Here is a 144179-nt window from a genome sequence, read left to right as displayed (position 1 = left end):
TCGCTCCTTTAATTCTTTTGAATGACCCCTCTCCTTCCCTTCGACCTTCTACATGGCTCCTGGGTATTTAGACTACTCTAAGTCGCATGCCTGTCAGTGGGGTAACAATAGATGCCACAGCCCCTGTGGTGTGGGGGGAACCCGTGCTCCATGGTCCCCCCTCCAGCACTGTGCACGGGCGGGCCTGAGAGCCCCTGATGGTGTCCGAGCGTGGAGGGGCCCCCTCCATGTACTTTACAAGCGGGCACCCTCAAGTTTTGTTATGCCACTGATGCCTATCTGCATTAATCTCTCTTTCTTTGAAGCCAAATCCCTCCACCATAAAAATATATATATATATGTATATATATCTTCATAGTACTTTGGTTTACGTTTGCATTTCCTTTGGGTGGGGGTTGATGTGTTTTTTGATTTGTTAAAAAAACAAATATATATATATATATATTCACTGAAAAAAACATAGGTTTCAGGGTCGTTATAGTTAGCTGGACTTTTCACTCGTACAAAACCATTGAAATTCTCCCGATATAGTTAGTTCAGCTAACTATAACTCGCGCGCCCGCAATGCACTGCTGATGACGTCACATCAGTCAGTGACATCACTCATGACATCACTGATGACATCTCAAATGACATCACTGATGACATCATCCAGTGAATGTGTGTTTTTCTGAAAATTACATATGTTTTATATATGTATATCTCAAAGTCGATGGAAGAATAAATGGGTATATAAGTGTCTAAATGGATAATTTGTTTTTGAAAAATTGATTGTATAACTTACTGATTAAGTGTATCTTAGTGAATACATGGCTTAGTGAGTAATGTTTAAATATGTAAATATCTGTATCAGTCTCTCACTTTGTGTATAAGTGGCTGCTTGGGTTGGTGAGTAGCTACATGAGTGTCTATATAGGTTTTTAGTTGTTTTTTTGAGTATCAGTATGAGTGTCTATTTTTGAATGTGTGTATCAAAGGTTATATTAGGGGGAGAGGAGGTCTACCACTCTATCACAAGGATGATGTCATCAGTGATGTCATCAGTGATGCCATTTGAGATGTCATCAGTGATGTCATGAGTGATGTCACTGACCATGTCATGAGTGATGTAACGTGTGACGTCATCAGCAGTGCATTGTGGGCGCGCGAGTTATAGTTAGCTGAACTAACTATAACGGGTGAATTTCAATGGTCTTGTATGAGTGAAAAGTCCAGCTAACTATTACGCCCCTGAAACCTATGGTTTTTTCAGTGAATATATATATATATATATATATATATATATATATATCCAGGGAAAACTTCTGGATGTACCGTTTAAAATCACTGCATCCAGATGGACTGAACATTACTGACAACACAACCTGATTACTGCATATCTCAAGAGCTCTCTGGACTGCATTGATTCCACATTCCAAATGGAATCTTCACTCATGATGCTTTTTGAAAATTCAGCTGTCATCTGTGCAGCCACAGAGCAAACCATCTTGTACTACCTGAGGAAGGCGGAAGCTGAAACGTTGTAGTGGAAATATATTTTTGTTCTTTGGTGAATCTATCTGTTTGAGTCACTTCTTTCTTGGATATTTTATTTCTTTGTGACTCATTGTATCCTTTGGGATCCAGATTTTTGCCCTGGCTGGCTGTTGTTTTCTTGTGATCCTTCATCTTCAAGTATATATATATATATATATATATATATATATATATATATATATATATATATATATATATATATATATATATATATATATATATATATATATATATATATATATATTTATATTTATATATATATATATATATTGCTTGCCAAAGGAGATGATGCCGCACTCCCAGGTAGTTTCCTTATAATCAAGTTTTTATTGCAGAAAACAGTATTGTTTCATCTTGTCTTCAGAGCCCCATGATGCGTTTTGACTTCCGTCTTTATCAAATGGCTGTAGCTCTCAGCTGTTTCCACTGCCATTCATTTTAACGCCCCTGAAACCTATGTTTTTTTCAGTGAATTTCTACGGTTTTCTAAATGCTAATTCCTAACTATAATGGGCCTAAAACCTATGGTTTTTTCAGTGAATTTCAAAGGTTTTTTAAATGCTAATTTCTAACTATGCCTACAGAGATAGGACATGTGAAGAAAGAAGAAAAAACGCACAGAAAGAAAACAAAGAAATGCAGATAGAAGCAACAGAAGTCCTCAAAGACGAAGAAAAGTGCAGGAAGAAGGATAACGTGCAGAAAGAACAAACAGAAGAGCAGAAAGAAGCCTTGTTGCAAAATCATCCTGTACCCTCAACTTTTTCAGACGGATACTGGTGGTAACTGAGTCTGACTAACCAGTCCTAGAGCCAGTGCTATGTTAAAAGACACTCAGAATACAGTGAAAACACCTACATACACTAGGGAACACTATGCGTTGGGGTCCGCCTGTGATTAGCATGACCTCCTCTGTAAGCTCCTAGTATATAATAGGGCAGGGGATTAAAACTAGCTCTTAAAACGCGCCACAGGGCGTGTTTGCACACGTCACCTCAGGCCCCATCCCCTCCCTTCCCCACTGTGTAAACACGCCCTGTGGCTGTTTTAAGTTGGGAGATTAAGTCCCCTTGAATCCTGAGGGTCCCTAGGGTCCAACTAGACCACTAGGTACCTCCAGTAAGCACCACAGAGTTGCGTTGTAAAGAGATGTAAAAAGGGGCACGGCCTAGACCACCTCTCTGAATCGCAGTGCAGTGGCACTTACTGGAAGCACCTGGTGGGCTAGTTGGCACCCAGGGTCCCTCAGGATTGAAGGGGAATTATTTCCCCAACTTAAAACGCGCCACAGGGTGTGTTTGCACACGTTAACTCAGGCCCTGTCCCCTCCCTTCACCACTGTGTAAACACGCCCTGTGGCCGTTTTTAGTTGGGAGATTAAGTTCATTTGAATCCTGAGGGTCCCTAGGGTCCAACTAGCCCACTAGGTACCTCCAGTAAGAACCACAGAGCTGCGTTGCAGAGAGGTGTAAAAAGTGGCACGGCCTGGACCACCTCTCTGCAACGCAGCTCAGTGGCGCTTACTGGAAGCTCCTGGTGGGCTAGTTAGCCCCCAGGGGCCCTCAGGATTGAAGGGGAATTATATCCCCAACTTAAAACGCGCCATAGGGCGTGTTTGCAGACGTCACCTCAGGCCCCGTCCCCTCTCTTCCCAACTGTGTAAACACGCCCTTTGGCCGTTTTATGTTGGGAGATTAAGTCCCCTTGAATCCTGAGGGTCCCTAGGGGCAAAATAGCCCTCTAGGTACGTCCAGTAAGTGTCATTGCAGAGTGGAGGAAAAAGGGGCACCGTCTCCACCACCTCTCTGCAACGCAGAGCAGTGGTGCTTACTGGAAGCACCTGGTGGGCTAGTTGGCCCCCAGGGTCCCTCAGGATTGAAAGGGAATTATTTCCCCAACTTACAATGCACCACAGAGTGTGTTTGCACATGTCACCTCAGGCCCCGTCCCCTCCCTTCACCACTGTGTAAACGCACCCTGTGGCCGTTCTAAGTTGAGAGATTAAGTCCCCTTGAACCCTAAGGGTCCCTAGGGTCAAACTAGCCTACTAGGTACCTCCAGTAAGCACCACAGAGCTGCGTTGCATAGAGGTGTAAAAAGGGGCGTGGCCTCAGAACACCTGTCTGCAACGCAGCTCCCTGGCATATACTGGAGATACCTGTTGGGCTAGTTGGCCCTCAGGGACCCTCAGTATTCAAGGGGAATTAATTAGCCAACTTACAACTGGCCAGGGGGCTCGTTTGCAGAGCGCTGCAAGGAGGGGGCGTGGCCTCTGGCACGATGCCGGTCTTTTACTTATTTTATTTTTTTAAGAAGGAGGGCTGTGTGGCCCGCCTCCCAAGGCCTTAATTGGCCCCGGGGACCCCAACTCCCAGGTCATGGCCTTTTTTTTTTTTATTCTTTAGGAGGGGGGCTGCGTTGCCCCCCTCCTCAGGCCACTTATGGCCCCGGGGACCCCATCCCCCGGTCCCGGCCTTTGTTTTTTATTATTTTTTTAAAAATATATATTTAAAGAAACACCTAGGACATGCCGGACAAACCGTATGTACCTATCACCATGACGATTTGCATGATATTCATTAAAAGGCGACTATGCATACAATGAATCCAGGTGGAATGTATTTACACCGCTAGTGAAGCTCTGACATGTATGACGCCCTACCGTGCCTAATCCCAGCGCCCCCGCCGGTGGGTACTCTCCAAGTAGACACCCTTGTCGTTTATTTATACAAACATGGGTAGCTATTGACGGGCACAATTAATACACACGCACACCAAGCCATTCAAAGGGGATTCGACAAAAATTTGACCGAACTATGCAAGAAACCCCCCTCACGGTTAATAAAACACACATCCACCGCCAGATGTGTAATACTTTTTATTTTACTCTCTGGAAAGGAGACAAATCTCACTTGAGAGTCACAGCGTTCTCCTGGCTGAGCCCAATGCTGTGTTACAACCACCAGTGCCTGCCGACTGCCACACACCTCTGTGTTGTATTCCACCAGCTAGTGCGTATGCTATGACACTCTCTAGCCCATGTGCACTGTAACACCACCCCGTGAATATGTCATGCCACACTTGCCTTCGCACAGGTTATATTGCCCCATCATACATGCCTTCCTCGATGCCTATGTTATAACGCACAGCGCTATGCCATACATATTACAATCTGGGATCCATATCTTTGTCACAATGCATATGCAACGTTACACTCCCCAGCACATATTTTATATTACAACTTTAGAGACTAGTTAGGTTACACAACACTGCCCTGTGCATTTTACACTCCAAGGCGCATATCGCATAGCTCGCGCTAGTGCCTGTGCTATCTCGCGCTCTCCAATGAATCTGTCATTGCGCACAATGTATTGCATATTATATTTCACGCCCCGGTTCATCTTATATCACACTTTTTGGTGCATAGTTTATACCATATACTATATCTAGTTTTCATTTTCAATCGTGCTCTCAGGATTATGTTCTATATAACACTGCGTCCATCTACCCTTTTCATGGGCATTACATTTTGCGATGGGGGGTGGAGGGTCAGGGGGTATTTCTGCCAAGTGAGCCCAGAGTCACAGTCACAAACGTCCTCTTCTTCCTGAATAAAAGTGATATTATGCTGCATACTTATTTTAAGTAGTTCGCACAGACACACATTTTAAAAACCATAAAGTTCCTAATACCCACCTTCTCTGAACAGTTAGCTTGCTGCCCCATCCACCTCCTCCCTATCCTCTGTTGTCTGAATCCATGGACTAGCCTCCTCCCTCCTGCCATGCATGGTCTGATGTGCTGCCACTGCCCTCCTTTTAGCATGATGTACCAGTCCACTCCTCCTGCCCTCCACTGCCCAATTCTATGGCCCATCATTGACCTCCTGCTTAGCCTCTGTGCTTAGCTTGCTGCCCCTATTCTCCTTCCCCCTGCCCTCCGATGTCTTTGTGCATGCCCCTGCTCCATCCTTTTTGCCCACCATGTTCCATGGACCTGCCACTTCTATCTACTCTGAATGTTCTGCTGAGCTGCCACTCCCCTCCCACCTGCCTAGCAGTGGCAGATGACTCTAACCTGTCCCTGCCACTTCCACCCTGCCTGTTCACATGCCATGCCCCTATCCCCTTCCTCCTGTCCTCCATGGTCCATTTTACTGTCACACCCGTCTGCCCTCCCTGGTCTGTTGTGCTGCAACTGCTCCTCCTGCCTGCCCCACACGGTCTGTTGTGAGGCCCCTTCCCCTGAATTCTCTTGTCTGTGCCCAGGTCCTGACCCTCCCTTCTATCCTCCAAGGTCCTTTGTGCATGCCCATGCACCCTCCTTCTTGCCCATCATAGCCATTGTGCTGCCACTAACCCTCCCGCTTGCCATGCATGGTCTTCTGTGCTGCCATTGACCCTCCCACCTTCCCTGTGTGGTCAGCTAGCTACCCTGACCCCCTTCCACCTTCCCTCCATGACCTGTGTGTATGCCATCATAGTCTCACTGTTGCTCTCCATGGTGTGTCTTGTTTCTAGTGCCCATCCTGCCTGACCTCCATGGTCATCTTGCTGTTCCTGCCCTGCCCCCTTGCCCCCATCTCTCTGTTTCCATGTGCAGACCCTATTCCCTCCCTCCTGGCTTGTCTGTTCCATTCTATTGCCCCTGATCCATCCCTCCTGCCCTGTATGGTCTGTTATGCTGCAGCTTTCTCTCCTGTCTGTCCATTATGGTCAGCTAGCTACCATTGCCTCTTTCCCCTCTGTTCTCTGTTGTCCATGTGCATGGTCCTGTCCCCTCCCTATTGCTTTCTATGGATTGTTGTGCTGCACTCCCGTCCCGCATGCCCTGTGTGGTGTATTGTGCTGCTACAAACCCTGATGCCTGCCCTGTAGGGTCAGTTTGGAGCACCTCTCCATGTCCCTCCTGTCCTCCGTTATCCGAGTCCATGTCCCTACCCCAATTCCTCCTGCCTACCATGATCCAATGTACTATACTTGCTAACATTTTGAACTTGGTAAGAGGGAGATTTTGAAAAAAACCTGGGGTATTGATTTTCCCCTTTGAGTTACATTGAAAAAGAGGAGATTGTAGACAGAAGACAGATCAAATAAAGCCCATTTGAGCTTAAAAACATTGGACGTTTCCTGCCTGAAACGGGTCTGTTGGAATGTATGGTTGTACTACCACTGCCTCTTCCTTCTGCCCACAATGGTCTATTATATTGCCACAACCTCTCTTGCCAGTCCTGTATTGTTGGTTTGATGCCCCTGCCCCCCTTTCCCCTGCCCTCCATAATCTGTTGTGCTGCTACTGCCCTTCCTGCCTGCCCAGTGTGGTCAAATTGTTGCCTCTGCACTCTCCTACCTGCCTTCAATTTTCAGAGTCCGTGCCCCTGGCCTCTGCCTCTCAACAGTATCCCAATGAACAACTAGATTGCTAACATTCTATATTTATTACAAAAGTGTGGAACGCCTGACGTCATCTTGATGTAATCACAACTGTAATACCTAGAGCATTTCCCTTAGAAATTACATATATGAGAGGGTCTTATTTGCATCAAACTAAAATGAGGACATATTTTCTGAGTTTTCAAATAGCGACAAAGAACTTTTAAATTATTTGTAATCTTTATGTTTTTTTTATCCAGTTGACCACTAGATTAAATGTTTCACTTAGGGGAGAGGATGTGGTGTTACTTCCAGAGCTGCAGACTTTGCAACTGGGGAACCAGGTTGGAGTTTCTGCTTCAGCTCAACGTTCTGTTATTCTGGTCAAATCACTTAATCTCCCCATGTCTACAACCAAAAAGAATTTCATCTTGTGTGATGTAACCAATGCTCATGTAAAGCACTCCAATACCTGACAAGTCTGCAATATATAAAACTGCAAATACACATAAAATAGGTGTTTTGCACACTTCTGTCATTGGGCTACATGTGGGCTACATCTTGGTGATATTTGTGCTGCATTTGGGCTCTTTTGTCTCTGGTGGCCATCTTAGGAGATTTATTTGTTAGGAAGTTTCCTAATTTCCTCATTTACTGCAGTCTCCTCAGTAGGAAATGCTTTCAGTTTTTTACTTTGATTCCATCAAGAAGGTATTCAGATATGTCACACATTTGCCATAAATTCTAAATGTTAGCACTCTAGTTGCTCATTAGATCACTGTAGTAAAGCTACTGCTCACCACGGAAGTCTGCTGCTGGTATTAAAAGTGCATGTTTCAGTCTGCATATCAGAATTTTTTAATAAAATAGTAGAGGATTTGAGAAGTCGCTCAAAATGTGCCCTAATTTTTCTTTCTTCAGCACTAATCATAATTTATATAGCAAAATGAACCCCCTCATTTTGTTCCTTTTTAAATTCAATGTTTTAAGTGTTACCAATTTATTCCAATCAAGATGGCTTCAGGTGTGCCATACTTTTGTCATATGGAAGACTGTTAGCGCTCTAGTTGTTCTTAAGAACACTCTGGGACATTCTGTTATCGGGCTTACTTGGGCTACATCTGGGTGATATTTGGGCTACATTTGAGCTCTTCTGTCTCTGGTGGCCATCTTGGGAGATTTATTTGTTATGAAGTTTCCTAATTTCCTCATTTACTGCAGTCTCCTCAGTAGGAAATACTTTCAGTTTTTTACTTTGGTTCCATCAAGAAGGCATTCAGATGTGTCACACATTTTTGGCATAAATTCTGAATGTTAGCACTCTAGTTGCTCATTAGATCACTGTAGTAAAGCTACTGCTCAACAGGGAAGCCTGCTGCTGGTATTCAAAGTGCATGTTTCAGTCTGCATGTCAGAAGTTTTTTTATGAAATAGAAGAGGATTTGAGAGGTCAAAATGTGCCCTAATTTTTCTTTCTGCAGCACTAATCATAATTTCTACGGCAAAATGAACCCCCTCATTTTGTTCCTTTGTAAATTAAATGTTTTAAGTGTTACTACCTTATTCCAATCAAGATGGCTTCAGGTGTGCCATACTTTTGTCATAAGTAAGACTGTTAGCGCTCTAGTTGTTCGTTGGAACATTCTGGGACATTCTGTCATTGGGCTATACTTGGGCTACATCTGGGTGATATTTGGGCTACATTTGGGCTCTTTTGTCTCTGGTGGCCATCTTTGGAGATTTAGTTGTTATGAAGTTTCCTAATTTCCTCATTTACTGCAGTCTCCTCAGTAGGAAATACTTTCAGTTTTTTACTTTGGTTCCATCAAGAAGGCATTCAGATGTGTCACACATTTGCCATAAATTCTGAATGTTAGCACTCTAGTTGCTCATTAGATCACTGTAGTAAAGCTACTGCTCACCAGGGAAGTCTGCTGCTGGTATTCAAAGTGCATGTTTCAGTCTGCATGTCATAATTTCTTTATGAAATAGAAGAGGATTTGAGAAGTCACTCAAAATGTGCCCTAATTTTTCTTTCTGCAGCACTAATCATACTTTCTATGGCAAAATGAACCCCCTCATTTTGTTCCTTTTTAAATTTAAATGTTTTAAGAGTTACCACTTTATTCCAATCAAGATGGCTTCAGGTGTGCAATACGTTTGTCATAAGTAGGACTGTTAGCGCTCTAGTTTTTCTTTAGAACACTCTGGGAAGCTGCAGTAGAACACAAAGGAATCAACTGACAGTCTCTGCCCTTGTTGAATGTACATGCTTTACTGAGAATGTCAGAATTCATTCTAACATGACTGAGAAAGATAATGTGAATTTACTGAAAATATGCTCTCAGTTTAGCTTACAGATCACCTTCCAAACCTCTATGGGAAAAGCATGAGAAAATAGTTTTCTCTCAAACATGATATCAGAGCTGAAGGCTTTTTCACATGGTAAAATCACCTTAGAACACATCACAATTCCTAAAATGAGTATGGTACCATCAACAAATGATTTATAATGTAACTAAAGTCTTAAAACCTTCTATTAACTGCAATGCTTTTTAATGAGGTCCTATCATGTATATTGGTCCCAAGATTGCAGCCAACACTTCTTGGATGAAGTACTGACAGCCAATCAGATCTCACGATGAGATGTGTGGTTAGTCTCCGCCCAGACATATCTATCTTTTTAACTCTTTTTAACTATCTTTTCTCAGGAACTACTGAACAGATTACTGTGGGAAAAGCATGAGAAAATAGTTTTCTCTCAAACATGATTCATAATATCACAGCAGAAGGCTTTTTCACATGGTAAAATCACCTTAGAACACACCACAATTCCTAAAATGAGTATGGTTCCATCAACAAATGATTTATAATTTAACTAAAGTCTTAAAACCTTCTATTAACTGCAATGCTTTTTAATGAGGTGCTATCATGAATATTGGTCCCAAGATGGGTGCCAACACTTCTTGGATGAAGTACTGACAGCCAATCAGATCTCACGATGAGATGTGTGGTTAGGCTCCGCCCAGATATATCTATCTTTTTAACTCTTTTTAACTATCTTTTCTCAGGAACTACTGAACGGATTTACACCATTTAAGCAAAAGGCACAAGTCTGAACTGAGGACTACCTCTTTCTCAAATTTGGTGTAATTCCGTTCAGCAGTTTGGGCTGTAGCTGCGTCAACAGTTCCTACGGGAAAATGCATGGGAAAAACACGTTTTGTGACCCCCCTTTTTTCTCGGCCCCCACTTAACGAATCACCGTGAGATTTTTAGGATAGGAGCAGACCGGAGCTGGCCAAAAGTTTGGAAAATCTCGTGAAGATTTGTCAATCGGCGCCAACGTTATTCCAAATAGAATGTTGCGGATTCCCTATGGAAAATAGGTCCTAACTATAACTACCTACAGGCGACTGCTAATAGGTAATATATATATATATATATATATATATATATATATATATATATATGAATGAAGTTCGCCACCACCACCAGTCATTCAAGGACCAAAGGACGAAAGCGGACCACCAAAGTCTGTGCAATTTCCAATTTATTCCAAGCCAAGCAAATCCGCCATTACGCGTTTCAACCCCCAATCGGGTCTTGATCACATGATGAATTGCGTAATCAAATCGCGACTTTTAAAGGGAAAGGTGCGTGGATATGACGACACAAGATCAAAGTGCAAATGCATGGCAACTGAGAAGTTACTACTAGCAGCAATTGGTGTTAAACACGCATAAAAACACATTCAATGGTTAAAGTGCATTGTGAATAAATATATAAATATGTAAATAAATATATATACACAAACGCTGTTAAATACTTAAAAACATTTGCTGATAAAATCACAATATGTTAAAAAAGCGAAAAAAGCCAGCTGTGCAAGTAAATAAAGTTGGTTGACAAATTAAAAAAAGAGAGTTCTTACATATTCGTGACTCAAAGACAAAACATAAGCAATTGGAGTCTCCTAAAATATTACCAAGTGGTTTTCAATAGAGTTGAAATTGCTCGCTTACTAATTTTGTAAGGACATATTGTTATGTCTTAATTCGTCTCAACCAACTCTCAATGCGTGTAACACATTTTTGCTGTTATAATGCTGCAAGAAATAATAATAATGCCCAAGTGGGCTTTTTTTCAATAAGTGTGTGTCATATGATATCACAATATATCAAATCCCTGAAGTCAAATTAGAATAAATATAAATATCTAAATAATAATGTGCAAAATAATAATTGTTTGACAAACAATGTTTCAAAGAGTATTTAAAAGAGAATCAGTCTTAGAATTGCGAATGTTTGATGCCTAAGATTATTTCTACCGTTATGTGTATGGTTAATCATAGATATTTTTGGTCACTGTCGCACATATAATTAAAAAATTGTGAGCCCACATTTTAAAATTACAGTGCCATGCCAAGTTAAATCCTCAGAGACATGTATGAAAATCTTCACTAGCATTCAATCCCGAAGGTTGTTTAGTATCTAATTCCAATATATAACGGGTTTCCAGTAAGCGTAGTTTAGCTTCTCGATTCCCCCCACGTTTCAGTGGTAAGATGGTATCAATTACATAATATTGGAGATACACGGGATTGCTATTGTGATGTTGTTCAAAGTGTCTAGCGACAGGGTATGCCTGGTCTTTACATTTGATTGCTCTTATGTGCTGGAGTATCCGCTTGTGGGCCGGAAGTTTGGTACTTCCAATGTATTTGAGCCCACAAGGACACTCCAGCACATAAATCGCAAATTCTGTTTTACAGGTTAGCCTCTTATTTATTATAGTAGGATTTCGTCTGAATGGGCTACTATATTGGGTTTTGTTGCAACCAAACTGACAAGCTTTGCAACTAGAGCATTTTCTGAAGCCCTTACATTGTGATAGCCAAGTATTAGAGGCTATTACTTCAGGGCTATTACTCACTAGAGAATTGCTCATTGATGGTGCCTTTCTGAAAGTCAACATAGGCTTAGTTGGAACTAATTTGCCTATAACCGGATCACCTTGTATCAGGTTCCAGTTTCTATAAAAGATTTTTCTTAATTTTTGATGTTGTGTGTTAAAAGTCAAAATAATTCTTGGTTGCAATGATAATTCTGTTGGCTCTCTTACAACCTTGTTGACTTTTGGGATAAGTGCCTGTTTCCTAGACAAATTTTTGACTTTGTTAATGGCAACATCAATTACTGTCTTTGCATAGCCCCTGGACAAAAATCTTTGCTTACAAGCTTCCTGTGCAACATCACAGTCTGAGTCTGTACTGCAGATTCGCCTAATACGCAGCATCTCCCCATAAGGGATGCTGCGTATTAGATGATGTGGATGGTGACTAGATGCATGCAAGATTGTATTGCCTGCCGTCGGCTTCCTAAATAGTTTGGTGGCCAACCGTCCTCCATCAATGTAAATCTCCACATCTAAAAAGCAAACTGACATTGCGCTGATGGTGGATGTGAATTGGAGATTGAAGCAATTATTATTTAATGACTCTACAAAGTCAGATGCCTCCAATTCTGTACCTCTCCAGATCAAAAATAAGTCATCTATATATCGTAGATATATGATGGCATGATTGTCCATAATTTTCTTGTTCACACCCCAGAGAACCTGCTCCTCCCACAGTCCCATATGCAAACAGGCATAACTGGGGGAGAAGCAGGCCCCCATCGCAACACCTCTTATTTGCTGATAGATTTGACTGTTAAATAAAAAGAAGTTTTGTTCTAGGCATCCCTGTATCATAGTAGCTAGCATTCTGTTGTGCAAGGAAAATTGTAGTGGTCGTAAGTTCAAGTAGTGTTCCACAGCTTTTAGACCATCAAGGTGTCTAATAGACGTATATAGTGATGATACATCCAGTGTAATTAAAAGCATCCCAGGACCCCATGTTATTTGCTCAATTTTTCGCAAGAAATCTGAAGTGTCCTGAACATAGGATGCTAATCCCTTAACCCAGTCTTGTAAGAAAAAGTCTATATATTTAGACGTGTTTTCCATTAGACTTCCAATAGCGGAAATGATGGGCCTTCCAGGTGGTTTGGTGCTACATTTATGAAGTTTCGGTATCAAGTAAAGGGTTGGGATAACTGGATGATCATTCTTCAGAAATTTATACTCCTCGTTAGTTAGCAGGCCTGCACTTTTCCAAGCCAATAGTCTTTGATAATGTTCATTCCAAGTTGTTCTCACAATGTGGATATTGCTCTTTTTGTAGCATGCAAGATCAGATAGTTGCTGTGTCGCCTCCTCCATATAGAGGTCCCTAGGCCATAGGACTACATTTCCGCCCTTATCAGCTTGTCTCACAATAATGTTATTGTCGGACTGTAGTTTCTTCATTAGTTGTTTATAACATAGGTTTTGCTTATCTATGCTTTGGCGTGTTTGATTGGTTGCGAAACACAGTTTCTTTAGATCTTTTACAACTAGCTCATGATAAGTATCTAGATTGTCATGCACCATAACCGGCTGGAAAACAGATTTAGCTTTAAAAGGCGTGGTGCAGGCCCCTCTATTAAACACCGGATCTTGGTCTGTAGTTAATATCTCTTGATCTTGTTCATTTTGGAGAGACCAAGCATCCTGTAGTAGATTGTAATCTCCAGCTGTCAGCAGTGTTGGGCTATCAATGATTGCCTCCGTAGATCCTACTGTTTTCTTCTTTGGACATAATAAATGAAATTTGTTAAGTTTCAGTTTTCTCACAAATTTGAACGTGTCCATCCGGACATCCACGTAATTGAAATTACACGGTGGACTGTATGAAAGGCCAAGTCCCAAGATTCTTGTTTCTGCAGGTGTTAGATGTATATTTGTGAGATTAACTACTGCTTCATTGTAGGACCCTGACCCTGTTTGCGATTCTGAAAACGATTCCATCTGCCCCTCGATGGTTTTTTGCCAGTTTCTTTGTTTTCTTTTACGGCATTTCCTTCTCTCATTTCGTTTGAAATTGAGTTTTTGGTTGCGCTGCCAAACGTTCCCCTTGGTCTTAAAGTGTCTCTTCTGTCCTGACAAAGGCAAACCACCTCCTGTGCCAAGGACAGTTTGGTAAACCCCAGGGTATTGGTAGTTGCGGAGTCACCTTCCGGTTCACTTTCGGCTGCTGAGCTGAGATCAGAGGCTGATGTAGATACAATGGCAGTTGTATTGATGTTGCTAGGGGACGGTCTGCTTACTCTCGCTTTAACTGCATCGTACTTGCGAGCGAATGTAAACACCTGTCCATTCTCATAATCTGCCTTGTCCCTCTCAAATTTGAAGGTTTTGCGCCTCTTAATAACGTTCTCATCTTTACTTAAACGGGCCAACATATCCTCTCTCATTTTTATAGTTTGCTCCGTTTGCTCTAATTTTCCGATTTCCGCTTCTAGTTCTTCAACTTGAACTTGCAACTTAGCGCGATCACTTTCGGCATATTTTACCAATATTATCATAAGTCGACGGGAAGACTCTAAATTCGTTTCAGCCCATTCAGTAAGCATGGTCGGGTCTGGATTCTCATAGCTTGGTGCTATATATATATATATATATATATATATATATATATATAATATATATATATATATATGCGCAAACAGAAGTCTTTCACCACAGAACCCCCAGGCAGGCAGCAACGAGGAAAAACCACGCAAGTCCCAGTCTTCTTTCGGCAAGTTTATTTAAAAAGGCAAGTTCACCAAATCTGACGCGTTTCGGGCGTCCGCCCTTGGTCACAGATCGTCAGGCAAATGAAAGAACATCCCTTTTAAAGGGTACATTGCACGAATTTAATTAGTGATTTTTTTCCTTTTTGCAACACCATGTGATTAGAAACTGAAAACTGAGGACACACTACATATAGCTAACATAGAAAGTCTGTTTTCTAAATCACAATTTGATATATATAAATCGAATAACGGGAGGTATAATTACAATATTTACATTTTGTTGCCCATATTTGTGTTAACATTCCATTGTGAGTTACCATGCTATATATTTTGTAAATTTTATATCAGACAATTATTGTCAGTGTGCATTGAAAATGGCACATGATATCCGCATAAATGCGCTTATATAGTAGATTGCAAAAAAAAGACACAGTGTTACTGGTGGTCATTTGTCATGAAAAAGTGCAATGCGCGTAGATAAAGTGCAAATGCAATTGTGCAAATAATGCAAAATATTCTGTGCAAGCATAGCATATAAATAAATATAAATATTTATAAATAATTTCATATTAAAATCATCTAAGCTTCTCAATTCATGAAACCTGATGCTAGGCATATGACCATAAAAAAATATCATCTATGTTTTACTCTTTTGCAATCTCTCAATTAACTGCATGAATGCAATAGACATGTAACGACAATATGGATCGTGATGATTTACAATCAATTCCTTTATATATATTTAGATAAAGCAACAAATATCGACCACCTTCCAAAAAAATTTTTACTCTATACGTGATTCAAAAGGAGGAAACAAACTAAATCTATCTTGATGTCTGTGTCCCAAAACTTAAATGGGAAAAGTAATGTGAATCCATTGAACCAGTGAAAAAAATCAATTGTGCATCTGATACTAAAAAAAGGGATGATATACAGTATGTGTAATAAAATTCATATTGAAATTAATAGGGTAAAGGCGGAGAAAGCAGATAATGGCCCAAAACAAATCATTAAACAGGGATTGGTTATAAAAAAACATGTAAGTCTTCCGTTGTGTTCAATCCATTGGGGAATCTGCTGTCTAACTCAATAATAAATTGTGACTCAAGTCTTCTGAGCGTTTTTTCCCTATCGCCACCCCGTCTAGATTTAGGGACTGAGGCAATGACATAATATTCCAAGCATTGTAAGTTGTTGTTATGTCTTGCCTTGAAATGTCTGGCAACAGGATAAGTGCCATCGTTGTTAACGATGGCACGTAAATGCTGGAGTATTCTGGCATGCACCTGTAGCTTAGTGCTGCCCACATATCTGAGGCCACAGGTGCATGTCAGAATGTAGACAGCAAAATCAGTTTTGCAATTAAATGTGCCCTTGATGTTTTTGGCAATAGGACTGAACGGTGTCAAGTATTGGGAAGTGTTTTTTCCAAATTTACAAGCTCTGCAAGTTGAGCAACGCTTGAATCCCGGCCGGGATTTCAACCAATCCTCTTGTTTTGCTAGCTCAGGGAATTCGTGACTGATCTGGGTTTTAAAGGAGGGTCTCCTCCGATAAGTAACCACAGGGTTGTCTGGAAGCCTGGGGGCCAGAACCAAATCTGTTTTTAAAACAGGCCAGCGCTGTTTTATGATGGATTTAATTTGTCTGGCCTGTTTGCTATACCCGGTGATAAGCCTGGGAGTTTGTTCCTCCCTTGAATCAGTTGATGCAATTGATTCACTGTTAGTAAACAGAGACTCACGGGTTCTAGCATTGGTTTTCTGGATGGCAGTTTTTAAGACTGATTCTTTGTATCCCCTACATCTGAATCTGTCTAGGGCTTCATTTGTGCAGGCCTGTAAATCAAGATCAGTGCTACAAATTCGTTTCAACCTGAGCAACTCCCCAAATGGAATGTTGTCAATCGTGTGTCGAGGATGTGAACTACTGGCATGCAAGATGTTATTGCCAGCAGTTTTCTTTCTATGTAGTTTAGTGACAAGACGGCCATCTTTAACGTATAGTTTAACATCCAAGAATTCAGCTTCATTTGCGCTTACATTAGAAGTGAATCTTAAATTTTCTTGGTTGTTATTAATACAAGCCAGGAAATTGTTGACACTTTCCAAATTGCCTCTCCACATAATAAAAACATCGTCTATAAAGCGTATCCACTGTATGACATGTTTTCTGTACATTACACCATGGGTGTGCATGAGGACCTGTTCCTCCCACCAGCCTACGTGCAAGCACGCATAGCTGGGGGAGAAACAGGCCCCCATCGCCACACCTCGCTTTTGTATGTAGATGTTGTCACCAAATAGAAAGAAATTGTTGTTTAGACACCAACCAGTAAGTTCTAAAATCATCTTATTGTGCATATAGCATTCAACAGGTCTCTTACCAAGGAAATGTTCTAATGCACTCAAACCAGTTGTATGTACAATACTGGTGTAGAGCGACTCAATGTCTAGGGTGATCAATAAAAGATCGTCGCTCCACGGAATATCCTTAATCTTGGCAATGAAGTCTCCCGTGTCCCTTACATATGTTGGTAATACCTTCACTAAGTCCTGTAGGAAGTAATCTATATATTCGGTAACATGTTCTACCATTCCCCCGATGGCCGAGATAATCGGTCGGCCAGGTACTGGTGTGACTAGTTTGTGTACTTTTGGGAGGAGATAAAGTCTTGGTATTATAGGAAATTCCACATATAGGAAATCAAATTCTTGCTTTGAGATCATATTTTCCCTCTTCCATTTGTGGAGCAATTTCAAAAGTGATTCTTTGGCCAGATTGTAGTCCTTGCCTGAAGATTTAACATAACACGAGGAGTCATTTAGTTGTTTCATGGCCTCCTCAATGTAGGCATCTTGAGGCCAAATAACCACATTGCCTCCCTTGTCAGCAGTGGTAACAATATTTTTGTAGTCTTTACTCAGTTTCGAGACCAAGGATAGATATTGTTCCTCTTGTTGACTTTTATAACGCTTCTTGTGCTTGATCTTATATTGCAGTTGTTTTAGATCTTCCACAACAACGTCATGAAAAACATCTATCGAGTCTTTTGGCATTACAGGCATGAACTTTGATTTAGCTTTAAATGGACTGCTGTTTGCGCCCATCTGAGCCACAGAGGCCTCTCTTAGTTCTTCCTGGGTAGAGATTGGAACAGAATTGGATGTGTCATTGTTGGCCAGTTGATGCAAAGTGAGAAATGCTTTGGCGTCTCGAGCAGGCACATTTAAATTTGCGGTGACTCCACTGGTATTGCTATTCGCGGTGTTGTCTGAAGGACCATCTTTGATATTAAAAAACTTTTGCAACTTAAGTTTTCTAATAAAACAGTAAACATCAACCCGGGTTTTGGCATAGTTAAAGTCTGATGGCGGGCAGTAAGTGAGACCTATATATAGTTCGCTGGCCATTTCACTCGTACAAAACCATAGAAATTCTCCCGTTATAGTTAGTTCAGCTAATTCAACTATAACTCGCGCCCCCGCAATGCACTGCTGATGACGTCACATATTATATCACGCATGACATGGTCAGTAACATCACTGATGACATCACTGATGACATCTCAAATGACATCACTGATGACATCACTGATGACATCATCCAGTGACTGTGTGTTTCTGTAAAGTTTAAATATGTTTAATATATATAGGGAAAGGCGTATTGAAGAATGAGTGGGTGTATAAGTGTCTGAATGGATGATTTAGTAGGTGCGTGGCTGACTCTATAAGTGAGTGATTAAACTTATCTTACTGAATGCATGGGTTAGTGAGTAAACTGTGTGAATGTCTGTATCTGTCTATCTGTTGGTGTGTAAGCAGATGCATGGGTTTGCGAATAGCTACATGAATGTCTATATGGGCTATTGATTGGTTGTCTGAGTATCTGTATGGGTGCCTGAGTGTTTGTGTGGGTGGGGTGTGTGTGACTCTGTACATAGATGTGTGAATGGGTGATTAACTGGGTGCATGGTTTCAAGAGTGCATCTGTGATGGACTGTATGGGTGGGTGAGTGTGTGTATGGGTGTGTTAGTGAGTGAATGTATATCTCAGTTGTATATGTGTGAGTAACTACATATGTGAAAGGCAGTATATATGTGTGTCAGTCTGTAATTTAGAGTGGGTGTGTCAAAAGTTATATTAGGGTGTGAGAAGATGCATCAAATTATCACATGGATGATGTCATCAGTGATGTCACTGACCATGTCATGAGTGATGTAATATGTGACGTCATCAGCAGTGAATTGCGGGGGCGTGAGTTATAGTTAGCTGAACTAACTATAATGGGGGAATTTCTATGGTTTTGTAAGAGTGAAATGTCCATCTAACTACAACTTTCCCTAAAACCTATGGTTTATTCAGTGAATTTCTAAGGTTTTTCAAATGTTAATCTCTAACTATAACGTGACTGAAACCTATGTTTTTTCCAGTGAATTTCAAAGGTTTTTTAAATGCTAATTTCTAACTATAACGTATCTGAAACCTGTGGTTTTTTAAGTGAATTTCAAAGGTTTTATAAATGCTAATTTCTACCTATTCCTACAGAGATAGGACGTGAAAAAAGAAGAAAAAACACACAGAAAGAAGCAAAAGAAATGCAGAAAGAGGCAACAGAAGTCCACAAAGATGAAGAAAATTGCAGAAAGAAGCAAGATGTGCAGAAAGAACCAACAGAGGAAACGAAAGAGGCCTTGTTGCAAAATCATCCTGTGCCCACAACATTTTCAGACGGGTACTGGTGGTAACTGACTCTGACTAACCAGGCCTAGAGCCAGTGCTATGCTAAAAGACACTTAGAATACAGTGAAAACACCTAAATACACTAGGGAACACTATGCGTTGCGGTACCCCTGTGATTATCATGACCTCCTCTGTAAGGCCCTAGTACATCATTGGGCAGGGGGATTAAAACTACCTCATAAAACCCGCCACAGGGCGCGTTTGCACAGTGGTGAAGGGAGGGGGCGGGGCCTGAGGTTACGTGTGCAAACATACCCATTGGCGTGTTTTAAGTTGGGAATTAATTCCCCTTCCATCCTGAGGGCCCCTGGGGGCCAACTAGCCCACCAGGTTCCTCCAGTAAGCACCACAGAGCTGCATTGCAGAGAGGTGTAAAAAAGGGCATGGCCTGGACCACCGCTCTGCAACGCAGCGCAGTGGCGCTTACTGGAAGCACCTGGTGGGCTAGTTGGCCCCCAGGGACCCTCAGGATGGAAGGAGAATTAATTCTCCAACTTAAAACAAGCCAACGGGTATGTTTGCACACATAACCTCAGGCCCCGCCCCCTCCCTTCACCACTGTGTAAACACACCCCATGGGACGTTTTAAGTTTGGGAATTAAGTTCCCTCGAATCCTCAGGGTCCCTGGGGTCCAGGTAGCCCACCAGGTCCCTCCAGTAAGCGCCACAGAGCGGCGTTGCAGAGATGTGTAAAAAGGGGCATGGCCTGGACCACCTCTCTGCAATGCAGCGCAGTGGCGCTTACTGGAAGCACCTGGTGGGCTAGTAGGCCCCAGGGGCCCTCTGATGGAAGAGGAATTAATTCTCCAACTAAAAACACGTCAACGGACGTGTTTGAACACGTCACATCAGGCCCCGCCCCCTCCCTTCACCACTGTGTAAACACGCCCCATGGCACGTTTTAAGTTGGGGGATTAAGTCCCCTCGAATCCTGAGTATCCCTGGGGTCCAGCTAGCCCACTAGGTACCTCCAGTAAGCGCCACAGAGCTGCGTTGCAGAGAAGTGCAAAAAGGGGCTTTGCCTGGACCACGTCTCTGCAATGCAGGTCTGTGGCGCTTTCTGGAGGTACCTGGTGGGCAAGTTGGCCCCCAGGGACCCTCAGGATTGAAGGGGAATTAACTTCCCAACTGGAAACTTGCCACAGGGCGTGTTTGCATACGTCACCTCAGGCCCCGCCCCCTCCCTTCACCACTGTGTGAACACGCCCCATGGCACGTTTTAAGTTGGGGGATTAAGTCCCCTCAAATTCTGAGGGTCCCTGGGGTCCAACTAGCCCACCAGGTACCTCCAGTTAGCGCCACAGGGCTGCGTTGCAGAGAGGTGGTCTAAGGCCACGCCCATTTTTGCACCTCTCTACAACTTAGCTCTGTGGCGCTTACTGGAGGTACGTGATGGGCTAGTTGGACCCAGGGACCCTCAGGATTGAAGAGGAATTAATTCCCCGACTTAAAACGTGCCGCAGGGCATGTTTGCACGCATGTCACGTCAGGCACCGCCCCCTCCCTTAACCACTGTGCAAACGCGCCCTGCGGCGCACTTTAAGTTGGGGGATAAAGTCCCCTTGAATACTGATGGTCCCTAGGGTCCAACTAGCCCACCAGGTACCTCCAGTAAGCGCCACAGACCTGCGTTGCAGAGAGGAGCAAAAAGGGGCGTGGCCTATGAACACCTCTCTGCAACGCAGCTCCCTGGCGCATACTGGAGGTACCTGGTGGGCTAGCAGGCCCCCAGGGACCCTCAGTATTCAAGGGGAATTAATTCCCCAACTTTAAACGCACCACAGGGTGTGTTTGCACACATTTCACCTCAGGCCCCGCCCCCTCCATTCACCACTGTGCAAACGTGCCCCGTGGTGCGTTTTAAGTTACCGGGATAAAGTCCCCTTGAATCCTGAGGGTCCCTGGGGTCCAACTACCCCACCAGGTACCTCCAGTAAGCGCCACAGAGGTGCCTTGCAGAGAGGTGTAAAAAGGGGCATGGCCTATGAACACCTCTCTGCAACGCAGCTCGCCTGGTGCATACTGGAGATTCCTGGTGGGCAAGTTGGCCCCTAGGGACCCCCAGTATTCAAGGGGAATTAGTTCCCCATCTTACAACATGCCAGGGGGCGGGTTTGCAGAGTGCTGCAGGAAGGGGGCAGGACCTCCGGCGCGATGCCGGTTTTTTTTCTTAAATGTATTTTTTTAGAAGTGGGGCTGTGTGGCCCCCCCCCCCCTTCCTTTCCTATTTTTGAGCCCTGGGGAGCCCTTCCCCCAGGTCCTGACCCCTATTTTGTTAAATTTTTAAAAAACGGAAGGGTGTCCATTTTTGGCCCCGGAAACCTCATCTCCCGGGGCATGGCCTTTTTTTTTTTTTTTTAATAATTGGAGGGGGGCTGCGTGGCCCCCCCTCCTCAGGCCATTTATGGTCCTGGGGACCCCATCCCTCGGGGCTTGGCCTCTCATTGCGGACCGTGGGGGGGTCGCCAATCACTCCACGGTCCCGCCGGCTCCCCATGTCCTGCGGGAGCCGGCATTGCTTTTCCACAAGGGGAGCTGCTAACATGCAGCTCCCCTTATGGAAAAGCAATTCTGCTTTGCTTCATTCAAACGAGAGCAGGTTTCCCTGCTCTCGCTTCAATGAAGCAAAGCAGAGTTTGCAATGAGAGGGCGGGAGCCGCGAGGCTCCAGCCCTGTCATTGCAAACAGCAGTGTCCCAGGGGTGGGCACCCCGGGACACTGCAGGAGCTGGCCCTGGGGGGTGGCCATAAAGGGCTCCAGGAGGGGGGCCGCATAACCCCCCTCCCAACAATTGCACAGCCCTGGGGAGTTGGCGGTCCCTGGGGCATATGGGGGGGCTCAAGCCCCCCCACACAGGTCTACTATTTTTTTTAAAAGCCCCCGGGGTGGAGGTCCCCGGGGCAGCAAAGGGGGATGTGTGACCCCCGCTAAATAATTAATCAAAGCCCCGGGGAGTGGCAGTCCCCAGGCTTGGGGGGCCTTTGAGGCCCCATACATAAAAAAAAGCCCCAGGAGGTGGCGGTCCCTGGGGCTACGGGGGGGCTGTGTGCCCCCTGCAAATATTTATAGAAAGTACCGGGGGTGGCGGTCCCTGGGCCTGCGGGGGTCCCCCTGGGCCCCCGCAAATTATTTTTTGCCCATGCCCCTGGGACTTGGCCTTCCAGGGGGCTAAATAATAATGAAGCGTGGGAGCCCGCGCTTCATTCTTTTTATTTTCTTAGTGGGATCCTGGGATCCTCCACGCATCCAGTGATTTTTTTTTTAATTCTTTTTTTGGCCCTGGGGATCCTTGTGGGACCCCCTGAGTAGGCCTAGGGGGTCAGGGTGTTTCCACCCTGACCCCTTTTCCTGTTTTACGCATTTGTTTTTCTGTTTTCTTGTGCCTCGCTTCTACCGAGGCACAAGATGGCTGCCAGCACTTCCTGGTTTGGAGCGCTGACAGCCAATTAGCATGAAGCTCATGATCGGGAGGGTGCGCGGATCCTCCGCGGCCATAGATACCACTATCTTTATTTCTTAAATTTCTCAAAAACTACTGAACGGATTTACACCATTTTTAATAAGGACGCTTTCTGAACCAAGCAGTACATTATTCCAAATTTGGTGTAATTCAGTTCAGCAGTTTTTGCTATAACTGTGTCTAAACTTTCCTATGGGAAATTGATTTTTTGACCTCTATTTTTTGATTTTCTCAGGAACTACTGAACGGATTTACACCATTTAAAAAAAAGTCTCTCTCTGAGCCAAGGGCTACCTTTTTGCAAAATTTTGGGTGATTCCGTTCAGCAGTTCGGGCTGTAGCCTGTTCCAAGATTTCCTATGGGAAATAACATGGAGAAAACACGTTTTGGGACCCCCCTCTTTTCTCAGCCCCCGCTTGACGAATCACCCCCAAACTGTCAGGATCAGAGCTGACAAGAGCGCCCCACCAGTTTTGAAAAAATTACGAAGATTTCTCAACCGGCGCCAAAGTTATTGGGAAAAGAATTTTTACGAATTTCCTATGGATAATAGGTCCTAACTATAACTACCTATATATATATCACTGAAAAAACCATAGGTTTCACACATGTTATAGTTAGCGGAAATTTTACTGATAAAAAACCAGTGAAATTCCCCCGTTATAGTTAGCGCAGGAAACTATAACTCACGCGACCGCAATCCCCTGCTGATGCTAATACTGTATTTAGACACTTATTTGCCCATGTCTTCTTCCATACATTTTTAGCTATACATATATTACAAATATTTTTTTTTCATAAAGACACATATGTCATCAGCAGAAGATTGCAGTCGCGTGAGTTATAGTTTCCTGCGCTAACTATAACGGGGGAATTTCACTGGTTTTTTATCAGTAAAATTTCCGCTAACTATAACATGTGTGAAACCTATGGTTTTTTCAGTGAATTTGCAAGGTTTTTTAAATGCTAATTCCTAACTATAACGTGTGTGAAACCTATGGTTTTTTCAGTGAATTAGTACGGTTTTTTAAATGCTAAGTTTTTTTCCCTTATAATAAGCCCTGTACATTTGGTGGCCTTCGGCCACCAAAAGCACAGGGGGTGGGGTAAGTGTGGATAGTGTTTTTTGCCCTTAACATAAGCCCTGTGCTTTTGGTGGCCTTCGGCCACCAAAAGCACAGGGGGTGGGGTAAGTGTATATAGTGTTTTTTTTATTTTTATTTTTTTACCGTACGCTTACGGTAAGCGTACGGTAAGCGTACCCCGCGAAATTGCCGAAAAAAAAATAAAACCGTTTTTGCACTTGGGGGATGTTTGGGGACTCCCTCAACATGACTATGTGGGAGGGAGTTGTCAAAACAGCCCCTTTACATGTTTTTGGGCTTGATATTTTAAAAATCACTCTCAGTGCGAGAGACAAAATGGCGGCCGCTGCTTCCTGGTTTCGGCCGATTCGAATGTTTACTAAGATCTAAGAGCCAATCAGAATCGTGCTCGCGCACGCCACCGTACGCTTACCGTAAGCGTACGGTAAGCGTACCGTAAGCTGGCTCAGATATATATATTGATTTAAAGGCTATTTTCTCAGAATCTACTGAACAGATTTACACCAAACCTACAAAAGGCACTTCCTTGACCTAGGGACTACCTCTCTGCCAAATTTTGAGTAATTCTGTTCAGCCGTTCGGGCTGTAGCTCGTTCTAAACGTCCTATGGAAAAATGCATGGGAAAAACGCGTTTTGGGACCCCCCTTTTATCTCAGCCCCCGCTTGACGGATCCCCCCGAGACTTTCAGGGTAGGAGCGGAGCGTAGCGCCCCACCTATTTTGAAAAATTTGCGAGGATTCGTCGACCGGCGCCAAAGTTATTCAAAATAGAATGTTGAGGTTTTCCTATGGAAACGTGGTCCTAACTATAACTACCTACTGGCTATCGCCAGTAGGTAATATATATATATATATATATAATATTCACTGAAAAAACCATAGGTTTCAGGGGCATTATAGTTAGGAATTGGCATTTTAAAAACCTTAGAAATTCACTGAAAAAACCATAGGTTTCAGGGGCGTTATAGTTAGCTGGACATTTCCCTCGTACAATACCTAGAAATTCCCCCATTATAGTTAGTTCAGCTAACTATAACTCGCGCCCCCACAATGCACTGCTGATGACGTCACATATTACATCACTCATGACATGGTCAGTGACATCACTGATGACATCACTGATGACATCTCAAATGACATCACTGATGACATCACTGATGACATCATCCGTGTGATAAATTAGTGCATCTTCTCACACCCTTTGATATACCCAATGAAAATTTCAGACGCACATTCTCAAAACCATAGATACCCCAATACCAATAACTACATACCCACTCATTGAATCTTAGGTCTACACACACATCCAGTCACTCACCTGTACAGTCACTCATACTTACAGTCACTCAGTACAGGACTCTCATATGCATTTATACACCTATATAGACACTCACACACCACCAATCATCCATAGAGGTACTCACACACATAGTCAGTCATGCAAATAATTAATCACACTCCCATTTACTCATCTATCCAGTTATACACACACAAGATCACTTACTCATAAAAATACTACCACATTCTTACGCTCTTATACAATCACTGATACAAGCACAGACTCATCCATACAGCCACTCTCACAATCACACACTCTCACATATTCCCACTTATATACTCTTACACACATATATACTGGCTGTCACAGATGTAGTTACTCACACATGTACCACTGAGATATACATTCAATCACTAACACACCCTTACATACACTCACCTAACCATACAGTCTATCACAGATGCACTCTTAAAACCATGCACCCAGTTAATCACCCACTCACACATCACTGCACAGAGTCACAAACAGACCACCCACACAAACACTCAGACACTCATACAGATACTCAGAAAACCAATCAATAACCCATATAGACACTCATGTAACTATTCAGAAAACCATACAGCCGCTTACACAGCAACAGACAGACAGATACAGACATTCACACAGTTTAGTCACTAGTCTGCAGTTACATACGTTTAATGACTCACTTATAGAGTCAGTCACGCACCTACTAAATCATCCATTCACACACTTATACACCCACTCATTCTTCCATAGGCCTTTCCCTATATATATTTAACATATTTAAACTTTACAAAAACACACAGTCACTGGATAATGTCATCAGTGATGTCATCAGTGATGTCATTTGAGACGTCATCAGTGATGTCATCAGTGATGTCACTGCCCATGTCATGAATGATGTAATATGTGACGTCATCAGCAGTGCATTGCGGGAGCGCGAGTTATAGTTAGCTGAACTAACTATAACGGGGGAATTTCTACGGTTTTGTACGAGGGAAATGTCCAGCTAACTATAACGCCCCTGAAACCTATGGTTTTTTCAGTGAATTTCTAAGGTTTTTTAAATGCCAATTCCTAAATATAACGTGAATGAAACCTATAGTTTTTTCAGTGAATTTCAAAGGTTTTGTAAATGCTAATTTCTATCTATAACTTATCTCTAAAGATATCACGTTTAATGATTTTCATTGGATTTCTATATTTTTCAATTTCAGTGTCAATTTCATTAATTATCTTTTTTTAAAATACTTTTTCATCACCATTTTTTTAACTTATTTTTTCAATTAATTCTTTTAAAATTTAAAAAATATTATTTGTTTTATTAGGTTTTTACAAATATTTTTTTATATTTTTTAAAAATATTTTTTAAACTATACTTTCAAAACTTTATTTTTTATTTTTATTTTTCCATTTTTTTGGGATCCGCTCACCCTATGCGCACCATTCTCGATCCCTACCCGATAGCATCCGCGCACGGTATGCATTGGGTACGTGTTTGAAGCGCGATTCCAATGCGACTGGTACGCGACTCCAAGCCTATTCGCGACACGTACGATTACATAACGCGACGCTTTCACGCTTCTGCGATGCGTCACATGCGTGGATGACGCGGTGGGTGCGCGGATCCCGCGAAATATTGAACATTTAAAAAAACATATATATATATAGTTCATGTGAATATTAATTGAAGAGAAACTCTAAACTACTGTTACAAGTAATATATTTATACATCTAATCCTATATTCCTTTTAATTTCAATTTCGCGGATGCGCGCTGGGTGCGTGCTGCGTAAGCGCAGGGTGCGCGGATCCCATGTGACCTGCAAAAAATAGATTTGATTGGTTCATTACACTTCCTATTCTAACTATTGAAAGACCCCACCCATTTCAATCATTCTTCTTTGACCTTCTTTGGAAGAGCATCTCTACAGAGAAGAAGCTTTTTTGACTAAGTTTTTACTTAGCTCATACTTTTTTCAGAACATGCAATGGCTTCAAGGCAGCAGGCATCTCCTGCATCTCCTCATACATCTGAGGATGATTTTGTGGAAGAGTCAGCATGCACACCACGTTTTATATTGTGGTGTGGAAATGTTTTACTTATCCAGAGGGGCAAACAAAGACAAATGCCACATTGGTCACTTGCAAGATCTGCCAGAGAGTGCTGTCTCGTGGGGATACAAATATGAAGTATTCTTGCGGAACGGCGAGTATAATGAAGCACCTGAGGACCCTTCATCCGGTAAATCTTGCTCAGGAGGAATGCCGAAGGATGAGAGTCGCTCCTGCTCCTTCTGACTCATCGCAGCTGAGCACTTCAAGAGTGCATCCTTCAGCACAAAATTTGGACATCTGTCCACAATTCCAATTTTTGAAAGGGCTCTGCACTAAATGCAATGCGACTTCATGCTACGGTAAGCAGTCTATCGATCTGATCTGCCGAAGGCAAGAAAGTCACCATTGCTATTTTTTTTTTTCCCCCTGAAGTTAATTGTTTTTTTCCTCCTGTTCTGTTTTTTCCTTTTTTTTTTTTGTAGAAAAACCAAAAAAGAAATTTAAATTGTTCAGAAAACCCACAAAAAAAAATATAAAAGAAGAAAAAAAAATGTTCTTGTAAGAACTAACTTTCTTGGTTTAAAAAAAGAGCTATATTTATTTGTTTGTGTGGGAAAGTTTAGATGAATGTATGTGTAGTACATAATTGACTGAATGAATGCATTAGTAGCGTATGGTGAATGTATAAGTGCAGAACTATGAGGAAGTGCTGCAGCATCACACAGTAACCTCTTTAACTGCAGTGTGCTGTAGTACTTCCGAAGCACCGGGATGCAACATATGTACATAAATATGTTGCAAATCTATGCTTCTCTCTGCATGGCTGCTTAAACTGCAGCCATGTGGGGACACAGGCAAACTTGCACCATAGTGCAGGGATATCTGTGTCATGTGCTGTTTGTATTTGTGCACGAAGACACACCTTCCTGCACAAAAACAATTAGTAAAGGCATTTTTCTCCTTTAATGTATGCTGAGCATTATAGCATGCATTGAAGATATAAAAATGTGGAGAAATGAAAACAATTCTCCTTGTTGTGCTTTCCTACACCAATTTTAGAATGGTGCAGCATTCACACACATATCAAGATGATTTCTGATAAATCTAGAGATGTGTCTTGTTCTATGAGTATTCAGTGTAATCATGCACAACAACACTTATAGAACACCCTTTCAACGCAAAGTGGTGTGTATGATGAGGTTGTATTTACATGGAGTAGAAAAAGTGCACAGAGTGCCTTTTCCTCTCTTTGTAAATATGAAAGAGTGTCTTGCGCAATAACGATGTTACAAAAAGTGACATATTTCTGTTTTTAAAATTGCTTGCGAATGATAGAAGGTAAGCACAGAGTTTTGTCTGCAAAGATGTTCAAAGAAGAATGATTGAAATGATTGCGGTCCTTCAATAGGTACAATGAGAAATATTATGAACCCCTCAAATCTCTTTTTTTGCAGGTCACATGATATCTGATTACGGTCAGCTTCTTGCAGATCTCTCCAGTCTGCATATTGGTACTTAGTTAAACTTACCTTCACAGTAATAGAAATAAAAAATGGTATATATTTTTTTCAGATTTTCTTTGCAATCTAAATTGATGTAAATTACTTATTTTAAAATTAGGATCTGTGAAAGAAAAAAAAAATAGTTATAACATGTAATAATACATTTTTACAACACGGCATAATTTCCACAAAGTAATTTGTTTGCCTTTTTTGCTGTTCTCAGAATATATTGAATTTCACTAGAAAACAGCGGGCAAAAAAAAACAATCAGAAAGATTGTTAAAAAAACCAACATGCTATTCTCGGTAAAATACCAGAAAATACAAATCACACATATATGAAATGCTTACGGCTAGCAAAATTATATAAGTTTAACTTATAAAAACTGTAAATGTTGCAGCTTTAAAATATTCACCGAATCAATGACCACCAAAAAGTCCATAATTCAAACATATACCTTTCCTTGAGGCCAAATTGTATTTTTGCACTCCTTTTTTATCTAAATTGTCCAATGGTAATCCTATTAAATTATAATAATAAATTTCTCGGAGAGTGAATTATCTTCCTAAAACTTTGGCTTTAAAAATATTAGGTAGGAATTTGGTAATTCACTAGGCAAAGGTTGTTTGAAAACCAACTGGACATCATTACAAAGTGTCCAGCCTTTGTCACATTTTAGATAGGCAGTGTAATGTCCAGAAGTGGTGGAAGGACCATCATGGAAAATTATAGCAATTGCTACAAAAGTCCTTCCTGATATTGATAGCTGTGCTGCTACAAATTGCTTTATTAAAGTATCCAATTTTTTTCCGTCAGCTGTACAATGTTGCATCATTGAAATTATGTATTTGCCATATTTTGTTAAAAATAATGTGGATAACATTTCTGATTTACCTTGGCTACACTCCATGTTTTGATTTGCACCTTTAACTAATTTATTTAAAGACACTGATTTACAGTCTGGTAATGTTAAATACAGAAATCTCTCAGTGTCTACATTTGAGCTACATGCGTACATGCAATTATCACAATAATGTTCCCATTTGTAAGAAAGGCCAAAAATATTTTCTATTTCTACACCTTCATTTTCAAAAATGGTAAGCATATACATTAAAAGTTCCTGAGCATCTTGTTGGATATTTTTTTAATATTGTGTAGAACCAGAACACACATCCAAAAGATTACGAACATCTGAAACAGATTGTATTTTACTTGTGTCTGTTGTCAATTTTTCAAAAACAGAATGCAACAGAGAACAAAATCTTTGTTGCCGTTTCTGCATAATTTGTTCTTGCAAACCTTCAAGATAAAAAACAACATTGACCACTACATTAGCATAGCAGTTGACACCTGAACTATTTTCAAACTGATAACCAACAACCTCTTCAACATTGTCCAATTTCTTTTTACTTGCAATCACAACATTATCTTGTGCTATTCCCTTCTCAACACCTTCAGAACAGATACTGTCAAACCTTCTTTTTCGACCAACCACACGCTTTTCAAATACAGGATATTGACCTAAATTTGGAGCATACACCCTTCTTAACCTATTATACTCTTTTACACAGTTTGCATCTGCAGTAACCGTTGTCTCATCAAAATCAATCAAAAACAAACCAGATAATGTTTTGACTCGCGACAAAGCAACATATGCCATACCCTCTTTAAATACAGTAGATCCAATGTTCACCAATGCGCTGTCTACACTTAATCCTTGAGATTTATGAATAGTCACTGCATATGCCAGAGAAAATGGAAATTGTTTCCTTCGGACATATAAATCTTTAACAAGCAAAAAAGGAACTGAAAAACGACCAATTTCTTTAACTTCTTCAATCTAATCAAATTAAATTTTTTAAAATTCAATTCCTTCTTTTTTCTGATAATTAACAAAATCTACCACTTTACCCATCGCGCCATTAACTAACCCTTTTTCTACATCCAAATTTCACCTTAAAATTACCCGACAGTTTACACATGCATGCAGTGTATTTTCTAAACCAGCTGTTTTAGATATTTTTTTTTCTAAAGAGTCCAGTTTTGTTTTCAACTTTCTCGTCAACATAATAGTAATTCCTTCATGCTCTATTTTATCGATTGCTTCCATTTTTATAATTTCTTCATTTTCCTGTTTCAATAGCTCTTCTTTGAATATGGAACACTCTCGCAGTGTTGGCATTAAACAGATCACTGATTTATTTTCAGCAATTTTCATGTACACTTTTGCAGGAAGTACATTTTCATTTGGAAAGACATTGCAAAGTAATCGACTTTCCAAAGCTTGTTTTTATGTTTTGTAAGAATTCCAATTCTTATATCTTGAAGAATACTTCCATATTCAGCATCATTTGCCTGTCCCATATTTGTTGTCAGTTCTTTGTATTCAAAATTAGTCCAGATGTTCACATTACCAACACTACCAAGAGACTTTCTGGTATCTTCATGTGCAAGTGTTTTAAATACCGGTTGTCCTTTTACCGGAGTAAGTTGCAATAGATTTCCAAAAACTATGATGTGTTTTCCTCCAAATAACACGTCATACTCTGTTTTAAGAATTTGTTCCATTCTTAAATGCACAAAGGCAAGCATCAAGTTAGAGACCATGCTCACCTCATCAATAAGGAGAAGTTTCATTTTCTTCAAGACTCTTGAAACTTCACAACAAGCTTCTCCGGATAGCTTGTGGTATTCCAATTTGTTCTCATGCTCTACTGGTAGCATTAGTAAATGATGTAAAGTAATTTCTTTAATGTTATGTGCTGCCAACCCGGTTGGAGCAGTGACAACACAAGACAAATGCAACTCAGTTGTTTTTTGCAGATAACTCGTAATTACTTTAATTAAGAAACTTTTTCCTGTTCCAGCTTGACCACTCACATACATTCGGATAGGTTGAAATGATGTACATGAGCACCCTTTCTTTTCATGAAGTAATCCATGGTCAATCTGCTCTTTCACTTGTTGATATATTTGTTTCTGTTCAACATTTAGCTGTTCTTCCAAGTTTCGTAACTGTATTACATCTTCTTGAGCTTGATACATTGCTGTTTCCACTCCATTCATGGCAGTTGCTGCTTCATTTTCAACAATTGGTTGTCCTAGTGGATCTTGACTCAGTGCAGCAGAACTTTGACTGTCTTGAGAACTGTCTCTAGCAATCTCAGCTGCAATTGTAGCTACTTGATCAATTTCATCATTCAACATTGTCACATAATTTGCAAAAGCACTGCATTGTATGCTATCTTTACAAGCATTAAATGAATCCTCATAGCTCTGAAAATCTCCAAGTAATTCCAGTTCTGAACGCCATGGTTTGAACATTTGCAAAGGGGCTAAATAGTAAAATTCCCTTTTATCAGCAGTGTCGCAACTCAGTTTCCTGTGATTAATTACATTTCCTTTCCTCTGTTTCACCAGACATCCTTCAGAACCAATAACTGCATATTTTCCATCATTGATGTTCTCTGTAGTATTCCGTTTAAAAGTGTAGTTTTGCAGCACTTCATAGAGACACATGCTCTCAAGATGATGACTTCTGTTCGGGTAATATGTGTCCAACATATTTGTTTTCAAAATATCTGTACTTTCTGGTTCTTTTTCTGCTAATTATTCAATTTCTTGAACAAATTTCAGTACCCGATTGCGCATTCCTGCAAGACCTAGACTCACCCAAATGATTCTTCTACTTTTTGAATATAGACTTGCAGATGATAACCGATCTGAACATTCATATGCTCCAATTTCACGATGCGATAACATCTTCAAACTGAAACTATATAATTTCTTACTTAGAGTCTTCTCGTGAGAAATCTCTTCCCACATTTCTTTCAATTCCCTCTTTTCTGATTTAGTAATGTAGGACGTTACATACCGAGCGACAGCAATTGAATTGTCCGCAACATACTGAATATCCATGTTAGCATTCCACATGGATAAAATAACTGGATTGTAGTCATTTATGTATTTTGATTCTTCACTTCTTTTTAAGTTGTAGGTATTTTTCGGAGACTTTCTTGTGATAGTATGTCGCACAGCTGACATAAAACTGTTCACTCTTCCTTTGGATAATACAGGACGTGGAAATCCAAAACGACATTTGGTTTAGAACTTATCCTTTGACTTGTACTTTCGTCAACAGTATTTTCCACATCGATGGCTTTGGAATCGTAAGGCTTATTGTTTTAAGTTTTTATGTTCTTTGCTATTGGGTACAGCACATGTGGCATAATCTTCAATGAAAGATAAAACAGTTTCATCTGAATCTGTTCCAAATTTGGGGGTGTCCTTGATCCATAACAACATATGTATATGAGGAGCACCTCTTGCTTAATACTCCTTTCTCCAAAAGAAATCCACAACTTCTCCAAGAGGAGGATTCTTTTTATTGCAGATGAAAGACATCATAGCTTCAAATTTATGATTGAAATATCTGCATACATTAACAGGATCCAATCAGCACAATTCTCTAGGTGTCTTGTATTCAATATTTTTTTTATTGCAATTTGCCTATCGAAGAAATTCAAGTAAATCATCCCAAGCATACTCAGCACAGCTTAGTGTAACAAACCATGTAGGAGTTCCCAAGTTACGTAGCATACATTTCAGTTCTCCATGACGAAGGTACCAATATTCATTAGTCCCTCGCTGACATGTCATCAGATTAATCAACTGAGATTCTAAATGATCATCTCTCTGATGCACTTTATCCATAAAATCCTTAGCAGTTACATTTTGCAGATGCATACCAGTTTTTAAAATGTGATTTACTGCATATGAAAGTCCACACAAGTCACTTTCAAACAGAAGATGAAACATATAAGGAATACATTGTCGAAATCTTGGATCTTCTGCATATAATCTTGTTGTCCGATACTCAGATGCAAGAATCTGCACAGGACGTTCATCATATCGTCCACCTTTTCCTGTTGGAAACAACTGCGGGAAACAACGAGCTTCCAAACTCTCTTCCCATACACTCATGGGACTTCCTGTTGCTTTTTTCATTTGGAACAATTCAATCATATTCCCCATCACCTCTTTAGAATGAAGTGGATGTACACTGTAATGTTCATAGATTTCTTCACATCTGGACATGTCCACTTTTTAAATTTGTCCACTTAATGTTTCAGTATCTTTTGCTAAATCTATTTCCTCTTCTCCTACAAGCACATTTCTATAGTACTCATTATTTTTTAACAGATACAATGATGCCTTTTGCACTTTTCTAACATCCACTAACTCTTGCCAGATTTTCTTATTCTTAGTAGGAACACAATTAACTAGAATGACTAGTGGCTCATTTTCTGCGTGGTCTACACCAATAGTTTCAATATTTTTCCTTAAGTCTAACGGTAAATACACAACTCTTCCTTTCAATCCTCTTTGCAACTCTGATGGAGGTAATTTACCTGTTTTAGGCTCCATACGAACAATAGCCTGAAACGGGTGAACACATTGAATGAGAATAGACTCATACGTATTTAAATCTATCAGCTCTGGAGGAATAGCAACCAACTCTAGATTATTATGAACTGCTCTAGCAGGCATTTTATTCTTATCTAATTTGTTATAACAATATTTGCATATACGCTGCTCAGATCCCAAATCAAAACAATCCTCTACCAGCAAATAAGTTGCAAATTCCATCTACTTATCATTATCTTCTATTTCACTTTTTAAATACAGATTGACACCCCTAGTCTGATTTTTATAGTGAGTTCACCGACAACAAATACAAGAAACATTTGGTCTTTCACCTGAAATGACCTTAAACTTTGTGATTTCATCCTCAAAATTTTTTGTAATCACAGGTTCTACATTGTCTTCAATATTTTCTTCTACTAATGTCACAGTTTCTCCACTCTCTTGCTGAGGACCAAAGTAACAAACCTCAATATCCTCACAAACCTTCTTCACATCTGATACTGAGCCACGTAAAAGAGCACTGTTCAACTCTTTTAACTTTAGTGCTGGACTTTTTGCATAACACAATCTTCTCACTAACTTCCGCATTCGAGTATGATGTACTGCCAGCATCCTGAAATGGTGAAAAACACTTTCACAAACTTTCCTAGAAAGACAAGCCAGAGAATGACCTTGCAAACCAGTATTTTTTCTCACTCTGCAAGGGTCTAGTCCTTGCAACACCTTAATCTTTTGTTTAACACTTTTTTTAGTATATGCTCGTAAAAACTACATAATTTATCAATAGATTCCTGTCGTACACTACAAATACTACTGCAATCCCATGTATACACAGGGGGGCAGATTTATGTTCCCTGGCGCATCCCTGCAAATCAGCATGGATGCGCCAGGGAAGATGCGTCACGCAAGTTTGCCCTTGCGCCACCGCAGATGCGCCACATTTACAATGCAGCACATCGTGGCGCAAGGACAAGCAGATGCGTGATGCATCTGCCGGCATAAGGTTGGCGCATTGCTGGAGTTGCGTCGCAACCGCGACGCAGCTCCAGCAAGGCTCGAGGTGCCCCTATCCCTAACATGCTGCGTCAATCCTTACGCCTGCTTCAAGCAGGCGCAGGGTTTTGACGCAGCATGGCCGGAAAAGTGACAGAGTGAAATCTTGTAGATTTCACTCAGCCACTTTTCGGAGGCGTTCCTGCGCCGGAACGCCCCCCCCCCCTGTGCAGGTACGCCCACATGTGGCGCAAGCTTTACAACGTGACGCATCTCCCTAGATGCGTCTCATTGTAAATAGCCCGCAGCATGGCGCTGGCTTTGCGCCGCCGCTGCGTCACAAAAGTGAAGCAACGGCGGCGCAAAAGTGGCGCACGGGGCTTATAAATCTGCCCCAGGGTGTTTAAGGATGTCTCCCTAGAACTTCATCAGCTATCACTTCTTCTGCATTTCTTTCAACCATTTTCTCTTTCTCAATTGGACAACCATCTCTAACTTCGTAACCTCTACCACTGGTGTCAACAGCAAACAGTAATTTTTTGCTCTGTAAATAACTCTCTTCATTAAAGAAAGGCTCTGAACTGGAACTGTGTTTCCATTCTCCCAAAAAAAATCACAATTGTTTTTTCTATTAATTAATCTTTTCCTCCTTCTTTTGGCCTTCATTAAATTGATTGGTTTATCTAGTGATCGAATGCTGTTTAATACTAAAATTAATAGTTTCCTTTTTACTTCTAAAGCTTTTTCAACAATGTTTTCAATATGCTTCTTCTTTTTATAAAACAGAGCTCTTTTTTATATTTCTTCACATCTTTCAGCAAATTATGTACTACTCTCTTGTAAAATATTTTTTTTCGTAATTCCTTATACTGATTTTGCCTTCTTTTAGCACAGTTTGTCTCCTTTGACTGAATATTTGTTTTTTTGCTTTTCCTCTTATTTTGAATTTTTTTTCTAGTTGAAACATTCACAGTGGATTCAGCGTTCTGTACATTCTGTTTCCTCCTACAAACATTTTTAATAAATTGCTTTGTGATCTTACCAGAAGATTTTTTCTTTTTAGCCACATTATCTTGTACATTCAATACTTGTGGTTGACTTTTCTTCAAGTAATTCTCACGTCTCTCTTCTTTTGTTTTTCTTTAGTTTTCAGGCATGATTTCTCTATTTTAACGTCAAAAAACAGTATCTGTAAAAAAGAATCACAAATAAAAGTATATTAATAACTTTCAAATTCATACTATTCTATTACTGTAAAAATACATTTTATAGAAAAACTGACTAAGAAACCATAGCCATGAAGCACAAGTGTGACGATGGTTAAAACACTACAAGCATAGTGCATACTACTTTGAAACAGATTATGCCCTAAAACCTACCTCACTAAAAGAGTACATGCTAACTGACTGAATGATTACAATACTATTAGGAAACAAAATGGGTGTGTGACAGGGTATTTCCTAGAAGTGTATGAATACTGACATGATTATTGATGGTGTGAAAGACAAGTGTGAAGGTGATTAGAGACCTACATGCATACTGGACACATGTTTCAATCCATTCATATGTTAAGGCCTGTCTCACTCCAATACTATTTGGATACTGATTAAATGATTAGAGTACTGCAAGAAGAATGCCTGGTGAGTTTATAAGTGTTCGGGTTTTGGCACAGTGAATGTATTACTCCATGCTGCTGAATGGGTCACTAGAGGACTCCAAGAGGAGTGACAGAGTATTTGCTAGAAGTGTATGAATACTGACTAGGGAATTGAAGGTGTAAAACACAAGTATGTAGGTGGTTAGAGCACTGCATGCATAGTGGATAGGCATTTGAAGCAATTCATGTACTAAGGCCTGGCTCACTGCATGAGTACGTGGGTACTGACTGAATGATTAGAGTACTGCAAAGAGAGTGCCTGGGTGAATTTGTAAGTGTTTGGGTTTTGGCGCACTGAATGGATTAGTACATGGTGCTGAATGGGTCACTGGAGGAGTACAAGGGGAGTGATAGGATGTTTGCTGCACTATATGTATACTGAGTTTGGAATTAAAGATGTGAAAGACAAGTGTGTAGGTGGTTAGAAGGCCGCATGCATACTGGATAGACTGGATAGACGTTTGAAGCAATTCATGTGCTAAGGGCTGGCTCACTGCATGAGTACTTGGACACTGACTGAATGATTAAAGCACTGCAAGTAGACTACCTGGGTGAATTTATAAGTGGTTGCCTTTCAGTGCAGTGAATGGATTAGTACATGGTGCTGAATGGGTCACTGGAGTAGTATAAGGAGAGTGAGAGAGTATTTGCAGGAACTGTATGAATACTGTCTGGGATATTGAAGGAGTGAAAGACAAGTATGTAGGTGGCTAGAGACCTACATCCATAATGGATAGACGTTTGAAACAGTCCATAGAGTAACACTTGGATCACTGCAAAACTACCTGACTACTGACTGAATCATTAGAGCACTACAAAAAAATGTGAATTGGTGAATCTTTTTAAGACTTTGGATTCTAGTGCAGTGAATAGGTTAGTACTTACTGCCAAATGAGTCAGGTGAGGTGTGCAATTAAAGTGACAGAGTGTTTATTGCAGTTTATAGATACTGACAGAAAAATTGAACACCTACAATTGTGTTGTACTTACAGGCCTCCATGCATACTGGAAACACATTTGAATCAATCCATGTGCTAAGGCCTGCCTCACTCCATTAGTACTTAGGTACTGAATGAATGATTAGACTATTGCAAGAAGCGTACCTCGGTGAATTTAGAAGTGTTTTAGTTTTGGCGCAGTGAATGCATTACTACATGGTGCTGAATAAGTCACTGGAACACTGCAAGGGGAGTGACAGGATATTTGCTGAAAGTACATGGATACTGACTGGGGAATTGAAGCTGTTAAGGACAAGTGTACAGTATGTTAGAAGACTACATGCATACTGCATAGACATTTGTAGCCCTCTATGTGGTAATGCATGGTTCACCACATGAGTACCTGGAAACTGACTGAATCATTAGACAACTGCTAGAAGAGTGCCTGGGTAAAACTGTTAAGTTTTTCAGTTTTGGCACAGTAAAAAGATTAGTACATGGTACTGGATCAGTCACTGGATGAGTGCAAGAGGAGTGACAAGATGTTTATTGAAGTATATAGAAACTGACTAGTTAATTAAAGAAGTGAAAGACAAATGCGTAGGTGACAAGAGGCCTATATGCATACTGCATAGGGGTTTCAAGCAGTCCATGTTGTAAGGCCTGGCTCGCTGCATGAGCACTTGGATACTGACTGAATGATAAGAGTACTAAAAAGAGAGTGCCTGAGTGAATTTATAAGTGTTTGGGTTTTGGTAAAGTGAATGGGTTAGTATATGCTACTGAATGGGTCATTAGGGGAGTACATGGGGAGTAACAGAGTGTTTGCTTGAAGTTTATAAATACTGACTGTGGAATTAAAGGTGTGAACGAGAACTGTGTAGACGGTTAGAGGACTGCATGCATAGTGGATAAGCATTTGAATCAATGCATGTGATAAGGCCTGCCTCACTTAGTTACTACTTGAATATTAACTGAATGTTTACAGTATTGCAAGGACACTTCCTGGGTGATTACATAAGCAATAACTGCCTTCTAATTCTAACAAAACTTGAGAACAGGAAAGTTTTTAAGCAGTTATGCATATTCATACATATGAAGTACCCAAATGTGTCTCTCACAGTGGTTCCCAAATGCACACAGACTCACAGTGTGATTCTAGACAAGCAACACTATCCCTAGGAGTTAACCAAAACTCATTAACTACTGTGCAAAGAGTAAAGGGACTGCACACAATCTACATGTTTCACGACTCCACTTAAGTGTCAAAGCCTAACTCATTTTATTAAAGCATAAGCAAAGACTGGCTTCTAATGCTACTAAAACTTGACAACATGGCAGGTTTTAAAACAGTTATCTGTCAGCAAATACATGATGTTCCCAAATGCTTCTCTCACAGTAGTTCCCAAATGCACACAGACTCACAGTGTGATTCTATACAAGCAACACTATCCCTAGGAGTTTACCAAAACTCATTCACTACTGTGCAAGGGGTAAGGGGACTGCACACAATCTACATATTTCAGGACTCCACTTTAGTGTCAATGTGTGACTCATTTAATCAAAGCATAAGCAAAGACTGGCTTCTAATGCTACTAAAACTTGACAACATGACAGGTTTTAAAACAGTTATCTGTCAGTAAATACACAATATTACCAAATCCTTGTCTCACAATCCTTACCCAAATGCACACAGACTCACAGTGTGATTTTAGGCAAGCGACACTATCATAGGAGTTTACCAAAACTCATTCAGTAGTGTAGAAGGCGTAAGAGTACTGTACACAATCTACATATTTAAGTACTGCAATTTAGTGTCAAAGCCTGACTCATTTTATCAATCCATTAGAAAACACTGGCTTCTAATGCTACTAAAACTTGACAACATGGCAGGTTTTAAAACAGTTATCTGTTCGCAAATACATGATGTTCCCAAATGCTTCTCTCACAGTGGTTCCCAAATGCACACAGACTCACAGTGTGATTCTAGACAAACAACACTATCCATAGAAGTTTACCAAAATACATTTCTTAATCTATGAGTACTACATTTTAGTGTTCAAACTGATTTCTAAGTGTACCAAAATATAAAAACAGCGCAGTTATCTGTCTGCAAACACATGAAAAACACAAATGCTTATCACAGAATGGTTTCTACATGCACACACACTGTCAATAAGATTATAGACAAAAAAAGTACTCCCTACACTTTAGCAAGAGAAATACATTAGTCTGATTAAAAACAAAATAGTCTACAAACATCCCCTCACAATTAAATAACTCACCTTTCAAGTTGTTTTGTAGATTAAGAAGTATATCAGTCACACACCAGATATCAGTCACACACCAGATTTTCTTATACAGAATCTCTGCACTGTGCACCTGTTAGCAGAACCAAAGAATGGCAAAGTTTCCCTCTCATTTTCAACACATATACATGTACACATCAAATAACATTCCTTCCCATATAAATTCAAAAGCAAACACACATTTCTATTGGTTAAACATTTCAACCCTTTCCAAAAGACATAAATTTGAACCCTACCGCCATTCTGCCTTCTGCCTGTTACCATAGCAACAGGTCATGGAACACTGAACTGAGCACACAGGTCACAAGTTCAGCACACAATGTTGCTAATCAAAACAGCAAGTATACTTGACTTTTCAACATATCAGCTTATCATATATAATGTTCCTTTCACGTACTTTGTGTTAACCAATAAGAATCATGTGTTTAAAAAACAGAAACATGCACCCTACCTTTCAGTGTAGAAGGTTGTCAAACAACCAATGATTTCTTGTCTTTTTTCAAAACTGCATCTTAGCCACCATTTTAGAAAAATCTTACTTTTCAAACTGCCATTTCATTTACGGAGACCATCTGAGTGCATCCAGACCTCCCTTCAAGATGCTTAGAGTGTGGATTGTGGGACACAGCTATATTTTCTGGAGCCAAAGGTATGCAGAAAACAAAGGCATTCACAAAGACCTAGGGTTGCCAAATGTAGACATTAAATGGATTGGACAGAGAGGGTTAAAGTGGCACCAATTGATGCCATTGGTAAAATCCTTTATGCATATCCAACACCCTGACCTCATAATAGTGCACTGTGGTGGCAATGACCTAGGCACTTTGACTGGGGTAGGTCTGGAAATGCTTATGAAGGACACCTTTGCAGAATTGTTTTCACTTTTTCCCAAAACTGCCTTTGTGTATTCTAACATATGCCAAAGGCAGAAGTGGAATTGGTCCAATCATTTTTGTCCACAGATTGAGAAAGCTAGGAAACATGTGAATAAATCTGTATCTGCTTTTCTCCAAGACTATAGAATGGGGTCCATTTACAATAACAATCTGCGCTTTCATATGCAAGAGATGTATAGGAGTGATGGAGTACACTTTACTGATGAAGGAAACAGAGTCTTCCTCAACAACTTTAGACTCTGTATAGGTACTTACATATAAGTACCAAAAACTCGCAATGAACACAACGGCTCTTTTTAGAGCCACTCAAGAACAAAACACTTAAGCTAGATGTTTATCTCCCCAAAATTTCTGGGTTTTTTCCTTGGATCCGCGCACCCAACGCTATAGGAACCACGCACCCAACGCGAGAGGAACCGTGCACCCAACGCGTTAGGATGTGCGACTACTAATTATACCGTAAAAAAAAAAATAGCCCCTATCACTAATTTTTATTATCTCCGGGGACCCCATCCCCCAGGGCTTATAAAAAAATTTGGGAGACCGTGGGGGGAGCCCCAATGCCCCCGCGGTCCCAGCTGGTTCCCCGCGTCCTATGGGAGCCGGCATTGCTTTTCCACATGGGGAGCTGCTGACATGCAGCTCCCCGTGTGGAAAAGCAATATCGTTTGGATTTTGAAAGAGAAAGCAGGACCTGCTCTCTCTTTCAAAATCCTAACGAAGTTTGCTATGGGAGGGCGGGAGACTCCCACCCTCTCATAGCAAACAACAGTGTCCTGGGGGTGGGCACCCCAGGACACTGTAGGAGCTGGCCCTGGGGGGTGGCGGTCCCCAGGGCCCTCGTGGGCTCCAGGAGGGGGGCCACGCAGCCCCCCTCCCCTATTAATATATAAACATTTTGCCCCCGGGATTTGGCCCACCCGGGGGCTAATTATTAACGAAGTGCGGAAGCACGCTTCGGGTTTTTTTTATTTTTTCGACCGGATCCGCGCACCCTGCGTGCATTTCACCGATGTTTTTTTTTTTTTAAAAGGGGGGCCCCACTAGAGGGTCACTAGAGGGTCAGAGTATTTCTACCCTGCCCCCTTTAAATGTTTTAAACGCTTATTCCCCTTACTTCTACAGCCCCGCTTCTACCGAGGCACAAAATGGCTGCCAACAATTCCTGGTTTCGAATGTAGACAGACACTCGACAGCCAATTAGCATTCAGCGCGTGATCGGGAGGGTTCGCGCTTAATTCGGGGAGGGTGCGCTTACGGTGCGCGGATCCTCCAAGGCCATAGATAAAGATGTACTTTTAACTCTAATTTTCTCAGGAACTACTGAACGGATTTACACCATTTAAGCAAAAGGCACGAGTCTGAACTGAGGACTACCTCTTTGCCAAATTTGGTGTAATTCCGTTCAGCAGTTCGGGCTGTAGGTGCGTCAACAGGTCCTATGGGAAAATGCATGGGGAAAACGTGTTTTGGGACCCCCCCTTTTTTCTCGGCCCCTGCTTGACGAATTACCACGAAACTTTCAGGATAGGAGCAGACTGGAGCTGGCCAAAAGTTTGGAAAATTTCGTGAAAATTCGTCAACCGGCGCCAGACTTATTCGGAATAGAATGTTGCGGATTTCCTATGGAAAATAGGTCCTAACTATAACTACCTACTGGCGACCGCCAGTAGGTAATATATATATTATATATATATTCCATCAATCATTTGCATCTCACATAGCCTGTACTAACAATCCACACCTAACTCATTAATATTCCACAAAGAAACTGGAGTGAATGCATGGACTGGTTTCCTTGAGAGCACAAGGCTAATCCCAATAACCAACAATAGCCAATAACCACTCTATAAACCACTAGCTTTGGGTCTGGAGTAACATGCTACTCATCGTAAAACTTCAATGCCTCATCAAGGTTAATAAGCGGTATATAAATTCAATTAAATTCAATTCAACATGAGATTCGCTAGTCCTGTGTGTGCCTGACAGCAACCCGAATGAGGGCCGTGCCTGTTGGGCCGGGTGGAAAATGTTACCTGCTGGATGTGTACATTGAAGAGAAATTGGTGCAATTGGAAGAAGTGTGTTACACCAGCGACTCCCTTCGTGTTTAGAATCACACGTGCTAAAGTCACAATTTGTATGTGAGATTATACATGGTTCTTACACGAGTGAAAGTAGAAGCAGCTATACTACCTATGTCATGTCTTGAGTACTACAGTCAATGCATGTAATCACTAAAATGCTGTGCTAAATGGGTGACAGCTGTACAGTGGGTGATACACTCTTGTTGAATAGTTGAAAATTGCATCCTACAAGCATATACTGGATAGACCCACGTTACACACCTATGTAGGGATCATGGCATACTGCATGCATTCATTTGAGAGGTTGACTAACTGTACACTTCTTCATCCTCATCATTTTACACAGATTACACTCATTACAAGGGATGGATTCGCTGCATCCTGCATCCACGTTACAGAAGGTGACAGCATTCATACTGCATGCATTTCATGCATGTGCTCCTGCATGCAGACATGAAATAATATGAATAGTAAACATCAGCATCCTGGTCATGCAATAATGTGTGTATTATTAGCAGTCAGCTATACATTTCGGTATCCTGGTGATGTGACAATATATGCATACAAAGCAAACACAAGGAGATGATGGACGGACAGATGAAACTTTTTAGACACTACCCCCCAGTCACAGATCTGGGTTGAATCCATCATATGCATACAATACAGAGGGTGGCTGGGAGGATGAGCAACTTTGGAACACATTTGGTAGAAGCACGCTGCTCATATTGCCCAGGCAGGGAGGATGAAGCCCCCACTGCACATTCCTAAGTATCTCCCCAAGTTCTACTTTAAAACCCATTTGGTTGTGTTCTATCCCCTACCTTCTTCCACTGGGTTAAAGTTTTGAAGAATGGTGACATTTGGTGCATTTTTCCCTAGTACTGATGAGATGAAAAATTTGATATTTTAACATATAGTTTTAAAGGGGAAAATATCTCAATAGTTTATGGTCTGCTGAATGAGCTCCAACATTTCATGGAAAGTTTGCAGGAGATTCCCCCAAGAACGTTTTTTTACATTTCCCTTAATTTCTTATTCATCCCTCCCAAGCAGATCATCATTATATGTGATAATCTGTCTACTTGGACGGGTGGGAAAATAAATAAATATATAAATATCTACAGTGATCTCAAAAGCTCAGGACTTAAACAGAAGAACTATCACTTGAATTAGACATATATTAATGGGTCATCCATATCCCACCCTCTGCCCTAAGGCAACAATTATGCAAATCAATAATATATCAAGCATTGGCAAAGCCAATAGGTCTCGGCAATCTGAGAGCTATAGGCATTGGCAATGTTAATGCATTTGTGTATATTAATAAAAACAGCCCCAGAGCTATACACAAATGCATATACATTGCCAACGCCTATAGTTCTACGACTGCTGAGACCTATTGGCTTTGCCAATGCTTGTTATTTAATAGCTGTTGCCAATAACCTGGGTGGCTTAGCAGAACAGATGCTTAGACTGTGTGTATGAAGGAAGCGTCATGGCTCGTAGGGCCACACAAGGCCCTTTTCTTACCTCACTGAATGAAAGTATAAACTCTCTCCGTCTGCGAGTGCTAAAGGCTTGTAGCTTTGGTTCATTTTCCAAAGCATGGCTGGGAAAATGAGGGAGGGACCATGGGGGCTTCGGAAACACTGGAAACGATCCTTCAACCACAAGAGAGAAAAGGCAATATGAGACATGTGAAAACAGGAGCGGGAGCAATGAGCTCAAATGAGATTAATGGCACATAAATAGAGCGGGTAAAGGAACATAGCCAATAAAAGGGAAAGAAAGACTAGCATTAAAGAAACAGGAAGTGAATGTAGGTGAAATTCTGTGCCAGGGAGATCAGGTGAAAGATGAGCTTGTGAGAAATGAGAGAATAAAAAAGGTACTTTTAATGAGTGTGTTTGCCTATGGGGCACAGAGGCTTAGCGCCTCGTGTAAAGCCTCCTGGCACTTTGGTGACCATAATTACATACAGTTTTAAAGTCTTCATTGCAAATCAAGTGTACTTTCACCTCCCTAAATGACTCATTGCAGAATTTGCAGAATACAAGCATTAAAGTACCTCTTAAGAGCAAGGGAAGAATCAGATAATTGTTGAGCATGATGTGTAATGCTGCATTACGTTTGTCCAGCACTGGGACCGGTCACCAATATTCAACAGAAATATTTTAAAAAGTAATCCTGAAACTAGGGGGCATATTAACAAGCCAGGCTATAAAATTATCGCCGCTTTAGCGGCAGAAAACTGCCGCTAAAACGGCGATAAAGGGCTTGATAATATGCTCTATGGAATTCCAATTGAAGCCCATGTTAGACGTCCTTTACATCTAACATGGGCTTCAATTGGAATTCAATAGAGCATATTATCAAGCCCTTTATCGCCGTTCTAGCGGCAGTTTTCTGCCGCTAAAGCGGCGATAATTTTATCGCCTGGCTTGATAATATGCCCCAAAGCAGTGTTTAGCAGCAGCTGGCCGGTTTTCTCGGGGGGAGGCTAAAGAGCAGAAGAGGCATGACGTATGCATGCCCTTGACAAATGGGGAGCACGTATTATGGATCGATAATAGTGCCAGCCAATGCCATGCCTATGGGTGGGCAGAAGCCCATAATGTAGAAACAACATGTCTCCCTTCGAGACAGCACATCTAGAGCCGAGACTCAAAAAAAGAAACCATAAATAAAAAATACAAACATAATTTGGGAGCCTTTGGACAGGGCTCTTAATTGATTAGACTATTAAACTGTTTACATTTTGCTTCGACCGACCACAGCTTACTGCATGGGGCAATGGGTCAGTCTGCTTCAGCCATAGGCTCTAATGCACTAAGATGGCTTTTACCTCATAATGTGGGCAATTGACTAAAAAGAGGTGCACTTCACCACTGGGGATGGTAGCCCAATACTTTACTTTGCCAAATCTTTATTTTTCCTTCCATTATTCATATACATCCTATTTCTACTCAGATTTTAATTTACCTCATGTGCTAAAATGATATCTTCACAGTATTCAAAACCTTTACCTTTTTCTTTGTGCTAATAACAACCATATTTACCTTTTATGTGCATTGAAAGCAAAAGTGATGCATATGTGTTCCAAGTGCACATGGCTTCTGGAAAGCAAGAATAAAAGTTTTGTTAAAATAATGTGCCATGCTCCAGTAAAAAAAATAAGCATTGTCATTGCAAATATATTGGCACCACGTTTCGGCTGCAGCATGTTTTCTATTTGTTTCTGTTTATTCTAGTGCCATATGTTTGCGATTAAAAAAAAGTAACCATTGAACCAGCTTGCTAAAACCAGACCTACTGGCTTTCCCAATATCTGTTCTAAATGTAAATGAAGGATAGATCATTTTAAAGAAATATTGCAGCGTAGACACTGACATTTTATTGTTTAAGATGACACCGTACAAGGATCTACGTCTATCCCACCATATGGGGAATAATGACAGTCTGACCTAGCTTTGAAGTACACATGGGGATCAGTGCCCAACATTTGCCAGTGCGACTGAATCAAAGCCAGGGGACGCTAATTACAACAACAACAAATATCCACCAAGGCTGCACCGCAGCAATCACTGCTTGCCATATGAATAAGAGAAAAGGTGATACGCCCACTGAAAAGGAACCAAACTACACACATGAGTATCCGCATATTTCTAGTCCAGGGGAGACACTTGCACAGTTTCCAGTGACCACTAAATTCCAGAACTGTGAGCCTTCCTGATGCAACCCCCACCTCTGAGCGATCCAGACCTGGCTCTCAGGACACATAACGAGTCAGAAGAGAGGGAGCACAACGTATAGCAGGTCAGAAAAAAAAGATTAAATATTAATTTTTTTCACTGAGAAAGCTGAGAATGAGGAAGCAGTATTAGAACACATGCTTTGGGGATTTCCATTTGTGAATACCGATCACAGCATTTCACATAGCGCTGCATACCACGTGTGCGTCTTTTGTAAGCCCATTAAATGACGTTTTTTTCTGACCCAATCTGATTACAAACCTTGGAAGAGTGAGCTTGCGCTCTGAGGGTTCCTTACCAGCAGATCCAATCATTTGTTTGCAGGAAACATTAATTCGCTGAGCCATCTAGCCTGCTTCAAGGAGTTGTGTTGATGACTGGGCTGTAGTTTCTCGAGATTAGTGAATGCAATGAATTCCAGAATTATTTTGCCTGAGTTTTCAGATGTGTGATTTTATTATGTGAGAGATCAGAGAAAAGAGAAGCAAAATGTAACCTTGTCTTTCCAGTAAGGAGGACCCATGGTGTCAATACGTATGGTCGGCACCAGAGAACAGAAACGAATGAATGAATGACTGAATAAATGAATGTGTGTGTGTGATTTGTAAACCGCATACAGTTGCTCACTCAGAGGACCTTCCAGAGCCATAAGCTGAGCTGAGGGAATTCAGAGAAAGGTTCCAGGAGGGAAGCTAGTGTGGCAGACTTAGTGGTAAAACAAGTTATGATAGTGACAATAGTGCAGCAGAGGATGGGAACATCGAAAGTCAAAGACACAGTGACGGAGTGATGGTGACAGAGATGCAAAGGCTGATGAACAGAAAGCGAAAAGTAAATGGCAATGAGTAGAATCAGCAGAAAGTGCTTGGAAAGTCAGGACGGGAATTCTAAAGGAAGAGAGTTAAAAGAAAAGAGTGACAGTGAGGAAAGGAATATACCGTATTCAGTGAGAACGAGATAATGAGAGTGCAAATGACTGAAAGGCAGAGAATGAAATAAAGCAATTGATCAGATTCAGAGAAGCTTCAGCAGAACTCAGCAGCTTTTCACAGTCCACTGTTTATTCCAAAGAAAAGGACGTGCAAACTATTCATGCAATGTGGAGATGGAGGGTGCACAAGCTTGGTCATGTTTCACTTGAGCACATGACAATAGTTAAGAGGTGGAGCAGGTAGATTTCACCCCCTACCAATGGGATAAAGCCTTCTTTTGTCCAGGACACCCGGTAGCAATGATCATGTCCATCTTGTTCCCAGCCGCTGTGTTTCTTATGTGCTCACATTCCCTTTGCTGTGACTAGTATTTGTCTCCCTGGTGCGGGACTTAAGCAAATGCTGCTAATTAACAAGGGCATAACTGGGGGGGCGTGGCTAGGCCCCGGAGAAGATGGCCGCTGTCATGAGGAGCTCCGTCGGATCGTAAAAGCAACGGGAGCCTCCAGGCGACTCACGCGAGCACTCGTTGTTGGAAATGTGCTCAGCAATCAGCGGAATGACTGCTCCCTCGATATATAGAAGATGAGGTGACGAGGTTAGCGGAAAAGGCTGCTTTTATTCATTCTCACCGCTCGCAGAGCGGACATCAAAAGCGGCCGCCATTTTGCAGCTTATTCATTCCTGCAGTATTATACCTCTCATGTGCCTCCTGCTCCTTCTTCTTTGGGAGCGCTGCTTTTTCTTCATTACGTCCAAGGCAGGCACCATCATTATAAAGAGTGGGTTAAGAGGGTTTTTATGTTCAACAATGGAAAATTTCTCCTGATGTCTGCCCCTCATAGACCATCCGCCATTTTGTGATGTCTGCAACTTCACCGATTTTCTTTTCTTCATCTGAGGTCATGCTGGAGATTCAGTAAATGTTTTTTGCTTCATGAAGTGAACTTTATACAGTGTGCAGCGGAGAGGGAAGTATTTTTTTTTTTGCTGTTTCTTAAACTTTTTGCGTTTTCAGAGAGTGATTGGCAAATACTTGGCATTCTGTTTTTTATCTCACGCTTCCTGTTTTTTTCAGCCATTTCATGCCGTATAATATATAATAGCTTGAGGCAGTATCTTTTTCTTTAAAATATTGCTAGAGCTTGGTCTCTATCTTCATATGCTATTTGTCACCGGTCCCTTTTTATTGTTGCGCTGATTTCTGTTTGCCACTCACAGGAATTTCAACTCAGCGTTTCCCGTATTAATTTTCCACTGTCACTTTATTCCTTTGGAACTTGTTTCACTAATTTTTCGCGCCTTTCAATTTTTCAATGGCGTTGTCACGGCATACTCACAATACTCCTCAGCCACCCACTGCGACTACAGTGCCATTGGAAGATATTAACCCTTTCAGTGTACTACAAGACTGCATAGTAGAGGCACCTAATGACTGGCCTGTCGCTAAATCGTCCTCTCCTCAAATTTCACGTCCAAGCTCTAAAATCTCGCCTAAAATATCCTCTTCTTCTACCTCTACACCAGGGAAGCGAGTGAAGGCAAATCCTCCATCTCCTACTAATACTCCCTCTTCTATCTCAATGGAACTTTTTCTTGAGGAAATTCGCTCTCTCAAGCCCTACATGACAGAAACAAATTCTCGCCTCCAAAGTCTCGAGGATAACTGGTCACACACTGAACAAAAAGTAGAGGATTTGGAGAGAAAAGTGGCTTTAGTTCAAATAGTTACAGAACAAGTTCCATGCCTCCATAGGGAAATTCAAAACCTTAAGCAACAAGTCGAAAATGTAGAAAATTGAAATAGGCGTAACAACCTATGCATTTACGGACTTGCGGAAGGCCTTGAGGGTTCAAATCCTATATCCTTTTTTCAATCCTTTTTGCCCACAGTTCTTAATCTCCCAAGCTCTCTAACTCTAAATATTCAACGAGCTCATCATTTAGGCTCAATTTCTAGTTCTTCCGCTGCCTCTCCTTCTTCTTCAACAAAACCTAGAGTAATTGTCCTGTACTTTCTAGAGTATACCGACCTACTTAAAGTTCTTCAGGCTGCCAAACAGAAAGCGAAGATCACTTGGAATGGTTCCAATCTTTTCTTTGCACAAGACTACGCCAAAGCTACTGCTGACCGTCGGAAGAAATTTCTGGATATGAGACCTGCTCTTCGCTCTCTGAATGCTCATTATGGCTTGTTCCATCCTTGTCTCTTTAAAGTGACTTACAATAATAAAACGACGAGCTATGAAGACCCGGCGATGCTTCAACAATTTATGAACTCTTGTAGAGATGATTCTATGGACATCCCTCGAGCATAACTATTTTGTGTACTTATATACCCTTTTTTTTATGTCTTGAAGATTGTCACCCTATCCAGCCTGCTGTATTTTGCTCCATTGTGAGTTTATGTGGTTAATGTTTTTTTCTTTTTGGCCTCTTTTAGATGCTGTTACGTGCTCCTTTGATGTATGTTTTCGTCATATATGCCTGGAAGTCGCTTTCCCCTTGCTGCGTCCTGATGGAGTTTCCAGTCCGGTGTGCTACCTTCCTCATGTGGCTCCACCATCCCCAGTCTCATTGTCTTTTTGTGATATGTCCTTTCGACACCCTTTTTTATGGTCAATTGTTCGATTTGTATTGTATTTTTGTTTTGTGTTTTTATTTCCCACAACTGTTTTTTCTCTTCTTCCATTCTCTCTTTCTCTCCTCCTTTTCCTTCTCCTCTCACTTGGTTATACCTTATAACATTCCTTTTATATTTATCTTCTTCCTTCATTCCTTCCTGAGCTTCTTCCTTAATTTTCTTTTCCTCAATCCCAATCTCTTTTGTAATGCAAGTTCTAATTTCTATTATATTTTTATATCAACTGTTCATGTTTTACTTGATGATTTATCTTTAGAGTTGTAACTTGGAATGTTAAAGGAGTACATAATCCTATTAAAAGACAACGGGTATTAACGCATTTAGCTAGATTAAAGGCTGACATTGCACTAATTCAAGAAACAAATTTATCTGATAGCGAGGCTTCTAATTTGAAACGTGGTTGGGTAGGCAATGTTTTTTCTTCCCCCGCTTTAGGTAAGAAAAATGGAGTTTCCATCGTATGTCATAAGAAGTACCAGATTACAGTTGTACATCAAGAAACTGATTGAGATGGTCGTTGGGTAATTGTTAAACTCCTTATAAATCAAATACCTCTAGTTTTATTTAATGTATATGCACCAGTCAATGTGGATAATACCTTTTGGATACATGTCTCTGATAAACTTCTTTTGTTTGATGAGGATTATATTATTTTTGGCGGAGATTGTAATCAAGTTTTTGATCCCATATTAGACAGACATTCTTCGGTTAAATTCTCCAATACAAAGATGCACACACAGTTTACTTCCTCCATACGTCGTAAATCCTTAGTTGATATATGGAGACTTTGCAAACCTGATACCCGCGAATACAGCTTCTACTCTCCTCCACATCACTCACAATCTCGTATAGACTATCTTTTCTTTAGTAAATCTTTAACTCAACAAGTTTCTCACTCTGAAATTGGTTCTATTTTAATATCAGACCATGCTCCAGTTTTAGTTGATTTTGACTTGCTCCCTCTTATCCCTCATGCAGGAAGGTGGCGTTTTAATAACGTGTTATTATCGGATCCTAATTTCACAAGCCAATTCACCTCTTTTGCTTCTGAATTCTTTTTTCTTAACTCTACCTTGGATTCGTCTCAGGAAATGATTTGGGACTCTTTTAAAGCTGCTGCCAGAGGTTTTATCATTAATTTTGTATCGCAAAAGAAAAAAGCTTTTGAACATAAAAACTCCCAATTACTTGCTAAAATCAAAAAACTTGAGTACACCTATTATCATACGAATTCCGAATCCGCTTTAAAAAACCTAATTGATGCAAAATTTACATTTATTAAATTGTCCACGGAAGCAGCTTCCTCTTATCTTTTAAAAAGCAGCGTTCAATACTATGGAGGCCAAAACAGGATGGGGAAGCTCTTAGCTAATTATTTGAAAATCAGACGTGAACGGACTAAAATAGAATCTATTCGGAATGAGGCAGGTTTTTCTTTCTTTAAAGACAACGATATTTTGAATGAATTTGTCTCTTTTTATAAAAAATTATATACCCCTGAACATCAACCAAATCAGACAGATCTGTCTACTTATTTTCAGTCCGTCGAACCCCCCTCTTCTCACGACATCGACTTTTCTTCCTTAGAGGCTGATATCACTTTATCTGAAATTACTCGCACTATTTCGATATTGAAAAGAGGGAAAGCTCCAGGTCCTGATGGTTTTGCCACTGAATTTTACGCGCATTTTGCGAATCTTTTACTCCCACACCTACAAAGACCCTTCTCTTTGTAAAAATTACAGGCCAATTTCTTTAGTTAATTTGTATTATAAAATCTTTGCAAAAATTCTCGCGCTTCGCATAGATCCTGTTTTACCCACTCTTATTGGCCCGGAACAATCAGGTTTTGTAAAGTGTTATCTGTTATCTGATAATTCCAGAGTGTTTTTTAATATCCTTAGTAAGGCTTCTTCTCTTGATTATCCCATTGCCGCTATAGCATTGTACGCAGAAAAGGCGTTTGACAGAATAGGTTGGGACTTTATGTTTCAAGCACTAACATGGATAGGATTTCCTCCTAAATTGATATCTCTTATTTCTATTTTATACTCAGGTCCCAAAGCTTCTATTTTTGTAAATGGAAAGGTTTTGGACTATTTCTTACTTTCTAGAGGAGTGCGTCAAGGTTGCCCTCTTTCCCCCCTTTTATTCATAATAGCTTTAGAGCCATTTTTAACTAAAATTAGATCAGAAGGAAAAATCACTGGCTTTCAACTTGATTCTTCTCATATTAAATTATCCGTCTATGCAGATGATATTCTCTTCTACTGTTCCAATCCTTCCACCTCCATTCCTTCTTTTTTATCTCTGGTGGACACTTTCTCTCAATTATCTGGATATCGTCTTAACGCTGGCAAATGTGAAGTCCTGCCTTTAAATGTTTTATGTCTTAAACATGATTTCATACAAACTGGTTTTTCCTGGAAAATCTCTAAGATTAAATATCTGGGCTTGTGGTTTTCTTCTAACATTCCTGAAACATTAAAAATAAACTTTGATAATATGATTAAAACTTTATCTGATTCTATTGACCGTTGGCACCCACTTTTTCTCTCTTGGTGGGGGCGTTTAGACTCCATCAAGATGATGCTCGCTCCTTTGATTCTTTATCTCCTTTCCATGATTCCGGTTCATATTCCTGTTTTTTACTTTAAAACAATTGATTCTCTTTTGACCAAATTTCTTTGGAAGAATAAGCCCTCTCGAATTGCTCTGTCTGCTTTAAAAGCAGAAAAATCTTCTGGGGGCCTTACATTTCCTGATTTTAAATCATATCATCTTGCTTTTTCTTTAAAGCAATCTTCTCGTTGGCTTTCTGACGATCAGTAGATTCATCCTCCTATTTGGTTAAACATAGAAAAACATTTTCTATCTCCTTTTGAATTCAAGGAATCTCTTGCCATCACAAACAACATCTCCCTTTTTCACTCTCCAGTCATCTCTCATATGTGTAAAATCCTTGCACCTCTTCTTCCTTCTTCTTATCCCTCGTTGTCCTCTTTGGATCAACAGTCCATTTGGCATAATAACTTACTACGCATCAAAAATCGCTCCTTTTATTGGAAAACTTGGAGACTCAAAGGATTGCTTTGGATCTCCCAATTACTAATCAATAACATTCCTATTTCTTTTTTGGATCTGCAGTCAAAGGTCTCTTTGCCATCCTCCTGTAAAGATAAATATGTTTTATTGTGTTCTTCTCTTTCCCGATATCTTCTCTCCTTACCGTCTCTTCCCACCCTTCCATCTAAGTGTTCCACTATTTTTCCTTTACTTTAATCCATCGCATCAGCATCTTCTTTATATAAGTGTTTATATTTCTCTTCTATTAGAGGCAAGGAGAAGGTTGAATTGGCTTGGGAAACAGATTTGGATGAGAGTTGGCCTATCTCCCTTTGGGATAAATTATGGCTAAAGATACACAAGACTTCCAGAGCCGCTAACACATCTCAAACCCTTTATTTTATTTATAAACATATTTTATTCACTCCTGCTAAGCTAGCTTCTATTTCTCCAGACTCTCCCTCTGCTTGCTGGTCATGCCCTTGTTTATTTGCTTACTTAAAACATATGCTTTTTACTTGTCCTCCCATATCTGGCTTCTGGTTATTAATTTGGTCTCAAATTAACAAAATCTTTCGTACTCAAATCCCTTTCTCATTTACCAACATTTTCTTAGGGTCACTATCACCTTCATGGTCTGCTTCTTCTCCTAACCCCAAATTAGTGGATTCATTATTAGCAATTGCTTTCCACCTGATAACTTCCAATTGGAAACAGGCAGATAAAGTCACTTTTAAAGCCTGGTGGAATGCTATTTGTTTCACCATAGACTGGACACTAGTTATGTTACGCCCATATCACTTTCCATTAAAAGAGATCTTTTATGGCTTCCATTATCCTTTTATCTCACACTCACTGCATCTACCAACTCTACACCAGCAAACACTTCCGATGATGTCCAGAAACCTCCTTGAGGTAACCGCTAGTCTTTTACTTAAATCAGAATATGGATTCTTGATTACTCCTTTTGTTATATTGATAATTAATTTTACTTTATATTTTAAGAACTTTCTTTTTCATGCATATAAAGTTTGAACTCAGGTGTTATTTCTATTTTTGACCTCTCCCCCCCCTTCCCCTTTTTCCTTCCCGATCTCTTCCTCCCTGTTTTTTCTCTGTTATCTCTTTTCTCTTAAATTGATCTTGCTGAATTTTAAGCTTATTATGTTATATTGTATAGTATATGCAGTTCTCTTATGTTTAAATAACTTTTTCTTAATAAACTTAAACTTTTTAAAAAAACAAGGGCATAACTGAAGTTTAGACAGATGGCATCTGTTGCCCTACTTTGAACTATTTCAAGGCTCTCTCTTGTGAACTTATGCTAGTCTGGTGGCTGGGGCATGGCAATGTCGGTCCGGGAAGAAGGGTGACATATGGGCATTTCACTGGGAACCCCCTTATCCAACTAGAATGACATGGTTGACAGAGCCTGTCAATGCGGAAAAGTGTGGCACCTGTAACGCACTACAATAAAAACAAGTAAAAAAGTGTTATACAGGCAGCCTCATACAATGCTTGACAGCCAGTGAAATGACGGAAATTTTTCAATTAAAAAGTCTGCATAGGCATTGCACTCAGAAACCTTGAGATTCTGAGCCTAGTTACAGTTTTCAGTTTATCTTTGACTGAAAAAATGGCTTTAGTCTTGTTTGAGGCTGTAAAGGTTTTCTTAGAAGAAAAGCTGCTTTTGCATTTTTAATGGCAGCTCATGCCATACTGCACAATATTTCCATGCCAGCCTTGTCATCCCACATTGCATAGTGCCACGGGGTGATTGTATAAAATAGACCTGTTGTAGAAACATATGCAGTGTGTAGTTACGTGCAGTATATCACACAGTTTGACGGCAGCAAGATGCTTTCTTGCGCTCTACTATATCACATGTAAATGAATGGTGCCCTTCTGTCACATCTGGGCATATGCACATCAACCTATGTTAGTAATTACTAGCATACAAATGGTATCTCACAGGATCAACAACAAACTTGAGGGATGGGGGATCTGTGGGCCATGGCTAGTACCTACACATGTGTATATGTATATGGTCACTTCCATACTCACCTTTAGCAAACGACTCAGCACACAGCTGTCATGGCATGCAGGCTTTGACTACAGATGTGTCAGCTGCCATGGCAGGAACCACCTGACTCCTCTCATCAACACTGAAATGACTAGGTGTGGGTATGAATGCAACCTAGGTACACCAGCAGAACATGTGCCATAGTTAGAGTGAAAAAGGTGCAGGGCGTTGATGCATACATATTGGCAGTGTCAACTTGCATCTTTTCACAAATGCATGGAAGGGCCGTAGACACTGGATTAAGTTCTATTCCTGTTCACACCCCTACACAGCTGCAAAAATAATAGCTGTGCACCAATGCAGGCACCTTGCACCATGGGACATAGCTACCTGTGTGAGTGCTTGGCTGTTATCATCATTTCCAGCACAAGGAAAACGTATGGGTTGCGCCCAATCCTTGTGAATATGGTGCTGTCCTGTGTATGTACAATGATGCAGGGTTGCATAGATAAAGTACCTGCTGCACTGTACTGCCCCATAACATTGTGAAAATGCCCCTTGGTCACCATTCCCAACAACACTACCTTCTGGGGTGCTGCCTGACACATGTCACATGTCACTCTGTAACAGCCTGCCATGTCAGTCTATTGGAGGTGGCCACACATGATGTAGGTCATGTAGATACTGTAGAATGTATGTATGACCACGGTACCATCACTGTATGGCAGTAAGTTGGCTGCCAGGACCTTCTTTGAATAAGCCAGATGAGTCGATGGACACATACAAGTGCATGGATTGGATCAAAGGGATGTCTTACACCCTGCAGATGACCAACTCTGCTCCTGATGAAATGGCATTAACGTCAGTGATTAGATTCTGACTACTAGGACAGGCCCCAACCAGTAGGCACACAGTGGTACTGATCACAATGCTGAGGTCCTCTCATTTGAAATTAAAATGCAGTGCTAGCGAACATTCACAGTCTAGTGTAACAGCTGTCTTACTTATCAATGGAGAATGGAAAGTGTCATGTCATGCACTTTGTTTGCCAACTGCTATAAACCATGTCAACATGTAGAAGATAGCACCAATAGACTTTCCCCATTTTATTGCAGAGGAGGAACCCTTACCTCTAGGCCAGCACCATGTCCCGGAAATCACCGATGATGGTGATGATGACACCCTACCAACCAACGATCAACGCACCCTCCAAAAGCCCCTGGACTCCATTGGGGACACCATTTCTTGACACAGGGAGGGTCAGCAGCATTGTGGCATCTCCTCGTACCCTGCCTAACAACCAACAGGCACCCCCTACCACTAAACGCACACCCCTGGACTTCGAGGACCCACCTATCACCTTCCAACAGACAGCAGGAGGAGTCCAGCGGGAGTTGGTTTATCTGCACACCCAGGGATGGAGACCTTGGCCGTCACTCTAGAGCTGGCCAGTGGATGTCTCAGTCCCAATAGCGACAACTCTGCCACCATCAGAGGCACCTACCTACCGCTCTGTGGCCTCCAGCAGTCTCTGTGTGACATTACTGGGGTCATGAGGCATCAAAAAATGCCCTGCCAAAAGGACACCAGCGATGTAGCCAAAGAGCTGGGAGCTATCCGAACCATCTTGGAGACCATAGAGCGGAAGAAGGACTCGCACATGGCTGCCTACCACCGCAATGTTGCTGCTGTGTTGCAAAACCAGAAAATCCTTCTCGCTGCAGTGATGTCTCATGTGTTGACACAGATAAATGCTGCTATGGGTACCGCATCCACATCTTCCATCCCTGATGTGTGTGTGCCTCCCTTGGCTGCCGCACCTACATCAACACCCTCACGTGAGACACCGCACATATCAGAAGAGTAAGATGTGGACTATATGTCTTTCCCCAAAAAAATCAGTGGTAGCATTCATCTGTGTCATATGTCCAGTTTTTCCTTAAATCTGTGCTGATTCACTTGCCTGGGAACATCTGCTGTCACTGTCCTCTGTTCACCTTGAACATTTGTGGACTGACAATGTGGCCTATCCCCCCTAATGACACTGTGGTCATCTGCCTGACTGATGCATACCTAATCCTCAACATGTCCCATGACATGTTCCCCGAGAGGACTCTGTGTGGACATCTACTGGCCTAAACATCCTTTGGGGTTGTTGTCCTGTGAACTGTCCCCGTGAGACCATTCAAAATGTGCACATGTACATAAATGCCCCAATAAGAACTAGCTGTGTGTTTGTCTCTATGATTCAGGACAAGGTTCACCATTGACTAATCTCAGTGAGGCTACTGAACCAAATACTATCAAAAGGAACATCATTGTGTTCGCAGAGTCTGGGAGAAAGCGAGGCAGTGAGAGTATTACAAATGTTGGAAGAACCTATTGTGTGATGATCATTAAGTGCATACTCAAGGAGGCAAGAATATAGTGCAGCTGGTGTTATGCAGTCAAAGTAAATGGTAAGATCAGTCATCCCACAAGTGTTGTGTCCATCCATGGTTACTAGCAAGCAAGCTACATTGGGTTGACAAGAACACGTTGCAAGTGTAAGAGGTTATGAACCAGCCATCAGTGAATGATTACAATTATCAAGTATATGTGCAAAAGTCATAGGTCATAACATCCCTCCAAGGCATGTTGCATTCGTAACACACATTGATGTCATATGGGAGTAAAGAATCAACACTTGTTAGACTTGGCATCTTTTGGCGTGTTTCCCCTGAGTTTTTGCTATCTGACCTCCCGGTTTTGACTCTGTTTTTGCTGGTGTAATGATTCTGCACACTTTTCTCACTGCTGACCAGTGGTAAAGTGCAAGTGCTCCTGTAGTGAAATATGTTATGGATTGGTGTTTCCATGATTGGCCTCTTTGATTTATGTGTCAGTCCCTAGTAAAGTGCACTGCGCATGCCAGGGCCCAAAAACATCAAATGCTGTTGGTGGGCTGCAGCACTGGATTGTGTCACCCACGCAAACAGCCCGTAAAGTGTAACATTGGCCTGCCATTGCAGAGCCTGTGTGCAGCCTGGGGCTGCCATGTCGACTTGGCAAGTGCACACACTTCCTAAACCTTACCTTTTCTAAATGCTAGTCACCCCTAAGGTAGGCCAAAGGTACTCCTGTGGGCAGGGTGCATTGTATGTAAAAGGTAGGACATGCCCTGGTGTGTGTGGCATGTCCTGATAGTGAATTACAGCCTACTTCGTTTTTCACTATTGCAAGGCTATCTGTTCCCCATAGGCCAGAATAGGTAGTTTGATTAGAACATCCTATAATCCTAACTGACCCAGGGAACATGGTAGAAATTCGAGTTTAGTATGCCTGAACTCAGAATGATAAAATACATATTTTAGTGAAGATGGGATTAACATTCTGTGTTTGAAAATACCACTTTTAGAAAGTAGGTATTTTCTTACCTAACCATCCAGCCTGCCTCTGCTAGCTTGTGTATTGTCTGTCTGGTTTGTGAGTGACAGAGGCTGGGGGAGACTCCAGGAGACAGGGTGAGTCAGCACAGGGCTAAATAGACCTATCTGCATGTAGATGGGTGGGAGGAGTAGCACCTGGGTCTGAATAGGGCTGTGCCTGTCTTCCACAATGCTGGCTCCACCTCCTGTGGTGCGTCTGAGGGCCCTAGCCCACACTGACAGAGGAAGAAGGTGCACACTGGCAGAATGCATCCAGAACTGGTTTGAACTAGGTACAAGACCCTCTGCCAGCAGAGAACAAAGGATTTGCTAGTATAAATATTGGGGCCCAGACCCCAAGATCTCAGAACTCTTTTGGATCAAGAAGACTGCCAAGAAAAAGAGCTGGAGAAGCTGTGAGGAGGAACTACCACTTTGATGTGTGCTTTGCTGTGTTGGCCTGCAGTGGCTGCTTCTGTCTTGGGCAGTGAAAGGACTGTACTGAACTTTCTGCAATCTACTTTTGTGAGTTTCTCCAAGGGCTTGAGGTAGAGCTTGCCCCCTGTTCAAGAAGTCTCAGGAACAGCAAAGACTTACAGCTCGATGCCGTCTACGACGCCGCTGCCGATGCCGCTGCTGACTCCGCTGACGACACCATGTCCTGAAGGCACCGCAGAGGGCACCACCGCACCGCGACGCTGATCTCACTGACGATGCCTGCTGATGCTGCCTGTGAGCCGCTGTTCGCACCGCGACCTGTGGGCACCGCACTCCGCACCGCCTCACTTCACGATGATGCCTTGGTATCCCCGACGATGCCGCTCCATACAAACATCGGTGCCGCTGCTTGCACCGTGGTTTGAGGGCACCGCTTGTAAAGTTACAAAATGTACCGCCCTCATCCCGCACCACAGCCTTGGTCTACCGACGCCGGTGCCATCGACTCCAGTTCGTCAGCCGACGACAGCGCTCCAGCAACGACGACACCGCTGCTTGCACCGTGACCTGCCAGCACCGTGACGAGCACCGCCTTCATCTCACACGCGACCCTGGTCTCACTGACGACACCATCTGATGCCGCCACCGAGCCGCTGCTCGCACCGCAACCTATGGGCACCGCACGCCGCACCGCTGCACTTCGCACTGCAGCACTCGATATCAGCCGATGCCAGCATTCCTGACTTCAACAAAGAGGAGTTCGATCTGCAACATGTGTGACTTCGAGGGCCCCGACGACTTCTGCACCGACCTCCGGAACTGATGCCTGCGGACGCCGTGTTTTCGGAAGCACAACGAGAGGTCATCGACGCCTTGCTTTTCTGAAAGGTACTGTTTGCGGGTCTCCCCGACGCCGTAGCTGGCCCGCGATGCTGCGGTCAGCCAAAACTATTTGGATTTGTTTGCTCGCGACGCCGTGATAGCCCTGGACAGAGCTATCGATAGCCCTGGACAGAGCTATCGACATCAAGGAAATGTTTTACAAGGTTATTTAAGTGAAGATTTTTTAAGTACTGTATTGTGGATTTTTATCGTTTGGGTCTTGTCTTAAGTATATAAAAATATTGGATATTTTTCTAAACTGGTGTGGTGTCTTTTTGTAGTGCTTACACAGTATTACTGTTGGTTATGTGCAAATGCTTTACACACTGCCTCTAAGATAAGCCTGACTGCATGTGCCAAGCTACCAAGAGGGTGAGCAGGGGTTATTTTAGGAGTGTAACTCCTTACCCTGACTAGGAAGCAGGGTCCCTATTTGGACAAAGGTGCAAGCCCTTGCCAACTAAAGACCCCCATTTCTAACAACACTCTATCATCATGCCTTGATAAATGCCATGTCCACTGCTCAACAATATCTGATTGCAAGATCATGTGCAGTCATGGGCAGTATGACAGATCCCTGTCCATAGCTAAGAAACCCTCTCACACATGTTGCAAGCTAAGATTAGAGCAAGTACAAAACTTCACCAGAGCACATTTGATCGCTCACACACAGTAAATCATTACATACACCAGTAGGTATCAAAGTAGTAGATTTAATGGAAATAAAAAAGTAAAAATATCAATACCTATCTACCCTATGCTAAATATATATATATATATATTAACCTATCTTACACTACCTTAGACTATCTAAACTTAAAACTACCTTTACTTAGCTTATCTTAACCTACACACTTAGCACGACATTGTAAGCATCAACCCCCCACCCACTTAAGTAACATTTTAACAGAGGACAACATAAACCACGCCTACACATCAACTAACTACACATGAAATCTAAACAAATATATATTTTGGGGGGATTTTAAAAATGTTTGTAACTGTTTTTTTGTTTTACATTAAACACAAATCAACACCCCACCCCCTAATCAACCCAAAGGAGTCCTTTCCAACAACAAACAAACCCAGCCCTAAGAACGCCCCAATAACACTATCATTACACTAAACTAACACTACTCTAGCCTAACCTACTCTATACACTATCCATCAAATATGTTTTCCTATCAAGCAGGCTGATATGCAGGAGCTGTCTCTTTTGGTGCTATTGCTTGCCCTGCCCAACTGCCTGGTTGATGTCCTGTAGCAAGGATAAGGCTTGGTCCACCTTATTTCAACTACAGCCATACACAGTTTAATGTCTAACATGTCCTTCCTCATGTCTGCTTCAAACTTTGAGGGTCCTCCTGTGGGCTGATGTGTTGGTGCTGTAACCTGTGAGGGTCCACTGGTTGACGTGCTTGCTGTTGCTGCTTGTGAGGATCCTGCATTTGGTTGCCCATCACTGGCGAGCTTCCAGTGGTCATGGTTGATGGGCCCCTGAGAAACAAAGACCACTGCACCTAGCCCTTTTCGGCCTGGTAGAGTTGCTTCATGGCCCTGTAGGTTTTAGCAACCCACTTGATGTGGTGGTAGCACACCTTACGCTTATTGAAATTGCACAGTTCATCAGGGGTTATGTTGTCTGTTGAAACAATGAAAATATATGTCAGTCATAGGCTGACTAGGAACAGGTATCAACATCATGAACACTCATAATATACATGACAAATACGTTTGTTGCCCCTACACCCTACATACACCTTGCTGCTTTGAGTGACTACACACATACCTAGATCTAGCATATATGATTTTGATGGGCAATATTGCAAAGGTAACCCATGTGTTAGACTGTGCAATACCAACACCATTGTCACATCTAATTATGACCATTCCAGTACAGAATATGTTTGGAAACATTCATTTTTGGTACCCATGGAATGATACACATTTTCACATTCAATGTGTATTAGTGTACCTGCAATGGCCTTTATGCAATTGGCATTTAACACATTCAGAAGCGTCATGTGTTGACAGCACATGTTTTGCCTCACAGCATTTGTAATTGATGAGGCAAGGAGCCATATCAGGACGCAATGCTACTTCTACAGTCAACTTGGTAGGTATGACATGTAACAATGGATGCAGGAAAAGTGCCCCACATCATACAGTGGCATATGAATGTTATTATGTTTGACCTGTAGCAATTCTACGGTGGACCATGCCACCACTGAATATATGTACACAATAAGATGGCATGTGCAAATATGACAAGGATACTGTAGCGTACACACCCAGTTCATAATTTATTGTACATCCACTACCACATACATTAGCATTATGTGACACTATGATTATGGCTCCCCTCACACACAACTTTCATGTTGCCATTTCAAGATAGGCAAACTGTACTCCTCAAAACTAGTTGGAGAGTGATAGACATGCAACACATTACCACAACTTCCTATGACCTATATCTTCAAGAAGTTGCATCATGAGTAGGATGCACAAGGAATCAGGCAATTCCCTACATATCTGACATGACACTCACTCCTTGCACTACACTTATTGCACAGATGAAGGCACTCACCTGTGACGTTTGGGTTGCTGAAGTTAGCCATTTTAGGGTCTGTGTAAGGGGATGGTCCAGCTACAAGATGTAACAAGTAAACCACATGATTAAACATTTTTACACATATATGATACAAAACAACAGCACAGTATATATGCAAGGCTATTGGCCATGTAGCCTTTCAGGATTTCATTGTTCAGATGACACACTTGACATGCCGAATGATACACATTGGTAAAGGCTGACTGAGTCAAACATACAGGTGAATTTCTTACACATGTACCTGTTGGCCAATTTGCACAATTATGTGCTGAGCAGCATCACTACCTACTTACACAAATGTAGCAGGCTTGAATGATACTGTGCACCTACACAATTCACATACTATACTCAGTAAAGTGATGGTACCGAGAGCCCCTCTGTAAAACATACACCAGTAAATAAATACGCTACATACATCTCAATTTATGCGTACTGGTCAGCTAAGAAACTTGTGTACTCTACCTGTCAGTGCTGCTGAGTGCATGTCATTGTAAACTTACATTCCATGCATCCCTATGCCCATTAAAACATATTACAGTTAGAGGTGAGCTAAACAGTGGACTCATGGCAGTCATCATAGATTCTAGCCAACTCTGGGGAGGTATGCCAAGGAGTATCAATGGCACATCACTATGGTACGCAGCATATATTAATATATTTGTAAGTAGTGAAATTACAGATGTGCGAGGGCCATTGTAAATAAGCCCCTTCCAGAACTGGACATGACAAATACCTGCATAGGAAATAGAAGCTTTTGAACACATCCGCCCTACCAGCCATGTAATCACAGGGATTTTCTAGACAGGCTATGGCAATGTACATCAACACCATGCGTCCCAGGGACTCATTTCTCCCACCTACTGTAATACTGACAATAGTATGAGTCACACTGTGTCACAGAAGGTACTGGTGCCCATATTGTTCTTGCACTACAGGCATGGCATTTTCCCATTTTGCATGTGCACAAGAAAAAGTTACACTGAACATCATTGTGAGCCATACTTTATGGTCCCTAAGAGAAACAATGATCACATGGGAAACATTAGATAGCAGAATCAATATGTGTACTTACATTTTCGTCCACCAACTTCAATGCCCACATACTGCAGGAAATTGGCCTCCTTGCCCACCACATCTACCCAGCGATGTTTGAGTTGTGGCGTCTCACGGTCCGTGCCATGGATTCACAGTATCTGCTGCCTGATGATCTCCCACCTCTGTTTCCGGACCTTGACAGTGTAGCTTTGTATCACACAGCCCCCACACTCCAACATTTTTGGCAGGTGATGGCAGACCAGTCAGAGGAAAGTACCCAAATCCTGGGAATTCAAAGGCCAACTATGTCTCTACCCCAGCATGAACCCACCCACTATCAACTATCCTAACTCTAACAAGACCCCACAAACACCCTAATACCCCAATTACAATGATTCCTCAAAAGACAAACACACAACTCTTTACAGGACAATTAACAGCAGAATACACCAAATACACACAAAACAGGACTAAAGATGCACAACAGGGACAGCCCGTCCGGTGGGGTGTGAAACATGTCCTCTGAACCGTCCGTTTCCACCGTGCCCGGGCAGCTTTGTGTTCCGTGTGACACTTCCTCTCCCTGGGTTTGCGTGGTAAAACTCTTTCCTGTACTCTCCGCCATGCGTGGATCATCAGCTCCTGCGGGTTCCCGAGGGCCGGGGGATGGCGCTGGGTGGTAGTCCCCTATCTCCGGAAGGTCTTCCTCTGCTTCATATGGGACTTTCTTGAAGAACGATACATTTCTAGTGACCTCTTCACCTTCCCTGATCGCTGTGATCAGGGTACCTTTGACGTTTGTGACAGTCCAAGGGGCTAGCTCGAATGGCAGGCGGAACTTTCCCCCTGGGTGGCGGTCCTTCACTAGCACCCGGTCACCGACTTGGATCGTACTTTCAGCGGATCTCCTCTTCCGGGAGGCTTCCTGGTTAGTCTTTGTTCGGTTTTCCGTGGAGCGGTTGGGCGGGCTTGGTGACGACTCCCACACGGGGTGGTGCGGGATGGTATCCTGGATTGCTCGGCCCAGACAGAGGCGGCTCGGAGGGACCCCTGTGGTGCAGTGGGACGTCAGCCTGTATTCGCGCAGGAATTGGTAGAGGGCTAGTTCCAAGTTTAGGCCATCCGCCAGGGCGATCTGAATGGTTTTGTTTAGAGTCCTCATTAGTCTCTCAACTTCCCCATTTGCTTGCGGCCACCTCGGGGTTATGCGTCGGTGTTTGATGCGGTGGGACTGCAGGTACTCGGCCAACTCAGCACCGTTGAAAGGTGGACCATTGTCCGTGCGCAGCTCACCTATGAGTCCGTGGGTGGCCATAATTTTCTCCAGCTTGGGGATCACCTCCGTCGTGGCTGTTGAGGGAAGGATCTCCACCTCTGGGTACCGCGAGAAATCGTCTACCACCACTAGCATGTATCTTCCCCCAGGTAAGCTGCCGAAGTCTGCACTGGCTCGTACCCATGGTGAGGTAGGGCCCTCCTCAGTGATTACTGGTGCTGGGGGGTCGGGTAGGCTGGTCGCCAAACACACAGGGCATCGCTGGACCGTGTCCTCTATCATCTTGTCGAGCCCCGGGAACCAGAGCTTGCACCTCAGGCGGTTCTTTGACTTGACGATGCCTTGGTGCGCGCCATGGGCCAGGAGGGCGGCTTGCTGGGTGAGGCTGCTAGGCAGCACCAGGCGGGGACCTCTCAGGAGGCAACCCTCTGGAGACACAGACAGTTCGTTCCTGACTAGGTGGAGCGCCTTCAGTGATGCTTGAGCCTCTGGCGTGCGAAAAGACGACGGACTTTGGAGCGGCTTCCAGTTTCCTGACGTGACCGCTCGGATGGCCATCTGGAGACAATCGTCCTCTTTGGTAGCTAGCGCCACTTCCTCCAGTGACATCGGTAGGGGTCTGGACCTTTCCACAATCATCCGGATGTATTCCTCTGTGGCTATGGCTTCCGTGGCTTCCGCGTCCGTAGCCGGGCGGGCATGTCTGGACAGGAAGTCGGCTGGGTTTCGGGCGCCTGGTCGGTACTCCACGGTGAATTGGAATTCTTGAAGTTGGAGTACCCACTTTTCTATCCGTGGGGGAGGGCGTGACGAGGAGCCTTGGAACAGTGGGACCAAGGGTTTGTGATCCGTGATTACCACGAACGGGTGTCCATACAGGTAAATGTGGAAGTGGCGGCACCCCCACAGGATGGCGATGGCCTCCTTCTCGATCTGCGAGTACCGCTGCTCTGTCGGCGTGAGGGTTCTGCTTGCATACACGACGGGGGCCCATTCTCCACACCTTTGCTACTGGGCTAGCACGGCCCCTAGGCCTGTTGGGCTGGCGTCCACTACGAGTTGTGACTCGTTCCGGGGATCGAAATATGCCAGGGTCGTGTCGGCTGAGAGCGCCTCCTTGGTTTTCTGGAACGACTCTTGCTGTGCCGGGCCCCACTCCCAGGTGGCGGAGGCTTTGGTGAGTTCGCGGTGGGGCCCAGTGAGGTCGGACAGGTCTCTGATGAACCTCCCGCAGTTGAAGTACTGGGTATTTTAGACCCAGCGGTGCAGGGGCACACACCCTATGACTTCTGGGTTCACCCTGTTCCGGACCTACAGAAACACAGAGTCTTCTGGGTGAAGTCAAAGATTCGTTTATTGGCTGCAGACCAATGACAGGTATCCTAGAAGTACAACAGCGTGTATGTTCTCAGGAGACTGCTGAAAATCATAGGAACGGACTTCTCCTTAAGTACAAAATATCATGCTCCAGGCACACATTCCTTGGTTTACGATATGGCCATTATAAGTATACATTACAAACGAAAAAGCAGAGTCATGATGACCATCCCACATTCCAGTTCGGCCAGCCCACAATGATTTACACAGTAAGGCTCAGATCCCACGTTTGATGTAAAGAGACCCCCCAATAAACATGAGCATCTCCTGTTTTGGGAAACAAGTCATAAAGCAGGAACAAGCAGGTGTGGAAGAGATTAGCCGGGGGATTGTGTAGAATGAAAGGGTTTTATGATGGGTCAAGCCCTGATGCTAATCACAGGTGGACGGAGGAAGGGGAGCTCGTGAGACTGGTTTGACCTGGGGCAGCAGAGCCAGCTGCCCAGGTCACAGAGAAGTCAGAGGGCAAGCCCATGTACTGTGAGGCCCGTATTTACTCCATTATAGCCTATGTGAGGGCAATGACAAGATGGCCACTGTTTCCAAAATGGAACCCGCGTAGTGAAGCTGAATAACGTGTACACAGTGCATTCATAGCTAGAACGATATATAAAGCACTCGTACATGCCGCATTTACCATTTGCGGTTCGCTAATACCAAGGTAGACAGGGGTAGGGCCCTGTCCCCTACGCGGTCCCGAATATTAAAGTACGACAGACCCTCCTTTTGCCCTTACATAGGCAATCACTATACTCATCTTAATCCGAGTCCAGGTCAATGTTCACAAAGTCATGGAGATGTTGCTGTAGCATCATCCTATTACTTAGCTCGTCCCTCGATACAGGTTTCCTTACACATAAGGTAGCACAGAGGCCATATATCGCAGGAGCACACTGTATGCACAGACAGAACAGGAAAAGAATGGCTAAGATCATTCCAATGACCATCAGAACTTTCCAACCCCAGGCAGATATCAATTCCCAGAACCACCCCACCAGTGACCAATCTCCCTTATCCACGTGTATGGCTTCAGATATTTTATGGAGTTTGGAGATGGCTTGATACACTGTTGGAGCATTATCTGGTATGAAAATGCAGCAACTGGATTGGATGACCTTGCATACCCCACCGCGGTCTGCAAGAATAACGTCTAGAACCATGCGGTTCTGCAGAGTCATAAGGCGATCCGCTTGGAGCTCAGCTGTCAGATTACTAAGGGCACCAGCCGTTACATTGACAGTGGATTCAACCACACGCGTCAGCTGTCTCAGGTTCCTACTATTGACCATAGGTCCCCAAAACGGCAGGAAACCCAAGAAGAAGTCTCCTGCTTCCTGACCGGCAGTATCTTCCTTACTAATCACACCTCTCACAACTCTGGTCTTGTGATAGTCAGAGGCAGCAGTAAATGTCGGCGGTAGCAAGTTCGCAATATAACATGTGCCCGAGAAATCAGGGGGCAGCCATGTATATGCTCGGTCATGACAGATGAAATATGTGCCCTTAGCAGCCAAAAACGCAGGGGAAAACTGTGACGGGAAGGTGTACGTTTCAGTACAGTCACTTCTTCCCAGTTGAGCTCTAGGATTCTGACCATTACCCTGTAAGCAGAACCGACCCATGTGGGGTACGACCCAGATTGGAGATGAGATTTTTCGCTGTCTTTCACCCAAACTAATACTATACCCCGTCGCGTTCCATCCTACATAAGGTCTCAACTCTTCTTTGGGGATGGATGAGTATGCATTGATATCCCTACTCATATCGGCAACTCCTTTCATCAAAGCCTTATTATTGGTGATAGGTCTGATGGAACGCGGTTGGCGAGGGGAGTATGTATCTAGAGCATAGAGAAACATGGTTTGGAATGCCCATGACGATCCATTGTAACTGTACGGTAGCACCAGGTAGGGAATACCCTTGTTAATGGTATGTGGCATTAACCCACACACCCAGCAATTGGTCGTATTCATTACCAGTTGGTGCTGGTGCAAGAGTTGGATAAACGAGTTATTTACGAACTCTGATCGTCTGGTCTGTTCGTGCTCAGGCAAAGGGTGAAAAGAGTGAGAGGAGGCAGTAGAAAGAGATATAGGCTGTTGAGTGGGTGCAATGGGCTTTTGAGCGGAGAAAAACACAAATCCTACAATAAACATTATGATACTACACAGTGTAAAAAGGCACAAAAAGACAAAACATTTACTTTTCACAATTCTACACATCCTTGCGTTAGAGTTCATTTCCTCAATCGGTCTCTCCATCTTAAAAAACTCCATCCTCTACTCGGGCCGCTCGCGGTGGATGAGTTTCTTCTGCTAAGGAGTACGCCTGTCAGTCCAGGGAAACGCCTTAGACCAACCAGAACCGTCGACCTAGCGTCTTCGGCCTGTACCCCAAAGTCTTGGCACCGCGACCCTGCGGCAGAACCCGGATGGTGGTTCGAAAAACAAAAATCAAGAAAGTCCTTCAGATGGGAGAGCAAAAAATGTCAAAAGGGAAATAATGAGGAAATCTTTATTTGTCCATGGGCCTAGGTCTCAAATTATAGCGGAGACGGCCAGGTGCTGTTTGGTCTTGAAACAAAAGTTCAGGCTCAGTGGTGTCCAGTCGACTTGATGGTGGCACAGCTTCTTGCAGAATATTGTCACTCTCTTGGTCTGAAACTGTGCCTTTTAGGCGTGCGTCACTGAATGGTACAAAGCGAGGTACAATGTCTGTTTCAGAGTCGGCGATACCCTCCTTGACCCACTGGTCATATGGCAGAGGCAAGGGGACTACTTTGCAGTGGGTACCATGAATCCAGTGCTTCTTCCCTTTCACTCGCACTGCTGATCTTGTCGAAAGAAGAACAAGATGAGGGCCGATCCAGCGGGGCTCGTCGTTGCTCTTGCGCTGGAAATTCCGGACCAGGACCCACGAGCCAGGGTTGATAGGGTGTCCAGGAGGTTCAGAAGCTTGGGGAAGAGTATCATGTACCTGTTGGTGCAAAACACGCAGTTTAACAGTCAAATCATACAGGTAATCGAGCAGTACTGGATATTCTATCTCACTAAATTTCGCCGGTCTTGGCTCGCCCCATACATTAGCCGGGCGGCCAAAGACGACCTCATAAGGGCTAAGTCCCACTCGTGAGTGTATGGTCATTCTGGTGGACAGGAGTGCTAAAGGCAGAGCGTCAGGCCATTTAAGACCGGTGCTCGCTTGAATTTTGGCCAGCTTGAGCTTTAAGGCTCCATTGTAGCGTTCTACTAATCCAGCTGATTGGGGGTGATTTGCAGCATGGAACTTCTGCTTTATCCCTAGCCCTTCACATACATTCTTCATCACTTTACCCACAAACTCACTTCCGTTATCACACCACACCATTCTTGGCATCCCAAACCTAGGAAAAAATTCCTTCACAAGGGCTTTGGCTGTGGATAGGGCAGTGTTATCTTTCAGAGGATAAGCCTCTATCCATTTTGAGAAAGCACAAACAACCACCAATACATATTTCAGGTTGTTGCATCTTTCCATGTGAATAAAGTCCAGCTGCAAAACTTCGAATGGACATGATGGGGGTGCAAAGTGACCAGCCGGAGTTGGGGTTCCCCTACCAGGGTTGTACTTCAAGCATACTATGCAATTCTTGACCACATTCTCTGCACACTTGGGAATCCCAGCATTCTGCCATACTGGAGCTAACAACTTGCATATACCTTTCGTACTGATATGTGCCATTCCATGTGCCATAGTAACCACTGGAAGCACATATGCATCAGGCAACAACCATCGCCTATGTTCTGTCAGATCAATCCAACAACCATTCTCATCCAACTTACCCATACTTTCTCTCCACTTGCTCAACTCTTCCTCTGTGGCTTCAGCTTGAAGCGACTTCACACTCTCTATTGTGTTCTCACACATCCCAACATCATTAACCCATCTGGCGGGACCTGCAACATACATTCTAGTCTTCACATTCTGTGCAGTTTCTCTCGCGGTCTCATCAGCAAACGCATTCCCACGTCCAACATCATCTGTGACTTTCCTGTGCGCACTGCACTTCATGATCGCAACTTGCAACGGTAGGGTCAGTGACTCAAGGAGATCATTCACCAACTTGCCATTCTGAATTTTAGCTCCATGCGACGTCAGGAACCCACGCTCCTTCCACAAACGCCCAAAATTATGAGCCACGCCAAAGGCGTACTGGCTATCTGTGTATATGTTCACTCTCATTCCTTCAGACAACACACATGCTCTCGTGAGGGCGATTAATTCTGCTGCTTGGGCCGAATTATGTGGCACTCGTGCAGTTTCCACGACCGTGTGCAAAGTCGTGATAGCATAGGCAGCAGTCGTGTCACCATTAGGGAGCTTAAAACATGAACCATCTACCCATAAAGTGCCATCACACTCAGTCAGGGGAGTATCCTTTAAATCTACTCTCCCTTTCGTCTCTTCTTCTGTTCTGAACAGACAGTCATGTTGCTCAATCTCATCTGAGTCTGCTGGAATTGGCAACAATGTAGCTGGATTCAGCGTATTGCATCTTTTTATGTGTATGTGATTAGCTAACAGTGTAAGTTCATAACCTGATAGCCGCGCACTAGTCAAGTGTTGTGTCTTGGTCCTATTTAATAATGTGTCTACAGCATGTGGAACCATAACAATCAATGTGTTGTCCATTACCAAACCAGCAGATTGTCGGATAGACATCGCTGCAGCGGCTGTCGCTCTCAGACAGCTTGGCAATGCCCTCGCTACAGGGTCCAAGGTGGATGAAAAATATGCGCATGGGCGCGGTCTGTCGCCAAAAGGCTGTGTTAACACTGACAACGCACATCCATCTTTCTCGTGAACATACAATGTAAAAGGCTTACTGTAGTCAGGGGTACCCAACACAGGTGCTGAACATAATGCATTACGCAATTCCATAAAACTTTTCTGGCACTCTTCAGACCATGGGATAGGATTCGGCGTGTCTTTGCATGTTAAGGCTAACAAAGGTTTTGCCAATAAAGAAAAACTAGGGATCCAATGCCTACAGTATGAAGTGATGCCCAAGAAAGCACGCACTTCTCTCTGTGTTTTTGGCACACTCAACTGTGCAATAGCTTGAATTCTTTCTGGGGTCAGTTTCCTTCCCTCCTTCGATAAGAGATGACCTAAGTAGGTCACTTCTTGTCGACAATATTGCAGCTTAGAGAGAGACACTTTGTGATGGAAAGCAGATAAATGGCGCAACAGTGATAATGTGGCTTCTTTACAGACGTTTTCAGTATCCGCGGCGATTAGTAAATCGTCCACGTATTGAATCAGGATAGCGCCACTAGGTAAAACAAGTGCATCAAGCTGCGCTTTCAGAGCCTGACTGTATAAGGATGGACTCTCACAGTAGCCCTGGGGAGCGCGTTTGAAGCGGAAGCTTCGGCCTCCCAGAGTAAAACCAAAAATATCTCTGCTCTCTTCTGCAATTGGGATGTTAAAGAAAGCATTCTTTAAATCGATCACTGAAAACCATGCAGCAGAGGCTGGAATCATCGTTAACAAGGCAGTTATATCAGGAACAACCGGAAACTGTGGCACAACAATCTTATTAACCTCTCTGAGATCAATCACAAATCTGTAAACAGGTGGCTGTGAAGGCTCCGTTCGTTTTAAGACAGGTAAAATCGGACTATTGCAAACGTTGCCTCTTGTCTCCTCAATCACACCCTTATTAATCAAGTCGCTGACGATGTCTAACAATGCTTTCTTCCCTTCATTAGAGATCTTGTACTGGGGAATACGTGGCAGTCTGACATTAGCCTTTAAAGTCACCACATATGGCGGTATCTCCAAGAGGCCCACATCATTGGGACGAGTAGCCCAAAGGGCATTCGGAAGGGATGACAATTCAGGCGGCATTGTATTTTTAGACAAGTACATCGGGGAAACCACTTTCTTGCCTAATGTAAGTTGTACTCCTGAAGGAGAACAATACAGTGTAGCGTGCAATCTTTTCAACAAATCTAATCCCAGCAAATTCTCACCACAACCCGTTGTCAGGATCAGGGGTGCTTTCAGCTCACAAGGTCCAACAGAAAGTGACATGGGACTAGAAATCGGATTCCTAACTGGGGCGCCAGAAAAACCTACTGAAACATTTATATCGCCAGACAAAGGTGCGCCAGGGAGTTTTGAATGCATGATTGAACTCTTTGCAGCACCAGTGTCTAGCAGAAAAGGCTCCGTTACATTTGCTGTAGTCACCTCAACATACGGTCCACTCTGATCCACTGGCACTGAAACAACTCCCTCTCTCTGTCTATGGCTGTCCTAGTAATCATTACTTTCTGCATCACCGTCCTCTGCATAATAATCATTATTATAATACTGGGCCGTGTTACTAGTCGCGTTAGCTTGCTGATCAAAGCTATTGATGGTACTTTGAGGCGGCAGAGGACGCGCGTTCTGGGGAGCATTTCCACGCCCTCTGCCTCTAAGAGCTTGCTGACCACCCCTACCTCTTGCGCCATACATATTACCGTTCCGCTGCATTAATTTAGGGCAACTATATTTAAAATGACCTTCCTCTTTACAGTATGAACATTGGTTGGGACCTACAGGGACACGTGGTTGGTAATACCCATTCAAGTCAAGTCAAGTCAAGTCAAATGATCTTTATTCGGAATTTGTATTTCCATAAAAGTACATCCAGGTTAAAAACACACATAAAAACATTAAAAGTATTTTAAAAAACAATAATTTTCAATAGGGTTAGAGCAGCATATATATAACATAAAGTGCTTAATACACAGAAAGGATATACATAATCTAACAAGATTTCCAATTGGGTTTGGCAGCAAATAAGCATAAAATACGAGGTGCACAGTAGGGACAAACATGATCTATTAATATATGAGATTGTAAATACCACCTTATCCATTTCTATAAAAATCACACATGTCCAAACACGCATAAAATAATTAATTCAATTTACTATTTATAATGAAATAATGCTAAAGTGCAGTATACATTCAGTAGCCAATTATGTATGTTCCATGCTAGCCCTAGATCTTATGCAGGTTTTTATAAAGCAGTTTACCATGTGTATAACCTCGTCTATCGACAACATTTGTAAAAATTTTAATGCCAGGGTGAGGTCTCTTATATTATGTTTACGAAGAATCGGCATTAGATATTGACGGGTATACAGCTTATAATAGCCGCAGAAAAAAAGGAAGTGCAACAAACTTTGTTTTCCACCTTCTGGGCAAGGGCAATCCAGCTCTTCTAGGTTTTTGTTAAAGCCAAGGGGGAAACTTAGTAAATTGACGATACTTCCTTCCCGGAACCTAAATAAAAGACTCCGGTTCCATCTTCCAATTGGGATCGACAGGTATCTGCGGGGTTTAGCTAGGTTAACATTGTCTGGGTCTGTTAGTGGCAGGTATTTAATAACAACAGGCTTTACCAATTCAGATCTCCTGCGTTCCTCTTTATATAGATCAAATAGTGCCCGTTTTACACCGTTCTTATGGGAAGGGGCAATGATATTAGGGGAGCTAAACAGGAGACCTTGGCCCACACTCAGCAGGCTGTTGTTAACTGCATTTAACCAGGGGACAAGGTGGGAGCTTTCAAGTAATAGACAATCAGATATTATGCTGCGTGTTAGAAGTGCAGCTGGGTTGGACCAAATTTTTATCCAAAAAAGTGCAGGCCTTGACCTAATAAAATCAGAAATGTATGGCATCCTTAGTTCATTATGACAGATGAATGTGGGCGCACAGGGAACACCCCCCAGTACCTTTCTACAAAATCTATTTTCCTCCAGCTGGAGGGGGGTGCTGTTGCAATAACCCCACACTTCTGCTCCATATGTCCCAGTTGGGTGGCATTGGGTACAGTAAATGTTAAGCAGGGGGGAAATGACATCGGCCAGTTTGGGTTGTTGGAGAGATAAAATTGAATTAATCGATTTACCAATTTTATTTCTCGCATAGGCAGCATGTGGCTGCCATGAGCCTGTATTAGAAAATAATAACCCTAGATAAGGGAAGGTGCTGGTGCATTTTAATACGTTGTCCCCCGATTTTATCGAAGTGATATTATACTTTTTTGGCCCACAGTTCATGATGAAAGATTTTTTAAAATTGGTACTTAGGCCCAAGTCGGACATAAAAGCAACAAACCCAGTTATTAAAATGCGTAAAGCATTCGGAGTACGCCCCATTAGTACTGCATCGTCCGCATAGAGAAGAGTAGAAATGGGGGAACCATTTATGATTGGTACGTCCTTAGTGTTCGTGCTCAAAGAGCGGCTCAACCCGTTAATGTACAAAATAAAAAGCAGTGGGGCGAGTACACAGCCCTGTCTTACTCCTCTGCTAATAAAAATATCATCTGATAATTCGCCATCATTGTTGATGCGTACTCTCGCCTTTAGATCCCTGTGTAGATAGGAAAGAAAATAAACCAATGAGCTATCTAAACCGTAATCCAGCAGAAGTGACCACAACCTAGAACGATTAACAAAATCAAACGCTGAGCTCAGATCCATAAAACCTAAATAAAGCGGGGACTTTTTAACAATAGTGTATTTGGCCATGATTAAATTCAAGTTGAGGCATTGTTCAATTGTACCCACATGGCTTCTAAATCCCAGTTGGCTGCAGTGTAGAATATTATTATCCTCAGCCCAATTACGTATTCTTTTAAAAATTACCCTTCCGAGAACTTTTAACGTATTGTCGATCAGTGAAATCGGACGATAACAGGCAGGATCCGACCTGTCACCTTTTTTAAATATTGGTACGATGATACTATTCGACCAAGAATCGGGAATTGAGCTGTCAGCCAAGTTATTAAATAGATTACATAATAAGGGGGCCCAGAAATTAATTTCAGATTTAATCTGGTCGATAGAAAGACCGTCCGGGCCTGGGGCTTTATTGCTGGTGCTCTCGAGTATGGCGTCCTCCACCTCAGATAATAAAAAGTTGAGTCGATCAACAGTATTAAATGAGTGATCAATATCTAGGGAAGAGGGTAATATAGCGTAGATTTTGGAAAAATGCTCTACCCACGCTTCACTAGTTATATTACAGTTAATTGGTTTGATGTTAGAACCAAAAGATCTTAGGGACTTGACTTCTCTCCAAAAACCAGTCGTGTCCTTTAGTGAGGCAAAGCGTGTGAGGGATTCCCAGTGATTAATCACTAGGGCCTCAGATCTAAGGCGTAATGCAGATTTGTATTTTGATCTAAGTTCTCTCACTAATTGATCATCCCTCGGATTGGTTTTTAAGGCTGCCCTCAGGTCCCTATTGGCCCTAGAGCAGGAGGAGTCGAACCAGCGAGGGCCATGATCTATATTAGGCCTGGCTGGTTTAGAGCATTCTCTTTTAATAGCCCCGCAGAGATTACCAAAGGCAATGACCACATCTTCGCCAGGACTGGTATACGACAGACAGGTCTCTACTATCATAGGGTGCTTTTTGATGACTCTAGCTAGGATATCTTTATTATCCACCCCTTTCCATATTAGTCTTAGTCTGTCAGTGGATAAATCCAAATGATGTTGATCCCCCAACACTGTTCTCGATGTGGCCTTCAAGGTCTGAGGATTATCTAGGCATATTCTAAGAGGATAGTGATCACTATAGGCGGAACAGATAACTTCAGCTTTAGAAATTATATCACACAGTGAGGGACAGATAAGTATATAGTCTATCGTGGACGCACAACCCTGACCTATGTATGTAGGTGTTAATGTATTATTTACGCTAGATCCAGCAGTGTCCATTGCATTAACTAAATCACGGGAGGCTAGGTGATTTTTCAGCTCTTCACCGTTTCTGCATGGGGGACTATTACGATACATATGAGCATTAAAATCCCCTCCAATGCAAATGCCATCAAAAAACCCATACTTCTGCCCCTCCATTACTTCATCAATAAAATTAAACAATGACAAAAAATTATTGTTGGGGTGAGTAGTAAAATCATTATTATAAAAATTAATTAAACATAATTTCATCCTGTTAATGTACTTCATAGCCATAAAACATTTACTTGGGGTAGGAATCAATTTTGTTTGTACCCCGGATTTTATTTTAGTCCAGATAGATAATCCACCACTGGGGCGTCCCATAGTTGAAACAGAAGCCTTTTGATTATAACAACAAAAACCATCCATAGTAGGTGTAATTGTACTCCAGGTTTCTTGTAGCATCAATATGTCACAATTATTTTTAACCCATTCTAACCATTCTTTAATTTTCATTTTGGTATTAAGTCCCGCTATATTCCAGCTTACAACGGATAGTTCGGAATCATGGGACAATAATCTATAGTTAGGGGTTTTTTCTTTCTCTACAGTCCAAGCAGGAGGTTGTGGGACTTCCATAATTTCGGCAATTGATTCCAATAGTGAAGGATCAGCCGAATTAGTCAATGGAGGTCAATCTAACGTGTCTAAATCTGACAAAGGTGCAAATCTATTATACATATTGAGCGGAGGTAGGGTTGACTGGAGTTGTGTGAAGGGTGGCTGGAAATGCATTGGTGGAAATTGGTGTTGCATTAAGGGTGGCCGTGGTTGCATTATGGGTTGTCTGTAAAAGTAACCCAAAGGTAGCATAGATATAGCTGTGGAAATGGCGAAACCGTTACCATTTCTGTTAAGCAAAAATCTTACGGTACCAGGGTTTTTAAAATTAAGAACAATGCAATCACCTTCTTTGTCTTTAATTAAGGGGCCAACCCAAGACACCCTACGAGCTGATAAAATCTCTCTAGAGATATCAAATCCAACACCTTTATGCTTAATTAGCCAGTCTATGCATTTATTTTGTAATTGCGCCCATGATTCCCCCTGTTCCTCTCTCAACATTGGTACTCCTGCAAGAACTAGAACGTAGGGACAAGCGTCCGGTGGTAGGTGTAAGGCGGGCCCCTGATGTTTAAGAGGCTTATTTGTCCCTACATGCCCAGTGCCTTTGTTATTGTCAGCAGTTGGTCTTGTGGCTGTTATAGGGTAGATGGGACCACTATTATTATTGTTGACGTTTTTATTAGTGCTAGCAAAAGGGCCAATTAGTCTAGGAGCAGGAGTTGGGGTGGATTTGGGAGATAAATTAGGTTTTGTCAGATTTTTCCCTCCTTTAGTATTTCTTGGCTTGGTTGTGGGTAGTACAGGAGAAAGGGCTGATGTTCCAGGGTTATTCGTGCCCCCACCCGGTATGTTAGACACTTCCTGTTTCTGTAGTGACATAGTATGGCTTACAGATTCGAGTTGTTTTACGAGACGGTCAGCTCTGATTTGATCCAGGATGACATGTCCCTTTCTTTTTGCTTCTTCATTCTTAACCAGGTTATCTAATCTGTCCAGTCTTTTAAAAACATTATTAAACTGATTGATCATTGACTTTTCTAGTCGGTTAAAAATAGTATCCACTATGGTTTCTATAAGGTTCCCATTCTGTTTCGTGAGATGGTAATTGTCTCCCATTAATGTAGTTTGGGTCCATATAGTATTAAAAGGTCCACTCGAGTCCACAATGGTTGCAGTGGGAATATCCTCATCCGCAACCGTGGTGTCTTTGTCCATCGCATGAACAATTTGAGCCTCTGTGAGCTTTTGTTTATTCCACAAGCACTGAGGCGTCGGCTGATTCTTGCTCATTGGGGGTCTTTTTCTTTTGTTAGCGCTGAGTTTGGAGGTACCCCTTTTGCGTTTTTCCCCTCCCTGTCTATTACTGGTGTCATTAGGTCCCACAGTAATGACATCATCCTGGGAGGCAATTGTAATAGTAGGAACAATTTCAGGCAAGAGGGATACAGGTGGTGGTGGTACTAATGCCGGCTTTGTAATAACAACAACTGGTGATAGAGGAATTCCAGGGCTATTTGGCCGTGGTGACGAATCAATAATATTGTGGGAACAGCTCATGGACATTCTTCTCTCAGTGTCGGCTATTTCACTAGATACCAGGTTCAGGGCATTTTCGAGTAAGGACTCAAATGTAGCAGGGGGGAACGGAAAATCGTCCTGTGTAGTACCAACATTGACAGACTCCATGTTTGAATAGATTTTAAGACTCACCAAGGCGTGATGTAGATGATAGAGGGGAGGCCCAGCCCTGCCTCCTCCTGCCCCGGACGGCCACAGACGGCCCGCCCTCTGCCCGGGCTCAGCCCGGCGCGTCCCGCGACGCGGAGGAAGGCGCGTGTTTTTAAAGCGCCTCCGGGCGCGTTGGCGGCGTCAGCGGCCGCAGGGGTGCTTGGGAGCTGTAGTCTCCCCCCACTCTCGGCCGCAAGTGTGGTGATGGCGGCGGCGGGGGAGACAAACAGCGAAGAGTGACCAGGGCAACAACGCTAGCAGCGCTGGCGTGACGGTGATCCGGACGGCTCCCTCAGCGGCTCCCTCAGCGGCGGCAAATGGTAAGTGGCGGAGTCGGTCGATTTCCCCACTCCACAGTGGAGGCGCGTGTTTTTAAAGCGCCTCCGGGCGCGTTGGCGGCGTCAGCGGCCGCAGGGGTGCTTGGGAGCTGCAGTCTCCCCCCGCTCTCGGCCGCAAGTGTGGTGATGGCGGCGGCGGGGGAGACAAACAGCGAAGAGTGACCAGGGCAACAACGCTAGCAGCGCTGGCGTGACGGTGATCCGGACGGCTCCCTCAGCGGCTCCCTCAGCGGCGGCAAATGGTAAGTGGCGGAGTCGGTCGATTTCCCCCATTTCACCCATTCATTTGCTGGTTGTTCTGAAACTGTTGGGGTTGGTGATAGACACCTTGGGGTTGCCTATAATTATTCTGACCTCCACGTGGCGGATAGGCCTGCTGTAAAAGGACCTTCGTCTTTAGTTCCTTCGTTTTCTTTTCTGTTCTATCTTTCTCGTCTTTATCTCTATTTTCATAATACTGTGCAGTAGCCAGTATTTGCGCTGAAGAAGAAACAGCCCAAGAACTTTCTGAATCTTTCAACTTTTTACACAGGTCAGGAAGTAAATTCTGCACAAACTTATCCACAAACAGCCGTTGGCCACCCTCAGTACTCATATCTTGCCCACTGTGATCAATAATCGTTTCTTCAAACCTAGTAAAGAAGTCTGACACTGTCTCGTCTTTCTTCTGCTTGCATGCGGATAACTTGTCCCAATTTACGCGCATCGCAGGCATTATTGTCTTCATATACGTGATGATTCTACCAGGCAATTCAGCTACTAAAGGTTCTGGTTTCGCACCACCAGTTTGTCTAGCATCGGCAGCAACAATGTTAGTCCATGTATCCCCTAGTTCTGCATTGTGATCTACATTACGAATTGATCCCCATAGAGGCTGTGGAACAACATTACCAAACAACATGTCTATATCGGCCAGATTCATAATGCATGACCCTGCCGTCTGTGACAACTCTTTATAATAACCTGCTGGGTTCTTACGGGGATCAGGTAAGGACTGCTTAAGCGCTAACACCTCAGAGCGCTTCCATGGAACATGCACCCAAACACGCTGGAAATGCGCTGCCACAGCGGGGTTACCACCGACAGCTGCAACCGCTTCCTTCCATACCGGGGGAACTTCTCTCATAGGGTATTGTCGCGCTTTTGCCTTTTTCCCCACAAGGACCTCTTGTTCAAACAATGACTGTTGGCAATCGTCATTCCTAAAGGACAATACAACCGCAACTGCTTTATCTACTTCGCGGTCCACAATTATACCAGTTCCAAAATCGAACCTCACTCTACACAATTCCTGCGGGTTCGGATTTTTACCACTATCCTCCAATTCTTCACAGAGAATTTCGCACATTTTCTCGAACACATATCTCTGTTTAGGGGCATCCCATTGATGGAAAGTGTTGACAACTGATTCCACATCATAAAGTGAAGGAAAAACGATCCATCTACGCGCCATGTGATCTATTACCTTTTTCTCATCGGGGTTAGGCAATTGGCTGCGCAACTGCTTACGCTGTACACCAGGAGTTGCACCAGATGACCCAAAGAGAGGAGACATTAATGTAGTAACCACATTAGCTAAGCGCTGTCGCGCTGAAGGAGAAGTTGAGGCGAGAACAGGGGGAAAAACAGAGGGAAGAAAAGAGGATGTAGAGACAGGTACTGGAGTGGTGGAAGGAAGAGTGTTAGGGGAGGCAGTTACTGGATTAGGCAAAGTCGCAGGAAGTGCGGGGGCAGTTGGAAACACAACTGGCAGCCCTTGAGAGGGCTGCGCTACAGGAATAAGAGCCGGCTGCAAAGCAGCTGGCGGTTGTGGCAAAGCTTGCAGTATATGCACTGGAGGCGGCATATTTACAAGCTGGGGAGGCGCCGTGGCAGTTTGAGCATATGGGGGTGGCGAACTCAACAACTGTGACATCAGGGGATCTTTCTCCTTTTCTTCGGACTCATCCTGCTTAGAATGTGGCAAAGCTGGGTAACATTTGTCAATCCCTAACTTGCGCTGCCTGTGCAATTGCTCATTCATTTGCTCCTCTTCATTGTCTTTAAAGTGTACAGCTGCTTGCATTACTGACATACCTCTCTCTCTTTTATTCTTTTTCGCTAACTTAATTTCCTTCTGTTTGGCTTCCTTTCGCCATAAGCGGAAAGAGTCAAACATCGCCGGCCGGGCTTTCTTCTTAAACAATTTAATTTCCAAATTATCTAAAATATCGGTATCAAAACTACCATTTTGGGGCCATTTTAAAACACCATCTTTCCTGGTGTAGTGGATCCACACTTCGTTATATGCAATGGGGCCTACGCCATGTTTCACATAGAGCTCATAAGTTGGAGTTCCAACCGGAGGAACCGGACATGATTCCTCTAGCTGGAAATCTTTTCCACAACCCAAACAGAATAATCTACCAAATAGTCCAGAACCAGGCATCTTCGCTCACTAGTCTAGATCCAAACGTCAAAGGATTATCGAATACGATATTCTCGTGAATACACGAGTCCTCTGGTTTTGGCGTTTGCAAACTCCAAAGTACCAATTCAAATGATCCCGAAGGATACCAAAACAAATGGGAGACGCTCCACTTATACTTAACTGAATATTGCTGATCGATGGCGTCACCAGAAGACTCTCTCGATTGTTTCGCTCTCTCAAAACTCGTCAAGGGTCCAAAACAGGTCGATTAATCAGGGCAGCAGTCCTTCGTAGCCGTCGGGACGCGGAGAACCTCGCAGAAAAGACTTTCGGACCACGTCGACATACAGGGGTCGATGAAGTGGCGGCCTTCCTCCGGAATTTCCACACGAAGCTCCTCACGAACCTCTGGCTTGGACTGGTACCGCTGAAATCGTCCCGAGTTGGGCGCCAAACTGAAGTACTGGGTATTTTAGACCCAGCGGTGCAGGGGCACACACCCTATGACTTCTGGGTTCACCCTGTTCCGGACCTACAGAAACACAGAGTCTTCTGGGTGAAGTCAAAGATTCGTTTATTGGCTGCAGACCAATGACAGGTATCCTAGAAGTACAACAGCGTGTATGTTCTCAGGAGACTGCTGAAAATCATAGGAACGGACTTCTCCTTAAGTACAAAATATCATGCTCCAGGCACACATTCCTTGGTTTACGATATGGCCATTATAAGTATACATTACAAACGAAAAAGCAGAGTCATGATGACCATCCCACATTCCAGTTCGGCCAGCCCACAATGATTTACACAGTAAGGCTCAGATCCCACGTTTGATGTAAAGAGACCCCCCAATAAACATGAGCATCTCCTGTTTTGGGAAACAAGTCATAAAGCAGGAACAAGCAGGTGTGGAAGAGATTAGCCGGGGGATTGTGTAGAATGAAAGGGTTTTATGACGGGTCAAGCCCTGATGCTAATCACAGGTGGACGGAGGAAGGGGAGCTCGTGAGACTGGTTTGACCTGGGGCAGCAGAGCCAGCTGCCCAGGTCACAGAGAAGTCAGAGGGAAAGCCCATGTACTGTGAGGCCCGTATTTATTCCATTATAGCCTATGTGAGGGCAATGACAAGATGGCCACTGTTTCCAAAATGGAACCCGCGTAGTGAAGCTGAATAACGTGTACACAGTGCATTCATAGCTAGAACGATATATAAAGCACTCGTACATGCCGCATTTACCATTTGCGGTTCGCTAACACCAAGGTAGACAGGGGTAGGGCCCTGTCCCCTACGCGGTCCCGAATATTAAAGTACGACACAGTAGGTGACCATCCCAAGAAAACTGCGGACAGCCGTCACGGAGGTAGGCGCGGGGCCGCGTGGATGTCCTTGACTTTTTCCGGATCCGGGCCTATTCCTTGGTCGGAGAATCGGTATCCGAAAAAGCTAATGTCTTTACGCAGAAAATCGCATTTGTCCCTGTGGAGGGTCAGCCCTCGCTCCTGAAGCCGGGAAAACACTGCCCGGAGGCATCGGATATGTTCGTCCAGGGTTGGGGCGTGGACTAGAATGTCGTCACTGACGTTTAAAACGCCATCCAGCCCTTGTAAGATGTTCTGGATAATGTTCTGGAACACATCCGCCGCACTCGATATCCCAAAGTTGAGCCGGGTGTAGCGCCAGAGGCCGGCGTGTGTGGAGAAGGTGGTAATCGGGCGGGAGTCCGGGTGTAGGGGAAGGCGGTGATATCCCGACCTTAGGTCCATTTTTGAGAACCACTTTGAGCACGATAACTCTCCGACTATGTCGTCTATGGTTGGCGTGAGGTGGCGTTCGCGCCTGATGGCAAGGTTGGGGATGCGCATGTCAACGCAAATCCGCACTGCGTCCGGCTGTTTCGGCTTCTTGGCTACTACGATGGGTGACACCCATGGGGTGGGTCCGCTCACCCTTTCGATAATTCCCGCCTGCTCGAGTGTCATTAGTTCTGCTTCCACCTTGGGTCGTAGGTGGAACGCAATGCCTCGGTGCCGGAGGGCCACCGGGGCGACTGACTTGTCAATGTGGAGGTGGATGGCGGTAGGGGTGGGCGGAATTTGCGTAATCGCGATACGCAAATCTCCGCGAAACGGTAAAAAATCTCCGCGAACACGCAGAAATTCTGCAAACACGCGGAATTGCTTTTTCGCGATACTTTTTTCCTGTTCGCGATCGCTGTTTGCGTGCTCGGGGTGAAATATCTCGCGAACACGCATATTGAGAACGCGAACAAGCAAAAAATTTCGTGAAGTCGCGAAAGGCAGATTTTTGGGCAATTTCGCGTTTTCCGCGGAACGCGAAATTACCCAAATTCCGCAAATTCCGCGAACGGAACGGAATTTACCGCCCAGGCCTAGATGGCGAGTCCCTTGAGACATCCGATTCCTTCGAACAGGGCACCATGTTCCTGCACCAGATGGTCCAAGTTGCGGGTTTGGACGGTGAGTGCAAAGTGGATCAGACCCATGTCTTGGGCTGTTCGGCACCCAAGCAGGAACCCCGTTCCTTCCTGTGACACGTATATTTTGGTTTGCAGCCGAGTGGTGTCGTGGGACAGATCTGTCCTGAAGGCCCCGCACAGGCGTAGTGGGCGATGGGTGCCATAGGCGTATACTTGCACCCTCGTTGGATGGAGTGTCGGTGCGTTCCTCAGCGTCTGGTATACACTGGCAGCCATCAGGTTGATTTACGCACCGGTGTCGATCAAAACAGCCACGGCCTGGTCTTGTACAGTGACTGTGCACATGGGCCCTGCTGAGGGCGTCGCTGCCAGGGTGTTGAGCATCCGCATGACATGTACGGAGGCTACGTCCGCCTCGTCGTCGTCCATGTCGCTGCTGGTGGAGGTGCTGGGTAGTGGTACCAGCTGTCTTACCCTCCCAGGCGGGCCTCCTTGCTTCTTTCTTGACGTTGACAGGCACACACTCGCAAAATGGTTGGCTTTGCCACATGCGCTGCAGATTTTGCCTTGGGCCGGGCATGCTCCTCTGTGGGGCGTCACTCTTCCGCACCACGCACAGGTTCGGCCGGGGGATGGCTGGACTGGTCTCGGGTGTCTTCGCTGGGGTTGCTTCGTGCGAGTGTCGGCAGCTTCAGTCTTGAGGGCGCACACCGGCTCTGTTTTGATTGCGACCGCCGGATTTGGCTCCATGTGCGCGGCTCTGGCCTTGGACAGTTCCTTTGATCGCCCTAGCGTGAGGATGTCACGCATGGGCATGTTGCCCACCTCCAACACCCTCTCGCGGAGTTTTGATGACGCGCAGCCTTGGATGAATTGGGCGCGGATCTCATCATCCGCATCGGGGAGAGTGCACGTGCTGGCTAGCTTCTTCAACCTGGCGTAGAAAACGTCCACCGACTCTTCTGGGAGCTGGCGGGCCTGGGGGAGCAGGAATCGTTCATAGTCATCGCTAGCGAACGGCTCAAAGTATGCCGTGATGGCGTCGCGCAGCGTGACGTACGTCTTGGGCGGCCCACCTTCTATCACGTCTTTCGAAATGTCATGGATCGCCTCACCTCCTAGGTGTAGCAGCATGGCACGCCTCCGCTCAACCGCGACGTCCGCCGCCACGAAGTAGTTCTCCAGTCATTCCACCCACTTCTTCCACCGTGCGGCTTGAGATGGGGGGGTGCCGGTGACTTCGAAGGGCTCCAGGGGAGGCACGTTGGCCATGGTCGCCGAGGATGGCTGCGGGGGGCCTCACTTGCCCTCTTCGGGGAGCCACACCAACTTCCCTGGCGTTGTCCGCGGGCTTGTAGGCTGTGCCGAGGGCCAGGGACTCCTGGGAAGGTGACAGAGACGATCAGGGACCTTCCAAACGGGCAAAAACGGGCCACACGCGAGATGCGTGGGAAACGGCAGGCCAGGGCCTCGTGTTGCACGCGAGATGAGTGAGACTTGGCAGGCGGGTCGCGGCGCTCCGCGCGTGCAGGCTCCACTGGTGAAGCAGGCTTCCGGGGAGGGAGGAGGCAGTCGTCGGGGCCTGAAGGAGCCGCAGGGAGCACAGCCAGGCAGGTGAGGCCAGCAGGGGGGACCTTGCAGGGCGTCCACGGGCCAGAGGCAGCTGGGGGGCCACACGTGGTGACGTGGCCGGGCAGGAGCACTGCTTGCTTCGTGGGGGCAGAGGCTGCGGCAGGTGCTGCGAACCGCTCCTTGGGCAAGAGCGTGGGTTCATGGAGCACGCGATGGGGTGGCGAGACCACCTTCGTCGCCAATGTAATGTCGGGCCTAGGGCCTAGAAATGAAGACTGCACCACACGTAACGTACACTGGTGGTCAGTATAATGCCTGCCCACGCCCAGCGCCCTGGGCTCTTTATTTCTTTTTGTGCGTGCCGTCCGTGGGGACGTCGGGCGTACCCAACTACAGACACGCTGAGAGGGGGGTGTGACCCTGACACACACGGACCCTCGGACAATGGTTTGGTCCGTTGTGGGGCAACACTACACAGAGATGGGATCTGACGAGCAGGAGACGGGGAAGACTCCTGGGAGATAGCGAGGAGGAGAGTATACACTAGGAGTGGCCAACTTCTGTTCCCTGGGGTTGGGATGGCCCTCTACCTGTTGCGGACTTTCTAGACATATGCCCCCTAGCCTCCGCTGACTACTATCCCTGCCCCCGGGGTCCACAACCGGCCTATTGGAGTCTACTCAATCTCTCCCTTTATTATATATTCTTTGGTATTAATAAACAGTTTGCACCCTGAGATGTTTCCGTTTTTTGATTTCTTGTTTTTCTTATGTTGGTTTCCTTCACTTGTGCACAATAGTGTGAATGCAAATGATACATAATACGGACAACTACATACATTGGGCACTGCATTGTTTAGTTTGATTGGACATGCCCTGGGTGGGACCCGGTGGCCTTTGACTGTAATGTTATTTAAGTGCATCAGCCTGCCATGGTTTACCTGAGTTGATTCCCTACTGAACTGTCTTGAATTTTGTATATTCCTCATTAAAAAATGGCAATAAACACAAGTTTAAAAAAGGGCTCCACTCAGGCAAGGCTTTAAGCGGGTTGAAAATATTGGGAGGGGGTCCCTTTAAGGTGCAGGGCCTATATAATTAAGGGCGTGGCTTAAACATATGCACTAAAATTTGCATAGAGTGCCACCCTGCCCACACATTTGCCTAGAATCATAACAGCAACTGGTACACGTGACCAATGCTCTGGGCACCTGGCAGAAGGGCCATGGACTGAATGGCCACGCATACTGAACACCTTTTTGCCCCTGGCAGGCACGGCCTCCAGCCACAACTCAATGGTGCGGCGTTATAATCTCCTAGATGTGACTGAATTCAAAGTATGTACTAGACAAGATTAATACGCTTCCTGGAGAAAACAATTGTAACACAACATTCTGGAAAAAGCGTACACTCATAGGGAATGCAAGATCAAGTAAAGCATGTGAAATATAAGTAGGAACAAGTATATGAAGTACCTTAACGTTTTTTACACCCTTTGTTCAGAAATCGATCGGTTCTTTTGCATTACAAGTTAAAGACATGAATACAGGGCACGAAAGGGACCCGTTTCAACGTCCTTTATACATTACTACTGGGTCTGAGGCCCAGGACCCGGCACACTTTAACCTTTGCACACAGGGCATGCCACACCTAGACAGAAAAATGTGGCATTGCAATTAACTGATCAGTCAATATACTACAGACACAAATAACGTGCATATTCCACAGAGATAGCAACGACCTCCATGGAAATCTAAATCTATATACGTTTTTATTTTAACAGCGTTATCTTAACACAGCCCTTCATCGCTCTCTGCGCAGACATGTTCTAGCCAAGTCATAACTGGCAGCCAAATCAGGAGGGACAGATCACATTTTGCATATGTATGCTGACAGCAAAGGCGACCCCATAAGTCAGTAATATTAAAACTGCATGCCCAATTTAAAGACCATTAACATTGAATCCTGCCAGTTGCTTTCAGCTTCTTAGTCTGGGCTACATGTGGGTAAAATTAAAAGACACTGTCCAGGGTGAAGTGGGAGCTAAAGCCGGTGCACAGCATCCCATTATCTGCTTAGGTTCAAAATTAGGAGCAGAAAAACCAAAATATTTAGGCCTAGATTTCCTAAGGGTTTGACAGTGTTGAGCAATTTCGCACTTAGCCCTTGGACCTTTTTAATGGTAAGTAAATTAACACAATCTTTTCTGTTAGCAGGTACTGACTTGCAGTATGCAAGATTCCTGATGCAACCAAGCCATCTTCCCTAACACCCCCCACCCCGGTGATTAATGAGATCTATGTCAATTACAGAACCCGAAAACACTGTTGTGTGCTGTCCAAGACTGCACTCATGCTTTGGGGGGTCTTTAGTCTCCCCCTTTACATGCCATGGAAGAAAGTGAGCTAGAAGAAACACTGACAGCATAGCTCCTGACGCGCTTCCAGGGTCTGTAATCAGCAAGCAGGGCAGTGATACCCTTCACAGAAACTTTAAGACTAATTACACACCCTGTGGGAGGGATTCCTGGGGTCCTCGCGGTACCCCTTCTAAAGAGTGCCCTCAGGGAGCACACTATGGGGCACATTTATGGGAAATATGGTGCAGGTCATCACAGTAATTTACCTTGCTACGCTGCCCTGCATCACAGGGAAAGGGCAGGAATGAACTGTATTTATATAATACGGTGCATTCCTGTCCCTTCTCCTTGCGCTGATACCTTTTTGGCAGCCTAGAGTCAATGCAGACACCCTTGCACCATGGTGCAAGGGTGCCTGTGCTGTAGTCAAGATTGTTTTTGTGAAGGAAGGGGCACCTTCCTGTACAAAACGAATCCATAGAGGTGTTTCCATGTATCTATGTGTGCGGAAGAATGCGGCACACACAGAAAGAGGAAAAGATGAGGAGAAATATATTTATCCTCGTTACGCCTCACGTGGGGAGGCGTATCTTTTTGGTGCATTCCTAAATTGACCAGTTTTGGTAAATCTGGGAATGCGTCACAAACCATGCGATTTAGTGGGTACGTCTCCCTTTCAAAGAGTAATGCAATGAAGCAATTTGCGCTTCATTGAATGCCTCTATGTTTATAAAGCCATTTGGTTTCATAAATTTGACCTTCATAATTTGTTCCTTATACATATTTTTTTCACGTTTTAAGTTTGTTTCTATCGGCATTCAGCAAATGTTTTTCTATTAAGTCAAATATGTTTGTTAAATACAATCTGTGAAGCTGTCTCTTGTCCACTGTACTATGCACCACCATATATGTGTTACATTTAGGGCCATATTCCGATTTATCACCACCTTAATGCAACAAAAGTGGAGACCCAAAATCTAACACCCCGGCGGACACCACCAACTAACTCTAATGAGATGCAGAGTAGGCGTTCCCGTGCAAAAACACACGAAAAAACAACAACACCACTTTCACAACGAACTGACAGAACTGCGAAGAGAAACAAAACTGTCGATAAGCCGTGTTGTCCACAGGTTTTTAACACCTGCCTCAAGCAGGTGTAAAGACGGACACCTACCTGCAGTAGGCAATGGAGCCCCGCACACAGCCATACCTGAAGACCAAACAACGTCATGGAGCTACTCTACATGCAGCTCGGAGCCCCAACAGGGCCAAAACACCCACCGCCACCACCCCCTGGACCGCCACCACCCCCAGGACCCGGACCCCCTCCCCGGACCACCACAGAGGCAGCGCAGAGTGAGACAGCAGACCTACCAAAAACTGACCACTCTCACAGACCTAATGCCCATGGAAGTCATTGCCCGCTACAGGCTCAAAAGGTCAACCATCCTCCGCATCATGACCCCCATCGCCCACAGGCTGACGGTCCCAACACAGCGGAGAACCAACATCCCACCTCAGACAAAGCTGCTGGCTGTGCTGCACCTGTTGGCCTCTGGGACATTCCAAACAACAACTGCCAGAGTCGGAGGGGTCTCACAGCCAGCCCTATCAGAGTTCATCACACCTGTCCTGGATGCCATCCTCAGCTTCATACCTCAGTACCTTCACTTCCCCAACACTGCGCAGGAACAGCTGGAGACAAAGCAAGGCTTCTACGCCATAGCCGGATTCCCGGCTGTGTTGGTTGCAATTGACTGCACACATGTCCCACTTGTACCCCCTGTGGATACTGCACACCACTACCACACCAGAAAGCACACGCATTCCATCAATGTGCAGGCAATAGTGGACCACCGGGGACTCTTCACCAATGTCGTCGCCGACTACCCAGGCAGTGTGCACGACTCCTTCTTCTTCCGACAGTCCATCATCAACCAGTGCTTCAAGGATGGCACATATGGAACGGGACAGCTCGTTGGTGAGTACCAAATCAAAACACCACACATCACCACAGCCACCAACGCACAAAGCACACCAGTGTGGATGCACACTTGTCCAAGCCACATTCGACATGTCAGACTAAACGACCACCTACAAGACATGACTACACCACTCCATGGTAATCCGGGGCTACACCCGGTGGGCTGGCCTATCCCCCCACACACAGCTAGCACAGGCGTCACTGAATTTGTGGGCCTGCCATCACATCCTGACAAACAAAGTATTGACTCTTTTCTCCCTGCACTGTCATAGGTGAGCAATGATATGCACTCTGCCCTTGCCTGATGACACCCCTCTGAGACCCGAACACAACCGCCCAGAAGCAGTACAATGCAGCCCACATACGCACCAGGGGCATCAAGGAATGCACATTTGGTGTGTTGAAGTCACGTTTCAGGTGCCTCAACGGCACAGGTGACAAGCTCATGTACAGTCCTGACATCGTGTGCAAGGTGATCATTGCATGTTGTGTGTTGCACAACATCTGTGTTCGCACCAGGGCCCCATGGATCCCAGTTCCAGAGGTAACGAACGATGATGATGGTGAGGGAGCAGGTGGGCCACATCCCACTGCAGCTGCTGCTGGAATGGCCCGTAGGAACTCCATCATTGACACCTACTTCTCATGAGCATGTCACATTGTGTCGGACTGTGGCAATCATGGGACTGTAGTAGCTGTCCAATTGCACTGCATGTGTGGATTAAACATTTTGCAGGTTAACGTTTGGAATTGTGCATTGTCATATTACATATTCCTGGGGTGAGAGATGTGATTTGCCTGGTTGTACACATTTTGCAGTCCAGGTGTGTCCTGTGTTCAGTTGCAGTTGATCAAGGCGGCAGAGCAGCCTTGATCCTGCTGGACCTATCCGCCGCGTTCGATACGGTCCATCACGGATTGTTGATGGACCGGCTGAGGAAAGGAGGTGTTCGCCAAAAAGCATGGAAATTGCTGAACTCCTTTCTCTCAGAGCGGAGTCAAACAGTGGCATTGGGAAACTTTACTTCCCGCCCTTTCTCCCTGCCTTGTGGGGTACCACAAGGGTCCTCACTGAGCCCGACACTTTTTAATGTTTACGTTGCATCCCTTGCCCCCATCATTAGATCTTTTGGGTTTAGTGTCACGTCATACGCCGATGACACACAGATCGTCGTGTCTCTATACCCCGGAAGTGATGTGGGAATGGATGTCAATTTCCAGGCCTGCATGCGGGAGGTGGCCCGGTGGATGGCCAGCAACTGCCTCAGGCTAAACTCTACGAAAACTGAGGTAATGCTGTTTGGAAATAATCCCAGCTTTTGGACTCCTACCTGGTGGCCTCAGGAACTAGGAGCCTGTCCCAGCCCAGTAAGTAATGTAAAAAACCTCGGGATGGTGCTGGATGACAAACTCACTATGTCACTACAGATTAAGGCAGTAGCTTCTAAAACAGGCTTTATCCTAAGAATGTTGAGAAAGATCCTGTTTTTTCTTCCTCCTGAAAGTCGACAAACGGTGGTCACCGCTCTTGTGTCCTCCAGACTCGACTATTGCAACAGCCTTTATCTGAATATTCAGGAGAATCTGATGCATAGACTGCAATTATTACAAAATGCGGCGGCCAGATTACTTACGGGTATTCCAAAGTTCTCCCCGATTTCCAAGGCTATCCATGATTTGCATTGGTTGCCTATTCACAAGAGAGTTCAATTTAAATCCTTGTGTTTGGTGTTCAAAGCCTTGAAGGGTGAAGGCGCAGGTTACCTGACTAAGCATCTTACCAGGTATGTCCCTGCCCGGCACCTTCGTTCGGCAGAGGCCGGACTCGTCTCCATTCCTACCATAAAAAAAGTCCGTTGGGGAGGACGCAGGTTCTCCTATGGGGCTGCCAAGCTCTGGAACAAACTACCTCCTCATTTGAGACTTATGGAGAATCTTCTCCAGTTTAGGAAAGCTCTAAAAACTTGGTTGTTTTAATAACTACGCCAGCTTAAAAATTCAGGATTTGTGGACAGCGCCAGGACACCTACTTGGTAATCGCGCGCTTTACAAAACACCATAACAATAACAATAACAGTTGTGGAGGGGTTGCTGTTTGTACCGGGATGTTGTTAATGTCAAGGTGCACTTCTGCTTATGTGCGTATGCTGCATGGTGGGTGTGTCACTCCAGCGGGTCAGATTTGACTGCCACTGGTCTCTTTCATGTGGTGTGCCTGTCGGTTCTGTCCATCCATGGTGATTGGATATTGTGGTGTGCATGTTGTCCTCGGCAGTTGGCCAGGGTGCATCCGTGGTACTTCACTGTTGCTGTATTTTGTTCAGTGGCATTTTCAGTATGATGTTCTTGTGCTTGTTCACGCATTGCGCGTGAGTATTGCTGACCTCGCGCTGCTTATCCCTGCTTTCCTCATCGCGTAAGGGCTCATTGCAGGTTTTCTAGTGTTGTGGTTTCTCTTTTTATCTCCGTCGGGGTGGTTGTATCACAGACATTGTCCGCGTTATCTGGTGCTTATCGCATAGTACCGGCTTGTTGTGAATTTCACGTTGACACAGGGTTATTTTCCCGCGATAGGCTGCGATATTGAAAGTTGCGTTACGCTACTCTTGCGGTAGTTATCACACGTTCTTGTGAATATGGCCCTTAGTCTGTGGTTAGAACAATAGTAAAAACATGTCTCAGGTTCTAGTGAAGACATTTTTGCTGTTTTGAGACGTCTGCATTCCATAAAAATAAATGGGTTTGAAGCTGCTCTAAGAAGCTTCCAGCTAAAAATAGCCACTAATTCCAGAGAGAAAGCTGATTAAGCGCATCTTACTGATTAACATGGACAGGTGTTTCGATGTTTTCATTATTTAAACGCATTATCATGCTTAGAGACTAATTACTTGTTAGAATAAAATCAAAACCAGGAATTTGGGTTCTAGCTCTCTTGACAGATCCCATGCAAAATGTATGGCAATTACGGCATGTCTACAATATATGAAATATAACTTGCTAGAATGCCATCTGTGAAGACATACTTCCGTGCCCCTTTTCCGGCGTAAGACCTTTTTATTTGTGTATTTCGCCCTTCAAATGATCTCTTGGTAAACGTTACAGAGACCAACCGTTTTATTTTTTATTTTGCAGTTTTATATAGCGGGAACTCGACCCGTAATTATTGGAGCGCTTTACATGAGCACCAGTTTCGTGTCACAAGCATACATTCATTTTTTGGTAGGCAAGGCGAGATTAAAGTGATTTGCCCATAATCACAGGATGTTGAGCAGAAGCGGTGGCTCGAACTAGGGTCCCCAGCTCTAAAGCCGGCAGCTCCGGCCCTTACCCTAATGTCTGTTTCTGTCTCACTACACGGTGACATCACAGAAAATGATAGGGCATCCATGCAGACTGTGATGAAGGGCCCCAGGGACTCCCATATCTCACATATATTCATAGACCTTGGGCTAAACTGATGCCCTCTGAAGGGTGAGGTCCCCGTGTTCCTCAGGCCTGCAGGGGTCAGTGTTACACACCTGTCTCTACACACATACTGCCTCTCTTCTCATACACTGCCCTCTCTGCTTGCTGCCACTTATGTTCACCAGTGCTGGCTGGTAATCTTAGAAAGGGTTTGGGCATTCTACTTTCCCTGGATTCCAACAGACTTCTAGGAGAGTTGGGAAACATTTTGAAAACAATTGAGTCAAGTAATATGTTTTCAATCACAATTTTCCACACAAATTTATTAAAATGTAATAGTCTCTGAAAGGGCACTAATGAAATCTTCAAGGACTTTCTTCATGTGGCAAGAAGGCCTGATCTTCCCCGGGACCACCCCCATTAGTTTCAAAATGTTGCCATCGGTTCACACAATATATTAAGACTCCCAGTACCTCACGGCAAGCATTTCGTCGCAGGTGTATCCCAGTATGCTATTAGTTCCCCCCTTATGTTCTAAATACAAGATTCCAAGAACCACATTTTGCCATGGTTGCCCCACTTATAAAGTGGATGTTGTCATGTGTCAAAAACTATCTTTAGTATGAAAGGACCAGCATTTTGCAGTGGGAACCCCAACAGCACTGGCGCCCTCTTCCAGGCCAAGATTTACCTCTAATTTATCAGCATTATTATATGGGTGCCACTATAGAACAAGAATTATTAACATATTTGCCATGCCCTTAATTTGACCATAGGTAACACCCTCTAGCCATAAGCCATGGGTGCTCTCATCAGTGAGTGAAGAATTGCCTCCAATATACCAAGGCCTTGCTATACCTGTCTTGCCTACTACCACAGCCTCATATAGAACAAGGCAAAAAGAACAGATAATGGACAGACTGCTGAACAAATCAAACGTTCACCCCCACTCACAGATCTGGGTTAAATCCATCAGTTGTTTTTGACCGCCACACCATTCCAGTTTAGAACCAGCCATATGCAAATCAGTTTTAGATCTGCTCCCAATGGGAACAGTCCAGCCAGAACTGCCAGGCCAGGCCCTCCCTGGACCACAAACAAGCATTTTGGGACCGAGTTTAGGGTTTCACCCATCATCAGCCAGGCTAGCTTGAATCTGGTGACATAGCGAGCACGGGATAGATGTCAGGTCATATCCTTCCCACTTAGAGCAATAAATTCAAATAGAACAGATGATGGACAGAATGCTGAACAAATCAAACATTCATCCCCACTCACAGATCTGGGTTAAATCCATTGGTTTTTTTTTTTCCGTCTATCAATTGTGTGACTTTTGCTTTCTAGCCCTAAGTGTGCCTGGTATGCCTAGACATGGGTCCCGGGCTCTCTGTGCCACTTGATTCAAGCTAGCCTGGCTGATGAGGGGTGAGGCCCTGAAACCGGTCCCAGGATGCTTGTTTCTGGTCCAGGAAGGACTTGGCTTGGCAGTTCGGGCTGGAAGAGACACCTTCCTGAACATAAACAATATTTAAATGTGATTTGCTCTTTCTATGTGTGCTACAGAAAGTGAAAAAAGGAGGGAAAAAAAAGCATTTCTCCTCGTTGTGCCAATCTAACGCCTGCTATTCAGTGGCAATAGTTTTTGGTCCTGTTCAGATTTACAGATCTTTGTAGCGTCAAAAGTAATGGGTGCTGCGGTGAAACGCCCACTGCAACACCCATTGCACGCCCTTTCACACAGATACCTGCGGGAAAGGGGACAATATTTTCAAAATAGTATTAAACCACGCAAAGTGGCTTAACGCCGCTTTGTAAATATGGAACAGGGCATTACGCCACCGGAACGTTGAAAAAAGTGACATTCCTGTGGCGCAATGCCATAGTAAATATGCCCCTATCCCCCCTGTTTCCCTAAAGCTTGTGGAGCAGATTTACGAGCCTCTTGTGCCACTTTTACGCCACCGTTGCGTCACTTCTGTGATGCAGCGGTGGCGTAAACCATGCGCCACGTTGCACCCTATTTACAATGTGACGCGTCTAGGGAGAAGCATCACGTTGTAAAGCCCTGCGCCACATGAAACCTGCGTCAGGTTTCACGTAGGCGTTCCGGTGCGGGGGGGCGTTCCGGCTCAGTATAGCCACGGAAAAGTGCCTGGGTGAAATCTACAAGATTCCACTCAGTCACTTTTCCGACGCCGCTGCGTCAAAACCTTGCACCTGCTTGAAGCAGGCGTAAGGCGTGACGCACCACGTTGTGTATGGGCAGGCCACGAGCATTGGTGGAGTTGTGTCATGCTTGTGACACAACTCTAGCAATGCGCCACCCTTCCGATGGGAGATGCGTCACACATCTGATTATCCTTGCGCTATGATGCGCCACATTGTAAATGCGGCGCATCTCTGTGGTGGCGCAAGGGTAAACTTGCATGACGCATCTTATCTGGCACATCTCTGCTGATTTGCAGGGATGCGCCAGTCATCATAAATCTGCCCCTGAGTGTCCAGGTTCTCCGATGAGCCCAGGACCCAGCAGGTTTGAGGCATGAAAAAAAATCGTGCAAGGCAGGCGGATTCTAAAGTGGATGAAATTACATTTTGCCGGGATATAATGCAATCCGGGGATGGATAGATTTAATTGCAACAAGGCAGCAGACTTCTTTCAAGCGATTGTTAAACAATAACACGTCTGTTTTCGCTCGGAAAGCCATTGAATTAAATGATGCAGAAACTGCCTATAGGGATCTGCTGCTGAGCAGGAGTCTGAGCTCCTGAAACACGGCGGCCTGCAGTCTGAGCATCTACCTCCTACGAGCAATCACTGTATACAGTCAATCTGACATAATTCACCCACCTGGCTGCGTCGGTAGTGGAAAAGCAGCTTTCTTTTGGTAGGACGGGATTTTTCGATAACGCCTATGTAAATGTCTTGTGTGTTTTTTATATGGCACCAAGTGCTTGAAATGGAAAAATAGAAGTGCAGGTACTCTGTTCTAGAGCACCTGCTTGTTTCTGAGAAGTGCTGGTACTCTCCAACTAAAAGTATAGCATTTCTCTTGAGAAGTGCTGGTACTCCGTACCGGACAGTACCAGACCATTTAAAGCACTGATAGCACCTAAAGCATTTTTGCTCACAATTTTGCCAGATATTTGCAGGAATCTTCAGCATAAGGGAATATCGTGATTTGCCCAGGATCACACCTTATGATCAAGTTTGAAATTCGTGATTGCATTCAAGACACGTCGTTACGAAGTCCGCGTACTATACGCAGTAACTCTGCCCCCAAATGCCACTATCAGGGGGACATAAATATCTCACTTAGAGAACTCTTTGCAGAAATAGCCTTTCTTTAAATTCTTTCTGGAATTTTCCCATGCAATCGAGATTTTCCAAAGGTGCCAATATCATTTGTGCAAATTGTCGCAGTTGCAAGCTTTCCTCTCATAATAAAACTTCACCAGTGAAACTATGGGGCATATCAACAAGCAGGTGATAAAAAATTATCGCCGCTTTTGCGTCTGTTTTCGGACGAAAAGCGGCGATAGTTTTATCACCTTATCAGGAAGGTCACGCTATCGCGTGAAACCTTGCCTGTTCGCCATTTCCCTTAACGCCCATCTTTGCATCTCTAATGAGATGCAAAGTGGGCGTTCCTCCCCAGGATAACGAGAAAAATGTAGCTAAGCGACATATCTCCTATTATCAAGCCTCACTCAAAGCAGCAGAGCGACAAGAAAAGTAGCGATAACCTCTGTTATCGCTACTTTCCTTACACCTGCTTTGAAACTGACTTAGCCATGGTATCCTATGGAAGGTGAATATCATGACTAAGTATGTGAGGCCCTATCAGCAAGCTATCGCCAAAAGTTGTGTGATTATCGCTGGATTTCCAGCGATAATCTCACTTTTGGCTGTTAGCGCTCTGAATTTTATCGCCTTGGAGATAAGCGTTGCTAATAGCACGCTATCTCCGCGATAAAATTCAGAGTTGGCCGGCGATAATTATCCACACGCTAAGAGCGCTGAGCGATAATTATCGCCGGCCCTTGCTGTTATGACCCTATAACTTTTGATATCTCTAATTCTACAGTGCAGAAAAGTAAAGGAAATTGACCAGAACTGTGCAGGGTCCGTCCTGGGCTCAGGTGTGTCATCGTAGGGTAATTGAGGCTGCCTACCTGACCCACAGAGGTGGACTGGTTCTTCTGGTCACCTGAGTTTCGAATTGGCAGCACGGCATGGGTGGTCAGGTTGAAACCTCAGAAAAAAACACACGTGGATGCATTTTTTTACAGGACAAAAATAAGATGTTCACTCTCTTTGTAAGTGTTGGATGTGTAAAGAGAGACATTTTTTAACAAAAGTACTAAAAGATATACAAAAAGTGGACTTGAAGATACAAAGTTAATAAAAGATGATATCCTTCCCTTAAACACAATGAAAAAATGTCTATTAGCTTTTCTACAGGGCCGGCCATTCGAAGTATGGTCCCAAAAAACACTACAAAAATTATAATGCACATGGTGACAACAGAGTTATTGAAATTGGCTTCAGGAGGGCAGCGTTGATGCAAGTTATACTAGCATAAAGACTATCACTAAGCTCAGCACCAAGGCTGGTAGGGCTGGGCTGCCTTTAGGCTGCAGATAACTTTTCAAAAAGCATAGGTTCCTCCCTTTGGTCCTGATTCACTAGGGTAAATTTACACTTCTAGATGTACTCACGTGTAAATCTACACATGCCCCTAGGAATAACTTTCACCATTTCTGAGTGTAATGTAACTACAGGTCTCCGCCCCCAAGTGGAACCTCCAAGAACAGGATTTACAAGTGTAAAGTTACTACACATAGGTGGAGGTCTCCACAACCAGGACAGAGATCTCCCTATGGTAAATTATAGAAATATTTAATACATTTTATTAAGTAAAAATATATATATTAACACATTTCTTTTTTACAAAATGTTGATGTAAATAATGTTAAATATTTATTTTAAATCTAGAATTAGCTAAATAATGTCACAGCAAATTAACTTAAATTTGTATTAATTAATTTATAAATAATATTGATAAAGAATATATTTTAAAATATCTACCTCCATTAATGTTTTATTTTTATATAAATAAGTATAAAATGTATTAAGAATCATGTACAGAATTACTTGTAAATACTACTAATCGAGGATAACAATGTTTTCAAGTTTATTATGTTTAATATTAAAATAATTTTCATTTTTACACACAATATAAATATAAATTATTATACCGATATTTGCTCAAATTAAACAAAATGTATGTTTATTTTAGAATTCAAAATATTTTGATTTATTTAACGTTTCCTCTGAGGTGCTATTTTAATTCCCTACATTCATTGTTTTCAATGGGTGTGTGTTGCAGTATCTGTGAGTGACTATGTGTAATGCTGAACTTACTCAAGGGCTGGTCTGGAATACATTTACGACTAGTTGGGACCTTTATATCTGCAGTAGCTTAAAAAATGCAGTCTGTGAATGGCAATGGTCTTATACTTGTGTGCAGGTGTATTTTATTTTTGCATGTGTTAAAAGTAAAACAGAACATGTGGGGAAGCCATAGGTCCAACTAGCATATAATGCAAAATGGCAAGCCGCAAAGTAAAATATCAAAAGACAATTGTCATTTCAACTGACCAGGGCTCTCGCTAAAAATCAGTCAGTTGGCGGTAAGAGCTAAAAAACATTTAAAATCTACTTAGTATGTGTACAGTTTACCTGTAGCCTGACCACCTGACAGAAACCTGTTATTCTCAACGAAAAGGTATCTTCTGTGCAGGTATCAGGATTTTCTCCTCCAGAAGAGCAGAATGGCCTGGAAGGGGGTATATAATTGATGTACACAATACTAGTTTCAGAATTCTCAGAAATCTTGCTCCCCTTTCCAGATTTTAAACAAGGTTATGCTACTGGAAAATTCAATTATACTACATGCAGAATTATGCTTTGTGCTCCTGCTAAGGCCATGGAAGGTTTGTGATTAATACAATGTGATCGGATTACCATCAAGCAAATTAAAGGCAACATTTATATTGATGAGAAGTTGATACATCAATGATTACATGTATGGTCGTTTGCATTACTGTGCACAGATTTATATGAACATAATACAAACAGATTTTAGATATGTTTTCACACTTGTCCCTCTCTGAACTATTCCTTACCTCTCACTTTGCCCCTTCTATTTAGGTGTGAGCATTTCACATTTTACAGCCACTCCTCCTGTTCCTTCCACATTTACTCCTAAAACTAAACCTACAAGTATGTAGATCTCTGCATAGAAAAGATAGAAGAGGCACAGATCTCTGAATGTAGGTCAGTGAATTGTACTTTGAAGTACATGAGCAGTACTACTAAATGTACTACAAAATATAGTTTGTGACTAGACCTCACAGTGCCTTATTTAAGTTCAAGCACTGTGCGAGTGTATGATTTGGTTTTCAGGATATAAGCATCTGTTGGAGCATTGACCTGCAGCATCCCAGGCATTGTCTCTGTCAAGTTAAAGCTATAGTAGAGGGTTTTGTTGGCTTGAGTGAGGCGGCCTAGCTTATCTTAAATATGTTAGTGGCACCACAGTTAAATCCGCCTTTATTATGCCATCTAACAATGCGAAGGTGATTCTCACCATGCCAGAGTCACCCAGCTGGAGTCAATGATATGCCAAGGTGCAGGCAGTAAGCATCAGAGGCCAACGAAGAGTCAGGCCTCTCCATCTCCAGCTCCCACCAGGTTCATTCCAGGGCACCTCCAACAGTCAGCACCCACTTTAAACAGCACACATCACCTACACAATGAAGGGTCGATTTTACCAGTGTAGCCCAGCAAAACCCCTGATGACTGCCATTGACCAAACCTCAATTTGTCTAATTTAACAGTACCGGCAAAGCAGTCCATAAAAAAGAGGGACTTCCAGAACAGACCAGCCTCTTACAGTGTCACCTGTGCATTTCTCCCATAGCGGTCAGACACCCCACATAGAATCTCAGACAAATCCACTGGGGACCCCTATCACCTACAGCATGCTTCTCTAAATAGATTTGTCAAGGTGCACCATTCGAGTAGGCCTGGATGTTTAGAGTGTTGTGATAGGGCTCACCCTGTCACTGCACTACCTTCTTTTCACTATTGGCCCCTCTTGCCCATCCCTGGCAAAGAATAAGGATGCCTCTCTGCACATTGCTCACTTCCCCAGTAGGCGGACCATAGTCCACCACCTCCATCTAACCATTGGTGATATCACGGGCCAGCACTGTAGAAGGCAAAAAAAGAAAGGTAGGAATGCCTGAATTTATCTCAGCCACAGGTAACTACTCAGACTGCATCCCATTCCATTGTTTGTTTGCCCATCAAGCCATCTCAGATAGGAACCAGCCCTATGCAATTCAGTAATCCTCCTTCTCCAATTATAACAGTCAAACCTGAACTGCCAAAACAGGTTCCCTCTGAACAAGAACGTAAGAAATCCCCGATTTGTTTTAACCTATTTTGGTCTCTTCAGTAGGGTTAGGAGTGAGCATTATGGCATGGTTCGATTGACTAAGATGCTGCCCCAAATGATGACCAGTGGTAGAAATTAATTCAAGCATTCCACCCAACCCAGTGGCCTGTATTCCACAGACCACTGTTGCCACACGCTCAAGGATCACTGGACCTTAATAGGAGCCCAACCTTCTCCAATAACAGCAATCCACTCTCTGTCTCCTGTTGAATTCGATCAACCAATCAGAACAGCCACACAAGGCTCCTTTGATCTCGAGGATCACCCTCAGCTTGCGTTTAGCCCAGGGAAAGGGATACTGCCACTATGTCACACTTTTAATCGGTGGTTACCAACAATGGCAGTCAGTCATCTCTATAGGTGTTGATCTGCTCCCCTCATGTTAGTGAGTGGCTGGTATATGTGGATGGCTGGCTAATGGAATGGTATTGTGAGGATGCCCCTGTACAATGAAAACAGCTGGATTTTGCATGCTGCGGAACATCTTGCCAGCCAAAGGATAGGTCTCTTACTGTAAGTATCCATCAAAGGACATTTCTGCACCAAGAATCTTCATCAGGTTATCTCAGCCCAAGTGTGCCCATAAAGGCTGGTGGGTTAAAGGAAAGATGGTAAGTGGGCATGGCAGTCTTCTCCATGGGAGTTTTGCAATCCTGTTACATGCTGGCACCCCAGCAGCGTCTCCAATTCACAAGCAGTTCAGTTTGTTGATCACTTCTAGGCTAATATCACAAATTCATTTACTTCTCTTTGAAACAGTTGTAAAGGGATCCTCACAACTGCCTTAACATTTTCCACAGCAACACACCGGTAGTCTGAGATTATGTTTCCTTTTAGCACCTCTGAATTTGTCCTATTCTGTTCACTAACCAGTCTGGAGTCCTCCAGTGCCACTGAACCTCGGTAGGCACCAGTATCCCCTTTACTGTCAGGATACTTTACAAGCACTCTCTGTACCTAGAGTCCAAACCTGAAAACTGTCTTTCCCAGTTCTGGAGTTATGTCTTGGACATAGCAATTAAAGTCAGAGGTTGAAACACGCTCTTCCCAAAGGTTCTTCTAAAGGTCAATTTACACTACCTGCAGCAGGCAGGGGCCATCCGCCATCTTCCATTTCTAAGTGTGTCCTTAACATAACAGAACAGGGATCTTCTAGAAGAAACCTATTGCACAGGATAAATCATTAATGGTTCTTTGACATTTCATCTCGCAAATTCCCTATGATGAATTGAATTCTTTCCCACTTCTCAGACCCAATACATTTTACAAAATATATTCAGTTATTTATTTTAATATTTTTACAATGTGTCCATATGACTTACAGACATTGCAGGTGTTGGAGCATGAAGTATGAAAGGGGTATGGACAACTGGAGAGTTAAAGTCAATCAGGAGTCAATTCTTGAAGGTGGTCTTTACATGCTTTAGATATGATATGGGCTCAGATTTACATATGCTTCGGATTTGCGTTACTATTTCTAATGCAAACCCGATGCAAAGTGTTCAGGTGGAATTTACAATCCCACAAAAATCGAGACTAGCTATTGCCAGGCAGGACCAATAAACTGTGAAGACCTTCTGGGCTCCTTAGGAGAAGAGATAATAGGCAGGTTTAGCCTTTTAACCTATTAAGTTTTCCTTTGCCAGCCAATATTCAATGTTCAAAGCAAGTCTAAATTAAAGAAATTAGATAAATCCAATTTCAGATTAACTTTTTCAGTAGGATTGTACAAAGTTTTTATTAAACAACTAAAGGTGATGTATGGAATAGTCCTAAAAGTGTTAGTCACTGTTGATCACTAGGAGTGCATTGCAGTCCACTGTTTCTCTGCCCACTGGGTGACTGGAGATGATGAGCAACCTTGTGCAATTAATGCCTTTTTGTTTTACTCAGTGAGATGCACTGAGTGCAAAAAGTATGCCCAGGTGTGGGTTTTGTGCATGCTGTGCCACAGAACGGAAGTTGCACCTCATTGACGAGGCGCAGCCCGGGTCTCTTGATTTTCCATTCAAGTGGGACCTGGTCAATCAGTTTAGACTGTAATGTTTTTGTTAGAGCAGGACCAAGGCTGATTAACATAAGATTGTTATTGCTGGCTGGGGCATAGTGGGAAAAGTTGTGCAAACGTAGCCAAGGTTCATGTTGCTCAACATAATCAAGTGGCATGAATTTTGACATGCTCAAAAATTGTTTACACAGGTCTGTGATACTTCGAGAAGACACCATTTCAGTCTGGTTGTTAGAAGGTTACTTGTATATGGATAGACCTAACGTTACAGGAGGAGATTTCTACCTTTCCTTGCTGCATAGCACAGATCTTTTTAGTAATATGTGTGCCCCTCAGGGCTCGCAAGATATGCAGTTGATCAGGCCTGTAATGGTGAGATCTACAGAGAAAGAAAAATAATATGTTACCTGACATTATACCGTATCGACTGAAACTGCCTAAAAATATCAGAGGAGCGAATGAAAAATCTGTGGGAAGGACACATATTATCATAACTAACTACTTCCTGGATTTACTGAAGTCCATGCTAGCTGACAATATTGAAAGTGATATCAATCTTTCATCGATCCTGGATGATGATACCAAAAGGGGTATTTATTCTATCAACTCAATTTCATGGCGTAAACTTTGGTTCAGCAGTCCACCACGGTGTGGCTCCATCCACAGACATGCTTCACTGGCTGCAAAACTCACCATATCAGACGAATACAACACAAAAAGGCTTATATGTGGTATTTATATACCATGTGTAGTGTACTGCTCAGGTACATGCAAATGATCACCTCACAATTGGAGCTTGGTATTACATGTCTTTATTCCTCAGTGTGTAACTGTTAACTGAAAATTCTACATCATGAATGACATCACCCATGCACTTAAGTCACTGTTCTATGGAGACGATCCATCAGGAACCAAATGGGTCCTCTCCTCTCTTACTCACAAGACACTACACCATGAACCTAGCCAAAGGCAAGCAGATCGCAGTACAAGTTCAAATTCCAGCAGAAAGTCAAAGAATGATAGAAGAGTTCACTGGTTTGTTAATGCATTGTCATATCATATTCTTTAAAGAGGTGCATCTCGATCCAGGGTGCATTGATGGAAAAGGCCTCCTGACTTGTTTTTTTCTTTTTTTACATGTCTCAGTCTGCAGGCTGGTGGTGTGCTGTCTGTGCGTGTGCTGAGCACCACTGGAGATGGTGAGCTTGTATGCAAGATTGGGCCCGTTTGTCGGTTGTGATATTTGTTTTATACAATGTAGCTAGTTTTGAAGATGGTGCGGGCTGGCAAGGGGAGTCAATAATGTTCCATCATAATGAGGGTGATGTGCTAATATTTCTATCGGCCCTGGATGAAACATGCGACCCCAAGTATTTACCGGTGGCAGAGATTAATACAAGCATTCCACTCATCACTTTTCTGTATTCCGCAGGCCACTGTTGCCACACCCTCAAAGGTCATTGGACTTTAATAGGAGCCCAGCCTTCTCCATCTTCGCACGCCGATCACAGCAATCCACTCTCTATCTCCTGTTGAACCCCATCAACCAATCAGAGCCAACACAAAAGGCACATTTGATTTCGAGGATAACACTCTGCTTAGCTGTTCACTTGAGGGCCCACCATTCAGCTTGTATTTAGCCCAAGGAAAGGGCTACTGCTACTATGTCACACTTTTTATCAGTGGTTACCTGCAATGGAAGTCAGTCATCTCCATAGGTGTTGATCTGCTCCCCTCACATTAGTAGGTGCTGATAGGATGTCTTTAAGGTATTCCTGGAGTCTGGCAGGCCATGGAGTAGGACATTACAACTATGCAGATGAGAGAGCACAATGGCTTGAACAGCAGCTCTAAAGTCACTTTCTGGAAGAAACATTTTTGCTTCCACTAAAAGGGACAACTGGTACTAGGCTGTCTTTGTTTTTTTGGACAATTTGTTAATTGAAAGTTGGTGTCCAAGGTGAATCCAAATGACCAGGCATTCAGTGAAAGTTGAGGTTCGAATCCATCAAGGTTCAAGTCATTGATCCAGGTTTTTACTGTTTCCTTTTTGGTGTTCATAGTAAATAACAGAAATTCAATCTTGGTTGGGTTGAGATTTAGGTGGGTGCTGAACTTCCAGCCCTGGAATATGTGCAAGCAGCATTTGAGATATTGAATGTTTGAAGCAGAAGAGACTTTCATGAATAGTTGGGTGTCATCAACATATTGATGAATCATAAAGCAGTTGTCTGTGAGAGGGGCACCAAGAGGCTCCATGTTGAGGTTCAAGAGGACAGGGGAATGTCTGAAACCCTCAGAGACTCCGCAGGGGATTTGGATCTTCTGGGCCTGGAGATGTCAATGTGAACAAACTGTTGCTGATTGTAAAGGTAGGGGAAAAACCAGTGAATTACACTAACAGTGAATCCTCATTCCGTGTTTACAGCAGACTGGAAAAAGATCTGCAAAGATAAAAAGATTAGGAAAGAGATTTCGAGGGTATGCACCAAAGGAATAGAATAACTTTCCACCAAAGAGTAGGCTGCCTCCATTAGTTCTTCATTTTAGAAAGTAACTGAAACTAATCACTTCAAGGAGTACCTCATCAACCATCTATTATGTTTCCAAAACCTTTGGGGCCTCTGGGGCCAACTATAAGAGGGAATCCCTAACTTGTACATGATCCTTAAGTGCCCATTCCCCTCCATAGTGTTCCGACCCCCTCCTTGTCCCAGCTACTGCTATTTAAAACATATAGGTGAATCTGTACATAAATACAAGTATATGCACTCCCTACGATATATGACTGAATTCTGTGTGAGTGATTCCTGAAAGCCCCAATAACTCTGCATTTACCCAGAGGGGTGTTTAAGAATGTTTAAAGTTAAGTGGTCAGGGAGACTTGCTCCAGCACATAAATGTGAATGCAATGTCCCAGGGAGATTTGCTGGTTTAAATGGGTGATTCCAATGTGGGGATTTTGAGATATGAAGATAACTTCTCTAAATGTCTTAATGTCTATATTTATTCATAAAGCCACTAGCAGACAATTGCTTTCTTACAGTGTTCATGTCCATGCGGTCAGTCAAAATTAGATGTACCTCTCTAGCTTTTGGTGTGGGTGTTTCTGTCAGTACAGACTCCATTCTCACTATCAAAGCCTATGTAGCTCCATTCTGTCAGACACTCCTTTTGCTGTCAGCCTGCGGTACATAATTCGCTTACCAGTAATAGCCTGCTCTCTTGCTGTCAGAGTGTATCCTTGTCTATTGTAAGTCATTGGCACCTCTCCTGCTCCTGCAGTTGTGTGCAAAACAATGTCTTTGCCAGTTAAGACACCACCTTGCCTTGTGCCGTTAAGTTGTATGCACAATATAATAAGTTAAGCTCACATCACATGATTCTGTGCAATTTACTAATCTTCTTGTGTTTTTTTCAACTGTATATATGTGTCTGTATATATAGACACCGGATCAACTTTTGATATAGAGTATGTGTCTGTGGGCAATGTGGATTCCTCTAATACTATCAGAGTGTATACTTGAATTAAATATCTGATAAATTAAAAATCTGTGATAGATGCAAGGAGTGAAATGTTTCCATGAATAGACAATTTTGGTGTGTGTGAAATTTGCATAATTTGTTCTTCTGTAATTAAGCAACATTTTGTAGAAATTATGCAAAATTGTGTGAAATGCAAAACCGGCATTTAGCACCATATTTTGTTGTGAAAGGTACCCTTGTCGCCATTATAGATTCAAGGACGTAATTCGCTCCATCGGATCCTGTCCCAACTTGTGTGTCTATCTTAGGCTATGTATGCCGATAACCTGCCCCTGTAAGGGTTTCCTCCCTGATGTCACTGACCATGTCATGAGTGATGTAATATGTGACGTCATCAGCAGTGCATTGCGGGCGCGCGAGTTATAGTTAGCTGAACTAACTATAACGGGGGAAATTCTATTGTTTTGTATGAGTGAAATGTCCAACTAACTATAACACCCCTGAAACCTATGGTTTTTTCAGTGAATTTCTAAGGTTTTTTAAATGCTAATTTCTAAGTATAACGTGCCTGAAACCTATGTTTTTTCAGTGATTTTCAAAGGTTTTTTAAATGGTAATTTCTAAATAGGCCTACAGAGATAGGACATGTGAAGAAAGAAGAGAAAACATACAGTTAGAAAAAAAAGAAATGCAGAAAGAAGCAACAGAAGTCCTCAAAGTTGCAGAAAAGTACAGGAAGAAGGAAAACATGCAGAAAGAACAAACAGGGGAGCAGAAAGAAGCCTTGTTGCAAAATCATCCTGTAACCTCAACTTTTTTCAGACGGATACTGGTGGTAACGGAGTCTGACTAACCCGTCCTAGAGCCAGTGCTATGTGAAAAGTCACTTAGAATACAGTGAAAACACCTACATACACTAGGGAACACTATGCATTGGGGTCCCCTTGTGATTAGCATGACCTCCTCTGTAAGCCCGTAGTATATAATAGGGCAGGGGGATTAAAACTACCTCTAAAAAATGCGCCACAGGGCGTGTTTGCACACTGGTGAAGTGAGGGGAGACTGAGCTGACGTGTGCAAACACACCCTGTAGCTGTTTTAATTTGGGGGATAAAGTCCCTTTGAATCCTGAGGGTCCCTGGGGTCCAACTAGCCCACTAGGTACCTCCAGTAAGCGCCACATAGCTGCATTGCTGAGAGGTGTAAAAGGGGGCACGGTCTAGTCCACCTCTCTGCAACGCAGCGCAGTGGCACTTACTGCAAGCACCTGGTGGGCTAGTTAGCCCCCAGGGTCCCTCAGGATTGAAGGGGAATTATTTCCCCAAAAGAAAACGCGCCATAGGGCGTGTTTGCACACGTCACCACAGGCCCCGTCCCCTCCCTTCTCCACTGTGTAAACACGCCCTGTGGTCATTTTAAGTCGGGAGAATAAGTCCACTTGAATCCTGAGTGTCCCTTGGGGGAAATTAACCCACTAGCTATGTTCAGTAAGCACCATTGCAGAAAGGTGTAAAAAGGGGCACAGCCTGCATCACCTCTCTGCAACGCAGCACAGTGGCGCTTACTGGCAGCAACTGGTGGGCTAGTTGGCCCCCAGGGTCCCTCAGGATTGACGGGGAATTATTTACCCAACTTAAAACGCGCCACAGGGCGTGTCTACAGACGTCACCTCAGGCCCCATCCCCTCCCTTCACCACTGTGTAAACGCGCCCTGTGGCAGTTCTAAGTTGAGAGATTAAGTCCCCTTGAATCCTAAGGGTCCCTAGGGTCAAACTAGCCCACTAGGTACCTCCAGTAAGCGCCACAGCGCTGCGTTGCAGAGAGGTGAAAAAAGGGGCATGGCCTATGAACACCTGTCTGCACCACAGCTCCCTGGCGCATACTGGAGATACCTCTTTGGCTAATTGTCCCCTCAGGGACCCTCAGTATTGAAAGGGAATGAATTCCCCAACTTACAACTCGTCACAGGCGCGTTTGCACAATGGTGAAGGAAGGAGGCGAGTCCTGAGTTGACATGTCTGCAAACACGCCCTCTGGCACGTTTTAAGTTGGAGGTTTAATTCCTCCTCAATCCTGTGAGTCCCTGGGGACCAACTAGGCCCCCAGGTACCTCCAGTATGTGCCAGAGTGCTGCGTTGCAGACAGGTGTTCAGAGGCCACGCCCCTTTTTACAACACTCTGCAACGCAGCTCTGTGGTGCTTACTGGAGGTACCTGGTGGGCTAGTTGGCCCCCAGGGACCCTCAGGATTGATTCCCCAACTTAAACCGTGCCACAGGGTGTGTTTGCACACATGTCAACTCAGGCCACGCCCCCTCCCTTCAACACTGTGCAAACGCGCCCCGTGGCACGTTTCAAGTTGGGGAATTAACTCCTCTTGAATCCTGAGGGTCCCTGGGGTCCAACTAGCCCGACAGGTACCTCCAGTAAGCGCCACGGATCTGCGTTGCAGAGTGTTGTAAAAAGGGGCATGGCCTCAGAACACCTCTCTGCAACGCAGCTCTGTGGTGCATACTGAAGGTTCCTGGTGAGCTAGTTGGCCCCCAGGGACACCCAGTATTGAAGGGGATTTAATTCCCCAATCTAAAATGCGCCACAGGGTGCGTATGCAGAGTGGTTCCATGAGGGGGCGGGGCCTAGGCACGATTGTGTCTTTTTTTATTTTATTTATTTTTTGGGAAGGGGGACTGTGTAGCCCCCCTTCTTTTTTCTTTTTTGTGGCCCTGGGGACCCCATCCCCCAGGGCCTGACCCCCAATGTCAACTCAAAAACCCAAAAATTGTTACCGGGAAGCGGGCCACGTGGGCTCCCCTTCCAAGCCCAATTCCAGGCCCCGGGGACCCCATCCCCCGGGGCATGGGCTTTTTTAAATAATATTATTTTGGAGGGGGGCTGCATGGCCCCCCTCCTAAGGCCAGTTATGGCCCCGGGAACCCCATCCCCCAGGGCCCTTCTTTTCCATTTAAAAAAATTAATAAATAATATAATAATAATATTGGGGAGGGGAGCAACGTGGCCCCCCTCCCTGGCCACTTCTGGCTCCGGGGACCCCATCCCCTGGCGCCTGGCCACCTCGTTGGGGACCGTGGGGGGAGCCCCAATGCCCCCACGGTCCCAGCCGGCTCCCCGCCTCCTGGGGAAGCCGGCATTGCTATTCCACATGGGGAGCTGCTAAGATGCAGCTCCCCGTGTACAAAAGCAATTTGCTTTGGTTTTTGGAAGAGAGAGCAGGTTTCCTGCTCTCTCTTCCAAAAACCAAAGCAGTTTGCTATGATATGGCGGGGGCCACGAGGCTCCCGCCCTGCCATAGCAAACAGCAGTGTCCCAGGGTTGGGCACCCCGGGTCACTGCAGGAGCCGGCCCTGGGGGGTGGCAGTCCCCAGGGCCATCAAGGGCTCCAGGAGGGGGGGTGTGCGGCTCCCCTCCCAACATTTTCAAAGCCCCGGGGGGTGGTGGTCCCTGGGACGTGTGGGGGGGCTTGAGCCCCCTCACACAGGGTATTTTATTACAAAAAAAACCCCGGGGTGGCAGTCCACGGGGCTGCGGGGGGCAGTGTGCCCCCCCACAATCACAACTGAGTCAAGCCCTGGGGGGTGGTGGTCCCCGGGGCTCGGGGGGCCTTAAAGGCCTCCCAACATTATACTATCAAGCCCCAGGGGGTGGCGATCCCCGTGGCTGCGGGGGGGCCATGTGCCCCCCGCAATTATTCATGGTTTGCCCCGGGGGTGGCAGTCCCCAGGGCAGTGTGGGGGGATTGGGCGCCCGCACTTTTTTATGTGCATGCCCCTGGACTTGGCCCCCCCAGGGGCTAATTAGCATCCAGCAGTGTCGGGGAGACCAGGGCTGCGGTGTGAAGAAATGCGGTGCTCATCGTGGTGCTGGCAGGTCATGGTGAAAGCAGCATCGTTGTCGTTGTGGAGGTGCTGTCGCTGGCCAACAAGAAAGGATGGCGGTGTGTCGTGTAGCTTTATGAGCGGTGCCCTCGAACCACGGTGTAAGCAGCAGCGGCATTGATGTCAGCATGGAGTTGCGTCATCGGTGATACCAGGGTGGTGGCGTGAAACGAGGCAGTGAGGAGTGCGGTGCCCACAGGTTGTGGTGCAAGCAGCAGCTTAGGGGCAGCGGCAGGCATCGTCATTGGTGAAACCAGGGTTGCGGAGCGGCAGTGCCATCTGTGGTGCCTTAAGGACATGATGTCGGCAACAGCGTCAGTGACGGCGTCCCGTTGCTTTTTCTTCTGTTACAGCACAAAACACGCAGTTCCCAGTGCTGGTAGCAGATACACTTGAAGTCTTTGCTGTTTCTGAGACTTCTTGAACAGGGGGCAAGCTCTACCTCAAGCCCTTGGAGAAACTCACACAAAGAAGTTACAGAAAGTTCAGTCCAGTCATTTCTCTACCCAAGACAGAAGCAGCTACAGCAGGCCAAAAAAGCAGAGCACACAATAAAGTGGTAGTTCCTCCTCACGGCTTCTCCAGCTCTTCTTCTTTGCAGGTTCCTTGATTTATAAGAGTTCTTAAGTTCTGGGGCCTGGGCCCCAATATTTATACTGCATTTCTCTTTATTCTCTTGGCAAGAGAGTGTCTGTGCTTAGTCCAAACCAGTTTGGTACTCTCTGGCCCAGCTTCCTGGCAGGAGGTGCAGACAGTATTGTCCAAGACAGACTGGGTCCTTTCAGGTGCCAGGAAATCTCCCCCCATTATTCGAAATGCAGCCCAGGTCTATTCAGCCCAGCCCTGACTCATTCAGCAAAGGCAGGACACACCACAACCCCCTCAGTGGCTGTCTGAAGAGAATGCACATACCCTATCACTCAAAAGCCAGACAGTCAATCCACAACCCAGCAGAGGCACACAGGATGGCTAAGCAAGAAAATACCTTCTTTCAAACACAGAGCATAAAAATCAACTTTACTAAAAGATGCAATTCTACATTCTGAGTTCAGGCATACCAAACTCAATTTCTCCATCTTTTCCCAATCAGAAGATATAATCGCAAAAAGTATTCCACATTCTATCCTATGGGACAGATAGCCTTTCAATAGTGAAAAACGAATTACACTGTAGTTTTCACTATCAGGACTTGTAAACACACACCAGTACATCTCCTAACTTTCATATACATTGCACCCTGCCCATAGGGGTACTTTGGGCCTACCTTAGGGGTGACTTATATGCAATAAAAGGGAAGGTTAGGACTTGGTAAGTGGTGCACTTGCCAAGTCGACATGTCAGTAAGAACTGAAATCCAAATGGTCGCACACTGCTGACCCGCCGTCGCCACTACATTTCCCACAGTCCTTTGGGGCAACTTGCTGGTGTGACGAGCAGTGTGCGACCTACTTTTGCACAATTTATTACGGCTCCCTTGAGCCAACGGGCTGACGAGCCTTGGATCTGCACCTGCACCTGCGCGCCATGAGAGGTACTTGACCTGTTTTTAATTACATTTTGGCAGTCCACACGGCACCCCCTTACACTGACCTGCTCCCTGCTGACGAGAGGCAACTACCTCGAAACACGTGTCCAGGGATGGCTAACGCAACACATACTGTTCTTTTTACACATCGTGGCATAGGCATACCCGCCGTCGCCACTACATTTCCCACAGTCCTTTGGGGCAACTTGCTGGTGTGACGAGCAGTGTGCGACCTACTTTTGCACAATTTATTACGGCTCCCTTGAGCCAACGGGCTGACGAGCCTTGGATCTGCACCTGCGCGCCATGAGAGGTACTTGACCTGTTTTTAATTAAATTTTGGCAGTCCACACGGCACCCCCTTACACTGACCTGCTCCCTGCTGACGAGAGGCAACTACCTCAAAACACGTGTCCAGGGATGGCTAACGCAACACATACTGTTCTTTTTACACATCGTGGCATAGGCGTACCCGCCGTCGCCACTACATTTCCCACAGTCCTTTGGGGCAACTTGCTGGTGTGACGAGCAGTGTGCGACCTACTTTTGCACAATTTATTACGGCTCCCTTGAGCCAACGGGCTGACGAGCCTTGGATCTGCACCTGCGCGCCATGAGAGGTACTTGACCTGTTTTTAATTACATTTTGGCAGTCCACACGGCACCCCCTTACACTGACCTGCTCCCTGCTGACGAGAGGCAACTACCTCGAAACACGTGTCCAGGGATGGCTAATGCAACACATACTGTTCTTTTTACACATCGTGGCATAGGCGTACCCGCCGTCGCCACTACATTTCCCACAGTCCTTTGGGGCAACTTGCTGGTGTGACGAGCAGTGTGCGACCTACTTTTGCACAATTTATTACGGCTCCCTTGAGCCAACGGGCTGACGAGCCTTGGATCTGCACCTGCGCGCCATGAGAGGTACTTGACCTGTTTTTAATTACATTTTGGCAGTCCACACGGCACCCCCTTACACTGACCTGCTCCCTGCTGACGAGAGGCAACTACCTCGAAACACGTGTCCAGGGATGGCTAACGCAACACATACTGTTCTTTTTACACATCGTGGCATAGGCGTACCCGCCGTCGCCACTACATTTCCCACAGTCCTTTGGGGCAACTTGCTGGTGTGACGAGCATTGTGCGACCTACTTTTGCACAATTTATTACGGCTCCCTTGAGCCAACGGGCTGACGAGCCTTGGATCTGCACCTGCGCGCCATGAGAGGTACTTGACCTGTTTTTAATTACATTTTGGCAGTCCACACGGCACCCCCTTACACTGACCTGCTCCCTGCTGACGAGAGGCAACTACCTCGAAACACGTGTCCAGGGATGGCTAACGCAACACATACTGTTCTTTTTACACATCGTGGCATAGGCGTACCCGCCGTCGCCACTACATTTCCCACAGTCCTTTGGGGCAACTTGCTGGTGTGACGAGCAGTGTGCGACCTACTTTTGCACAATTTATTACGGCTCCCTTGAGCCAACGGGCTGACGAGCCTTGGATCTGCACCTGCGCGCCATGAGAGGTACTTGACCTGTTTTAATTACATTTTGGCAGTCCACACGGCACCCCCTTACACTGACCTGCTCCCTGCTGACGAGAGGCAACTACCTCGAAACACGTGTCCAGGGATGGCTAACGCAACACATACTGTTCTTTTTACACATCGTGGCATAGGCGTACCCGCCGTCGCCACTACATTTCCCACAGTCCTTTGGGGCAACTTGCTGGTGTGACGAGCAGTGTGCGACCTACTTTTGCACAATTTATTACGGCTCCCTTGAGCCAACGGGCTGACGTGCCTTGGATCTGCACCTGCGCGCCATGAGAGGTACTTGACCTGTTTTTAATTACATTTTGGCAGTCCACACGGCACCCCCTTACACTGACCTGCTCCCTGCTGACGAGAGGCAACTACCTCGAAACACGTGTCCAGGGATGGCTAACACAACACATACTGTTCTTTTTACACATCGTGGCATAGGCGTACCCGCCGTCGCCACTACATTTCCCACAGTCCTTTGGGGCAACTTGCTGGTGTGACGAGCAGTGTGCGACCTACTTTTGCACAATGTCAGTAAGAACTGTACGCAGACACTTTGAAACCCTTTGAAAGGCTGCTCGTGTCGGTGGCACAATCAGTGCTGCAGGTCCCCTAGCAGCATTTGATTTACAGGCCCTGGCATTCTCAGTGCACTTTACTAGGGACTTACCAGTAAATCAAATATGCCAATCAAGAAATTACTTATTTTTTTACCAAGAGTTGTTGTTCCTTAATTCTCGGAATGTGTATGTGAATGCCATAGCTCTCCACTGTCTGGAGGGTTCTACGTTTGACAATTGGAGCTCTCCAGATAAGTGAGAGCAGCGGTGGCTTGTTGAAGGTGACTGAATAAACGTGGATGAACATCACACTCACCATGTCTTGTTGTCCTTGCTGCACTTAATCCACAACATAATTGTGGTGCTAATTGGGTGAGCCACCACTAGAACCTTTGCAACATGTGGCACACTGTCCAGCCATAGCCCATGCTGATCCTCGACGTTGCATTAATTAAGAGGAAAAAAGCTTGGTGAAAACAATCCCACACACCAGGAGTTTATGGGACAAATCTGCTCTGCCACAGATCGAGTTTAAAAATATATATCTATCTAAAGAAAAGACTAGCAAGGGAACAGTCAAGTGTGGGGTTGGATCAGCGGCCATCTTGAGTGTCTGGGTTTCGCTGTGAAAAGTAAAGCAGGAGCTGTTTGCAGCACGAAAACAATCATCAAAGCTTTGGGATCAGAAAGGTATTTGGTTTGGTTACTTCTTCAAACAGAGAGCAGGATGCCAGTCGGTTTGTGAAGAGTTCTTGGCAAAGTCAGGACATAGTGCAGGGCACAAAGTCAGCGGCCATTTTGTTTGGCTTCTACCGAGGTCAGTCAGCATCCCAGAGGTTTCCCTACGATGTGAACCTGATGTGAACCTGATGTGCTCATCCGACAATGGTGACACACAGCACATAATGGGTAAATGACAAGCTTTTGGTTTCTTGCGTGTCACTGTGGATTTCGGTGAAACGCACATCTTTCTTCAAAAGTGACAACTTTTTGGATTATTTTGTTGACTCATTTCAGTGATCATTAATTGTACAACCGGCACCCTAGGCGTGTCACACAGCATTGCAGTGATACACTCACCTTCCTTCATCTGCCTCAGTTTATTGCTTTCATAGTTGTGACAGAGGCTAAAGCTTTAGTTTTACAGGGTACTTTTCGGCACTGTTTAGGAAGTTTTTTCTCCTCCTTGTTTTGCTAAGTATTTAGTTAGAGTTTCAGCTGCAAATGTGTTGCCAATTTAAATATTCTCTGCAGTGTAAAAGAGCATTGTATAGGGCATGTTTATGATTCAAGGTGTAGATAGTGCTATTTTCTAAAATGTCACTGCACTGTTTATGTCATCATCGGTTTCAGTGCTGCGAATTTTAAAGTGTATCTACTTTTAACACAGTTCATACTTTATATACTATTCGATTTGAAGAGTCCTGCTTTAGAATGTAATCTGTAAATCCACCTCCACCGTTTCTGTAAAGTCCTGGGAGTCCCCATATTCAGTGGAGACAATGGTTGGATGCATTTGAAACATACCTTGGAGCAACTTTTGCATCACGCTTTAGAGCTGAAAGGAAGAAGCGTCTACTTTTGCATTCTCTGGGATTTGAAGGCAGAAAAGTATTCAAACACCTTCCAGAGCTGGTTCTGGAGGAGGGAGAGGAAGTAGATGACTACCAAGCGGCTGTACAGAAATTGATTGTTGAATTTGGTGTATAGCCTAGTTTGGTTGTTTTAAGACACAAAATCTTTAAACGAGCTCAGATGCAAAACGAAAACGTTGCTGCTTACATCAGTGCTTTGCAAAAGCTTTGTGCACAATGTCAATTTGGAGAGTTTCATGATCAGCTGGTCAGGGATCAGTTCATTGCTCACTGTTTCGACAAACATATACAACAGAATCTGTTGACCATGGGAAATCCTATGTTGGAAGATGTAATGAAGGTAGGTAAAAGCGTGGAGTTGGCACAGTTGTCTATCAAAGAACTCAATTTAAATACCGCTGTTAAGGAAAATATTAATGCTGTTGCAGCCAACCTCGAACCACGCAGAGATAACAAAATGAAGGATAAGAGTTTCTTTAAACTAAGCAACATTTGTTTTAACTTTGGTAGTGCGTCGCATAGTAGAGACAACAGAATATTTCTGGCCAGGAGTATATGTTGTCACAAGTGTGGCCATTTTGCTAAAGTGTTCCAGTCAGGTCAGACAAGATTCCCTAAGGTCAGCTGCGTGGTGGAAAAGGAATCTGCGAGTGAACACGAGCTTTGTCAGGGATTTCTAGGACATGATTGTGGTTGTGTCTGATGGAGACATAGTCTCGGGTGACCCCTACAACTGTGTGGATCTGTATGTTGAAGTGGTAGTTGGTGGCAAGTGCCTCAGTTTACTGGTGGATTATGGCACTCATATTTCTATGATCACCTCAGAGTTGTTTTGTAAGACATGGGACGACAGGGTACTATTTCCCCCTGACAAAGTGCCAGTCCCACGAAGAAAAGAAGATAGAGCTAAAGGGGTTCATTGAGGATTCGCTTGAGTTCAAAGGTTGTAGGATCCAAGGTAAAGTTTACGTGGCTGTGTGGGGTTTGAACATTTTGGGGTGGTACCACCAAGGTCTCTTTGGTATGGTTGTGAGACCAGGCACATGTGATCAGGTTCTGGTTATTAAAGACATGCCAGCTTCAGTGGCCTTTGAAAGTGTTTTCCAGGTTATTTTCGAATAATCCTGGGAAAATATTAGGGTTTAAACACAGGATCAAGGTCAAGGAAGGTGCAATAACCATTAAACACAAAGTGCCAGATGCAGATGCAGTCTTTTGCGACTCACAATTTGCGAGGCACTAATTTGCATGTACAACAGTGTGTTTAACAACAGTGTGTTTAACATTGTTTGCAATTCCCAATGAGGTCGCAAATTGCGAGGCTCATGAATATTAATGAGCCTCTCGCAATTTGCGAGCCCATTGTGAATGACAGGCCCTCCCAGGGATGGTGGCCTGCTGGGCCCATTGTCTGGAGGGTTCGACGTTTGGCAGTTGGAGCTCTCCAGGCAAGTGAGAGCAGTGGTGGCTCATTGAAGGTGACTGAATAAACGTGGACAAACATTGCACTCACAGGGTTTTGTGGTCTTTGCTGCACTTAAGCCACAACAGAAACACCAATCCATAATACCATTCACAATGGGAGCATTTGCACTTTAACACTGAACAGCAGTGAGAAAGTGCGCAGAGACACTAAACCAGCAAAAACAGAGTCAAAACTGGGAGGTCAGAAAGCAAAAAGACAGTGGAGACACGCCAAAAGATGCCAGATTTAACAGTCTGCATTAGAGAGTCCCAGTTATATCGCCTGGCAATCTTGGTGAATCTTGATGGAGGCTGGTAAGTATTGCAAAGCAGATAAGCAAGTCACAAGCCCTCCCTGAATCGTGCTGGAGAAAACAGCCTAGCATAGGTCTTCCAAGAGAAGAAAAGGAAAAGAAGCAGCCCTCTTCTCTGAAGCAGTCCTGCGCTCATAAGGGTTTTTCAAAACCTAAGTCTCCTTTTCATCCACCTTCCAAGTGGCAGTTTTCTAGGGATCATGAGAGATTTTCTTCTGGACGGGGTCGGGACAGGAAGGCAAAATCCCCCCAGCCGAACTCGATCCTGACCACATGATGGATGTCAAAGGATAGTTGTCAGTAGTCTGATTCAGTAGTTTCTTCCAGCCTGGTTGCAGTCTACCTCTGATGTTTGGGTTTTGGACATTGTGCCCCGGGGGTATCACATTAAATTCACGGTGCCCCCACTGAATTCCTGGGTTTGTCCAACTCCTTGGCCGTCCTGTCAGTCCAAGAGGACAGAGTTGTCCCTGGGGGTCCAGTCAACCCTCAGGAAAGGGGCAATATAAATAGTCCCTCCTCTAGAGAGGGGAAGGGGGTTTTACTCTCTGCTTTTTCTGGTGCCCAGTTAGACAGGAGGGTTCTGTCTGATTCTGGACTTAAGGGATCTGAGCAAGCTTGTGGTTCATCTGCCCTTCAAAACGGAGACTCTTTAGAGGGTAATTCCATTGGTTCTCCTGGGGCATTTCATGTGCACCTTAGATCTGCAGGACACTTACTAAAATATCTCAGTTCATCCTTGCTGTAGCAGGTTCCTGAGGATTTGCCTCTGAGGCAGTCATTTTCATTTTCCTGTCTTGCCGTTTGGTCTGCGGTCTGCTCTGAGGGTGTTCAGAAAGGTGGCGGCTCCGTTGGTAGCTTCACTGCATCTTCAGGGGATCATGCTTTACCCTTACCTAGACTATTGGCTGGTCCATGCTCCTTCTCGGGATCAGCTGCTCCTAGATCTTAGGGTGGTGTGTTTGGCTTTGGGGGCTCATGAGTTTCTGCTGAACGTTCCCAAATGTCATCTGGTGCCCTCTTAGGACCTGACGTTTATTGGGGCATGCTTTAGAATGGTTCCAAACAGATGTTCTTGCTGGACGTTCGGCCTTTGACCTTGGGTTCTCTTGCTCTGCGCTTCCTGCAAGGGGTCTCCTTTCTTGTTCACCTTTGGTTGCTGCTTCTGGGGCTCATGGCGGCAAAGTTGTTCACTGTCCCTTGGGCATGATTTCATCTCCATCCTCTGTTGGTGCATCTGTTGTCCTATTGGGCTGTTCAGTCTTGGGATCTGGCGATTCTGGTTCCGGTGTCTCCTTCCATCCTCCTGGCTCTGCACTGGTGAATGGTGTCAGCCAACCTTTCCAGGGGGTTGCGGCTGCATCCCTCTCCTCCTGTGGTCCCGACGACGGATGCCCTTAGTTGTATTTCCCCCACTCCCAGGAATTGTCTCTGTCTCCAGTGATCTTTCAGGAGATCTGCAGGAAGTTTGGTGTTCCCTTCCTGGGCCTCTTTGCATCCTGGCACAATGCTCAGCTTCCTCACTTTTGTTCCAAGGATCCTCCGGTGGAAGCCTGGGGAGAGGATGCGTTGACTCTTCCTTGGCCGGCCCGTCTTTTGTTTGCATTCCTGCCCATTGTCCTGATCCCCCGGTTCCTTACTCGCCTGGTGCAGGAGTCTCCGGATGTGGTGGTGGTGGTCAGGCCCGGACTGGCCGTAGCGGGCACCGGGCAATCCCCCGGTGGGCCGCACGGGTGGGGGCCGGTTTTGAGCCCCTGGGGGCCGTTTTTGTTACAGGGCCGTTTTTGCAGCATATCTGCCAAATCGGCCCTGTGACAAAATCGGCCAAAAACCGGCCCTGGCAAAGAGCTCGGCGGCACCCCCAAGCCCCGGGGCCGGCCGAGCACTTTGCCAGGGCCGGTTTTGGTTCCCAGTCCGGCCCTGGTGGTGGTGGTATCGCTTTGGCCCCGCTGGTCTTTGTTACCCATTCTGAAGCTGTTGGTTGTTCAGGATCCATGGTTGTTCCCCTGCTTTCCGTGTCCTCTGAGGTTGGCTCCCAGGTTGCCTCTCCTGAGGCTGCAGCTATCAGTATGGAGGTTGAGAGGCAATGGTGGTGATGTCTCGGTCTACCCAATCACTTAACCTTGACTATTCAGCAGTCTTGTCGGCCTTTGACTCTGAAGACCTATGGTAGACATTGGGCAAATTTCCAGGTCTGCTGTTGTGCTCTGGGGTTGTCTCTGCTGGAGGGTTCCCTGCCAGTGGTGCTGCAGTTTCTCTGGGAAGGGTTCGAGAAGCGTTTGGCTGTGTCCACCTTGTGGGCTCAGTGGGCGGCCATTAGGGCATTTTGTTCCCCGTGGGGGAATTTGCTGGATGGGGACGGCTTGGTTTCTCAGTTGCTGCAGAGTTTTTCATTGTCCTGTCCTCTGGTGAAGCCCTTGTTCTCTCTGCGGGACCTTCCCCTTGTGTTGCGTGCATTGGTCGCTGCTCCGGTTGAGCCTTTGGCTGAGGTGGATCTTAAGTTTGTCATCTTCAATGTGTTTTTTTTGGTGGCTATCACTTCGGCCAGGCGCCTTGGTGAGTCGTCCATTGGTCATCGGTTACGGTAGGTCAATGAGTTGGTTTACTCCCTATCCGGTTCACCTCTCCCTGTTGGGGTAAAGGTTTGTTCTACTCATGGGATGGGGGTCTTGTAGGCTGAAGTGAAAGGGTTTTCCCTGTCTGAGATCTGTAGGGAAGCTACTTTAGTGCCCTCTAACAAATTTGTGAGGCATTATCGGATCCAGAATTTGCTGGGTGATGATGTTGATGTTGATTTTGGGTTGGGAGTATTGCGAGCTATGCACTCCTGACTTTATGCCTCTGTATTCGAACAAATCACTGGGTGTTGCTGTTTCTTTGTCTCCTGGTGGTTTGTTGTGTATGCATGGCAGTGTGCTGCTCGGGTATTCTCACTAGTAATGAATGGGACTGGGACAGGAGGGACCTGTGTTTAATGCCCTATTACTTACTGGTAATCTTCATTACTGCTGGTCCCAATATCCCCATCCCATCCCTCCCTCCCTGTTGGCTGGCCTTAATCTGGGGGGCTTGGTAGTTTAGGAGGAATGCTGTGTAAGTACGTTTATGTACTGCAGGTGGGAGGGGGGAAGAGGTAGGGTCCAGCATTCCTTTGTTCCTTTTTTCTGTCGGTGAGATAGGATTATCTCACTTGCAATGAATGGGACGGGGACAACAGGACCAGGAGTAATGAAGATTACCGGTAAGTAATAGGGCATCCATCCCTCAATGACTCCTCATTTATGATAGGGGTGTACGAAATTTGCATAATTCGCTGTGTAGCAAAGTACATAGAATTTTAGAAATAACATCCTTTGATTTGTTAAAACATATCTTCTCTCTGTAAGGAAGAGAATGTTGAAGCTCCTCTCTACAAGACAAACTAACAGTGGCATTCTGATCATTTTTCATGAATGCAATTTTGATTAAAATGTGGACATTGGTAAACCTGTGAAGTGTAGTTTGGGGCAGTCATTCATTATGACGATGGAACCCATTTTTCACAGGGCCCAATTAAATATTTTCCATATTCCACAGGAAAGCGTAAGATACTTTCCATATTTTACAGGAACCTCCGAAACATGGATTTTCCTATCACTTTATGTTTTTTATTAGTGAATGGTTATTAATCAGCGCTGTCTATGGCATCACGGGCTATAGAAACCATTTCTTAATGAAGCGCTGATAAAACAAAGCAACTTTCTGTCTTTGAGAACAAGACTGTAATAATTCAGGCATCTCTACAGACTGAAACCTCACCCAACCTCGGCTTGATTCATTTGCAGAGCCGAGGCCGGCTCCTTTGATACTCTCTGCAGGCGCCGACAGCAGTGTCAGATCACAGGCGGTTCTGTAATGCGTAGGTAGCGTTCCACAGTGACAGAATTTGCCGAACAACGTGTACATTTTCTAATGGACAAAAAAAAAAGAAAGTAAAAGTGGCTTTACGAGCCGGGACTGCAGAGATCATTAGAGGGAAGTAGAGCAAACATGAACAGTCCCTAAAAATAGCTGTGAGCCAGTAAAAGAGCTTCACTGGCCTCCCAGAGACATCTGTGAGGAGCTTACTTCTTCTCCAGAGATGAAGCTTGTAGAAGGCTCAGTTCAGGAGAGTTCCAGATCTGTGTAGTTGTGCAGGGGGGGGGGCATGGGGGGGGGGCAGTGGTATCAACATTTGACGCAGTGCAACAAGGCAAGACAACTTGCTGTGCTGCTCAAATGGAGAAGGCAGGAATGTTCCATATGTAGAAAGATATGCCACATTCTGCATTCCTGCGCTCTCTCTGGTGCTCTAGTGGCTGCCAAGGGCCACTGCAGGCACCCTTGCACATGCAGGATTGTTTTGTGCAGGAAGGCACACCTTCCTGCACAAAACCATCTCTGATGCTTTTTCCTCTTTTTATGTGTGCTGCAGAATGGAGAAAGAAACATATAGCACTGAGTGGCATAGTCAATCTAGAGTAATGCAAGGATCGAAAGAAGTCGCTGCCTTGATTTACTCTGCCGTGGGAAGGCGTTCCATAGGTGGAGCGTGGGTATTCCCACAGATCCACTGATAGTTTACTAACACTAGTAAACCTGAGAATGTGTCAAAATGGTGCGCCTTCCCAGGAGAAGCATAACAAAGAGTAATCTGTTTATTTTGCCTCGTTGTTTCCTCTTTTTACCTGTGCTGCATTCGGCAGCACACATAGGAAGAGTAAAAAGTCTCAGAGGATTGTTTTTGTGCAGGAAGGTGTCCCTTCCTGGGCAAAAACAATCCTGGTTGTAACACAGGCACTCTTGCACCATTGTGCAATGGTACCTGCATTAGAACGTGGCGCCAGCGAGGAGGGAGAGCAGAAATATGCCATATCTTATCAGATATGGCACATTCCTGCACTCTCCATATAATGCAGTGAACAAGTTGTCTTGCTGCGTTGCACCAAAATATTGGTAAATCAGCCCAGAAACCCCATTAAAAGAGGTTGGGACAATGCAAGGGGGTAGCCAAAAAATGAAAACAGCCCCCAATTGAAACATGCCTCTAATCACATTTGGCATGCAATGCAAGTAAACATGACTCTCTTTACAAGAATTTCATTCACCCTGTCATCGTCCTTCCATCTATTCATCCATTCAACCTTCCTCCAATCATCCATCCATCCGTCCATCTTTTCATCTTTGATCCACACATCCTCAACATCTATCCACTCATTTATGCATCCATCCTTTCACCCACCCACTTATCAATATATTCATGAATCCAGCCATGGTTCCTTCAACCTATCCAACCATTCACATTTCTCCATATATCCAGTCACTCTTTCATTTCATGTGTCGAACCTTTCACTCTTCTGTTCAGCCTTTCACCCATCCATCTCTTCATCCTTTCACACTTCACATCCATTAATTCTTCCACCTCCATCCTACTTTTCACAATTTTTTCCCATTTTTGTTTCAAGTTTCTTTCCTTCCTGTCATTCTTCCTTCCTCCTCCCTTGCTTTACCTTTTCTATCTGCCCATCTTGATTCTCTTAACCTTGCTTTTTCTCTCATGCTGTTTTAGTTTATTTGTCCTTACTTTCTCTCTTTCCTCTATTTAATTTTTTTCTGTTTCCTTCCCTGTGCATGCCAGCCCATGGCCTGAACCCCCTTTCAAGTATTCCCGAAGAGATATATTGACAAACAAGTGTCTGCACACCTGTAGAAAGAAGAGGTCAATAAACACATAAGTCACTAGCCCATTGTTCCTAGTGGCAGCCCCAGTTTATGTTGCTAAGTTTTGAGGTTCCCTACTACCCTGAGACAATGTAACTGAGGAAGGTGAATTAAAGGTCGGTGGTGCCTTATATCTTTGTTTGAAAAATTACTAATTAAATGTATCCTTGTTCAAATGATCAATAAAGTTGTTTATCATCCAACCAGAGTAATTTTCAATAATACATTTGGAAAGGTGTGTAGAGATTGCTTATCTCTTTGCAAGTAAATATTTCAGCAGACAAACAAGACCACCGGTCCCCCATTACCTTGCCTCTTCCGCCCCACATATACAGCACTAGGCCAGCGAATCCCCCATATCACCACCTCACCACCCACCTCACCAGGCTTCTTACGTGCACTACCTATAGTCCTTGTGCTACATTTTCTGTTTTAAGGATGGTCTTCTCTTCTGACATTAAAATCCCTCTTAAAAACGACCTTTTCATTGAAATGTATTGAATTGAAGGACTAACCTGGTGGATCAAAGCGGGACAATGTTCATTTTCTAAATTAAAGACAATTAAAGTGAGAAGTAAGGTCTAAACCCTTAATGGCCTTAAACAGGGGTTTGACCTGTCATCAATTTTATTTTGCCTCAGTAATGTTCGTGCATTGTAGCTGGAAGCAAGATGCTTACCACCACAATTCCATAGAAGTGTCATGTGTTTCCTTGTATCAATTATATTTTACTCAGTTTACACTAAACTCTAATTGAGTTACACTGTCGACTTGACACCATAGTCATTTATGTACAAGAAAATAAACCTTTCATTAATGACAGCAAATCCTAGGTAGTTGTCTTTGGAACAGGCATGTAATGAATACGTTGGTGGTTATAAAAACATGTTTGCTGATGGTAGTCAAATAGAACTACCTGGGTATACTGTTCATTCCAGGAGAGCTCAAAAGGATTTGTTGGGTAGCAGTGCTGTTATAACCATGAATACTCTCATCAGATTTAACGTGGTTTCTGTAGGACTATATATTGTTCCCCTTTCCAACTGCCAGTTGTTTGCTATTATTTTTTTCTTTATTTACTTACTCTTAACAAAACAGCCACACATACGTTATATGATCTTTTAACCTGCCACTTGCCTCTCTTAAGTATCTATAAGCACCTCCTTCCATCTGATCTGCATACTACCTTGGACGAAATAAGATGTTTATAGATGAAATTCATACTCCCAGTCTCACTCCCAGTTCATTCGATGTCTCCAATATCCCTTAACTGAACTGATCATTTTGGAAGGCTCTTCTCCGTCCTACACATCACACATTTCCATCAAGGCTAAAAATAAGAAAACTAACATTTCACTCCTCTAAAGAAATCCTCATAACTCTCCCCAAGAGGAACTCGTGAACAAAAAATCTTCCTCTAGGCTACAGCATCCGCCAACACTCTCCTCAACATCTACAACACAACCCTGAAACAAACATGCTCTATTGAAAGCAGAATGATCAACAACCAAAACACTCAAAACCTCATGTGCTCAAAAACAAGCCCACCATGTCAAGAACAGAAATGAGTTGGGGATCTAATAGATAATGTCACCCTACTCAAACTGCTCCACAATGGACACAGATGCTTCATTGCCATTACTAAAGTCACCTTCTTCAAGGAAACCATCAACAAAGAAACTAACAAATGGACGGCAGTATAGAATTGGGTCACTCTACTTCAAAACCCTACAGTCCCTCCATCAGCTGACAAACAAAATACCATCAATCTCTTCGAACAGAGACCAACAAAGTCAGAGCTTTCACCAACAACACAACATAGACATCCATGTTACCACATATCCACCCTAAGTGGACTGTTTTCATTCTCCTATTGCATGCTGAACTTTCCAACATTCTGAACTTTCTCAAGACAACAAATTTCCAAAGATTGTATTCTACTGTTATCCATCATCAAGTCCCTTTGATGAAATGATCTCAAACCCTGTTTAGAATCAGCAAGCCGCCATCAGGCAAAGAAGCTTCAATGAGGCCCTCAAAACAGGACAGATCCTTCCCACACCATAGACATTGACCATGTACCCATTTGATTATGACAATGTCCTCACATTAAGCCACCTCCCCCTCATAAAAAGAATAGCCCCCACCCACCACAGGAGCAGATCAGCAAAAGTGACTATTTGTAAAATTACAAATCCAGCTTCAGACTATGCTGCATCGTTGAGGTAGGCATCTTTCAAGTAGTAGATGTCCCCCTTCTCATAAATGACAGTAACAACCACTGCCTCCTTGAACATCTAACTGTCCCTTAAAATCTCTTTAACCAGCGTCATACAGTGACTGAAATCCTGCCTCAAATTCAGGGCTGGACTGGGAACCCAAAGCAGCCCTGGCATTTTGTTGCCCCCCCCCTCCCCCCCCCCCAGGAAAGGGGTGCACGTGTGAAGCACTGCTGCTTTTGTTACTGGGGGATAATATTGCAGCACTGCTGCGAAACTGCCCCTCAGAAACAAACAAACAGCTCCCACTGGTGCAAAACGGGCCCCCATCCTTCCAGCCTCCTGTGAAAACGCCTGATGCTCGCTACGGTTAGTCCGGCCCGCTCAAATTCATACAGAATTGGCTGTCTTGTATCTACCTGGAGCTCAACCAGAAAAAGACTGATGTTCTCTTGTTTGCCAACAATCCTAAACAAGATCCAAGCATAGGTCAATGGTAAGCACCTAGAGGTCTTCATCCTTCAATTCATACACAATAGAAAATCCCATGGATTTAGTTTCAAGACAGACCTCAAATTTATAGAACATTTTGCTGAAAGACTAGGACCACATAATAGGAGCTTTCTCCCTTGGAGAAAGAGAAATGGTCCTCTCCCACTTGGGCGGAAGTAACAGTCTTCTTGATGGCCTGCTGCACATAACCCTGCCATACCTGAAAGGCACAGCATGACATGTCTTATTAAGAGCCAGAAGAAGTTCGACCCCATCACCCAATGTTGAATAAAGATGAACCCACCCTTTAATCTTCATCATCTTCAAGAACAGCTGCTTCAACTACCAGGCCATTAAAAACAATCCTCAGGCATTCCTGGATACAAAACTGACCACCTCTGGCAGACTGTGCATAAATAGTAGCCACGACATCTGCAAACGATAGACCAAAAACAGGCAAGAAGGACACAAGAGAAGGCAGGCATTCTCCAGCTACGTATCTAGGATCAGGAACAATATTGCCTATGGCCAGCATAGCTCTTACAGTTAATTTGTTTGATGCAGAGCACTAAGGCCCGAATTTACTATGGGCTTGTGTTGACATTGCATAGCACAAGGTGGCCCAATGCGACTCAAGTCCTTAATTCAGAGAGTGTAGCTATGAATGGCATAGTAAATGTTGAACAATGCAAGGTAGTGCAAGTCGCTGCCTTGCGTTACTCTACACTGAGAAGGCATTCCATGTGTGGAGCATGGGCGTGCCCTCAGACCCACCCATAGTTTTTGATGCATTCCCAGATTTACTAACACTAGTAAACTTAGAATGTGTTGAAATACTACGCCTCCCCAGGTGAGGCGTAACAAGCAGAAATATGTATATTTCTCCTTGTTTTTTCCTCTTTCTATGTGTGCTGCCAGTGCAGAGAGATAGCAGGAATGTGCCGTATGTAAGCAAATTAGGTGCATTTTTGCCCTCTCCATTTGAAACGGTACAGCAATCAATCAATCAAAATATTTATATAGAGCACTACTCACCCGGAGGGTCTCAAGGCGCTGGGGATGGGGGGGTCCGCTACTGTTCGAACAGCCAGGTCTTGAGCTGCTTCCTGAAGGCGAGGTGGTCCTGGGTCAGGCGGAGGTGGGTCGGGAGGGAATTCCAAGTCTTGGCGGCCAGGTAGGAGAAGGACCTTCCTCCTGTTGTGGCTCTTCGGATGCGGGGGACGGTGGCGAGGGCGTGGCTGGTCGACCGAAGCTGGCGGATGGGAGTGTAGAAGTTGAGGCGGCTGTTGAGGTATCTTGGGCCTTGGTTGTGTAGGGCTTTGTGAGCGTGGGTGAGGAGACGGAAGGTGATTCTCTTGTTGACCGGGAGCCAGTGCAGGTCTCTCAAGTGTCCGGAGATATGGCTGTGTCGGGGGATGTCGAGGATGAGTCTTGCTGAGGCGTTCTGGATCCGCTGGAGTCTCTTCTGGAGCTTGGCGGTGGTTCCGGCGTAGAGGGCGTTGCCGTAGTCAAGTCGGCTGGTGACGAGGGCCTGGGTGACCGTCTTCCTGGTCTCGGTGGGGATCCACCGGAAGATCTTACGTAGCATGCGCAGGATATTGAAGCAAGACGAGGAGACGGCGTTGACTTGTCTGGTCATGGAGAGGGAGGAGTCCAGGATGAAGCCCAGGTTGCGTTTGTGGTCTGTTGGTTTGGGTGCGCTGCCCAGGGCGGGGGGCCACCAGGAGTCGTCCCAGGCGGAGGGTGAGGAGTCCAGGATGAGAACTTCTGTCTTGTCTGAGTTCAGTTTCAAGCGGCTGGACGTCATCTACTCGGCTACGTCTGTCATCCCTTCGTGTAGGTTGGCTCTGGCGGTGGCGGGGTCCTTGGTGAGGGAGAGGATCAGCTGAGTGTCGTCGGCGTAGGAGATGATATTGAGGTTGTGTTGGCGTGCGATGGCCGCGAGGGGGCTCATGTAGACATTGAAGAGGGTGGGGCTGAGCGAGGAGCCCTGAGGAACGCCGCAGATGACTTCGGTGGCTTCTGATCTGAACGGGGGTAGGCGGACTCTCTGTGTCCTCCCGGCGAGGAAGGAGATGATCCAATCCAGTGCCTTCTCCTGGAGCAAGTTGTTTGTTGTATTGTGTCAAATCTGGCCTAAGTCTGGCACTTAGTGTAAAGTGCAATTTGCAGGTTTGAATCACAAAAGAACGCTTAAGGTTCATGCATTTGTGTATACAGATGTTTACTGCGGGTGAAACGTTCCAAGTAAGATAGCACAGTCAGTTGTGCACCCCTGCACTTAACTGCTATATTGTGCATGACGTATATGTGACATCCTGAAGAGGTAACTGAAACCTTCATGCTTTTTAAGCAGGGTGAAACAAGTAGGATAGAATTGTACTAAATAACAACTATTATTAAATGCCAAAAAATCACTTTGTGTTGTATGCTCTTAAAAGTCCATTATGCTCATATTTCATCACCTGGAGTTTAATAGATTAGGGCCAGATTTAACAATCACTTCCATTGTCCTTTTGTTATGCAAGTGGAGGCAAGGCAACACAAATGCTTAAGTGACATTTACAGAGCCATGTGCATTAAAATGTGTGTGGCCTTGAGTCACTTTACATCTGCAAAGTAATGCAATGCAGCACCTTGCACTGCCTTATCCTACCTTGCATTGGAGAGGCATTACCTGGGTGGAGCATGGGCATTCCATTCATCCTCCAATATATTTTGAAGTAAACCCAAATTTACTAAAGTCAGTAAACCTGGTTTTGCTCCAAAATGGTGTGTACCCAACCTTGACATAACAAAGAGAAATATCTTTATTTCTCCTCGTCACTTCCTCTTTGCATGTGTGTTGCAGCACACATGCAAAGAAGAATAAGCCTGAAAGGATTGTTTTTGCTAAGGAAGGTGTTACTTCTTGCACAAAAAAATCCTGCCCACAATGCAGCCACCCTTGCACCAAGTGGCAAGGGTACCTGCATTAAAACAAGGTAGACACAGAGCACCAGCGCTGGGAGAGGGCTGACCAGCATCACATATTAGTAAATACTGATCAGTTCAGCTCATTTCTGTTCACACAACGCAGCAACTTGCCTTGCGGCATTGCGTGAACTGTTATTAAATCTGGGCCTAGAGAAAACATGCATTACATAACCTAAAGAGCTTTTGTAGATCTTTCCAAAATTTCAGAAGTCCCTCATTGTTGGTCTTTTCATATTTTATTCACTTTCATTTTGAAACGTGTCTTTTCAGAGAGCTTAACCCTTTCCGTGCTCATGACGGAACCACTCCGTCATGAGCCACGGGTGCGCTGTGCTCATGATGGAGTGGTTCCATCATGCTGCGGCCGTTGGCGGCCGCTCCGCCCACGCGGCGCTAATTCCCCGCCTGTGCGGGCGATTAGCGCAGTGGGCGGAGACGTGACGGAACCACTCCGTCATGAGCACAGCTCACCCGTGACTCGTGACAGAGTGGTTCCGTCACGAGCACAGCGCCACCGCAACTGCCCCCAAACCCCCCCAGCGCCGCGGCGGAATTCCTGCCGCGGCGAAGGGGTTAAGAAAGCACATTGTTTTCATACATCTGTTTGTTTATTAGGTAACTTGTGAGCTAAAGAATAATGTATTATGGGATGACTAAGCAAGTGTAAAGCTCTGCTCCTGCATGTCTGACCTCACACCCAATTTAGATCGTGATACTCTGCCACTCAAAATACATTTGACGAAAGATGTTGTGAATTAATGGCTTCGAAAGCACTAATATGTTCTCTCTTTCTTTCACTATTTCCTCCCAGATGAAAATCCAGTAGAAGACATTTTTATGTTGGGACTGAAGCAGTGCTTAATTTGAGACAGTGGTTTCCGGTGCTCGGCACCGCACTTAATTGTCAACACCGGTGCTTGTGACACTCTGTAGGAGTGTGGTGGTTAGTAGTTTTGTTGTTGCTATGATTAGCAGCATAACAGGGGCAATGTGTGGTGCAAGCTGCAGTGGACTCCTGTCGAGAGCCCTGGTGCTTATTTTTTAACAAATTAAGCATTGGACAGAAGGCAGAACTCTGCCTACAGTGAAAGACTGAGAAAAGCGGTGTTTCTCGGCAATATTTGCAAGCCTACTGGGTCCAAGCCCCTGCAGGCTCTGTCTCACTTTAGCAACTGAAGTTTCTCCTAACTCAGAACTAGGGCGCCATTATTTAAAAGAAAAAAAGCTTTGAGAATAGATCCCTCATTTATCAAGAAGACCTTGAGTGCCTGACGTAAGGATAAAAACAGGGCCTTTTGTGTGTGTTTGGTACTTTGTGAGCTCGTCAATAATACTTGAAGAATAAAATCCTCTCGCTCAAGTCAGATTTCTCAAAGTATATTAATAGAAACATAGACTTGGGAAAATCCTTGTTTTTGTTAGAATTTGTCAACTTTTATTTATTATACTTAATTTAATTTTCTTTCTTAATATTCATGTTGATGCTTATTTCTAGCATGTACATAAAATGAATAATTCCCGTACACAAAATTTTGCAACAATTCATGCGATTTATGCAAAATTATATACAATTTGCAGAGGATCCTAAAATAATGTTTGAATTAGTGTCTCTAAATGAGGGCTTACATCATAAAGAAAAGATATTCAAGATACCGCATTGAAACTAGTTTAAGCAGACAATGTCTCTCAGCGAAGCATCTGCTGCTTGAACCAGAATCCCACAAGCAAAAAATCACAGGAAATTCCACTTTATGCAAAATGGCAAAAAATGTGGCAGTTTTCACGTAAAACGAAATTTTGAAATAAACAAGGAAAATCTTAATTAAAAAAAATACCTAGTATTAAAATTGGTGCAAACACTTGGGGCCACATATAAGATGTTTGAGTGCTGGACAGTGCTGCAAGGAATATTGCTGCGCTGCCTGCGCCAAAACAAAAGGTCAGGAATGCGCCCTATCAATAAGATAGGGCGCATTCATGGACTCCATTCATGAAAAGTGTCTCATCGCTGCGACAAAACAGTGATTGGAGAGTTTTCACGGTGCCCTCCTTGCGACACGATGGATGAGGCGTATTTACTGTACTGTGCTCCATGTCGCAATTCATGACAGATACGTCTGGAATCCTGACGTATCTGTTGACGGTAAAGTTATACATTTCTGCAGTAGTGTTGCAAGCATGACGCAACTCCAGCAATGCATGGGGCAAACCTATCCCTATCGCACTGCGTCACCCTTACGCCTGCCATGAGGCCGGCGTACGGTTTTGAGGCAGTGGGGCTCTAGAATTGTCGCAGTGAAATCTGATAGATTTCACTGTGCCACTTCTACGAGGCTTTGTTGCATGGGAATGCCCACCCTGCATACATCATACCTGATGCAAGTATAATGTGGCGCAGGGCTTTATAAGGTCACGCAATGCCTAGATGCGTCACTTTGAAAATACAGCACAACGTAGTTGAAAATTCATGCTGCAAGTAGGTCAAGAAAATGACGCACTGGTGACATGAAACTGTCGCAAGGGGCTCATGAATAAGCCCCCCTGTCTTATTCCCCTATTTTGGCGCACAATGGCTGCCATGCACCAACGCAGCCATATTGCGCCATGGTGCAAGGGTGACCGTGTTGCAGAGTTGATTGACGTTGTGCAGGAAGGGACATCTACCTGCATAAAACCTAGCTATCCATGGTATTTCCTCTTTCTCCGGTGGCTGCAGAATGCTACACACATATAAAAAATGAAAAAAAGAGGAGAAATTAAAACATTCATCCTTGTAGCACCTCCCAAACGCCACTCTTGGGGTGTGTTAGATTCTGACACATTCCGAAGGTTTATGGATGCTCATAATTCTGGGAATGCTTCAGATTCCATTGCTTTGGCATGAGAACGCCCACAGCAACACCTATTGAACCCCCTTTCACACCGTTTAATGCGTGAAAGGGGAACATATTTACAGGGCAATGAAAAGCCACGTAAAGTGGCTTTATGTGGCCTTGTAAACATGCTGTGGCACATTGCGGCACCGGAACATCAAACAAGTGACGTTACAGTCTTGCAGAGTGCCACTAGGGCCTCATAAATGAGGCCCTTGAATAATAGACGAACTCTCATAATTCATCCTTGGCAAGGTCAACGACGCCATGAACCATCTGCCATTAACATAACATGTGTATTTGTAAAGCGCACGTTTATCCGTAGGTCTCTTGGCGCTGAATAACAGATGTGTATTGTTACCCAACTCAATGGTACTCATTTTACCGACCTCAGATGGATGAAATATGGATGCCATTGCAGCTCAGAGCACCAAGGAAACCACCACCACCACCCTTGACATGCATCACTCACCTGAACAACTGGTCCATTCCCTTTGGGTGGCGACTGGACCTGATCCCCTCTAAGTGCTGACTTCAGTAGACCTGAACTTCAGCAACAGGAATCTGGCGACCAGGAACCGCTGAAAGTCAGAGACTCTCCGGAGCTGTCTGTAACCGTAGAAGAAGGAGAGACTTACAACCAGTCAACATTAAATTAGGTTATCTACCATCTGAGGAGTCACAACCGGGGCCTGCACGCACTCTGCACCAGATGACCATGTCACAGTGGAGCCCACATCGCAGCTGGAGCATCCAGGGGAAGTATTGGGACTCTGTCTGTGAGTGCAATTTTGCATCATGGCCGCCACATGCAGCGCCCTCCGCCTCTCTTGTATAACCTGCTGCAGATTGGGGGTGGCTTGTAGTTGAGGCCGGGGATGCCTGCTCTGCCTACGCCTCCCAGTACGACTGGCTCCATGAATGACAGCTTGTTTCACAGACTCTTCACTCCCTGTCCGCAGCACTTGGCTACCAGTAGATTGCAGCCAGGTTCAGACCTGTTCAGCAGCATCAATGATTTGCGTGTCAGCATCTGAGGTCACTCGCAGCCTTTACGGGTAGAAGAGGGAGTATTTGATGCCCAACTCTGAGACATCGCTGAACCACTAGAGACGAGCTCCTCTGCCTCTGCACCCCTGTGGCATAGTCAGATGAGAAAATAACTGTGGCATTATCCACTTTCACCTCTGCTAGCTTACGTGCCTCCCCCAGGACAGCATCACTATCCCTGTATGAAGCAGAAGAGAAAGGGTCTAGGACCTGTTCCCACCAGCAAATGGCTTGCCGGCACTAGCTGGGCCCGCTCCACAAGAAAGAATGAGGAGAGTGCACCTGCTGGCAGTAGGTCATGCACCATGTCTCAGTAAATGCCACTGCATCAGCCCCTTCTGCTGCCTGGGGCAGACCCAACACCCTCACGTTGTTCTGCTGGGAGCATCCCTCCGCTGTTCTTTCCAGTGACTTCACATGTGCCATTAGCTGCAGCACTCCAACGATGCGCTCAGGATAATCGGGGGACTTTGGCCTGTTCTTGCTCAATGTCATGTACCTTGTAAGCCAGCTGTGATGAGCAGAGCACTCCAGGGTGAATTTAGCTGTGATTTTGTCTATGTGGCCCCAAAGGAAGTGCACGTCTATTCGAGGGAGGTACCCGCTGTGAGTACAGAGTCTAGTTTGAAGTCCAGGGTGTCCTCTGTCACCTGCCCCGCTGTACAGTGAACCCCAGCTGCTCGGCTCACTGACACGAAGGAGCAGTCAAATGTCGACAATGCATCCGATCTGCAGATGGGACATCATTGCGTCAGACACCCAGGCGCTATGTATGACATGTGGTGCATTGCAGTGTGGCAAGCCGGCCCCTCTCCTCCAGTCAGGTGTATGTTAGCCAGGATTCTTCGCAGCACCGTTGGAAACCTCCCATACATCCAAGATCTCACTACCAGGGGGTGAGGAAAGGTAGCACCACCCAGTCACCTCCACTGAGCTAACACAGGCAACAAGATTCCGTGTTCTCCAGGCCCCCAGTGAGTGAGGGTAGATCAGGCAGCGCACCCAAGGGCCGGTGCCTGAACGACCCCTGTGCCCCTGGCACCCACCACCACCAAAGGCCGATATCAGCGACTAGAGACAGTCAGTGGAGCCCCCTATCAGTCTTGTGCAGTGCCTTGGTGATGTAGGGACTCTGCAGCACAGGGTTTGCTCAGGGCACAGTGTGCGTCACCCACAGGTGTTAGGCCTAGGCCCGAGTCGACCCCCAGGCCTCCTCCGCTCCCCATCCCACCTTCTCCTCACCTGAACATGGACACTGGGGTTCAATCTGCTGCACTCTCTCAAAATCTGTGACTCAGCCAGCAGGAGCCACAGCCAGGCCAGATTCCAGAATCCTGGGTACAGCAGTTGCTGCCAAGTCTGTTGGGGAACCTCCCAATGCAGGTGATGCAAAAGGGCCTCCTTAGGCGTGAAGTTGCGGCGCTCCCACCACACAAGTTCAGTGCAGCTCAGGGACCTCACCCTCCACAGTGTCTGGCCAGTGCAACATCATCTGGCCTGTGATGCAGAGAGGTGCGGGAACCCATTGGCATTCTCCTCCGTGCCCCCTGGTGTAGTGGTGGCTCATGTTATGCAATAAAGACCTCTGCACGTCAGTGAACAGGAGCACTCTACCAATCACAGCTCCAATGGGCGCCAGCCGGTCTTCTCACACAGGTCAGCAATGTGTCTCCATACTACCTCCAGACTATGCCACCAGGAAATGGCGATCGCCAATGCCTCAATGTCTACTGCAGGGGACACAGGCTTGTGCCCACTACCAATAGGCCGCAGCAACTCCACAGCACAGGAGATTCCCACTTTGGGTCTCAGAGGCAAGCCCAGCGGGTCCTCCCGGCCCGGGGACTGTCCGCGCTTCCAGGCATCGGCCGCCATGGTGTTGCAAGGATGGTGCTATGAAAAGTGTTGCATCACGGTTTTTCCCCAGCGAGGAGCCACTTTTTACATATGTGGGCCTTGATCTGCATTTCCGGTTTCCTTGGGAGTCTGGCTGGGTATCCTGGCTGTTGGGGGGTTTGCGGGGGTTGTTGACCTGTGCTGTACTTGGCCCTGGTTGCTCCATTCTGCATTCCACTGTTTCTAAATTTCTTTTTAAATTAGAGGTGGATTTATAGGCTATTTTTGCCTCTAGAGGCTGTAAAATTACGTTGGGCTGACTGACGTAAATATTTTTGCCACTAATTCGCCTTTGTTAGTGGCAGTTTTTGCCATTGCTAGTTGATACTATTGCTATGCAGTGATGTATTGTAAATACGTAACTTACATGGCGGTGAATTTCGGCGATATTCAGCGGTAAAAAAATTGCCTCTTGAAGGGGGCCTACTCCAGCCACTGAGTAATCTCCAACCATTTCTCTTGTGGGAAGAGGTTGGAGAAAAGTTGAAAATGCCTACAAATGTACATATTTGGGGCTTGTAAATATGCCCCCTTGTCTTGGAATTGCCATTTTTCATTTCTTTGAGTGGGATTTACAAATGTGGATTATGCACACCTCATGGCAGCAAAACATACGTATAAAGATATTAAAGCACACCAAGGATTTTTGTGTAAAATTCTGGCAGACAAACAAAAAGTTACATTTGGTTGGAAATATATGATTATCGCTAAATTTACCTTTGAGTCTAGTACTTAATATTTTCGCAAGTATGACTTTTTTTATGCTGCTAAACAAAAAGTATTAAAAACGTTTGTTTAACATTCTATTTTTGTGACTCTTTTTCTCTTAGACCCTCATTATGAGCAGCTCAGTAAATGGTGTGATATTTGTGGCACCTGATAAAATCCAACACTGCTGAGTCGAGAATTATTGGGTGCAATAAATACCACTCAGCTACTAATTTTTGGGAATTTACATGGGGATTTTAGTGGTTTCTGCAACAAGATACTTCGGTTCCGGTCAATTCAAGGCATCTTTGCCCTGATAAATATCGGTATGTTTAACCTGGCTATATTTAGCACAAAACTCATAATTGCTATATGTGGGATAGCAGACGTTACCACACATATCACAATTAACTAGCCGGGGATGGAGGCTACGGAGAACCACGCCTCCGTGTAGCCTTAGGTGACGCTACTCGCTTCGCCCCCAGCAATGGTGAATCGCACCTGGGAGATCTTCGAGTAGGACGGGGGAAGAACAAACGCCGAAAAACTCGGTACTTCCGCTTGGCTTGTTTCCGATTTATACACGGCCAGAGGACAACGTAACTACATGCTTCTTGTGAATACGAGTGTGGCAGGGAGCAGGGAAGCCGTTTGCAGAGAGCCCCCTCTGGTCACTTTTTGTGCTCTCCCGCTGTGCACAAGCCGGTAGCTGCATGAGAGCTGCACGGCTTCAGTCTCCGCCACGGGGGGTTCCCAGGTTTCTTTTTCATCACGGACTTGCTGGCTTTATTGCCTTTAAAGACGCTTAAAGACGCTGTTCACTTTTCTTGTGAAAGAGGACACCAGGGCTTTGGAAAAGGCTATGCTTTTGGCTGTATGCACATGAGCTGAAGAGGCATTGAGGCCAAAAGGTACGGAGCAGTTAAAGGTGGAAGGAAGAAGGAGGTGGGAGATATTTGATTTGATGATCAAAAGTATATGTGTATAGCCCCCTGAACTTTATATTGAAACCTGGGAACAGTGGGTGCTGTTGGGAGACACTCGGACAGATTGGAGGGGTAACAAGAGGGCCGGAAAAAAAAAGAGAAAGTGGAAAAAAATGGGTAGACACCTCAAACATTCCAACGCAGTAGCCAAAGTTGACTCAGCAGCATGGCTGAAAGCCAAAACCCACTTAGCCCAGGCAAAGACAACGGCACGAATAGCTAGAAAGGAACATAGCACCAATCTCCACGGCTCTGACGTCAGCTTTGAAAGTTCAGAAGACGAGATGCCTCCCTCTCTGTCCCAGGAATCGGTACAAGATGGTATTATAGAGGCATCTAACTCGATGGAGGTTCCAACATCATCAGCTAAGCTACGACAAGACACCCCAAGCATCAATGGTCATAAAAAGGAGTTAAAAGGTGCAAAGAAAGTTCCTCTTTTTCTGAAAAAGGCATCCCTACCTCCTCCTCCACCCAGATCAACTACAAAAGCATCAAAAGTGCCACGGGAGACCACAGGCGATTCATCGCCTGGTCTTGTATAGGACCTGTTGATATCACAATGCGCCCAGTTGCCTGGACAGGCTCCATCTTCACCTACGAAGAAAACCCCGATAGTCCAGGATCAAGACCAGAACCAAAACACGGAGGTCCCTTCAGAATCATCAACTTTAGCCAAAAAGAGTGCTTGTAGCCCAACCAAGCTACTTATACTTCCGTCACACGGCTATAAGACGCCAGAAAGAGAGGCACAATAATCTCCACCACTACAGGACCCAGCCCAATCCCAGTTTCTACTTCGATCTCAGTCTCAATCTCAGACTCCAGTATGGGGGATACCGCCAGGCAACACCTCACTAGAAACGGAAAACTCATTCACTGAGAATTTGAACCAGGACGGGACGGCATCACAAATCAATGGTAGCAATAGAGGAGAAGCACGCTTTACGCATCAGATGGACATAAGAGACATGTTGAACCTTATTCTGGAAGAGGTTAGGGAAATGAAAAAATCACAAAAACTCGAGATTGCCTCTTTACATCAACGGTTAGGCAAAAATGAAGAAGCAATGACATGTTTCCCTATCAAATTGCAGGAAGCTGAAACCAGAATCTCACTACTGGAAGACCAAATTAATGAGATGCTTGGGAAGGTGAAAGAAGCAGCTAAAAACAAATGTTTTTTGAAAAACAAGTTAGAGGAACTAGAGAACCACTCTCGGAGGTCGAACCTTCCTATAGTGGGGGTCCACGAAGGAATTGAAGGGACCCAAACTCTTCAATGGGTCAATATGTTTATCAAACAAAACGTTCTTCCCGAGTTTGAAGGAGACTTAACAATTACAAGGGCACACCGATTTCCCGCTCACCCCTTCACAAACTCAACGATACCACGAACAATTTTGCTGAATTTTGCAGACTTTCGTGTTAAGGAGCGTATTTTAACTAAGGCAATTCAGCAGAGATAGTTTGTTGTAAATGAAACCTCTAAATGCCAAATATTTTCAGACATGACAGCTGTGGCAGCGTGTAGACAAAAAGAATTTGTAAAGATGCTTTGTCTATTTAAAGCCCAGGGTGCCCAAGCATCTATAGCACAACAGTCTAAGCTGTGGGATTTGGTTAAGGGGAAGATCCATCTATTTTCAAATTTAGAAGAGGCCCAGGGGCTATTGAAAGAAATTACGGCTGGATTTAGAGCCTGACCTAATATTAAAGAAAGTTTGAGCTCTTTGTTTGCTGGGGGCAGCGGGGTCACCAAGGGTGTAGCACCAAGACACCCAGGAGGTTAGTCGGGTGGGGTGAAATGTGGATAGTGGGGTTTTTTCCACATTTCTGTGGAAGGTTCTTCTCTGTTGGGGGGAGTGGGTGATCACGGGGGGACTAGCAGTAGGAAAAAGAGCAGCAGCAAAAGGTGCAGACAGTGGTATATACAGAAATATATTTTTGAGCAAACTAGAAATTTATCCTAGAAATAGAAACAGAAATCACTAGTAAATGCAAGATCCTGTCAGTCGATGTCAATGGAATGCTTAACAAACAGAAATATGGCACACTCATTAGGTGGCTCGCCTCGTTTAATCCCCATGTCCTCTTTTTCGGGAGACACATTTTAAAACTGATTCTCCAAAACTATATTTACCTAGAGTTTTTTCAGACCCCTTTTTCGCGTCAGCAGGACTAGCTATGAGAGGGGTGGCTATTTAAGAACTTGCTTTGGGAATTTGAACAATTTCGAAGGGATCCACTGGGGAGGTGGTTATGCAAAGCTGAAGGGGAGGACCCTAAATTTTATAAATTACTATGGTCCAGTCACGGATGATGCCTCCGGGCTGGTCAAAATCAACAAGCTTTTGAGGGGGGCCCCTGGCCAGATCATTATCGGTGGAGATTTTAATTATATATAGGACCTAAAGAAGGACACCTCAAACAAAAAAAACAAAAAAATTGAAACCAAACACTAAAAGAATCTTTGAGGTTATCAGGCATGATTATCAATTAATAGATCCCTGGCGGAATATAAATATCGATAAAAGAACCTTCACTTGCCATTTGCACTGCTTTCAGACTGCTTCCCGAATTGATTTTTTTCCTAACATCTAGATCCCTGCTGGTCTTAAAGGCAGATATTGGGAGCAACCCCTTCTCTGATCATGTGTATATAGAGCTCGAGCTTGAACTTGGTGGGGGGAGAAGAGAGCGACCCAGGTGGCAGCTGGATCGCCTCCTTCTCCAGGATCAAGAATGGGTGGGGAACTATAGAGCATGGATCTCCGAATATTTTAGTATCAATGATGAAACGGCAGAACCCTTCGCGGTATGCGGGGTTCAAGGCCGCAGCTCGTGGACAAATAATCACCTTTTTGGCCGCCCAATCTACGGCTCAGCGGCTCAAAATAGCTGAACTGCAGGGGGCGGTGAAGAGGGCTCATGCTCAGCAGATCTGGTCACACCCACATCAATTGGATAAGGCTAGAAAGGCCCTGAGAGACTTCTTTGCCTTACAAGAGATCAGCAGTTCCCGATCCTACCAACAAAAGATCTATGAGGACAGCCAGATGGTCAGCAAACTGCTGGCCAACTCTACAAGAATCAAGCAAGAAGCAGCCTTAGTTTCAAAGGTGACGGGCCCGAAGACCGGAGCAGAAGTAACCAATAGTGGAGAGATTCCAAAGATTTTTTTAGAACACTTCCAGCAACTTTACACTACTGAGTACCTGGTGGGGGAGGAGTCTACACAGGAGTACTTTGACAATGTAAATATTCCCAGATTATCCGATTTTCGAATTAACCAGTTAAAATCAGATTTAGAAACTGCTGAGATCTTGGCATCCATTAAATCAATGGCTGGGGCTAAAGCGTGTAGGGAAGATGGGTTCCCAATAGAATTTCATAAGACCTTTTCAAAAGAGCTAATTCCACCCATGAAAAAACGATTTAGTTACTTCAAAAACAGTGGCCAGTTCCCCTTGTTTTTTAAGGAGGCAATTGTTGTGTGCTTCGTAAAAAAAGATAAAAACCCGAAGGATGTAAATTCTTATAGGCCCATTAGCCTCCTCAATTCAGATTACAAGATTTTAATGAAGGTGTGGGCTGAGCGTTTTTTATTTGCCGCACAGGAAATAATTCATAAAGATCAGCCTGGTTTTATAGCAGGAAGATCCATGGCAGCTAATACGGAATTTTTATTACAGGCTTTGGATTATTGTAACACCAACTCTATCCCTGCTTGTATTATGATGGTCGATGCAGAGAAAGCATTCAACTTGGTGAACTGGAACACTTTGTTTCTCACCCTTGGCCAATTTGGTTTCCCCCCTCAGTTTATTTCCATGCTACGTAATATTTATCAGGGGGCTCAGGTCTAGGTGGTAATTAATACAAAACGGGCTGGCATGGTAAAAATAAATCGGGGGACAAGACAAGGTTGCCCCCTCTCCCCACTGCTTTTTACTTTTTTTATAGAACCTTTAGTTATTAGAATGCGTGATAATGCTGCTATTAAGTCCCCAATTTTGGGAATGGCTAAACTGAAACTTTTTGCGGATGACATTATTTTATATTTGAAGCCCAACAATGATAATTTGGAAGTGGTGTTGAGTGAATTTATTACATTTTAATTAATTGGGGGCTATAAAATAAATTCAAACAAAACTGAAGGTCTAGTTTTGAATGCAGATATAAACTTCCTCCCACCCTGTCTGAGGGCACAAGCCGCAAAGCCAGACCCAATTAGATATTTGGGGATCATTGTGTCCAACCAATATCAACAGCTATATAAATTAAATTATGTAAGAACGCAAGAAAAAATAAAGAGATTATTAGTACAGTGGCTTCTACTCCCTTTGACTTTGGTGAGACGGGTATCACTTATTAAGATGTCCATACTTCTGATACTCATTTTTCTATTTATTAATATTCCTATTAAAATAAATATGTTTTGTTTTAAAGAAATGGAAATCCTGATTAAACAGTTCGTCTGGGGTTAAAAAGTCCCAAGGGTTAAGCTAACATCATTACAATTAACAACAGAACAAGGAGGTCTGGCTTTACCTCACTACTAGCGGGTTTATTGGCATCTAATTGCGTCAGAGATAACTTCTTTGTTGACAAAATGGTACAGGAAACCGGCTCTCTAATTTCAATATTTTAAAAAAACCTCCAAACTCCCCCCCAAAAAAAGATATAGGACATTGAAGGACTATGCTTTTAGACTTCAGTCTTTTTTTAAAATGATGGGTTCCTCTGGGTACAATACTTGAAATTGAGGGAATGTAAATGTCTCGGTCTCCAAATTCGTTCGGGCCATTTGAGTAATTGGGAAGGTTGCGGGCTAGGGGAGCTAAGATATTTTTCAATTCAGAATTGGGCGATCTCCTGGCGAGAGATGCTGCTAAGGGATGTGAATCAGAGGAAACCTGCCTTTTTCGAATATTTACAAATTGTCCACTTCATAAAAAATTTAAATGGTATTCTTGATACACCAAATAAACTTGTGATAGCTCTTTTTGGGGCTAAAGTAAGTGGCATAGGGAATTGGAATCGTCTGTTACATAATCAGGGCCAACTCCCATTGATAGAGAACTATTTGGAAAGGGTGGTCCGCGAAACTCAATGTACGTTTTCCATTAATGAATGGGAAGCTTTATGTCATCGAGGAAGTGAGTCGCTGAGAGCAGCCAATTTTAAAAGAATGGCTTTCCTATCCCTGTGGCTGGCATACCTTACTCCGGAAGCACTCAAGAAAAGGTATCCGGATACAGAAAATAGGTGTTTCCAATGCCAGGAGGATGGAGAATGGGGCTGGCTCCATATCTTTTTTATATGTCCTAGGTTGGGGTCTTTTTGGGAGGCAATCTTCTCGGCCCTAAACTGGGCATTTGTAAAGAGTATAGTGCCAGAGGCCGAGGCTGCTCTGTTTGGAATTTGTAGAGATAGAACGATTTTAACGAAAGCAAAGGCAACTTTTCTCTCTGTCTCTTGCTTGGTAGCCCGTTCTTTAACCCCTTCGCTGCCGCGGACATTCCGCTGCAGCGCTGGGGGGGGCAGGGGGGCAGCGCGGTGGGCCTGTGCTCATGACGGAGCCGCTCCGTCATGAGCCACAGTTGAGCTGTGCTCATGACGGAACGGTTCCGTCATGACTCCGCCCATTTGCGTTGTCGCCCCGCACGGGCGGGGAAACAGCGCCGCGCAGGCGGAGCGGCCGCCAACAGGATTGTCATGACGGAACCGTTCCGTCATGAGCACACGGCAACCGTGGCTCATGACGGAACGGTTCCGTCATGAGCGGGGAAGGGGTTAATCCTCTAAAATTGGAAATCTACAGATCTTCCCACTTGCGACAAATGGTTGAACAAAATGAAAAGGGCGCGGGCTTTTGAAGAAGCTTATGTGAGACGGTGGGAGCTTCCAGGAAAATCAACAAGAACTGGAAGTTTTTTAAGCAATTTGGAAAACCCGATAGAGGGATAATACTACCCGGAATTTAGAATCTAACAGTTGTTTTACCACTCTGATAATGTCTGGAGGAATTAGAAATATACGTTGTTTAGTACTTGAGCACTTTAGTGTTGCAATTTAGCATCTTTTGCACTAGCACTTGCACTTTCTCATTGCACTTTTTGCACTTTGCTATTTTACAACTATCAGTCAATTCATTCTATATATTTACGACGGGCAGTGTTTTAAAAAGAATTTCCTGTGTCATTGCTTTTAACTTCGAAAGAAGAAGCTATTGTTTTTGTGTCGAATAGTCCTAATGTTTGCTCACTTGTTACTGTTATGTTTATGCTGTCAACGCTCTGCTCGATAAAAAAACATTTTTTATAAAAAAAAAAAACAATTAACTGTGCTGTTCGTAATGCAGGACTTAGTTGTCTTGTCCATGTGTTAGGAAAATATGCATGAGACCACGAGCTAGTCAAAGGGCAAGTGTAGATTTGTGAGAAAAAAAACACGGGTGTATATGTGAACGGATTTTCACAGGTGGCTCTCTAAACATAAGTAGAAACAACACCAATGCAACACCAGGCCCAGGATTATACCAGTACTGAGATGTACAGCCACGGAGTCCGTACATATTGGGACTTGTGAGGTTTTTCTTTGTACAGATGCACTCTGAAGGTGTGTGCACACTGAGATCAAGAGTCGAGCACCAGTGTGTGTTCAGTTAACTTTCAGTCTAAGCACTATTGAACATGTGTATGGTCCTGTCTTGACTCTCTGAACCACTTAATGAAACCTTGAAAATCCTATACCCCACACCAAAGGCTGTGTGAAGCGACGCTCTAACTATATTCCTATCGTGTCCATCTTTTTATTGACCCGATGCCTTTTTAGTAGGAGGTGTGTGAAAATTCACATAATTAGCTTTTTTGTAATGCCGCAAAACTTCAGAAAAATACAAAAAAATGATGCGTACTTATTGGATGTGCAAAACTGGCATTTGGCACCATATTTAGAGCACAGTGAGTCGTTGCATCCATTTTGGATGTAAGTACACATTTGTTGCAAAACGAAATAGTGTGAAAAACACAAGGGCCTCAAACAGCAGCTGCTTGTGTTCCGATCTTTTGGATTGTTCCTGTCAAATCACGTTAAGTTTTTGCGCGAATGATGCTTAATTACACTATTTGAAGTAATTTTACCATAGCAAGCGTAGTAAGAAATTACCCAAGACTTGGCCCGTGCAAAAGAAATTTCGCTTGAGCCTATTTTTTATTATTTATTTGAATTGAATGTGTTGAGTAGAGTCAGTTCAAGGAAGTTTAGCACTCTGGGCAAAGTGACATTTAAATAATTCTGCACTTTCAACGCAAACATAATCAGTGTTTCTATGGGCAATGAAGAGTGCCATTGTGTTTGTGATTTTAGACATTTTAATGAGAAATGATTGAAGAGAATGAAAGCTTGGATCAGGGCTATTATCATAGAGATAGTCAAGTGGTATGATTCACTTGTGTATCATTAGATTGTTGAAAGATATACAGGCATATTTGAAAAGACAAAATGCATTGAGCCTGGATTGGCATGAACGAATAATTAATTATGCAGATAACAATCTGAAAACATGCAGCAACCATGAGTCATCAATCAACTTAATAATAATATTCATCTGTAACCATGCTCTTAAGAGTCACTTACGTCTTTTGAAAAGTAGGAGTTAAATAATGTGTTAAATAATCCCTAAAGAACTCCAAAGGGAGCGGGGGGTGACATCTTGCATTTTTCAATATCACCATTTGCAAATGCAATATAATAGAGGTATATATATATATATATATATATATATATATATATATATTTATATATATATATTCACTGAAAAAACCATAGGTTTCACACATGTTATAGTTAGCGGAAATTTTACTGATAAAAAACCAATGAAATTCCCCCGTTATAGTTAGTGCAGGCAACTATAACTCACGCGACTGCAATCCTCTGCTGATGCTAATACTGTATTTAGACACTTATTTGCCCATGTCTTCTTCCATACATTTTTAGCTATACATATATTACAAATATTTTTTTTTCATAAAGACACATATGTCATCAGCAGAAGATTGCGGTCGCGTGAGTTATAGTTGCCTGCACTAACTATAACGGGGGAATTTCATTGGTTTTTTATCAGTAAAATTTCCGCTAACTATAACATGTGTGAAACCTATGGTTTTTTCAGTGAATTTGCAAGGTTTTTTAAATGCTAATTCCTAACT

The sequence above is a fragment of the Triturus cristatus genome, chromosome 11, assembly GCF_964204655.1.
Source record: "Triturus cristatus chromosome 11, aTriCri1.1, whole genome shotgun sequence".
NCBI lineage: Eukaryota > Metazoa > Chordata > Amphibia > Caudata > Salamandridae > Triturus > Triturus cristatus.
Note: the sequence above shows the minus strand (reverse complement) of the source record.